Source organism: Haliotis rufescens, unplaced genomic scaffold (genome assembly GCF_023055435.1).
Source record: "Haliotis rufescens isolate VD_foot unplaced genomic scaffold, xgHalRufe1.0.p SCAF_3, whole genome shotgun sequence".
NCBI classification, from domain to species: Eukaryota; Metazoa; Mollusca; class Gastropoda; order Lepetellida; family Haliotidae; genus Haliotis; species Haliotis rufescens.
The window spans coordinates 63,269,665-63,413,843 of NW_025964001.1; the positions used below are offsets into that span (position 1 = coordinate 63,269,665).

Sequence of the window (144,179 nt, forward strand, 5' to 3'; positions counted from 1 at the left end):
GTTTTTTTTATAACAAAACATATTTCCCTTTTTCATTTTTTTCTAAGGCTGATTCGTATATATGGATGTGGAATATAGCTAGCTGAACATTTTTTTAATCTAGACTAGAACTGGTTTTGATTGATTCAATGTAGATGATTCTCGGTCATTGTGCAAGACTAAAATTCTAGATATGCGACATTTCTTAAATATTCTTTACAAAATATTGAAAGTCAAGGCAAGAGAATAACCAGTCTCGATTATCCACCGAAACAGATCAGCAGACCTAAATGTAATGATCATTTGAATACAAATGCATACATTATGAGAATAACAAGAAAACCAAGATGAAGAAAGGCACCAATGTTCAAACGTATTCTTGTTACACTATTCAGGCCATTTTCATTCTAAAATTTCTCTTTACATCTTGAAGGTATTTGAGGTTATCGATTGAAAATAAAAAATAACAACAGATGTGACTTAAAGTACTTTAGTCTCTCAAAACCATTTTTTAGTGTGCAACTTGTTCACATCTACAAGTTTATCTTAATAGACATGTCGGTTGGGATAAATGTGAGTTCGACTCTATGAAACTATGGTAGGAAAATAAACAACGAGATATTGATTCTCTATGGCAGCGCCGACGTGATATCTTAAAACTATCTTTTATACAGAAATATTTTAATATTGTATTTCAACACACCCCTTCTGCAAAACACCATCACCTTCTTCTTGTTTGTGTTTACCTCTATTGCAAATCTGTTACACACTTCACACAATATATCTGTCAATTGTTGAGGTCTATATATACTCTCAGCATCGTTAAACATCATCGGCAAATTATATTTATACAAAGCAATAATAACGCTGAGCCGATCACGCATCCCCATCTTGTTCCTAAAGTGCAATAAAAATATTCACTCAGTCGGGGTTAGAATTGGTCCCCAGTTCTTTTCTCACAAGGCGACTTAATGGATCGGTTAGTGAGGCTCGTTGACTCGGTTTATAGCATGCCATCGTGCTCATGATATCAATCACTGGTTTGACTGGTCCAGCATTGTTTGTTTTCAGGCTGTCGGCTTATACGTGGCTATCGCTGAGTGTGGCGTTAAATAACAAACAAATCACGCAGACATTTAAGTGAGTGTATTAACACTAAACAGAAGCTGTGCATACGATGCTTTCAACTTAACTGAACTTTTATTTACACTCGGGCCGCTATCATCGTCATTAGAGGTACAAAATCACTTTAGGAACACATACATGTACATGTATAGAATCATTGCCGAACATGCATGCTTGCATAGATATACAGATTACTTAAAGTAACAGTTTTTATGCTATTCAATAAGGAAAATTTTTCTAAATGTTCCAAATCGTGGTTTATTGAAAGTAAATTCATTTTATACATTTGGAGTGCAATGTATTAAACCTGTGTAAAAATATTTTGTTCGTTTTCAAATAAACAAATAATGGAATTCATCACCTTTCATTTCTTTCGGTTAAAGGTATTTTTCTCCAGTTTCAATAGGTAGATTACTTCTAAACCTTAGCAAGACTCGCTAAACGTTTTCCGTCAAATATATTCAAAATTTGGACTATCAGTTTTTAAGAAACTACACATTATGCTTTTTGAAGACATCTCTTGCGCTTATCCAACACTGACGGTTAATATCACATCATATTTCCTGGACTAAATCATTTAGATAAGTAGGATGTTTGAATTTTTGTGTGAAAACCATGCAGATGTAACTTGGTCCACGTTCGTCAAAAGTTGGTTTGATGTATGTAATCCATTTATGTTTACACTTTCCAAATATGGGGGCACGGATGGCCCAGTAGTCTAAGGTGCCGCGATTCGCTGTGCAGAGTTGCGTCCCTTGGGCACGCCAGACACCTATGATTGTGGGTTCGAATCCCGGTTCGCCCCAATTATGTTTCTAGGTTTGTCAGCACCATACCCGAGCTCGTGGGTTTCACCGAAGTGGTCTGAGACCTGCATTACTTCGGGCTTTCCTCCCACATTAAGCTGACACGCCGTGATATGACTGGAATACTGTTAAAAGCGACGTTAAACCAAACTCACTCACTCACTCCAACTAGATTGTCCAACGCATGACATATTTTGTTCACTTTTCATTTTTCTTTCAAACGCAATGTAAGTAAATTGAGAAATATAACTACTTATATAATATTATCAACAGTAGCACAATAAGTAAAAAACGGCTGCTCTTCATAAAAAGTAGCATTCACCTGAAGCCCATTGGCCAAGGTGTCATATGTTCCCTTGTCTTTTCATGTGAACAATTGACTTGCATTTGCATGTGTTTGTGACGGGTGACAGGATACGCTCATCTTTTCGTGAACACCTGGTATCACTATTTGATAGTGAATCATAAACAAATGGTTATGTTATAGTCGTGATCGTACACTGAATTCTGCTTTTTAATAAGAAGATTTCTTATGATTATGAAAAGGTTTTGGTAGCTTCTGTTTATTCAATATCCCCTAACATTTTGAAGGAATATGCTCCTTTTATTAAGACACAAACGCTAATTCGTGATAGCACGATTCGAAGTTTCTATGCCAATATAACTATCAACAGGTGCCACAAAGTCAATTCTGTCAGGTACATACATGTGATGTGATTTGGAGCGGCGTGATAGCCCAGCAGTTAGTGCGATCGCTCGTCCCGGGCTCGACCTCACACTCTGAAAAGTCCATTTTTGATAATGAAAATACTTGAATTTGGAGACAATAGCACACCCACTTACTTCTTGTATCTGTTATTACTTTAAAATCACATTTATATAAAAAATATAAACAATAATGTGATAAAAAAACAACAAACAATTTTGCCCATCCACATAATTACGTTGATTTGATCGACTTTATATTGTCAAACGGTGCCAAATGTAAATTAAAATGTAAGTCATCAGGGAGTCATTCTTTTTAACTCACATGAACCAAACCAGGATGCTTAGTGTGACTTGATGCCACATAGTCTGTCACTACTGCCGGTGTTTAAAAAGTCGATGAATATTTTATCACCATCGAGACTCCCATTCCAAGCAAATAAAATGTCAGATCCTTAAGATTGAACGTTGGTGAATCATGTTCCATTTCTGAAGTTCTGAGCTCTTACTGGACCACCATTTTCTACAAAACTGTCGTATTTATTACCACCACATCACTGATTACACATCCAACACAGTGTAGGTACATGGTGTGATCTCCAAATTGAAACACAAAGGATAACCAAGAAACCGGTATGTACAGAATAAAAATCAGTAACTGATCACATAAAATCAATATTTAATCAATGAAATTATATTGAAACACACAGTTTAGGTTTACAGCAACAAGAGGCAATACAATTATGGGTCAAATAAGTGACAGCGGCAATCAGTAACAGGCCCTACAATAGGTTCATACAATCACGAAGGTCCAGAATCACGTCACAGAATGGGAATAGCGTTGGAAATTGGAATTCGGTATATTAGATAGGTATCCGATCCGCGCTTGGCAAGTATATAAAGCGAAAGTCAGGTCGTAAAAATGTTGCCTTCGTGTCGCCTTTGTGCCGCCTTCGTGTCGCCTTCGTGTCGCCTTTGTGCCGCCTTCGAATCGCCTTCGTGTCACCTTCAAATCGCCTTTGTGCCGCCTTCGTGGAGCCTTCGAATCGCCTTTGTGCCGCCTTCGTGTAGCCTTCGAATCGCCTTCGTGTCGCCTTCGTGTCGCCTTTGTGCCGCCTTCGTGTCGCCTTCGTGTCGCCTTTGTGCCGCCTTCGTGTCGCCTTTGTGCCGCCTTTGTGCCGCCTTCGTGTCGCCTTTGTGCCGCCTTCGAATCGCTTTTGTGCCGCCTTGGTGTCGCCTTTGTTCCGCCTTCGTGTCGCCTTCCAATCGCCTTTGTGCCGCCTTCGTTTCGCCTCCGAATCGCCTTTGTGCCGCCTTCGTGTCGCCTTCGTGTCGCCTTCGTGCCGCCTTCGTGCCGCCTTCGTGTCGCCTTTGTGCCGCCTTTGTGCCGCCTTCGTGTCGCCTTTGTGCCGCCTTTGTGCCGCCTTGGTGTCGCCTTTGTGCCGCCTTCGAATCGCTTTTGTGCCGCCTTGGTGTCGCCTTTGTTCCGCCTTCGTGTCGCCTTCCAATCACCTTTGTGCCGCCTTCGTTTCGCCTCCGAATCGCCTTTGTGCCGCCTTCGTGTCGCCTTCGTGCCGCCTTTGTGCCGCCTTCGTGTCGCCTTCGTGCCGCCTTCGTGTCGCCTTCGTGTCGCCTTCCAATCGCCTTTGTGCCGCCTTCGTTTCGCCTCCGAATCACCTTTGTGCCGCCTTCGTGTCGCCTTTGTGCCGCCTTTGTGCCGCCTTCGTGTCGCCTTTGTGCCGCCTTCGAATCGCTTTTGTGCCGCCTTGGTGTCGCCTTTGTTCCGCCTTAGTGTCGCCTTCGAATCACCTTTGTGTCGCCTTCGTTTTCGCCTAACAAGCATTGATCCACAACATGCTAAGGCTATGAATTATCTTTATCACCAAAATGTTTCTTATAATGTTTTGTTTTGGTTTTTAAACTTCACGAAAGTCAAGTTGTCTGGATTTTATGCGTAGACTTGTTCCTGACAAATGCACCAACGGTAGTGCATTTGACATCACAGCCAGCAGTAACTGACTTCCAGAGGATGCATGTAAGCTGTCTGTTGTTCAGTCTATATAAAGCTGTCAAGTAAGATCTGTCTCCACGCTGTGAGTCAACGAACTCGACACACCGTGGGTTAGCCATCATCAGACTACATAACCGTTCCTTTACATTTTCCATATTTAAATATTTTTTTTGTCACTGGGGTTTTGTAGTTAATCTAATTCGTTCAGTTAATCTTATTGTCTTTCATTTGAAAACGTGTTGTTTCAGTCTTGTACATAATTGGTTATCACACTGGCTGCTCATGAGATATAGATAACAATAGCTTGTCTATGGCAACTCAGCAACAACAGGTTTGTCACGAGAGAGTAAAGTAACAATAACATACAAACTACTTTGGACTAGGCCGCAATTAATGTAAGGGGTGCATTTTTCATTGTTATTTTATTACTTTTTTGTCCTTACATGTACATACATATGCTCTCTGGCTCATAGCATTCATTCACCTGATGAAGGAGTAAGCATACACAGAAGTTGACATCCATAAATTCTCTTCCGTCTGTCTGTCTCTCTCTCTCTCTCTCTCTCTCTCTCTCTCTCTCTCTCTCTGTCAGATAACAGATAATTGCCGCTGATAGGTGATTAGCAAAAGACATCCATATATTTTCTTAGGTCTCTCTCTCTCTCTCTCTCTCCCCCTCTCTCTCTCTCTCTCTCTGACTGTGGTTGTTTGAAGTCGAGCAAAGTTTCAGTTAGACGGTGGCGGCCTGTCCATAATCGAATCAACGATCGAGGGTACGACACGCAAGCAACCACACTGAGCTTTGTGGCAGAGAAAAGGCGAGGAGGAAGGGTGGGGGGAGTCGTTAAATGGAAGGAATACGTGGTTACAATACTCGTGTCAACTCCTTCAGCAGTATTTCAGTCATATCAACATGATGTGGAAGGAAAGCTCGAAGTGATGCAGGTCTTTTGTAATGATGGAGACATGATATACTGTATAATCGAGGGTGACTTAGATGGAGACACGATACACTGGATAATCGAGGGTGACTTAGTTGGAGACATGATAGACTGGATAATCGTAGGTAACTTTGATGAAGACATGATACACTGTATAATCGAGGGTGACTTAGATGGAGACATGATACACTGGATAATCGAGGGTGACTTAGATGGAGACATGATACACTGGATAATCGTGGATATGTCTAAGTAGACCAGGTTTCAATTTTATATGGCGACAATTATAAATAAACCGTTAAAGTAAGCAAAAGGATCACAAAGAACACAGCGGCAAATAAAACCTCAGACTAGAACTTCTATAATTACATAAACACAAATCGTCCAATGAAAGGGCTTACATCAGTCATTCAGATCCCTTTGGGTGTGATTTTACAGGGAAATGTCATAAACTGGTTTTCTAATCCTCTACACCGTTGTTTTCTGTATCTTGACGCAGATGTACAGTACATTCCTTGCAGTGCTGTTTAAATGCTTGCGATGTGCAGAGTATATTATTGAGTACAGCCAGAGGATGAACGACACGTACGACTCTTAGATGTCTAATGTGGTAAATTCTGGACCTAGTTGCCCTAAACGACAGTTACAGTGATAACATGTGGACAGTCGACCAGCTTTACAATATTTACAAAATAAGTAAAGTGAGTGAGTGAGTATATTGATGTATTCGTGGAGTATATTTATGTAAATATATACTTACTTTTGTGAATGTCTCATTTACATAAATTGTTTAGCCCTGTAAAACCAACACAACACCAACAACAACACCAACATCAACACCATCATCAACACCAACAACTACAGCGACACCAACACCAGCACCAACATCAACACCATCATCAACACCAACACCAACACCATCATCAACACCAACACCAGCATCAACACCATCATCAACACCAACACCAACACCAACAACAACACCAACACCAACACCGACACCGACACCATCATCAACACCAACACCATAAACAAAACACAAACACCGACACCAAAAACCATCATTAACACCGACACCGACACCGACACCGACACCAACACCATCATCAACACCGACATCAACACCGACACAAACACCAACACCAACACCAACACCAACATCAACACCATCAGCAACACCAACACCAACACCAACACCATCAACACCAACACCAACACAAACACAAACACAAACACCAACACCAACACCAACACCGACACCATCATCAACACCGACATCAACACCGACACAAACACCAACACCAACATCAACACCATCATCAACACCAACACCAACACCAGCACCAACACCATCATCAACACCAGCACCAACACCATCATCAACACCAACACCATCATCAACACCATCATGAACACCATCTTCAACACCAACACCATCATCAACACCAACACCAACACCACCAACAACAACAACACCAACACAAACACCGACACCAACACCATCATTAACACCGACACCGACACCAACATCATCATCAACACCGACATCAACACCGACACCAACACCAACACCAACACCAACACCAACACCATCAGCAACACCAACACCAACACCAACACCAACAACAACACCAACACCAACACCACCAACAACAACAACACCAACACAAACACCGACACCAACACCATCATTAACACCGACACCGACACCGACACCGACACCAACACCATCATCAACACCGACATCAACACCGACACAAACACTAACACCAACACAAACACCAACACCAACACCAACACCGACACCATCATCAACACCGACATCAACACCGACACAAACACCAACATCAACACCATCATCAACACCATCACCAACACCATCATCAACACCAACACCATCATCAACACCATCATGAACACCATCTTCAACACCAACACCAACAACAACAACAACAACAACACCAACACCGGCACCGACACCATCATCAACATCAACACCAACACCAACACCATAAACAAAACACAAACACAAACACCGACACCAACACCATCATTAACACCGACACCGACACCGACACCGACACAAACACCATCATCAACACCGACATCAACACCATCAGCAACACCAACACCAACACCAACACCATCAACACCAACACCAACACAAACACCAACACCAACACCGACACCATCATCAACACCGACATCAACACCGACACAAACACCAACACCAACATCAACACCATCATCAACACCAACACCAACACCAGCACCAACACCAACATCAACACCATCAGCAACACCAACACCAACACCAACACCAACACCATCAACACCAACACCAACACAAACACAAACACCAACACCAACACCAACACCGACACCATCATCAACACCGACATCTACACCGACACAAACACCAACACCAGCACCAACACCATCATCAACACCAGCACCAACACCATCATCAACACCAACACCAACATCAACACCATCATGAACACCATCTTCAACACCAACACCAACATCAACATCAGCACCACCAACAATAACACCAGCACCAGCACCGACACCATCATCAACACCAACAAGAACACCAACACCATCATTAACACAATCATCAACACCAGCACCAACACCATCATCAACACCAACACCAACACCATCATCAACACCAACACCAACACCATCATCATCATCAACACCAACACCAACACCAACACCATCATCAACATCAACACCAACACCATCATCAACACCAACACCAACACCATCACCAACACCAACACCAACACCAACACCGACACCAACATCAACACCATCATCAACACCAACACCATCAACACAAACACCAACACAATCATCAACACCAACACCAACACCATCACCAACACCAACACCAACACCAACACCAACACCAACATCAACACCATCATCAACACCAACATCCACATCAACACCAACAACACTAACAACATCACCATCACCAACCCCAACACCATCACCATCACCAATTATCCGAATATCCGAATACCTAAACAACACAATATGTCTTTAACGGGCAGTTTCCTCCTCAAACAAATCGATAAAGATGAGCCACATAGCATTATGGTCTGTTCATAAAATCACGAGCGAATTAAACTAATGTCGCCATGAAGTCCAGTATTTGCGATTCGGTAGAGCTAGTAAGACGCAGTTACTTTTGCCATCTTCATAAATACATGTGACAACTTACAAATGATGTCATACAGTAATTTTCACAAATCCAGAACCTTTCTATCCAAAACACCTTGAAATATTACCGTAAGAATATCCAAATTTATTCAAAAATTAAAATTAAAATTTATTTATATATTCTTTTCAGATTCCTCAACATATGGCTGGAATATGGAACATTGATAATATAACAAATGAGAATATTGTTCAGACAATTGAGAAAAACCGGAAAAGTCTCTGCGGCAAGCTTCTATAAGAAGAGATTCCGCTGACAGACCAACTTGAACACTGATTCGGCGATTGAAATTGGAACCTTAATTCGGGAGATGAAGCTATTTAAGTACATGAAAAACTGGACTCCGTGACTGTTGACGTTAAACTTGATATTACACGCTGCCACGTCAACGTCAGTTGCAAGGAAATAGTCCTCAGTAACTACGAGACGTGTTCCTTCAAGCTAAAAGAACCTCCTCTCTTCAAAGATATTAGACCCTGGAGGTACTCGGCACGTTCGAGGTGGTTGTGTGTGAAGTCGCACGACGCGGTTTATACGCCACTGTGGCAAGGATGATGTCGCTGTCGTGTCTCAGCTGGCAGTTACATCTGTTGGGCTGAGCTTAAAGAAATTAATTTCTATGTCAATTAGTTATTGCAGGTGTTGAAGAGCAAATCTCACGCTTGTAAACTGAAAACAAAGATTTATTAAATAACAGTTGCGACAGACTGGAAGCTACAGATTCGTGCAATCTTCTTTAAATCAGATCTTAGTTCTCGCTACCGTTAAACAAAGATCTGAGGACATCCCATTAGGGGTCACGTCAGAACGACCTTTCATCCGACCAATCAAGGCGTCGCTTACCAGATCATAAAAGTGACAGTCGGAATGTGATTTCTAATAATGCAACCTCGAAAACTTTAACAAGGGGTATTCCGAACGATAGTTACGGGTTTAACGACTGAATCCATACAATCTAGGCCATTCCAGAATGTTCTTTTGTTCAGGTTTCAAATTTGTAATCGAGAATTTGTCAAAATATGTTTCGAAGCGTAGTCGCCAATTTGAATTTAGTGCCGTTTAGCAATAGCGAGAACTAAGATCTGATTTTAATGAGATTGCAGATTCGTGACGTTCTCCACGCTCAAATCAAACTTCAGTTGCAATGGTAACACCAGGTGTTCGTGAATGTGAGAACAGAGTTCCCACTTAACTAATGGTTATGTCGAGCGGTATTCCTGTAGCTCCAGCTTTTGGGTGTCTCACAATGTTTTAGGTACAATCGAGCATGCTCTTCGAAGAAGATTTTAAAGAGCACCATACGACTCTTGTTCAAAATTGTTTGATCAGGGCTAAAACATTCAAAGCCTTAATAAAGCTTCTAAAACGTTTAACGGCAGACATGTGGTAGACTATGGGGGACTTTTCTAAATTTGACGCATTAGTAACAAAAATGATGTCCGATGCAATTCCCATCTTGACTTTCACCATAATTATGTTCCCGTGTTTGTCAGGTGGACAATTGATTCGCCTTTGCATGTGTTTGTGGCGGGTGCCACCGGTGGGGCAGGATACGCTCACCTGTTCGCGCAGTGATATTTGATAATGATTGTATGAACACATAATTATGATACGGTCGAAATCGTACAACGGATTTCTTATGGTTGGTTGGTTGGTTTGTTGTTTAACGCCGCACTCAGCAATATTCCAGCTATATGACGGCGGTCTGTAAATAATCGAGTCTGGACCAGACAATCCAGTGATTAATATCATGAGCATCGATCCACGCAATTGGGATCGACGACATGCATCAACCAAGTCACCCACCCGATCCCGTTAGTCGCCTTTTACGGCAAGCATAGTCACCTTTTACGGCAAGCATGGGTTGCTGAAGACCTACTCTACCGAAGAATCTTCACGGGTCGGATTTCTTATGACAACGGTAAGGGTTTTGTCGCTTTCATATACCTCAGCTATGAAGCGGTGGTGTGAACAGTTTTAAAGAGGTTTTAACCTCAGCTGTAGCACCAGTCGTGGTGTGAAGAGGTTAAATATGGTTTGAAGAGGTTTCATTGTAATCAGAACAAACGTCATTGGAGATTTGTGAATATTTGAATAGATCCATCCAACTGTACCTATTGTCTTTCTTATAGTGAGTGAGTGAGTGAGTGAGCTGGGTTTAACGCCGCTTTTAACAGTATTCCGGTTATATCATGGCGTGTCAGCTTAATGTGGGAGGAAAGCCCGAAGTGATGCAGGTCCAAGACGTTAACTACTTTGTTGAAACCCACGAGCTCGGGTATGGTGCTGACAAACCTAGAAACATAATCGGGGCGAACCGGGATTCGAACCCCCAAGGGACGCAACTCTGCACAGCGTTTCGCGGCGTCTTAGACAACTGGGTCACCCGTGCCCCCTTGTTTTCTTATAAGATTTGAGAACCCTCCTTAATGCCATCCTCTTTTACATTGTGGAATACACTACTCGCTCAGCCAAAAAATATTAAAACCATCTCCCGATTTACATGAATTTAAACCAGTTTACCGATAAATCTTCAGTTCCGGATATTTCTCACAGGGTATAAAAATTTAACGTTACATTGCAAAATAGAGACATGGTGATAGTACCTTAAGTTATGATTGATAGTTTAAACGATATCTAAATTAAATATTTTTCAAAGTAGCCAGTAAACTGTTTATTTTTTTAAATAAAAGCGACAAAATCCTTTCCATATTCAATAAAAATCTCTGCCAAAAGCAATGTCGATTGTACGATTCCGACATATCATGAGCATGTGTCTAGGAATCTCTATCAAACAGTGATGACACCAGGTGTTCGCGACAAGGTGAGATACACGTTACTGACTTGATGCTCGTTGGTATTTCAGCTTTCCCTCATCAGATCAACAAAAAACATATTTAAGAGGGTACATACATAGACAATGAAAGCGGTTTGAGATACGTTTCTCTGTTTCTCGTCTTTATTTTTCTGTAATTTAATGTATTAATTATGAAGAGGGCGTCTAAGTTGTGATTTGTGCCCAATCATTTTCATGTAAAAAATATATGTAAACTGAAACTAGTGATGTCTTCGTTTAATGTTTTATATATAAATCAATAGGTATTTCCTTCTTAAGATCCGTCATGACAATTGTATGGAAATGTTAAAAAACACTATATATAATTGCTAACAAAATACTCGTTTAATGAAAAAAGCATTTTTGTAACGTCAGTTTGTACTATCAGGGGAAAAAACCTATGTTTTACACACGATGAAAGAGTTAAAGTCCTTAGATGGACATTGTATAGTTTCCCTTTTAGTTAATGCAGTTGTGTCCCTATTAGCATGTCTTGGCTGCAGAAGAGACTGACTGATGTTTGCTCATCACGCAAACCTGCGATACTCTTTTGCCTCATCAGTCAGGACTGGCCGTGTGTAATACAATAATGTCTCATCTAAGTTTACTTGATCAAGTTCCACTGAAACTCAAAAGAAACGCAACGCATGTGTGCAGTACTGAAATAACGCCATGGCTTTCTTTAGATATTTGTCAAGCACTAATGGCGTACCGTAGGAGATGGCTGCAAAACGTACACGTACTTGCTCCTTGGTTTTAATTGTATTTCTTTGTACAATGGAACCTCAATAATCCGGACGATACTGTAGGCCTTTGTTTCCGGATTAGCGAGGTTTTTGCTGTATATAGAACGAACTAACAATGTTAAGATCCTTATCTCATACACTAAATTTGTTTAGTTATATCTTCTCAATTCCGACTTAATTGATGGGTTGTCAGGCTTGGTGACTTGGTTTAGTGCATGTCATCGTATCCCAGTTGCTTATGACGTCATTGCATGCTCATGATGTCAATCATGGGATTGTCTCGTCCAGACTCGATTATTTTAAGGACGTCATATAGTTGGATGATAGCTGAGTGTGACGTTGAAGAAGAAACAAACATCATTTTCTATTTTAGTGATTTGGCAAAACCAAAACTTCTGTTGGTCACCCACATTCTTCACCGAAGCGCGCTGTGGCTTCCACGAAGACCAATGAACTACTCGTTAAGATAAAGATCAACCGAATTCGACCACACGCACGTGTAGTAGCTGTCTGGACAGCATGGCCTTGCTTATTGTCAGTTTTCAACAGATCGTGATGTCTGAGGCTTCTGAATTACAATCTATGGGTTTCTATTTGTCAACGCTGACTTGAACAGCTCTGTCCACATCTTCGATTACATTAGTCATTTTGACCATTCCCGCAGTAGGCTCTGTGATTACAATGAGGCGCCAGGTGTAATTATTACAGCGTCTTCACCACGCGATTCCTCTATTCTGCGATCCTATAGGTTACACGCCAAGCGTCGACTCCATCTAAACTCCATTTTATTTATTTTAGAACATATAGAATTAATTTTGTCCATTTTACTTTCACTAAAAGCTCATTAAAGCTGTAAAGGTCAATATTTCTTCATCTGAGAGTTACACAAAGGCATACATATTTTAGAATTTGTAATCGTCTATTTTCTAACGTAACCTATTTCTTACTTAAGACTGGTAGGTGAGTTGGTTTAAAATGTGAAGCAAATCATTAGTCAGTGACAAAAATACAATTCCCCATTTTGAGTTGAACCATATGCACCAGTGATTTTGCCGGTGAACACTTGATGCGCTTATGACGAATTTCGGGCTGGAAACGCTCACCATATTCAACAGTATAAACCTGAAACAAACATCTACATTGAACAACCAGAATATAGTTTTAATAGTTTTTCAGGTGAACAATTGACTTGCCTTATCATGTGTTTGTTGTGACTTGTGCCACCGGACGGACAGGATACGCTCGCCTTTTTGCGAACACCTGGTGTCATCACTATTTGATAGGGATTCATAGACGCTGATGACACAAGACACAAGACTGTATGACAAGAGGGGTTGACTTTCCAATAGGCAACTTCCCCTTTTTGTCGAGCAATATTCCTGCAGCTCCAGCCGTTGGTGTCTACATTCCACAACTTTTGAGGTACAATCGAGCAAGTTAAGGCTACAACATTCAAGGCCTCAGTAGAGTTTTCAAAACGTTTTATGGTAGACATGTGGAGGACATTTCCAAATTTGACGCTTCAGTGATAACAATGATGTCCGATGCAATTCGCTATTTTCACTTGTACCATATGTTGCTTTTTTTCAGGTTAACAGTTGACTTGCCTTTGCATGTGTTTGTGACGGGTGCCACCGATGGATACCTTTTCGCTGACACCTGGGATCATCACTGTTTGATAGTGATTCATAATCACATGATATAGTCGGAATCGTACAATCGACTCTGCTTTTGGCAGAGATTTCTTATGAATATGGCAAGCATTTATTCAATCAAGTGAGTGAGTGAGTTGGGTTAAACGCCGCTTCTAACAGTATTCCAGTTATATCGGGGCGTGTCGGCTTAATGTTTAAGGAAAGCCCGAAGTGATGAAGGTCTCAGACGTTTACCACTTCGGTGAAATCTACGAGCACGGGTATGGTGCTGACAAACCTAGAAACATAATCGGGGCGAACCGGGATTCGAACCCACAATTACAGGTTTCTGGCGTGCCCAAGGGACGCAACTCTGCACAGCGAATCGGGGCGCCTTTTTAATCAAGAGTTAAAGTTGTGGTGAAATAGGGTAAAACTTCGGGTCCAAGATTATTGCACTTGCACAGCGACATGCATGCACGTGTGTGTGTGTGTGTGTGTGTGTGTGTAATTTAAATACTAGCCTGTAATACCAATACAAGAGTGAAATATTAATACTACCCTGTAATATCCATACTACCTTGTAATATCAATACTGTAAAATGTCGACTTTATAACTGATTTACTCAAGCTGATCTTCCAGGCAAAAGAAAGTATAAACCTATGTTTGATGGTGGCTATACATTAAACAAACAATGGTTATGTGTGGGGTGTTGATATTTAGGAAGCTACCCTGTGTGATATGTTTTCAAAAGTGTGATAAAATATTAGTTCAGGATGACCACTACGCCAGAATCTACATTGGAAAAGAAATGTTACAATTTATGAACCTACAGTAAACTACGGTTATAACGAACACGCTTATAACGAACTGACGGATATAACGAACTTACTTTTTTTGGTCCCGACTACTTGCTGTAGTTATGCTGTATATGTACTTATAACGAACTACGGTTATAACGAACTAAAATTAGTAGTCCCTTTGAGTTCGTTATAACCGTAGTTTACTGTATTATATTTTTTTATTATAGGAAGATTATTTCGGCATCAATTACACTTCTTAGCTTAGTTATTTCTTCTTTGGCTATGTTTGGCAACAGCAACATAATATTAATATCTTCATGTCTGAATCTATTCTACGATTAAAATCCTCAAATAAGCAAACTCGGCATGCAGCTGTGTAATTGAGTTCAAATCAATTATATATTCATCCTTCAAAATAAACTCTGCAAAAAGTATCTACTTTTAAATATAGGACTGCACTTTCTCAGTTTAGATGCTGTTCCCACCAGCTTCGAATTGAGACTGGGCGATATTAAAATGATTTAAAACATCACAGACTGTGTTTTGTTTGTAAACAAAATATTGTTGAAGATGAATATCATTTTGTTCTTGTTTGTTATGTTTACCAACAACTAAGGCGTAAATATATGCCACAAAAATACCATCTATTCCAGACATTAGATGGGCTGATATATCAATGCCCCCCCCCCCCCCCCCCCCTCTCTCTCTCTCCATGTAACCGTGTAATTTAGAACTGGCCAATCAAATCAAAGATTGATTGATATTGGCAACGTTTGTAATTTATTAGTCAAATCCAATTTTTAAGCTATACTTTCTTTTGTCCGGCAGTATAGTTTACTTAGAAAGATGAATATGACCAAGCCATTGTTTCAGCGCCATTGTCTCTTTCCTAAATACGATAATTTGTCTGTCCACACATTTATCGTAGGATTCAGCCTGGCTCGGGTGTCATATAATGTCTCATGACAAGTCCCATGACAGCACCATGACAGCATGTCAGTCACCCGCCATCAACGTGGGCGGATCGGCACTTCTCCTCTCGCCGTTTGAACCTCGCAGACCAATTAATTGACAGTAGTGGCCAGGGTCTGATGCACAAGCGATCTTATCCCGTTAAATGCAGGCATTGATGCCAGCGACGACCATCTAAGTTGAAACCTTATTGTGTGATACATTCTATTCAAAAGAGGTTAAGACCGCCTCCGTGGTCTAGTGGTAGAGCGTCCGCCCGGAGAGCGGAAGGTCCGGGGTTCGATCCCCGGCCGCGTCATACCAAAAGACGTTAAAAGATGGTACTTGTTGTTACCCTGTCTGGCGCTCGGCTATAAGGGGCTAAAACAAGGTCGGCTCGGAGTCAGTATACTGTGTCTGAATGGGATATTCATGTTAAACTGCGGCATGGTATCTCAGTGAGCTAGCACTATAAATCGGCATCAGTTCGGACTAGTACAAGCAGCAACACAAACACACACACGTACATGCACGTCGTTATATAAGTGCAATAATCTTGGACGCGACGTTAAACCCCATTTCACAACCTCAAACGAAGTTAAAGAGCATCCATCTCTTTCATATTACTATAGTTATGCCACGACAGAGTAGCTACAGTAATATGAAAGAATCGGGTGTTTCTTAACTTCTCTTGAGTAGTATATTTCCTCTCAAATCATCCTTCTGTCAACTGTAGGTGTTAACAGAACTCACTTGTGCATTTTTTTAAGTAAAGCTTTCGAAAAAATTATGCAAGACATTTCCAAATTTGATGCATCAGTGACTAAAGATATGACAGATGCAATTCCTATTTTGATGTGCACCATATTTTCCCGTGTCTTTTTAGGTGAACAAATGACTAGCATCTCTAATTGATAGTAAAGATCAAACGCATGATCCTGGTATTATTCGCTATAGCTCCAGCCTTTGGTGTTTACTTTTAAAAACTTTTTAGATACAATTCCCTTTATATAAAGATTTCAAGCGTCATACAACTCTTGCTCAGAAGTTGTTTGATCAAGGCTATAACATACGAGGCTCCAGTGAAGCTTTCAAAAAGTAGACATGTGGCTGCGTTTCCACATTTGACGCATCAGTGACAAAAATGATGTCCGATGTAGTTCCCTATTTTGACTTGTACCAATTCCCGTGTTTTTTTCCGATGAACAATTGATTTGCCGCTCAACTTTTCGCGAACACCTGGTGGCATCACTATTTGATAGTGATTCATAAACACCTGCTCATGATAAAGTCGGTATATTAGCAGAGAATTCTTGTGAATATGGAAAGGGCTTTGTCGGTATATTAGCAGAGAATTCTTGTGAATATGGAAAGGGCTTTGTCGGTATATTAGCAGAGAATTCTTGTGAATATGGAAAGAAATTGTCGCTTTTATTTGCGGAATGTCATTTGTAGCCTCAATAATTGACTATTGATTGGAACTATCATATATTGCTGAATACAACAAATAAATATAAAAGCTGAATTGCGTCAATATAAATAAAGCTACGAATCCATTTCCATAATCATAAGAAATCCGCTACACAACTGGGACTATGTCAGAAGAATGTTTTCCTGAATCATTATAAAATAGCGATAATACCACTTGTTTGAGAAAATGTGAGCATATCCTGTCATCAAAACGCGCAAAGGCAAGGCAAGTATTCCATGAAAAACAAACCACGGGAACATATGGTACTAATCAAAATAGGGAACTGCATCGGACATACAGGTCACCATCAAGCACAATACAACGTTGCTGGAAATAATGCCCATTCAAACACACAGATGTGAAAGTTTATAGAAGACACATTCATGATGCGGACTCGATTGTACTCGCGTTTTCCTGTGCGTAAAATCTCACTACACCAGGGTCGAGAACCAATTATTCAGATTATGATGAATGAAAGCATTATTGATATATACAAATAATAAATAAACTAGCAATGTAACCATACTAAAACAGACAATAATCATACAGTATGATCTATTCCAGTCAACAAACAACCGAAACACCTAAATATTGTCAAAGGATTCCTTGTGCACATCACAACTGGAGCCCTGTCAGAATTTAACATAAATTGTTTTTATGTAACTAACCAACGAGGAGAATGGAATTTGAACGGGTCGCGTTTCGTGAACATGGGATATGCTAAGGGAATACACAATCCAATTTCATGAAGTTGAAACCAGAAGAACCGCGGGCTTACTGAAATAGTAAAATTAAACGATCAATGTACCCACTGCTTAAAGCTATTTCAGCATGCGTGAATATTTTTTATGGAACCACCTCTGAGCCAAAATTGCATCATAAATGATATTAAGTGTCGCCATCTCAACTCAATAACAAGAAAATCAGTCAATTGGTTATGCAGCCAAGCTTAGACAGAGGGCTGATGGCAAATCTGTATCTAACGTGCTTTGCTTGTGTTGGAGCTTAATAAGCCACTCGTCATAGAGCGTTAATTATATCATCTCGCAGACTATGGCCACACAAAGCACGTTGATAAGCTTCACAATCGCAGGGGCAACAATCCCAGCCTTTGACAAGAGTTCAGCAATCTTGATTAAAAAGTCGCCGCACATGAGAAGGAATCCTTTTAAGTCTTCTACTCGGGCTGAAAGTTTCTCTGCAGAGTCCACGGGACATTGAAATCAATTACATTGGCCAGCAATTGAGGGAAAAAAATATTCCGAATCAATTGCCAAGGAATCCGAAAAAGTATATCTCTGTGATTAGGTAAACAAAGGCGACCATCTCGTAGCGCCGAAACTACATTAGACCCATTGGACTTGCACGCGAGGGCCTTTCGTGTCGCTCGAAGGTAATGTGCCTTCGTTATTATAGGGTCTTCCTGGAAAATGAAATTCGATTTTAATATCTGCGAAATCGTGTAAAATGAAGTGAATGGGATTTAGATTGGGATTTCCTTGTTTACAATTCGTCAAATTGCCACCGCTTATTTAATTATAGGTAATTCTGGCGCCTTCGTTTGCGCATTACGGCTTCGGGAGCCGGGTTAACCGGCTACTTCAGTCGACTGCCGTCTCCAATGATGACTTGGCAGCAACTTAACCCCGGGGGTCATCGGAGCAAGAAATTATAGCGGTGGAGGTCACCTACCAACTTGTGCTCTGGTTCATGAACTTAGCTGAACTTTGAAGACTGTCATTTGAAGAATGTCTTTCGAAATCCTAACGAAGAGGTCTTGCTTTTTGTGCGTTACTTTCGGGTAAAAGTGTTTAATAATGTTGACATACGTCTTCTGTCATCACAGAATGGTTTCTGACGACGGTTGCACAAAGCGTTCTTAACGATGGGCGTGAGGAACTCTAATACTTTAACATAGAATGTATTTGATCAGTCACGCGTCTATGTGCGCAAGTAATTATTATAGAATATTTTCACACAAAGGAAGGAATTGCCATGGGCTACCAATGTAGCTCGTGCTTTGATCCCTATTTAACAGACCGCTTCCGTGGCCTAGTGGTAGAGCGGAAGGTCCGGGGTTCGATCCCCGAACGCGTCATACCTAAAGACGTTAAAAGATGGTACTTGTTGTTACCCTGTCTGGCGCTCGGCTTTAAGGGGCTAAAACAAGGTCGGCTCGGAGTCAGTATACTGTGTCTGAATGGGATATTCATGTTAAACTGCGGCATGGTATCTCAGTGAGCTAGCACTATAAATCGGCATCAGTCCGCACTAGTACAAGCACACACACACACACACACACACACACACACACACACACACACACACACACACACACACACACGTCGCTATATAAGTGCAATATTCCTGGACGCGACGTTAAACCCAATTTCACCTCACCTCGCCTATTTAACGCTGTCTTAGAAGTGTCACACTTGTATAATAAATTAGGTTAAGTGTAACATAAATAGAACATGGAATCGTCTTTCAACGCTGACGTTTTTAACCTGCGTTGGAACCTTAGTTTCAAATTCGTGACATCATATGCAAATTGGATATGAATAGTTAGTGAGTGTATTTTCAAGTGGCTTTTAGCAATATTCCAGCAATAGCAGGGAGACATTAGATATAGGCATCACACATTATGGGAATTGAATCCGGAATGTGTCCCGGGATATGACTACAACCGACTTATGAAATATCCGAACTTCAGGAGTTATACATGTCACGTCAGTTAAATCTAAAAACTTATTCACAGTTGTTCCATGTTTGTTTGTTTGTTGTTTTGTTGATTAACGTCACATTATATGACGGCAGTCTGTAAGTAAAATAATCGAGTTTGGACGAGACAATCCAGAGATTGATATCATGAGCACCTATCTACGCAATTGGGAGACGATGGCATTCATCAACCAATTTTGCGAGCCTGACCACCCGATCCATTTAGTCGCCTACGACAAGCATGGATTGCTGAACACTCAGAACTTCACGGGGTTGATTGGTTCTTGTGTAGATGGGACGGTCTTGTTGTTATGAGGTTGATAACTACCAATTTTTACGAAGATTTCAAAATACGTCCTATGAATCTTGTTCAAAAGTTGTTAATCAGGGTTACGTCGTGAGTGTGTGACTGTTTTGATTGAACCCGTTTCGCGAACACCTGGTGTCATTTTTGTGCTTGTTTGTTTATATGTTTTTTTATCGCTTCACACACCTAGGTCTAACTATATGATGGCAGCCTGTAATTAAACATTAATTAATATTATGAGCAACGATCCATGCCGACAGGAAACGATGATATACAAACAACTCAGTAAGCGTGACCACCCGATCCATCAGAAGCCTTATTGGACATGCATGGGTTGCTGGGGACCAACTCGAACCCGGAATCGTAGGTTAGGGTTTATTGTATGTATTAGTGCAGAAGCGGATCCAGTATTTGGATCATCACCTGACCCCCCACCCCCACCCCCGCCCGCTGGATCCAGTGAGGGGGTGGAATTTGTGACGTGTGTCAGTACAAGGAAGCTAAGGGAAAGTTAAAAAGTAATAAAAATAGTAGAGGGGTGGTTACAATAGTTGAGGAATGATTACGAAATTTATAATAGCCAAATTGGTTCAAACATTTTGGGTTGATTTGACGTCAGCGTTATCTGACACCCTTCGCTTTAATCCCAGAAATAGTAAAGTAATATCTTCCATTTTCAACGAAAGCCCATTGATTACGATTAATTGTTTTAAATTAGCAGTAATTATCACACAACGAAATAGTCGGAATTTGAATCAAATTCTACAACTTTAATTTCATTGTGATAAAGATCATGTATAAGCCATTGTATAAATCAGTTGAAGTTAAGAGAACATTAGTCTGTCATACAGACCCTGAAAGAAATATATCCAATACAGACCATGCAAGTCTATAATAATGGGCAAGTCTAGATTACTGCAGTTTCAGGCAGATGAAAATTGAAGAGTCACTGGGCTCCTTTTTATTTGTTTTGTATTGAGATAATTTTACGTTTTTTTCTGTAAAATATTTTCATTTCAGAGGCTAGATGTTAGTCTAACAGAGCATGGAAACATCATTTTGAGCAACCACATGGTTCTTCTATGAAAGTAAATACTATCAAATAAAATATATGCTAGTTTGCACGCATGGTCGTTAACAGTTGCAGTAGAGCAATTTCTGACGCACAACACTACCCCGATAAAAACAAATTGTATTTAAATAAATCCATTTGTAATTCACATACAATACAAATTTTATTCTGCACTTCAAACAATGTTTCAAATTGTATTCCAAAATCTGTTCAATGTATCAGAGAGATTTGAAAACTTTGTAACTCGTTTACTCTCAAGATATTTCTGTACATCACCACGGAATTTGCGGTTAGTTATGACACTCTGAAATAATTATAACATTCCCCAGGATTACCTGATATATTCTCCGTTATTTGAGGCGTTGTGTTAAGCACACAACGCTACATTTTAATAGCTCTCATCTTTAATACCTTCTTTGCTGACGGCGTATAACTTGCATTCTGTTAGACTGGTTGTCTCTCTCAAATGCGTCTCCTGGCTAGTTAGTTCATGCCATTACACCCTGATTGGTCAGGAACACTTCATCAATATCCTACAATTACCACCACGCCGTCTAAGCCCGTTTTACTGCTATCAATCATACCCCGGCCAATTCCAACACATCTTGTTTTATTGGCGATACCTTGCTAATCGCATACGCCTAATATTTGCCTGATTTGAGGCGAGATAGGGGGAGCTGTGCCACCTACTTCTCCTAGCTACTTAATCATCAATATTGAAGAATCGTTGAGCCGAGAAATTTAACCAATGGCTGTATTGAAAGGGTTCCGACAATTGGCGATTACGGTGAATGACACAGTGTTCAATATTCGCGATCTGGAGGGGCGGATACTTTTGCCGTTTTATCTGTCCAGAGACGTTCTTGTTTTCACACCGTGGGATAAAATATGTGGCTCTGCTCCGTCTGAGTGAGTTGTGTTTCGCGTGTGACGGACAATCGCGGTGTCGTCTGCTCGAGCGGATGCCGTCTATCTCTTGACGTTGATAGACCAGACGATGAAGTGCGGAGCCCATCAAACTCTGATGACCAGTCTGCACGAGCACGGACCTTTGGACAACAGGACTTTTGCCTCCCTATCCACTTCAGCTTCTTTTTTCATGGAACCCAGAAAGAAGACTGCTTTTTCTATCCGTGATTTGCTGGGTCTGAGACAAAACCAGGAGAGAACACCCAACTCCGGGTCTCCCAGTGAGTTGAGCCTGACCCACAAGTCAAGCCACCTACCCGACCCCCGGGCGTCCATCTACTCCCTGGGGGCACCCCCCTCACGGCAGGCCCACCATGGGGGCTATCCCTACCCACCCTGGGGATCTCCCCTCATAGACTCACTGACCACTTCTGGACAAACTATTCTCAACTTTAACATTTTCCAGGCTGCCAATAATAGAGAATATGGTAAAACAGGTAAGTAATGTTCGACTTTCGTCGCCCTGTAAAATATATAAACCAATTTCTGTTTGAATAATCAGCTTTATTTTTTCAAACTTTTCAAACTTTCTCAATGGTAAATGTGTCATTTACCATTAATTTCCCAACACAATATGAGAGGTTTTCGGTAATGAAATATGTCATTGGATTTCAGATGTAGACGACAGAAAAGCACTGCCTCAACAGTCAACATTTGAGGCACTCCATCTTTCTCAGCCTTCTGGAAAAAAGAAGAAGAAGAAAAGACGACACAGGTATTATTGCTATCAATCATATTTCATAATTTCATATTTATATATTGCAAAGTGCTACTTCAATCACTGACTTGAACTATATCGATCAGAAATGTAAATAAATATACAGTTACGGATCGAACATTATAAATTCCATAATATTATGACCCACCATACACTTAATACTGGAAAATTATATTATGTTGTTCCCTTGCATTATTATCTTTTCCTTACTTTGCATGATGGGTAAATTGTAGACCAGCAAATTACCCGCACAAATACAGGGTATATATGAGTATCAAACACCCCTCCCCTCCGAATAATGCAAGGGTGAATCAGCTCTTCCTATTCCTCTTTGGCAGTGGTTTGGAAGTTTTTCCCAGGAAAACCTAATTTGAAATATTTCATTAAAGACATTGCAACTCGTTTCACATTAAACGTGTGATTAGTTTGAACTGATCAAATCATTTGTGTTAGCGTTATAGAAAACAATTAATTCCCGCTAACCTTCATCACTGTCTATCGTTAATTCATTAATCTTGTTAATGTTTTTTAGCCGTGATCTACGAAAGATTGCCAATTACTCAATGGACATGTTTCACGTGTAGTCAACTTGTAATAACGAACAATGCCTCGTTGCTAATATAACCATTCAATAACCTTTGTTCTCACGCGTGTATCCCGCAATCATTAAACAAAGTGTAATATCGATCAAAAATCGATTCCAACTGGTCCGTCGTTCCCTCTGACTGATTGGAGTTGTGTGTTTAGATTACATCTGTGCGAATGTGTGTTGCATATGGTTTCAAGTGATTAATTTCATTGATACCTTTAATTCACTTACTTTGAGCATGCTTGATTAATATAATGGTAATATGCATTTATATTCATAAATATTAACCGGTTTTTATTGATAATTTTTTCACATTTATTATCGGATCAAATATGTAAAAGTTCAATTTGGGATGTTTTATAGAATATATTGTTTGTGAAAATTGAACACATTTTCAATCGAATGCATTTGAATGTATCGTCTTTGTTTGTTTGTTTATTTGGTAATTGCATTCACGTTATGCATGGATATGCATCATGAATATTATTTTCACGGGATTATGAGGATAAAGGTTTTATAAATGATTGATTCTGTGCGCACATGTATGTGTAATGAACAGAAATTAGTGAAATTTTATCAGATACAGAGAAATATTATATACAAAACGAATGTCATAGATGAAAAGCCGACGTACTATTCTGAAACGAAATGTTAACAAAATAATAATATTTCATCACTTTTAAACATTAATCTATCATTTGAAACATTAATTTAGTTCTGAAATCTCGTTTATCAACCTTAATAATTCACATAATTCAAACGTCAATTTATAATGCGTTAAAATTATACTAAACTTCAAATTTTGAAAATAAATGACTGATATACAAAACTGCCAAATCGTGCTACATGGCGAACAACAAACTTGTACTGGATTGTCACGGGTAAATAATTGCATTGCATGACCATGTTACATCTATTGACTCGCGGATTCAATTGTAGTTTGTCTCTTCGTTACAGCAGAATGTTTACCACACATATTTACCCAAATGTGTAATTAGATCCATGTATATTTGTAAGCAATGTTTAACACTGGATTGAATGAATGAAACCCGTTGCGAGACATTGTTTAGTAGTCTGGTATTATTCGAGGAAATTCTATTCTCTCCTCGTCGGGACCACTGTCAATGGCAATTAATAAATGATATGGTGCTAATTACTGTATATATGTGCTATCTCATCCAATAACGTCAAACGTTCCAATATCAAACTAGCTTTGGTGGTTTAATGTAAACAGTCTGTTTGGGTACTTTTCATATGATATTTGCCCCTCAATTAGCTGATTGCACTGAGGGAATCAGTGTTGTCAGTGTTGCGATGTTGAAGAATTGTGTAGAAATTCTCATTATATCATTTGAACGGTTGAACGTCTAAACATAATGAGAAAATATCTTTGTCAAAATATAAATGAAATAGTTTATGTAATGTGGCCGAAACTCTCATAAATGTTCTGATAAATAAAATTAATATACAGGCATGGTTTCAGGAAAATTGGGAACATTGTACTGTTCAATTTATATTTACGAATATTTATTATAAAAGAGAACTTCGTGCTTGATTTTCTTAATTTTCAAATTATGAAATCAGTTTATGTTAATTTTAGCACATATAAAGCGATATATAAGCTGAATTATGAATGCTCAAATTTATGTCACCATTTGTGATTCTACTATCGTTGATTCATTTCATAACAATCGCTCTGTAAACTGAATTCTGCGTATCGATTATATTGATTAGTGAACCAAACATAATTTTTCGTGTAAACGAACGATAATACACATCGTTTAAGAAAACATTATTTAAATTAAATATTCAGTTTCTTCTCACGTCCGATGCGTTGAATTGGCTGAATTACTTTAATCGAATACACTATCCCCATAAACGACCGCCGTTCCTTCATCCATATATGATACAGCTAATAGCAGATAATTAAATAATTCAAATGACTAATCAAGATATGCATTTTATATCAAATAGATTTAACTAGGAGATCTCGATCCATGTGAAATGTCGAAACATGTTCAATTGCCTAAATCTTTTCCAAACGAAATGTAGGAATGTGAACATTTTATACCTCACTTTGGAATTACCTTGAATTATTCTCCTCTTGCTCTGGAGAACCATGTGCAGGAATGCTGTAACGTGATCTAACCAAAAACCACATCGATCACTTTTGTGGATAATCGATATTAATTCGCTGATTATCTGATTTTCTCGTCACCAGTTTAAGCGCTTGCCGAGATTTCTTCGAGCGAGTATTTGAATGTACGGGGAAATGGTTCGTGGTCTTAATTTTGACGCAGTTGGCCTCAAAACGTCAAGCCTCCTCTTTAATGTGAAAAATATCCTACCATAGTTAACGTTGAAACTAACTCGAATGGTATTTGGACATGAGGCGATTGGTTCTTAATGACTTTTGTGTTGCATGTATGGTTTACACTTTAGGTAATCAACTCCATCCTTTAGATAATGATTACCCTGTTCGATATTTTACAAACACTGACGCGGCTTACATAGAAACACATTGAACGGTCTTCTGGTGTTGTATGTTGAGAGAATAGATAAGGTGATGACACAGTACGTCCTCATTAAAATAATTCGCTTTTGCGAATTAAATGTATTGATGGGAATTATTATGCACTTGTGTTACTTGGTGGTAATTAATATCGTATAAATAGATATATTAAATTTGAATGTTTTAAAAAGCAAATTGAAAGCGTTAATACTTGTAGAAATTTAATACGATATTAAATGAAATTGCAACATACAATTATACACTTATGAAATATACAATATACAGTTATGAAATATACAACATACAAGTATACATTTGCTTATGAAAGATCTTCTTTCATGAACGAATATGAAATTTTGTAATGACGATGGTTTGGTAGAGATTGGAGGTAATATTGTACTCCATGTTCGTGCATGTAAAACAATATATTTTATGATAGGACTATTTTCCCCTTCAAATTAACAAAATGCATATTTTCTGATTACCTAAGGCATATGCTTTCAAAGTCGATCACCGCCGTTAATAGATGAGAACATATCCGTCTGTACCATTGTCCAAACTAATAACACAGTTCTGCATGTGTCAAAATCAATATTAATATAAAATTGTAATTATTAGATACCCCGTCACGACGACAAACTTAGAATATTGGAAAAATAACTTACAAAGCGATATGTATGCCAGTGCAGTTTATTTGTCAACGTGTGCATGTCACAAGGCTTATTCATCATGTTACCACGCGACCACTGAAAATTAACGATGTCATTTGAGTGCAAATTCCATTTGATTAGAATTCAAACCACACACCGATTGTAAAATGATGTCATTTCAAGAGCGTTATAACCGCTGCAAGATTATGCATGTATGTATATTACTCATGTGTCGTGTATATAATCCGCACAACGCTATTGAATAAACAATAAGTGTTCATTAATACAAAGCTATGCTATTGATGAATTTAATGTAAATGTATATCAAATTATGAGCTGTAACCAGCTCGTTATTATGCTTTATACAAGTGAACACGGTGTTGTCGTCGGGGGCAGTGTGATAGCCTAGTGGATAAAACGTTTGTTGGCGCACGCGGAAGGTCCAGGTTTGATCCCCACATGGAAACAATGTGTAAATAAAGCAACAAAACCTTAATCATATCGAAGAGAAATCTCTGCAAGCCGATAGTACGATTCCGACTATATCATAAGCATGTGTTTATGAATCACTATGAAATAGTGATGACACCGGGTGTTCGCGAAAAGGTTAGCGTATCCAGCCCGTATCCACCTGTTACAAACACACGCAAAGGCAAGTCAACTGTTCACATGAAAAACAATACAGGAAGTCAAAATAGGGAATTGCATCGGACATCATTTTTGTAACTGATGCTTCAATTTTTAAAGCCAATTTCTGATCCCCCGCCCTGATAGTGCTGGGATGTTGTCACTCACTCAATCACTCACTCACTCACTCACTCACTCACACATCTTTAAGTAGGAATGTCAAGGTTAAAGTCAAGCTGCAAACAAAACACGTAATGGCTCAGCGTAGTAAAGACGATGTATTTGTGGTCTTAGAGAATAAAGATGTAACCATTCCGTTTCTTGAAACCATTTAGTCTATACATAGAGAAGCCTATTGTATGTGAAGTACAGCTGTACTGGATAATGGCCAGTCGATCTTGTCTCTCTCTCTTCCCAGTCGTCTCCCTGCTGAGAAGGACTTTCCACTGATTTATCAACTGTTTTAAAAGGCTTGGTCCAAAATTGGTTTGTTGACCTGAATGACAGTTCTTGTAATGTGTTGCTACCTCCTCAACTGGCACAAACTCAAGATGTCGAGGCAGGTTTTATGATGAATTGCTAGAACAGACCCCAGACACAACCATTTTGGGATAGTATGATTGACCCTTCTAGGGGACCACTTGTCAAATTCAGTTACAAATGAAGGGGGTATGACAATGGTTGATCTAAATTAATATGAACCGACAATAACTTCAGGAGGCACTATTATTAATGTCTTCGTGCCCATTTCTCGTCTAGACGTTTGAATGTCTTTGAATGTGACTCAACCCAGAGGCGGTCGGGTAGCCTAGTGGTTAAAGCGTTAGCTCGTCACGGCGAAGACCCGGGTTCGATTCCCGACATGGGTACAATGTGTAAAGCCCATTTGTGGTGTCCCCCGCCGTGATATTGCTGGAATATTGCTAAAAGCGGCGTAAAAACATACTCACTCAGTCACTCACTTGACTCAGCCTTGCTATTGCTGCATATTGACTTGAGTCAACGTTTAACGACATGTATGGTCGTTTCAGAAGTGGAGGCAACACTTCAAAGCATTTATTCGGAAATATACCGTTGTGACATCAGGCATTTCCAGAACAGGCCGGCCAGCACCAGTTGTGCATGAGAGTCAAGGTCATGTTATATATGAGACAAGATATAAATCCGGGCAATAGTTTTCGTTTAATGACATTCTCAATATGACAAGTCTCCCAAGCTAAATTGACATTTGCATCCAAAGATCATCACGTATGACAGCACTCCAGACCACAAGCGTGGCTCGAAATGTCACTGACACACTGCAGCGGGTGTCGATGACAGAGCTTGCAACAGTGTATGCTTTGATAACTTTTGTGATGCTTGATCGAGTTTTCAATCTCGCAGAAACAATCAGTTTAATGGCATATTAAGAAGGTCATATTAAGTGTCAACGTCGTTCCAGGGTTTTGAAGTCCGATACCATGCTGGCGAATGGCGCAGGATGCGGTACCTTTTCTTGAACACCTGGTGCAATTTCTATGTAATGGTGATTCATAAACACATGCTTATGACATAGTCGTATAGTGTTTGTTTGTTTGTTTGTTGTTTAACGCCGCACTGACCAATATTCAAGCTATATGACGGCGGTCTGTAAATAATCGAATCTGGACCAGACAATCCAGTGATTGACATCATGAGCATCGATCCACGCAATTGGGAGACGATGACATTCATCAACCAATTTTGCGAGCCTCACCACCCGATCCCGTTAGTCGTCTCTTACGACAAGCAAGGGTTGCCGAAGACCTATTCTAACCCGGATCTTCACAGGCCTTCTCGTACAGTGCACTCATGATATCTAAGCAGAGAGTTCTCATATTTATTGGAATGGGTTTGAGGCTTTTATAAAATGATTATTACTGATAAAAGATAACTATGTTTGCCGATGTTACCATTAACGTTCGCACGTGCATATATACATTCATATGTTGGTAATGATTAAACACACACATGTAATACAGTTGACAGTGAGTTTTGTATATCATGAACTTCGTCTTCTTAGGTGTGTTTTAAAAGTACTCGTGATGTATTCCTCGTAAATGTTGAATGTATTGTTTATTTATACCAATATATGTCGAATACGTCATTCGAGAGTGAGTGAGTGAGTGAGTGAGTCGGGTTTAACGCCGCTTTTAACAGTATTCCAGTTATATCATGGCGTGACGTCATTCGTATTGACTCGTACAATACCCCTTGGATTCCGGGTTAGAATTGGTCCCCAGAAACATGTGCTGGTCATAAGAAGCGACCAAATCGATCGGGCGTTCTGGTTCGGTGACTGAGTTGATTGCATGTCATCGTACCCCAACGGCGTGGAATATTGTTCATAATATCAATCACTGGACTGTCTGGTCGAGATGCATTACTTACAGGTCGCCGTCATACAGCTGGAACTTTGCTAAATGTTGTGTAAACAACAAACAAACAAACAACTTCCACTTCTCTATTTACATGTACGTCAATGCGACGTTTCAGTATACAAGTGCTGTTTGGCAAGCTAGTTATCAATAACTGGATGGTGCATGGTATTGCTGAGATACATTGAGATTAACAAAAACCATAAACAGGGTGACAGACGGGATGAATTTTTTGTTTTGTTTGTTTGTTTGTTGTTTAACGCCGCACTCAGCAGTATTGACACCAGTATGTGTTGGTTCTTGAATTTGTAAATTCCATTTTAATATACCTTTTTTTATGAGTCAGAAATACGAATTTGGATACTGCTAAAATATTCACTTTTCTAATACACGAAGAGAAAGTTTGTTTGTGAATAAATTTTGTTCGAATGAGAAGATAATGCGTTGGAACAATTATCCCTTCTATATAGCTCCGTTTATGTGATATTGTAGGTAAATGCCGTATCTATGAAATCATTGTTGTTGCAATCATTGTAGATATAGCAATTGATGTGTTTTGCGTTGACAGACAAAGTATATTAATTCTAACTTACAAACATGTTAAAATGTGACGTTAAATGGCTATTATTTCAAACAAAAAACAACCATACATCATGTCACGTTCTTTCCAAGCGCCTTTGGTTGATAAAAAACAAGACCGAAAATCAGTTTGGTGTTCGAACGTTACCGTGTAAAAAATACACTTCCGGGCAAATGATCGTAAACACTTGAAAATTGAGGAAGAGAATATATGGATGTCAGCTTCTTTATTATGAGAAACACAACGTTTCGGAGTATATGCTTACTCCTTCATCAGGAAGGATGATGAAGGAGTAAGCATATACTCCGAAACGTTGTGTTCCTCATATTAAAGAAGTTGACATACATATATTCTCTTCCTCGTGTGTATCACATCTAAATACCTTTCAAAGACTTGAAAAATGGATGTAACTTAAAAAACCGGTTATCAAGCGTTACTAGGCGCCGAAACACCACAAATTAAGGTTCAAAACACAACAATGATACTCGTACCTAATACATCACCATCGAATAACCATTTCTTGTTTGTTTCACTTTCAAACATGGGTGTATACTTTCTTATGCCAGGTGTTTATGTCGCATCCTCGGAAATAGAGAACATATTTAAATCATACTCAGCGTTTATCTTTAGTTACATCGTGACAGATACAGTTTAAAAATAACACTTGTTGGTCACACGCCAACATGAAATATTCGGTTTCTGTTTTAAGTAACAGAAATAACGATATGTATTGTTTTAGAGGTGTTAACACGTCAACAAATTATTGACATGTCAACAGATGTCAACTGCAGTGACGGATGTTGCCCTGTGGTGGTTGCGTCAGACGTGATGGACGATGTCACTCACGACGTGTGAACTGTGTAACGATTTTCCAATTTAGGAACATGTGTTTCCCATTACAGTCACGTTCAAGGCTCGGTTAACTAATTTCAAAGCGTCTGTTGTTGAGACATTCAAAGGGGCAAACTACCATATATGCGACACAGAACATGTATATATTTTAATGTATTAGAAATAATTATATAACGATTAAGAATCATGGATTAATTCTACCACTGTTAACACAGTAAGCATTTTCGTGGCAGTAAAATACTATTTCTGGCAGCGGTAGAACCTTTCTGATTTATCAATTATCGGCGATTCCTGTACACTCTATTTTACATTAAGGTACAAGATGGCTCTAGTTTTAAAACACTCATTATTGATTGAACGGTTCATTCTTATGTTTTAAATGTAGAAAGTTAACGAATACACAATGGTGGCTGAGTGCGTTAGATCGCTGACTTTGTGTGCTGGCGATTAGGTGCCTCACTCTGGCAGTGTGGATTCGAATCCCGGAAGGGACTCAACCCAAAAAAGTACGAGAATCTGTACTTTACTAAGAAAGTGTTATCCCAAACATAACATTTGTTACATTTGACCACTTTCTAAATGGCATTGTGTTTTCATAGCTTTCGGCCATGGGAGCCGTGCCAATTTACGCTTGTCAGAGGGGTACTCAAAGTACGTGATCTAGACAACCAGTTGTCGGACTTTCATTTTGTGGAAACCTCGGTGGCTGAGTGGGTGAGATCGCTAACTTTGTGTGCTTGCCATTAGATGCCTCACTCTGGCAAGTGTGGATTCGAATCCCGGAAGGGACTCAACCCAAAAAAGTACGAGAATTTGTACTTTACTGAGAAAGTGTTATCCCAAACATAACATTTGTTACATGTTAAAAAGTTAACGTCAAAGAATAATAAGTCTCGATTATCTGTCGAAAGAGATTCCATTGAGCGTAAAAGTCAAAATAGTGATGAACAATATGAATGGATCACTGAAAATCAGTGTTGACACCAGGTGTTCGCGAAAAGGGTAAGCATGTCTTGCTCCATACTGTACCTATATATTAGGTATATGAACATGTATAGGAAGATTTTAATAGTGCCACAAAAATCAGTCATATAAACCAGAGAACATAATCAAGTCTAAAAGAAGTAATGTGAGACACAATGTTTGCAAGCAGGCTATTCCTCATCAGGATGGTAGAGACGGTGCTCGTCCAACTGCTGATACCGTGTTATTGAAACAAGTCGTGCTAAAATCATCAATCTTTTTACACAATGTCACTTTTGATAAATGCATCCTCATAATAGGTAATTGGATAATATAATAGCAACATTTAGAATCTTCATTATCCGGTTAATCAATATCGAGTGCTTCCTATATTTGCTGTTTCAGATTCTAACACGTGCCTATTATCGCACGGCCACAAATATACCTGATAATGTATGACGCCTGCTACACAGGGGCCTGGGTGCCGTTGGAGAAAGCGATCTTAGCGCTCAGGAGATTGTAACTCCCATACCTTAACATAGGATTACGACAGTCGTAGCGCTAAGGTTGTTTTGTACAACGGGCCCCTGTGATCTTTCTGACAGCGCAAGGGGGTTCTTTCAAATTATTCCTTTCACGTTGTTTAATGATTTTGCCGAAATGGTTTATTTATGAATTGAAATTACTGAACATGTGAGGTATAAATTATCCAATATTACCATTTGTTAATTTTTTAAACTCTTTATTTTTAAATGTGTGGAATGTCATCACTGATTTACAGTGATCCGTTTACATAATTTTCACCACATTTTTGCCTTTAACGCCATTGTTATCTGTTTCGGCGGAAAATCGAGACTTGTTATTCTCTGGCGTTGACGTTATATCTTTTTTATGTATTAAGCTCCGTGCCCAAGGAGCTGGTGACAAAATGACATTGTGATACAGATGCAGAATTGTGATTTCATTAAAATCTGATCTTTTACTACTATTCGATACCTCTCAGTATGAAGATCTTACGACAGCCCCATAGGAGGTCGTGACAGGTGAACATCGAGGCTTCTAAATTGTCTGCAGTATTTCTGTATCTCGAAAACGAATCGGAGAGTTCCTAATGCCAAGAAAAAAGCCCGATGTGGATAGTAAATACATCTTGTCGTTTTGGAGCGCCCTGTACGATTTCTGTGTCTCGAAAACGAATGTTATCGGAGAGCTCCTAATGCCAAGAAAAAAGGCCGATGTGGGTAGTGTATACATCCTATCGTTTCTGAGCGCCATGGCATCTACACACAAAAAAAGTGGACTATCGAGGGAATGTTTGTGCCATATGTTGTTTGTGCAAAGACAGATATTTGCAAATCGAGGTCGTAAAGAATCGTTTTAGAAAGCTGATATCTGATTGAGTCGTGAACCCACGCATCGTTCATTTAGATTGGGTGTCAAAGTTGAAATTCACCTGCTGCGATCTACTGTGGATATGTCAGATATTGACGCAGAAAGGTGTAAGTGCTGTGTGTTATCATTCACTGATCAGGAATGAGGAAGTTAAACGAAGAACATTTACCTTGAAAATATTTTGTTTGGAATTCGTTACATCCCCTTTGTTATTTGTTCAAGGTTTTATGGTACGATAATCTTGTGCTCTCGTTGTTCAATTAAACATTTTACATAGCTGGTAAATAAAAGCAACAGAAGCCGGCCTTTCCATAATTATATTTTAGAATCAATTATACAACTCCTGTTGTAGGCAAGTCAATTCTTCACTTGAACTGAAAGAAATGAGTTAACTCAAGAAACATAAAACATATTAGTTCTTGGTTGTCCTAAACAAACCAACTTTCGGTTGTGCATCTCCATCAATGATGTGAAGTAATAGAAAAACAACAAGTTATTCGCATCACCATTGCTTTCAGTAATTAAATACTGAATCCTCTTTACCTGTACTTTACTGATTCCTTTGCCTGTACCTTACTGATTCCTTTACCTGTACCTTACTGATTCCTTTACCCGTACTTTACTGAACCCCTTTACCTGTAGCTTACTGATTCCTTTACCTGTACTTAACTGCACCCCTTTACCTGTACTATACTGCACCCCTTTACCTGTACCTTACTGATTCCTTTACCTGTACCTTACTGATTCCTTTACCTGTACCTTACTGATTCCTTTACCCGTACTTTACTGAATCCCTTTACCTGTAGCTTACTGATTCCTTTACCTGTACTTTATTTCGACCCTTTACCTGTACCTTACTGCATCCTTTACCTGAACCTTACTGCATCCTTTACCTGTACCTTACTGATTCCTTTACCTGTACCTTACTGATTCCTTTACCTGTACCTTACTGATTCCTTTACATGTACTATACTGAACCCCTTTACCTGTAGCTTACTGATTCCTTTACCTGTACCTTACTGCATCCTTTACCTGTACCTTACAGCATCCTTTACCTGTACCTTACTGCATCCTTTACCTGTACCTTACTGATTCCTTTACCTGTACCTTACTGATTCCTTTACCTGTACCTTACTGCATCCTTTACCTGTACCTTACTGTTTCCTTTACCTGTACTTTACTGATTCCTTTACCTGTACCTTACTGTTTCCTTTACCTGTACCTTACTGATTCCTTTACCTGTACCTTACTGATTCCTTTACCTGTACTTTAGTGAACCCCTTTACCTGTAGCTTACTGATTCCTTTACCTGTACCTTACTGCATCCTTTACCTGTACCTTACTGCATCCTTTACCTGTACCTTACAGCATCCTTTACCTGTACCTTACTGATTCCTTTACCTGTACCTTACTGATTCCTTTACCTGTACCTTACTGAATCCTTTACCTTACTGGTTCCTTTAGCTGTACTTTATTTCAACCCTTTACCTGTAGCTTACTGCATCCTTTACCTGTATCTTACTGATTCCTTTACCTGTACTTTACTGCACCCCTTTACCTGTACTTGACTTCACCCTTTACCTGTACTTCACTGCACCCTTTACCTGCATTTTACTGCACCCTTTACCTGCACTTTACTGCACCCGTTAACTGTACTTTACTGCACCCTTTTACCTGTACTTGACAGAACCCTTTACCTGTACTTTACTGCACCCTTTACCTGCACTTTACTGCACCCTTTACCTGCACTTTACTCCACCCTTTACCTGCACTTGACTGCACCCTTTACCTGCACTTGACTGAACCCTTTACCTGCACTTTACTGCACCCTTTACCTGCACTTTACTGAACCCTTTACCTGTACCTTACTTCACCCTTTACCTGTACCTTACTGCACCCTTTACCTGCACTTTACTGCACCCCTTTACGTGTACTTTACTGCACCTTTACCTGTACTTTACTGCACCCTTTACCTGCACTTTACTGCACCCTTTACCTGCACTTTACTGCACCCCTTTACGTGTACTTTACTGCACCTTTACCTGTACTTTACTGCACCCGTTACCTGTACTTTACTGCACCCCTTTACCTGTACTTGACTTCACCATTTACCTGTACTTTACTGCACCCTTTACCTGTACTTTACTGCACCCCTTTACCTGCACTTTACAGAACCCTTTACCTGTACTTGACTGAACCTTTTACCTGTCCCTTACTGCACCTCTATACTTTACTTCCCTGAACACATTAATGAAGATATGTTAAGGGTAATTGTGTAATATCAAACTATGTACATTAAGACTATGTATGGATTGATTACACAATTAATGTGAATGAATCATAAGTATGGTCGACAGGGAGCTATGACTGTTTAAGGTGCGGTTGTATCATGTTATGATAATAATTAATAGAGCACACAGTGCCCATTCAACAGGAAACACGACTAAAATGCATTATCCGGCTTGTAACGATATGCATGCGCCGGAAAAGATTTATTTTGTTCAGTTTCTGGAAATAGAACACTCTGCGTGACCGCGCAATGCTATCTGTTGTTTACAACCCCGACTTCCTTTTGAAAATAATACGGGAGCATATTTACAGAACTCACAATTACCAATGTGTCAGGGTGGGGGTTCGGTTTCAAACGAATTCCCGTAACGGACCAATTATTACATTTTAATCATAACTGACTAAAATTCAAATAACGTTTTGAATGGAATGCGCTACAGATAGATATTGGCTTACCGGTAAACGTCCATTATTTTTACAAAGAAGTAATGTGACATTGATACTTCAAGCTTTGTAATTGTGTTGAAGTGTTTATTGAAACGCGCTAATATCTCGGAATGGCTTTCGTGTGACGTATAACATTTACTTCCTGGTTGTTTTAGAAACCGTATTAAACTCCGTATTCGTAGTACTGAAATGTTCGTATGTTATGTAAGTTCACATTTCGATCAGTCCTTGTACTTTAAAGGTCAATAAACACCAAGGGGAAAAAGAAAGTACACCGAGTTGTTTTTTAATGTAATTGAAAATTGAAAGAGCTGTTGTTAAATTTTGATTATGCTCATTTAACCATCACTCAGTCTTCATCAGTTTCTAAAAAGTAATCAGTGGCTGGGTAATTTTGTGAAAAACTAAATTTGTTCATTGAAAACTGGGGAAAGAAATTAATCAGCAAACACATGACCCCTACCGTGTTTCAAATGTTGCAGATGTGTGCCGAAGAAAGCAGATTTATTGATTTTCAAAGATAACATGTCTAAGATACTCTTCAGAAGTTGTGCTTTATGCTATTTTGATTTTAATTTTTGAAAAGTTTTAATTTAAAATATGTTTAAAAAAAGTAAAACCATAAAGATGACTGAGTGCTGACTAAGCGACAGTACAATTAATGTTTTTGATATAATTTTTATCGCAAATTTAAGTTATTATAAATCGGAAAGATTTTTAAAAAATAAAATCTACTGAGAAGTACAGTTTCTTTTGCCACTCAGTATAAGTTATTTATGGCTGACAAACTTAATTGCCACAGTGTTATCTTCCGTATGATAATTGCTTCGTTGGGGGAACAATCCTTGGAGTCAATTATAGATGATGATGATTATAAGTATTATTAATATTATCATCATCTTCTTCAACATAAGGTGACATAGCTAAGATATCTCTTGAGGCAGCAAAATGTTAGTGCTCACTTCAGAGAGCAATAACTTTCACAACTGTCGAATAGAGAGAAGGTTGTTTATTAATCGAGATAGGACTTTAGTGCCTGTCACTGTGAAAGTCGCACTGAATAATTCCTTTTCTCTATGTTTGCGTCGACGGCAGATACTCTTCTGCACCTTTTCGTCAAGAGCATTCTGATGCTATGCAGACACTTATACTGTCAACGCTGCCATGCAAAGTGAATAGATCAGAAGACTGCTTTATATGGAGAAAATGTTAGTTAAAGCATCGATATGTCGCTGTCGGTAATCCCAGCTGTAGTTATCAATGTATGTTTATTAATAAACGTTCGGTCCGATTGGCAAATGTTTGGAGTTATATTTCAAAGTGCAAAACAATTTGTTGAAAGATTATTATTTTGTTGACATGATATGATGTTTATTGAAAATACAATGAAAATCAATTTACGAAGCCTCACGATCCCAAGATGACGTCATTAGTGACGTCACTGTTGAACCATTCGTTTCATTTTAAAATGCTTGATCACTTTTATTTAGCGCCTGAAAATCACATGAAATGCAACTAACTCTAATTTAGTTTAATCAGTACAGGTTTAAACACACATTAAAATAAATCACGGTTTTTATTTGTTTTATCCCGCATAAGCCGGAATACCTCTATTTTGAGGTATTGATTCCAATACATTTCAGACTACATACCATATCACAAACAGTGTCTCATGTCACTCGTTGGCCTACATAGTTGCTTCAAACAATCGATTTAGTTTATTCAAAACCCTTTATAGTTCTATTGTTGGTAGAAATACATCATTAGCTAATTGAGATAATTGGTGGTATTAAGTGTAGTATTTTTAATCGTTGTACGGATCGATGAAGTGTAATGTGAGTTGATACATTTGTCGGTCTCTTGCTGTTGGGAACAAGTTTCCTGAACGTTGATCAAGTACGTAATGAACGATCCACGTCCATGTTACAACTTTATCAATACAGTGTTTTTGCTGGAACACTCACAGTTTGCATTTTCTATATGTCACGCTTAATGAGGCGAACATTGTTACCCCAAACTTGCTTTTGTCATTGTAAACAACTCATTCAATTCGATACCAACTAATTTACTTTAAATCTGTGGGAATACGGTGAACGTACTGATCAAAGACGAGCTCGAGCTGTCTTGCAGAGTTGTGTCCTTTATCTGTGTCCGGATCCGCTGATCTTGGTATGTCATCACTATACCGTGCTTGTTTCACCAAGTAGTGAACATTTATCAGCGACCTCATTTTACAGCACCCTGATTAAACTGATGCGCCGTGATATAACTAAAATACCAGTTGAAAGCGGCGTAAATCCCTCTCATTCTCTCTTAAAGGGGCTACGCTCCATGATTCGGTGTGCATTTCAAGTTGATATAATAGCTCAAAACAAGCATGAAATACTCATATCCCCCGCCAATACCGCCATTTTCAGCCTAAGTCAAAGCCGATGCCACGGAAACGAAAATTATTTTTTTTTTCGAAAATCCCGAATTATCAAAAGGCACCAGTTCGCCACTAGACCTATCTATGTGCCATGTTTGGTAAAGATATATCAAATGATTTTTTAGTTTTTTTTGGTTTTTTTTCTGCCCCGGAAACGATACATGACGGACAGGACCCATTCCTATATCCCCCTTCCACTTCGTGGCGGAGGATAATAACCTATACTATACTTTAAAGTGTGTCAAGAAAGGTACTGAGCTATATCTGATATTGGAAGTTGGGGGCTTACTATGTAAATTTATAAATATTCCTGATATTTGTTCCCATTTCCAGCCTAGCGGGGCTTCGCCGTACATTTTCTCCATATATATTAAAGCGACAAAACCATTTGAAAAATAATCAGAAAACTTTGCTTAAAGCGGTCTATTGTACGATTCCGACTATATAATAAACATGTTTATGAATCGCCCAAAAGATGGTGCCCGTCATAAACACATGCAAAGGCAAGTCAAATGGTCCCCTGCACAAACACGTAAACATGTGGTCAAAATAGTATCTTATTTCACGAACGACATTCCAATATCAAATCATTTCACTTTATCAAATTGTATTTTATTTTATTTGAATTGTATTATATCTGAGATGAGACTGGAATAAATAATCTCATTGCATCGGACGTAATGTTTGTCACTGAAGCGTCAAATTTTGAAATGTCCTCCACATGTCTACCATTAACTATTTTGAATGCTTTACTAAGGCCTTGGGTGTTATAACCCAGATCAAACACGTTTTGAGCAAGGCTCATATGACGCTCTTCTGATATCTATAGGTGTATTTAGTGAGGTGAGGTGAAATTGGGTTTAACGTCGCGTGCAAGATTATTGCACTTATATAGCGACGTGCATGCACGTGTATGTGTGTGTGTGGCTGCTTGTACTAGTCCGGACTGATGCCGATTTATAGTGCTAGCTCACTGAGATACCATGCCGCAGTTTAACATGAATACCCCACTCAGACACAGTATACTGACTCCGAGCCGACCAGTCCTTGTTTTAGCCCCTTAATGCCGAGCGCCAGACAGGGTAACAACAAGTACAATCTTTTAACGTCTTTTTGTATGACGCGGCCCTGGATCGAACCCTGGACCTTCCGCTCTCCGGGCGGACGCTCTACCACAAGACCACGGAGGCGGTCTGGTTCATTAGTGCATGGCGTGACACGTTACCTTTGTGTTGATGGGAGCGCCATTTAATTATAGCAGTCAAATTGAGCGGTGTTTGTGAGATTTACATCAAACATACGTATTACCAGATGGCCGCAAGAGAAAACCCCATAAAAATGAAAAAAACCCATCTACCTCGCTTACATCCGATGTTATTTCAATAACGGGTGGTGGGGTAGCCCAGTGGTAAAAGCGTTCGCTCGTCACGCCGACGGCCCAGGTCGATTCCCCACATGGGTACAATGTGTGGAGCCGGTTTCTGGTGTCTTCCGCCGTGATATTGCTGGAATATTGCTAAAAGCGGCGTAAAACTATACTCATTCACTCTCTGGTATTTTAAAAACAGCATACGATTTCGTGTGTGCGTGGGTGTATGTGCAGGTTTGTTTGGGGTAGTATTATGAAGTGATCCCGGGGATGCTGGGTGGTGTCCATGCGTACGCCAAAAGTGGATTCTGACACACGCTTCTTCCCGACCCAAGGGACTATTAAAGTCCAATTTTCATCCTTGCCGACCTAGGCAGGAATTTCTGGGCTCGATCGTAGCGCCAGCAGTGGATATTACGAGTTATGTCCCTTCTATGTCCCTCCTGTTGTCCAATCATCTTCCCCCTCTCATATCACTTGCATTAACTTCAAACCAAATTGCGGCGCCAATGAAAACGATCTGATCGCTAATCGAGATCTATATTGAAATAAAACGGGTCTTACTTTGCGAAGTGCATCAAATCACGTGAACACCTTGATTAAAAACATGAAAAGATTTGGAAAATTTCTATTGACGGTCGTTGACGGTACACATGCTTTGCAAATCCTGCATCGACCGAAATCTCCACGGCAGTTTACGGACCGGATCTCATTGGACTATGCATGGACTCGTTAGTCTAGCCAAAACGTAACTCCATAATTCCAGCCTCGTTCGGCAAGGGTGGAAACTGGACTTATATAGTCAGTTGTCTCCCTTGCCTTGGGAAGATGTGACATACGATGCATATTAATCATCTGAAATATATGTAATTTCAGGACAATCTTCACTAGTTATCAGCTTGAGGAGCTGGAGAAGGCGTTCAAGGATGCCCACTATCCCGATGTACAGACCAGGGAGGTTCTAGCCATGAAGACTAGTCTACCTGAAGATAGAATACAGGTAACAAATCTTACACACCCAGCGGACCTTATGCCCACTCTATTGCTTAGAGGCGACTATATAAATCGGGCTCGGTGGCTTGGCTGTAATCGTACCCTGGTTTAGGGGCATTGCTCATGATATCAACCTCTGGTTTGAATGTACCAGATTATTTACATGGTGCCGTTATATAGCTTTATATAGCTCACTGCGACGAAAACCAGCATACAAGATCGTGAATGACCTTCTGGATATGTGCAGCTTTTATATTACTAATTATTCTCTAGCGCTGGCTTGTTTGGGAGTACTGGTATGAGAAAATACGTATTATATGTACTGAATTGACGAAATTGTTTGCAAGGTAGGAGAGGATTCGTATTTTGAAAGTGATAGTCAGGTGTCCACAATGTGGGAAAGTAGAGATCAGGTGTTTGTCCTGTGTGAAGGTAGAGATCAGATGTCCTTCCTGTGTGAAGGTAGTGATCAGGTGTCCGTCCTGTGTGAAGGTAGAGATCAGGTGTTCTCCCTGCGTGAATGTAGAGATGAGGTGTCTGTCCTGTGTGAAGGTTGAGATCTGGTGTCCGTCCTGTGTAAAGGTAGAGATCAGGTGTCCGTCCTGTGTAAAGGTAGAGATCAGGTGTCCGTCCTGTGTTAAGGTAGTGATCTGGTGTCCGTCCTGTGTAAAGGTAGAGATCAGGTGTCCGTCCTGTGTAAAGGTAGAGATCCGGTGTCCGTCGTGTGTGAAGATAGTGATCAGGTGTCCGTCCTGTGTGAAGATAGTGATCAAGTGTCCGTCCTGTGTAAAGGTAGAGGTCAGGTGTCCGTCCTGTGTGAAGGTAGAGGTCAGGTGTTCGTCCTGTGTGAAGATAGTGATCAGGTGTCCGTCCTATGTGAAGGTAGAGATCAAGTGTCCATCCTGTGTGACGGTAGAGGTCAAGTGTCCGTCGTGTGTGAAGGTAGAGATCCGGTGTCTGTCCTGTGTGAAGGTAGAGATCCGGTGTCAGTCGTGTGTGAAGATAGTGAACAGGTGTCCGTCCTGTGTGAAGATAGTGATCAAGTGTCGGTCCTGTGTGAAGGTAGAGGTCAGCTGTTCGTCCTGTGTGAAGATAGTGATCAGGTGTCCGTCCTGAGTGAAGGTAGAGGTCAGGTGTCCGTCCTGTGTGAAGGTAGAGATCAGGTGTCCGTCCTGTGTTAAGGTAGTGATCCAGTCTTCATCCTGTGTGAAGGTTTGAGATCTGGTGTCCGTCCTGTATGAAGGTAGAGATCAGGTGTTCGTCCTGTGTGAAGGTAGAGGTCAGGTGTTCGTCCTGTGTGAAGGTAGAGATCCGGTGTCCGTCGTTTGTGAAGATAGTGATCAGGTGTCCGTCCTGTGTGAAGATAGTGATCAGGTGTCCGTCCTGTGTAAAGGTAGAGGCCAGGTGTGCGTCATGTGTGAAGATAGAGATCAGGTGTCCGTCCTGTGTGAAGGCAGAGATCTGGTGTTCGTCCTGTGTAAAGGTAGAGATCTGGTGTTCGTCCTGTGTGAAGGTAGAGATCAGGTGTCCGTCCTGTGTGAAGATAGTGATCAGTTGTCCGTCCTGGGTGAAGATAGTGATCAGGTGTCCGTCCTGTGTGAAGGTAGAGATCTGGTGTCCGTCCTGTGTAAAGGTAGAGATCTGGTGTTCGTCCTGTGTGAAGGTAGAGATCAGGTGTCCGTCCTGTGTGAAGGTAGAGATCAGGTGTCCGTCATGTGTGAAGGCAGTGATCAGGTGTCCTTCTTGTGTGAAGATAGTGATCAGGTGTCGGTCCTGTGTGAAGGTAGAGATCAGACGTCCGTCCTGTGTGAAGGCAGAGATCAGGTGTCCGTCATGTGTGAAGGTAGTGACCAGGTGTCCATCATGTGTGAAGGTAGAGATCCGGTGTCCGTCCTGTATGAAGGCAGTGATCAGGTGTCCTTCTTGTGTGAAGATAGTGATCAGGTGTCGGTCCTGTGTGAAGGCAGTGATCAGGTGTCCGTCCTGTGTGAAGGTGGTGATCAGGTGTCCGTCCTGTGTGGAGGTACAGATCAGGTGTCCGTCCTGTGTGAAGGTAGTGATCAGGTGTCGGTCCCGTGTGAAGGTAGTGATCAGGTGTCGGTCCTGTGTGAAGATAGTGATAAGGTGTCCGTCATTTGTGAAGGTAGAGATCAAGTGTCGGTCCTGGGTGAAGGTAGAGATCAGGTGTCCGTCCTGTATGAAGGTAGTGATCATATGTCCTTCTTGTGTGAAGATAGTGATCTGGTGTCCGTCATGTCTGAAGGTAGAGATCTGGTGTCCGTCCTGTGTGAAGATAGTGATCAGGTGTCCGTCCTGTGTGAAGGTAGAGATCAGGTGTCCGTCATGTGTGAAGGTAGAGGTCAGGTGTCCGTCGTGTGTGAAGATAGTGATCAGGTGTCCGTCCTGGGGGAAGATAGTGATCAGGTACCCGTCCTGGGTGAAGGTAGAGATCCTGTGTGAAGGTAGAGATCTGGTGTTCGTCATGTGTGAGGGTAGAGATCTGGTGTCCGTCCTGTGTAAAGGTAGAGATCTGGTGTCGGTCCTTTGTGAAGGTAGAGATCAGGTGTTCGTCCTGTGTGAAGGTAGAGATCAGGTGTCCGTTCTGTGTGAATGTAGTGATCAGGTGTCGGTCCTGTGTGAAGGTAGTGATCAGGTGTTCGTCCTGTGTGAAGATAGTGATCAGGTGTCCTTTTTGTGTGAAGGTAGAGATCCGGTGTCCGTCCTGTGTGAAGGTAGTGATCAGGTGTTCGTCCTGTGTGAAGGTAGTGATCAGGTGTTCGTCCTGTGTGAAGGTAGAGATCAGGTGTCCGTCCTGTGTGAAGGTAGTGATCAGGTGTCCGTCCTGTGTGAAGGTACTTATCAGGTGTCGGTCCCGTGTGAAGGTCGTGATCAGATGTCGGTCCTATGTGAAGATAGTGATAAGGTGTCCGTCGTTTGTCAAGGTAGAGATCAAGTGTCCGTCCTGTGTGAAGGTAGAGATCAGGTGTCCGTCCTGTATGAAGGCAGTGATCAGGTGTCCTTCTTGTATGAAGATAGTGATCAGGTGTCGGTCCTGTGTGAAGGCAGTGATCAGGTGTCCGTCCTGTGTGAAGGTGGTGATCAGGTGTCCTTTTTGTGTGAAGGTAGTGATCAGGAGTCCGTCCTGTGTGAAGGCAGTACCCAGGTGTCCACAATATGCAAAGGTAGAGATCGTGTGTCAGCTGTATGGGTGAACACATCCAGTCTTACCAGAAACAGCCGTTCACGCGATTACAACCAAGCAAAATAATCGGTTTTTAAAGTTGGATGTAAAAGCCATAGAATTTAACATGAGTGCAAACATATAAATTATACGAAGCACGATTCATTCACTTTTCACAGCTATTTTGCCCTTCACGCCAAATGGAATCTGTTCCGGTGGATAATCAAGACTGGTTGTACTCTTTCATTGGCATTTAGACCAGCTACTGCTATTTCCCCATTCAAATCCTGAAGCATTCGGTTTCTCTAAAAACTAGCAATTAAATCATTCCGTGGTGCACTGTGTTAGCGTCTATAGTGCCGTGTATGTTTTTAGCGGCATTTAACTGGTTTTGTATGCTCCAGCAAATTGTAAAATTACTAATTAGTATTTGTTCAAAGAAAGACCTTACGTTTGGGTCAAACAATACAATATATATTTTACATATCACCACCTGAGACAAACCTTGACAAAAATTCGAAAAATGAGGGCCCTTGTGACAATCGAACAATTTGTCGAACTCGAGATATATGAAACGGCGTTTTCTTTACGAAGACACTCACGACCGTTTAAACGCTGATGTGTATTATATGGAAGCATTGTGCAACGACTGCATGGCTTTTTACATCAAACAGACCTTCCCGACCGAAAAATATTCCTCCATCAAAGCGATTGCCAATTCTAACGATATTTTTCACTGTACAAACACTTAACACAAAAGCCCAATTTTCAGTTTATGCGATTTAGGATAGCAGGAGTTCTAATGCATTATTATGTGCCCTGTTAGAGTAAAATAGTTCTCGGTGAAGGATACTGTTATTCCTGTTAATAACCAATCAACTCTGGGCTGTGTAACTGGCCTGGCTTGCAATAAACGAGGGCAGTAATGAAAAATGTTGTTTTATATTCACGGTAGCTATAACACTAAATGGATCACCGTTTAAGTCAATAACTTGATAGGCTATCCAGCTATCTCAGTGAATTACAGCTCGTTTAGAAATTAAAGGTGTGGTAATTGAATTTCATTGTGATTCGGGTTAGAGCTTGGAGGGATGAGCTCAGGGAATTGAACGGAATGAAAGTTGTTTCATATCGCCCCGCGCAGTTGGATATTCACTTTCAAATTACTTCTTCCATTAAGCAATGATTTTATTGGCAATTCCATCGTGCTATTTCATATTTATAAGCTTTAGTTATGGCGATAGTTGTGAACTTATTTGACTTTTTCCCTTCGTAATTTAATTACATTATACGCCACAAGTAGCAGTGCACACGATCACAGTGTTTGGAATTTAATAGGCTAATGGCAGTCTTGGGATTGTGGGCTGTTTTTCGTTTCATTTTGGAAATTTGTTTGTAAAGTGTAAAGTCACATATGGTTCGGAAAGGACTCAAGGATCTTGTAAAAATGTGCAATGCATTTTTATAACAGTTTCTGCAGCAAGAGTTCAATAATACTTTTCAGATTGGTTTCGGCTGCCGACACCCGTTTTTTTTGTAGGCGTAGACTATACGAATTGACAACAAAAAAAAATTCATTAAGCTTGCAAATAAAACTTTATATATGCATCCATTTCTATATGCAAAACAAGAAAATTACATAATGTGATTTTCTATGTCAATTTTCATTAAACACGATGAACGGAGACTTGCTCGGGACATGTTCTCAATGTCTCAGTGTCATATATGGCTTAAATGAAACGATTTGATCAAGACTGGAAATTTGACCACAGATTTAATTCCTTTACCAGTTGTTCTCACACGGGGTTCAATGAGGTGCTTTGGGAGGAAAGGACATGTCTACGTTTGTTCTAGACGATCTTAAAGTGTTTGTCAGCGTGCTCCTGAAGGCGTTCTTTGTAACGTTCAAAGTAGTTCAACGTTTCACCTAACGTGAAGGTTCTTTATGACTAAGTTAGGTCGAATGACAGCGACAGCCGATCCTAAAATATTTAAGTTTAAAAGTATTTTGTTTAGAAATGGGCTTCACACATTGTACCCATGTCGGGAATCGAACCCGGGTCTTCGGCGTGACGAGCGAGCGCTTTAACCACTAGGCTACCCGACCGCCCCTTCATAATGTCAATAGAGGCTATGAGGCAGAGAACATATATAAATATGTACCTGGAAGAACAACAAAAGTAATAAGATAAACAAGGGGGAAAGTTAACAAGGGGAAGCCAACTGGCGCTGATAGGTGATTAGCAATGGATAAATGGAAGCCAACACTTAACAGTAAGTTAGGGGAGAGTGCATCTAAAGCCATGTTCTGCCTTCTAAAGAAATCGAGAAATTATAACATTCCTTTGGATTGTTTACTTAAGGCTTTTGATGTAATGATACTACCAATATTATCATATGGCTGTCAAACATGGGCATACGAAAATTGTACATAATTGAAAAGACCACCTAAAATTCCTTGAACTAGCATTCGGTTTTAGAAATGCTTCCCCAAATTTTATGGTTTATGGAGAACTGAGTAGGAAACCTTTATCGATTTAAACAGCTAAACGGGTAGTTAACTTTTGGCATAAACAGTGTAAACCCGGACCTGCACCGAAACTATCACAAATTATTTATAAGTTTGCTCATTTGCAATTTCTATCTAATAATGAACAAAATGCCTCGATAAGAAATGTGAGGTAAATACTTAATAAGTGTGGTCTGTCCTATGTATTGCCTGGCCCACAAAGCGTTTCAAGCCAGTGGCTAACTGCTCAGATAGAAAAAAAACTTTAAAAGATCAGTTTTATCAAAATTGGAGATCTGACGTCGAGAGAAATTCTAAAGGTTATTATTATAAATATTTTAAAGATATCCCGTCATTTGAAAACGTTCTTCTCCTGTCTAAACAAATTTATTATCCTTTTCTAAAACATAGAACCTGTAACCATAATCTACCTGTCGAAGTTGGCCGTTGGTTTGGTATAGATAGAAAATTTAGGACATGTAAACTGTGTATGTCGCCAGCTATAGCCGATGATTTCCACTTCCTGTCTAAATGTGAAGCGTTCCGTGAATCTAGATGTAAACTTATCTCGAATAAATATACACAATTTCCGAATATAATAAAATACAAAAAAATTGTTGAGTACCAGAAATGTAAAAAAAATCAAGAACCTTGCAAAATCCATATGTATAATAGATACGTACCTTTGAGTGTAACTGTGTATATGTGTGTTTGTTTTTGTAAGTGTTTCTGTTTAAATGTTCAAGCAAAATGTTTATCGCCAAACATTTGTACAGTATTTCCGACATCTTGTTAAATATTAATTATTATCATGTTAAGAAACCTTTTTTCCTGTACCACCGTGGGTAGTTCTTTTTTGAGAAATAAATGATGATGGTGGTGGTGATGATGATGATGATGATGATGATGATTATTATGATGATGATGATGCTGATATCTGTTGGCTTCTATGTTAAGTTTCCACCTTTGCTATCTTTTTTACATTTGTTGTTCTTACCGGTACATATATATTTGTTCTGCCTCATAGCATGTATTCGTGATGAAGGAGTAAGTATATACTCCCTAACGTTGTGTTCCTCATAATAAAAAAGTTGACATCCATAAATTCTCTCCTTATGCCAATTCCTATTTGATTAGATTACATAAATTCATAGATATTATTACTGTAAGTAATACTATTCCAACTAAATAACAAATAGCAGGAAGCATTTCTTTCGGAGTCAGGCAACAAACAAATATTTACTTTTTTTTGCAAATTGTGTGACTGGCGGGTGCTGCCGGTTTTCGCGAACAACTGGTGTCATCACTTCTTTTCAGTGATACACACATATTTTTAACCGCTATTTTGCCTTTTACGCCCAATGGAACATTTTTTCGGCGGATAATCGAGACTGGTTATTCTCTGGCATTGACGCTTAATATTTCAAAATCCTATAGTGCTCCTAACCCCACACCCACCCAACCAACACCACCACACACACACGGAATATTAATTGGTCCGTCTCTAAATAACCTCTTTATGATACAAAGCAATCAGAAAAAGCTGCGATAACCAAGTAATGTATTAATTCACGTTTTAATTTACATTACCAAGCATTTTATCAATGCCAACTTTCGGGATTTAACATTACAGACCTGTTATCTCCTCGAACCATTTGAATCCCAGTGTGTGCATTTTATAAACGTTATTACATTAGAGGGCATGTGATATAGAGAAAGCCATCTTTAAACATGTCATGGCATCAAAGTCCGCCAAGCGATGGAACGAACCGAATATCACTCAATTCATGTTACCCATCATTCAATTTTAACCATATCTTTTATATGGAATGTTAATGAAATTGATATTTGTTGAAAAGTTAACTCACTAAAACGAATTTAATCATTTTAATGGCAAGATAGAGGACAAGTCGTTGGGTAGCACCGAGCGTATGTGGTGAGTGAAAATACTTTTCTCATTCATAATTAAGGATGACCATAAAAAGTCTAAAAATTACTTTTAGATCGCTTCATTAACTATGTTTAATCTTGTTAAAGCAGTTTTTAAGTAGTTCAATCAAATAACCATTACGAAATTGGAACAGAAACATTCAAGTCCATATCACATAAATAAATCTGTAGTCAAACTAGCGATACGTTCCCCAAACGCGTGATGTATTCCCCGAACGCCCTCAAAAGCCTAATTGTTTTCAATTATTGTCGATTTAGGAATTGAAACGAGATTTCGGGAGCTGTAGACGACACGCAAATGTATTGAGAGAAATGATTGGATGAGCTGGTCCCGTGAGAGAGCGCTCGTGATGCGGTTACGGTCGAGTCACTTTCGACAAGCCTTCTTTCATTCCGACAATTGCTTTAGCATTGATTCCCTGTGAAAATCATTTATCTGCTGCGTCAAACGGTGGATACAGAAACATTTGCGCCCACTGTCATTTAATTTTCTATCTACGAGAGAGATTAGCTGTATTCCTGCGTGAATACAGAGAGCTCGGTCTAATCTGGGAATCTAGTCTCGCTTCACGGCTGTCGGCGAACGTCATGGGCCCGCCCGAGCGCGAACTTTTCAATTACCTGGTAATTGCTGGGACTAGTATTCGGAACATTGTTTGTCGATTAAAAAGGATTTGACTCGATTAATGGGCATTAACAAAAACGGCAGGACTGTACTCGAGATGAAAAACTCTGTGTACAGTGGGCAACACGTCAAAGCCCCTCAAAGGGGGTTTTCCTCCTATGTATTCTGTGTGATTGTATTTCATTAGGGTTCGTCTACTTAGGTTAGGTTGGCCCGGAAAACAGTGTTGTCTTTATCAACAAGCCCGGCATTTGGTCAAAGACAAAGACTCGTGTTAATAACGACTGTCCTCTGGCACAAGGTCAATGTTTAGGTTTGTGGCGGCAGGGGAGGAAGTGGTATTAGTATCGGGTAAATCCATATACTTTCGCTGCAAAGTTGCAGCTAAATGCACATATTTGCACTGCAACATCTCAGGTTAATGCACATATTTGCAGCGCAACATTTTAAGTAATTCCACATATTTGTACTGCAACATCTCAGGTAAATCCACATATTTGCACTGCAACATCTCAGGTAAATCCACATATTTGCACCGCAACATTTCAGGTAATTCCACATATTTGCACTGCAACATCTAAGGTAAATCCATACATTTGCGAGGTAACATCTCAGGCAAATCCACACATTTGCGCTGCAACACAGTGGTCAAATCTATATAATTGCACTGCAACGTCTCAGGTAAAACCCATATTTGCGTTGCAACATCTCAGGTAAATTCGCATATTAACAAAGCAATATATCTTGTATGTCCACATACAAAAGCGCATACATTTGTACTGTCACATCTCAAGTATATCACCAATCCATCCTTGTGTCCTAGTTTATCCACGTTTCTTTGGAATGTGTCTGTTAAAAGCGGTACAACTGCACTCTTCAGTGATGTTCACGTGCTGTTTTCATTTTGCGTGAACATTCATTCTGTGGTGTCACTTTACCATTATTCTTGATTTCTAACCGCATCAACTTCATTCTTACAACTGTTTACATTTGACACAAACAGATGTTCATTACTAGTGTCTGTCAATAAGACTTCTCCCCTCACAGATGTTCATTACAAGTGTCTGTCTATCAGATCTCTCCACACACAGATGTTCATTACTAGTGTCTGTCAATTAGATTTCTCCCCACACACAGATGTTCATTACCAGTGTCTGTTAATCAGATCTCTCCACACACAGAGATGTTTAATTACTAGTGTCTGTCAATTAGATTTCTCCCCACACACAGATGTTCATTACCAGTGTCTGTTAATCAGATCTCTCCACACACAGATGTTCATTAGAAGTGTCTGTTTATCGGATCTCTCCACACACAGAGATGTTCACCAGTAGTGTCTGTCAATTAGATTTCTCCCCACTCAGATGTTCATTACTAGTGTCTGTCAATTAGATTTTCCCCACTCAGATGTTCATTACTCATGTCTGTCAATAAGATTTCTCCACACACAGAGATGTTCATTACCAGTGTCTGTCAATTAGATTTCTCCCCATACAGATTTTCATTATTAGTGTCTGTCAATTAGATTTCTCCCCACTCAGATGTTCATTACTAGTGTCTGTGAATTAGATTTCTCCCCACACTCAGATGTTCATTACCAGTGTCTGTCAATTAGATTTCTCCCAATACAGATGTTCATTACTAGTGTCTGTCAGTTAGATTTCTTCCCACACAGAGATGTTCATTACCAGTGTCTGTCAAGTAGATTTCTCCCCACTCAGATGTTCATTACTAGTGTCTGTCAGTTAGATTTCTTCCCTCACAGATATGGTCATGACCAGTGTCTGTCAATTAGATTTCTCCCCACACAGAGATGTTCATTACCAGTGTCTGTCAATTAGATTTCTCCCCACACACAGATGTTCATTACCAGTGCCTGTCAATTTGATTTCTCCCCACACACAGAGATGTTCATTACTAGTGTCTGTCAATTAGACTTCTCCCCACTCAGATGTTCATAACTAATGTCTGTCAATCAGATTTCTCCACACACAGATGTTCATTACCAGTGTCTGTCAATTAGATTTCTCTCCATACAGATTTTCATTACTAGTGTCTGTCAATTAGATTTCTCCCCACTCAGATGTTCATTACCAGTGTCTGTCAATTTGATTTCTCCCCACACTCAGATGTTCATTACCATTGTCTGTCAATTAGATTTCTCCCCATACAGATGTTCATTACTAGTGTCTGTCAATAAGATTTCTCCCCACACACAGATGTTCATTACCAGTGTCTGTCAATTAGATTTCTCCCCCCACACATAGATGTTCATTACCAGTGTCTGACGATTAGATTTCTCCCCACACTCAGATGTTCATTACCAGTGTCTAACAATTAGATTTCTCCCCAATCAGATGTTCATGACCAGTGTCTGTCAATTAGATTTCTCCCCACAAAGAGATGTTCATTACCAGTGTCTGTCAATTAGATTTCTCCCCATACAGATGTTCATGACCAGTGTCTGTCAATTACATTTCTCCCCACAAAGAGATGTTCATTACCAGTGTCTGTCAATAAGATTTCTCCACACACACAGATGTTCATTACTAGTGTCTGTCAATAAGATTTCTCCCCACACACAGATATTCATTACTAGTGTCTGTCAATAAGATTTCTCCCCACACAGAGATGGTCATTACTAGTGTCTGTCAATTAGATTTCTCCACACACAGGTGTTCATTTATATTATCTGTCAATTAGATTTCTCTACACACATATGTTCACTACCAGTGTCTGTCAATTAGATTTCTTCCCACACAGAGATGTTCATTAGTAGTGTCTGTCAAAAAGATTTCTCCCCACACAGAGATGGTCATTACTTGTGTCTGTCAATAAGATTTCTCCCCACACAGAGATGGTCATTTCTAGTGTCTGTCAATTAGATTTCTCCCCTAACAGATGTTCATTACTAATGTCTGTCAATTAGATTTCTCCCCACACACAGATGTTCATTAGTAGTGTCTGTCAATTAGATTTCTCCTGACACACAGATGTTCATTAGTAGTGTCTGTCAATTAGATTTCTCCACACACAGGTGTTCATTTATATTATCTGTCAATTAGATTTCTCTACACACATATGTTCACTACCAGTGTCTGTCAATTAGATTTCTTCCCACACAGAGATGTTCATTAGTAGTGTCTGTCAATTAGATTTCTCCACACACAGATGTTCATTACTAGTGTCTGTCAATCAGATTTCTCCTCACACAGATGTTCATTAGTAGTGTCTGTCAATTAGATTTCTCCACACACAGGTGTTCATTTATACTATCTGTCAATTAGATTTCTCTACACACAGATGTTCACTACCAGTGTCTGTCAATTAGATTTCTTCCCACACAGAGATGTTCATTAGTAGTGTCTGTCAATTAGATTTCTCCCCACACAGATGTTCATTACTAGTGTCTGTCAATTAGATTTCTTCCCACACAGAGATGTTCATTAGTAGTGTCTGTCAATTAGATTTCTCCCCACACAGATGTTCATTACTAGTGTCTGTCAATCAGATTTCTCCTCACACAGATGTTCATTACTAGTGTCTGTCAATTAGATATCTTCCCACACAGAGATGTTCATTAGTAGTGTCTGTCAATCAGATCTCTCCACAAATAGATGTTCATTTCTCGTGTCTGTCAATCAGAGATTTCTCATTGTGTTTTAAGTTCATTACTAAGAACTGTAAATCAAAGTTCGCATCCAGTCTGTCAACCACAACGTCTGTTAATCAGATCATCATTGAGTATATCAGCTCTTGCACTGGTTCTGACCATTCTCGTTAAGGGACAATACAGTAAATTGTGTCATGCATCCTAAAACATGGCATATACCAACCGCTCAGTTTATAGCACTTGACTGTTTTTCCTGTTTATACATTACACACATGTCCTCTCCCCATGTCACCATATGTTTTAGTCTAAGTTATAAAACAAGACATGCATAGTTATACCTAAAGACAAAACTACACCCACAACTTCATTAAATGTATTTTCATGTTGCTTTTAATTACGCAACCTAGCCGCTCGCTAATTTAGTTGCCAGTTCATTTCTCAGAATAAAACAAGCCTGCGGCAGCTTCTCGTCTACGCTAGCCTGAATAAATAGCTCATTTAGATAGTTTGTCCATATGACTAGACAAGGCGCACTTTCTTGATGATCATCAACTCGAGTTCTCGCATGCAAAGTACGTATCATGTATTTTTCCAACAAAGGTAAATGACTTTTTCATGACCATTACATCAACAAAGAGACCTGCTTTATTTCTCTACGATGTGGGGTTAATTTACCCATTTTTTAACCATTATGGTGTGACTATATAGACGTGGTCCTGTTATTAGCTACAAAGACGTCCGATTACAATAAAAAGTGTGATCTTATAATATGAAATTGTATCCTTTTGTTGAAAAAGAATGGTGTCTTTGCTACTTATATTCGTTCTTGAATAAACAGAATTAGTTTCTCTGCCATTTATCATTGCAATTTGAGACAAAGGGTCTGGAAACAAGGACAAATTGAAACGATAATAGTTAAACAAACAATTATGAGCACATTCATAGATATATATTAACTTACACTAGGTGATAAACATTAGTTCTTTCAGATTTAGGGTGATATTGAGTATTTGATGGCCGGAAATTATGTACAATGAATGCTTTAGGACATGTTTATTTCAAATTTGATTTGAGAAAATTGGAAATTCATATGATTTCTTGGTGACAAACAGTTCAAACAATCAGATTGCGACACACTCATGTAACATGGATACATAAGAAAAACATACATTTTGTAACATTTATTAACACACAATAAACAAGGACAAAGGTAAATGTTACTAGAAACATTTACTTCATCCCACATGTAAACTTTACTTAAAGTAAAGAAAATCAGTGTATGAATGTCTGAAGTGCAGCAGGTTAGTACTGTTGTGTAACCAACGAGGGCTGATATAGTGTTGACACACCAGGGATCATAATCCACCAGGGATTCGAACCCAAGATCAACGGCTTGTTTTTTGACTAAACAGAACACCGTCTCATTCCAGCTTTCTACGCCCTTCAAGATGGTAACCTGAGGTGTCATTGTAATATAAAAAAAAAATCTATATAGGAAAACAAATATAGGACTAAAAAACAGTTCGATAATCATAAGAAATCTCTGCCAAAATCGGAGTCCATTGTACGATTCGGACTATATCATAAGCATGAATCACTATCAAACAGTCATGATACTATTTGTTCGCGAAAAGGTGAGCGTATCCTGCCCCGGCACCCGTCACAAACACTTGCAAGTACAGATCAATAGTACACCTGAATAAAACACGGGAACATATGGCACAAGTGAAAATAGGGAATTGCAGTGGACATCATTTATGTCACTGATGCGTCAAACTTGGAAATGTCCTAACATGTCTACCATAAATCTTTTTGAAAGTTTGACTGAGTACCTGGATGTTGTAACCTTGATGAAATAACTTCTGAGCAAGAACTGTTTGACGTTCTTTGAAATGATGGTAGAAAGAGCTTGCTCGATCGATTGTACCTAAAAAATTGTGCAATGTAGACACCAAGGGCTGAAGCTGCAGGAATATTGCTCGACATAAAGGAAAAGTTGACTATTGGAAAGTTGAAGTCATCCCTCTTGTCACACACTCTTGTGGAGAGTGTTTTGTCACTCTGAATCTTGATGCATAGATCTAAATGTGAAACAGATGAAGCGGTCTATCTGGTCTCCTTTATTTATGATTTAGGTAGGTAAATCAGTGGAAAGGAATTGGTTTTTTGACGGTTATTGAACGACATCAGATCGGATCATCAGATATACCTAAATCATAAGTTAACCTTCTTGGCCAAATTACCTTATTTTGACTTTGTCAGTTTCATAGAATTCCATTCGTTTTGACTTTAATCAAATCCCTAATTACGAACAAACATTGACAAACTAATTTGACGTTTTTACCAGGTATGGTTTCAAAACAGACGAGCTAAGTGGCGGAAGACGGAGAAGACGTGGGGACGAAGCAGTATAATGGCGGAGTACGGGCTGTATGGAGCGATGGTCAGACACTCACTTCCGCTTCCGGAAACCATCTTAAAAAGCGGAAAAGAAGGGGTTCTTGATTCCTCAGCGCCATGGTTACTCAGTGAGTAACACTTAACTTTATCTATGGTAACTATGTGTATAATTCTATATTGCACTAGTAGGAAAAAAGAGAAATATATATTTTGTTAACTGTTGATAAATAAAATCTTTGGTAGGCATTTAGAAGGTGAAATCCCCCGATAAAGGGACAAGAAGAAGCTCTGAAACGTCGTTACAGAGTGAGTGAGTGAATTTGATTTTACGCCGCTTTTAGCAATATTCCAGCCATATCACGGCGGGGGACACCAGAAATGGGCTTCACACATTGTACCCATGTCGGGAATCGAACCCAGGTCTACGGCGTGATGAGCGAACGCTTTCGTTACAGAGAATAAAGAAGTTGTTATCCATAAAAAGTGACATGTATTCATGTTGATAAATAATGGAAATAACTGAAAACAATTATTATAATATTATCTGTTATCAATAACTATTGAATAGATATATGACTATTGTATTGAATTTCGATATAATATACGTAATTCATAATATAAGTCATATCGTCCCACGACTACAGTACGTTACTGTATGAATTTTTAGACGGCCATTGGCGTACATCTCTCACACACTACTTAAAGGTAGAGTTAATTATTTTCAGTTCTGTTAGGGGACGTAATTAATCATCAAGTCAAGTGCAATGGTTTTATGGTACACGGGGGGCAGGGGGATTGTCAAGTTTAATGCGTGCACAGCATGATGAGCCCACTATCAATGATCGTTACAGTGATATAGGAATCCTTTATGAAGCAAGTGATCGATTATTAATGTCTAGCATGTATACATATGTGGTGTGTGTGTTTGTGTGTGTGTTTGTGTGTGTGTGTGTGTGTGTGTGTGTGTGTGTGTGTGTGTGTGTGACCCCACATGTGGACATGTTTGACAGAGTTACCTCCCTTTCTCATGTTAGGATCCGCTGATCGTGGATTCCAGATTCTCCCTGATTATGATTCGTGTGGTTTATTAACATCACACCGTTTTCGTGGGGTTCAACAAAAATGGAAACGTTTGCACCCCCCACCCCTACCCCACAAAGACACACAGGCACACCGACACACATTCCGCTGACATGCCATTAACCCAAACTCACGAACGTTAAATCCAACCCACTCACACTCTCGTGTATTTGAAATATATTAGATTATTTTGTACTTCATAATGTTTCGTATCGGGTGATAAACTGTAACGTCCAATTATTTTCATTAGTTTGACACACTGAAAATGGAAATCTTGTTGGAATTAAATCAGAAAATTTGAAGGTAATTTAGACATCGACATTACGTCAGATTACAAAAATAGCTTTATATACAGTGATAACCTTATTTTTATTCTACTGTTTAGGTATGTATCGGAAGTCAAGTGATCCACAGACAAGACTGAAGAGCGATGACGAAGAAAGTCGCGACTGTATCCCGGAAGTGAAAGACAAAGAAGAGCTTCGGTCTGAGAGTATCGCGGCACTTCGTGCGCGTGCGCAGGAGCATACTGCCAGAATCCATCAGAACGGAGACAGGGAAGACGAGAAAGGCAAAGGCGACGGTTCAGACGAGAGCGCGGATGATGAGAGTCATGACGCTGTGGTGAGGCTGCAGGCCACGGAGCTACCTGAGATGCCTGATTGATAACAATAAGCAGTACTACTTGTCGTTTGTCCACATCCAGTGTTATTCAGAGACTTTCATTGTGTTAATGTTTCTTGTGTGGTTGAACAATATGAAATTTGACAGTTCGTATAGTACAGGTTTATGTACATATATGCTCGCACTAAAACATATATCGTCTTAGGGCAAGCTGTGTTAAATCTCAGCTTTTATCATATCATCCTTATATCAGTACAGTAAAATATCGTTAACTCGAAGTCATTTGGACCGTCGTAGTTCGAGATAGTGGGAATTCGATATCAGAACAGGGTCAATGACGAGTTCGCCAGAACTAGATTATAATTGTACGAATCGAACTATGGACTTGCAAGAGTTCGACTTAACGAGATTTCGCTGTTGTTTTTTTAACCCGGTAATTTTTTAAACATAATTTATTCATTTTATTCAAGTTAAAATTACTGAATGGGCGTTGCATTAATTTAAACCATGTGCAGAGAAATTTCACAGTTGTTTTCATTTCCACATAAAAAATATACAAACATAAAGTCGCTTAAAATCAGTATTTCGGATCATCCCATGGTTCATATTGCTGCATCTTTCTCGCTTACAACAACCACACTAACTCGAAATGTTTGGGATAATTGAATTTGAGTCGAGTCCTCCGTAGTTCGAAACAAAGGGAGTGCCGATACTGCACCGTAATGACAAAGTCTGTCGGGGTGTTAAAGTCAGGTTACACGAATTGTCCAGGTTCGGGAATTCGAGTTAACTATGTTACGATGTATATAGGAATAGGTCCAAAGTGTATCATTTCTTGGGGGTAATTCCCACACACACCAGATACGAAAGGTTTCTCAACAATGTACAAAATCAAAATAGTTACAAAACGGTTGGGTATGCTTCGGAATTGGCATGTGTGACAAGAGGAAATGTTACTGCAAGCTTGAAGCACCGTTCACCGATTTATAGAGGGCAATACTGGCTATTTTTCCCTTGTGTAGTTTATACTTGCAGCAATTTGACAGTTTCCAAGATAATATTACTTAAATACTTATTTTTTTATATTATTATTATTATTATTATTATTTACAGATTAAAATTAAAAATGCAGCAAAGAGGGTTTGGGTGATTCTGGCACAGTCAGACTGGTTAGGCTCATCATCAGCTCAGGGCCCTTGCCCCCCTCTACACGCAGCCCAGACAGCGAATGGGACTTCTCCCAGGAAGCGCTGCCTAGTCAAACCCACCCAGAACTATTCGGAGAATGTGAAGACTCCCCAACACTGCAGCCTTCTGCATTACCCAGATTGTCAGAAGGGCTGTATTCCTGGTAGCAAAATTCAGGTACTCTCCCAATGTCAGTCAACAGATTGGGAGGTACCAAACCTAAGGCACCGAGAACAATGGGGAGTCGGACAATTTTGTACTTGGGATGCCAGCGTGACATTTCGAACGTGAGGTCTGCACATTTGCCATGTTTTTCCTGAATCTTGTCACATTAGTTTCAAAAGGGACAGAAAATTCAATAATATAAATGATTTCATTGTATTTATCAAAAAGGACAAGTTCTGATTTGGTGGCCTGGATGGGTCTGAGACTGTATAAGCGCCTATTCCAAAGAATTTGGTATTTATCATTTTTCATGACGCCCTCTACATATTCCGGGTCGCAACATGGATGGACCTCTGTGTCAAAACCACAAGCATGGCGAAGACGGTAATAAAAGGATCGAGCCATTCCATCATGTCGCTCAAGATACTGTGTTTGTGCCAAAGCTGGGCATCCACTGACAGTGTGTTGGACAGTCTCATTAAATTCATTGTACAATCTACATTCCATATGTAGTTTAATGCAAAGTGGGAAAGCACTGGTCCTGAGCAGCAAACAGAAAGCCTTCTGTTTCGCTTTTCAGGCCAGCCGACTTCATCCACGCGAAGGACTCAGGGTTCAGGGTTGCTGAACTTCTCAACATACTGCACATGAACTCGATGCAGTGGTCGTTCGGATAGCCTCTCCTTGAAAGATTGTGTCTGGGCCGATTTGATATGGCACCTCGCTTGGTTGACACTCATTTTTGTACCGTCCAGCAGTACAACGCCATAAAAAAATCAACACTGGCATTGAGATTATGTCCCTCATCCTTGGCTCGTTTAAGAAAACTGTGGAATGCCTTGTTTTCATCATGAGTCTTGACATGCTTCACAAGGGGATCATCAGACAAATACATGTGTGCAAAAGTGCACAATACAATTCTATCATGAAGAGCCTCCACGTTAATCAAACCACGCCCTCCGTTATTATTAATATTATCATTATTATTATTGCTTTGACAAACCCTATGTAGCTTACTCTTGTTATCTCAAGATGTGAGTCAACTTTCAAGTTAGAAACAGTGATATGTTTTAGTTTGGAACACGGAGTGCCGTACTTTCTCAACGAACCTTCTCGAAATGCTCATTTCAACCATCAGGAGTGGCGAATTATGCGAGGTAATACGGTAACCTCTAGACCAGCATTATTTCCAGATGTGTGACTTTGGAGAAGAGGAACGTCAGTTACACCTTTCTACATTCCAAATATAGTGAAACTTCGTTAGTCCAGACCCCGTTTATCCGGAAACCCCACCTTCGGGCATATTACTACCGAGAACGTATATGTAATGGAAGGATATTATTTTGTACCCTTGTTAATCCGGAAATTTATTATTCAGACCAATTTCAGTAGGAACTCTATCGTCCAGATTAACGAGGTTTCATTGTACATGACAATAGTGGTCATAAATATTATATTGTTTAAAGTGTAGTGTGTTTATGTTTCTACTTCTTTGTTGATTCGTTAAATATATAATTTGAAGTTTAATGCAAATTACTTTACTTTATTTATTTTCATACACACAGCAGTATTACTGTGTATGTTGACTACACTGTCCTTCTTAAACTGAAAAATAAAATATGTTGAACCAAATAAACAATTGAATGTGAAGGCATACTTCTTGGTTGTTTTTAAAGCCAAGCAATTGCAAACATCGACAAACATACACCTATCAATACGGTGACCACATAATCATTGTTCCGACGTATGATGTAATTCAAACATTGTTGTTATCTTTAGTTGTAAGATAATACACTCCGATTTATAATATTATATTTATTCTTTAAATTGTCTTCTGACCTCGCATTTGTTGTCCACATTTCTACAAAACGTTGTGTGATGTCCGATGCACAACGTTGTGCTGGTGGGAGAAAAGGTACATTTGCACATTAAACGGTTCGCACGGCTTCGATAAGGGACATATGTAATGTGCATCCTGAATTGGAGGAAAGGAGGCTGGAAACATATATATTTTTATTACGATAGACTATGGATGAGGCGTCAATTCTACACGCTTATTCGGTAATAGTGTGTTATTTTCTTTAAAATAATTCTCTTTCAGTTAATATTTCGAGGGACCGCCTTCGTGGTCTTGTGGTAGAGCGTCCGTCCAGAGAGCGGAAGGTCCGGGGTTCGATCCCTGGCCGCGTCATGCCGAAAGACTTGTTGTTGCCCTGTAAGGGTCTAAAACAAGGACCGGTCGGCAGTTTACTATGTCTGAGTGGGGAATTCATGTTAAACCCCGGCATGGTATTTCATGGGGCTAGAATTATAAAATAGTTATTATTCCGGACAAGTACATACAGCCACAGACAGACAGCCACACACTTTTCATCACTTTAACGTTTCGCCACTTCATCACTTTAGCTTTTAGCCATTTCATCCCTTTTACGTTTCGCTATTTCATCACTAGGGCTTTTCGCCATTTCACCCCTTTTGCGTTTGGCCATTACTCAGTTTTATGTTTCGTCATTTCTTCTGTTATGTTTCATTACATTACATGTTGGAACATCAGAATCTGATGATAGGTGGTCCTATGCACGAAGTTGCAAATCAGGTGAAGTTTGCAATGCTACCAGCAGCCAGTAGTGGGTGGGTATAGGGCGCCGGTCTCACACAGGTGTCTTCAAAGACAAATTCGAATTCTGCCTCACTTCTTGGGTACCCGTTAGGATTACATTTACTGCACACCTATAGCATATAAATGAATATTGACCCATTAAGTTGGCACTTAAATGCCATGCGGTGTGCATTTGCTTCTGTTTAAGTGGTCAGTACTATGATTAATGTGAAAAACTTAACACATTTAACTGCACAGATCCTTTCAGCTACTCCAAACATTGATGTAGGGTATTATGACAATGAAACATACCATATTGAATTGGGTTTTAATATGACGTCAGGGGCGGTCGGGTAGCCTAGTGGTTAAAGCGTTCGCTCGTCACGCCGAAGACCCGGGTTCGATTCCCGACATGGGTACAATGTGTGAAGCCCATTTCTGGTGTCCCCCGCCGTGATATTGCTGGAATATTGCTAAAAGCGGCGCAAAACCATACTCACTCACTAATATGACGTCAACGCCAGAGCATAACCAAAACGGGTTTCATTTGAAAAAATAGCGGTGACAAATACATAAATGGATCACTGAAATACAGTAGTGACACCAGGTGTTCGCGAAAAAGGGTAAACATTTCTAGCTCTATCGGTAGCACCGCCACTCGCACAATTTGTAAAAGAAACGTGTTTGTTGCCTGACGTCGTACAGTAGTACGACGATGCGACGGTGGCCTGTGAACAAACCAGACAATCAGGTGATCGAGAGTCGAGAAGATCCAGCACGATATCGTCTTTACTGTTGTTGTTGAAGCGACACGTTAGCGTCTTTACTGATGTAGTTAAAAGTCGAAAACGATCTGTAATTTTGAGTGACGTGTGCTGTGTACGAGTGCAGAGATTATATGAGACTTAAACAAAAATGTTCAAGAAATATTTTCGTTTAAAAAACAATTTTTTTAATTGCATTTGAAATAATGACAGATTGGATAATCTTTTGCGATATTCTGGAGAAGGGTGGGCGGTGATTTGAAGCAACAATCTGTTGAAAAACAAAAGGAAAGTGTTCTATTAATAAATATTGACATTTATGAAGATTGTTTTGAGATAAGAACGAGTTCTTCCTGCTTCCAACTTCAGCATCCGCGGATGACGAGATTCAAACAACCATTAGAATGCATAATACGTGGATTAGGTACATGTAGTAATGTATGTATTGGAAGTGAGTGAGTGAGTGAGTGAGTGAGTGAGTGAGTGAGAGGGTTTAACGCCGCTTTTAACAGTATTCCAGTAATATCGCAGCATGTCAGCTTAATGTGGGAGGAAAGCCAGAAGTGATGCAGGTCTCAGACGTTTACCACTTCGGTGAAACCCACGAGCACGGGTATGGTGCTGACAAACCTAGAAACATAATCGGGGCGAACCGGGATTCGAACCCACAATCATAGGTTTCTGGCGTGCCCAAGGAACGCAACTCTGCACAGCGAATCTCGGCGCCTTAGACGACTGTGCCACTCATGCGCCCGTATGTACATTATGGACAAACGATTATGGTGAAATATACATGGCAATACAGATTACTAAATACTGTATCTATAGTTCGGACACAACAAATCACGACAAGACAGGCATGCGTTTTGGTTTCGTTTCCACGGGAATATAACAGTCGTATCTGTATTGTATTTGCAAAATTATCGCAATAGAGATCTTAAACTTTAGCAATTCTGTTGCACAATCACAATGCCCTTCACTGTCACTTCCTTAGTTTGTTTGTTTGTTGTTCATCGCCGCACTCAGCAATATTCCCTCTATATAACGGCGATCTGTAAATAATTGAGCCTGGACCAGACAACCCAGTGATTGATATCATGAGCAATGATCCACGCAAGTGGGATACGATGACATACATCAACCAAGTCAGCGAGCCTGATCACCCGATCCCGTTGGTCGCCTCTTAGGACAAGCATAGTCGCCTTTTACGGCAAGCATGGGTTGCTGAAGACCTATTCTACCACAGACCTTCACGGGTCTACTTCTGAGTATATATTCATGTTATGCAATCACCGTCATAATAACATATACTGTAAATGCATACATCACAGTGTATTATTAATATTATCAATTCGTGTGCACTTACATATTGTAGTAATCACTGCATAAAATTGTTTGTTCCTAAATTACAATGATGCACGCATACGGTATGCAAAGCATGAATTTTCTTTAATTATGCATACGTTTAATGATTACCAGGTGTGTAGAGGTCGTCTCGTCATAGGTCCCCGGGCTATGGAATTGTTCAATGAGGTCGTCATAGAGCCTTTACCAATGCTTTGATTGACACATGTCATAATTAGTCAGGTGACTGAAATAGACACGATGTCGACACGAACAAAGCAAGGTACATATCGTCGATAATGTATAATTACCAGAATCACAGAGTTCTTCCTTTTCATTTTAATTTGTAATGCATCTCTACAAATTAGTCCGGCGTGACGCTATCATGATCCGCTGAAAAGATTCATTTTTTCTGATCCAAAATTGACATTAGATCTTGGCGCCTTGTGCGATTTCTTAACGAAGGAGGTCGCTTGAGATTCTTCGAGTTTATTGGGAAAAAAGGAGTAAACTTGAGAACAATAATGAACCTGATGCACTTTGCTCATGCCTTTTTCGACTGATAATAATACAGCATTTTGTCTCCCGGTTCTTCGAGATTTGATTACAATTTCCCTGCTTATTAGCCGTTAATATGGCAGCCCGCTGAGCAGCGTGGTACGATTAGGGAATGAAGCTTATTATCTCCCCTCATTAGCTCTTCACTCTGTAACAGATAGTGCAGCACGTGTTCGAAACCAGCCTTCATCAACTGCCTTTAATGTCATTCAGTACTTTTGGCGTTTTTAAAGGGCCCTTTCGGCAGAAGAAATGACATCTACGTTCCCATAACACCCTAAACACTACGTCACACGTGAATTACTCTCCGGATGCCCGCCGAAGTCCTTTGTAGACGGCCATTACTATTGACACTTGGCCACTGCGCATGCGCAAAGGGATTTGCGCTAATCCCCCCCTACACCTGGTTGCTAATCAAGGGAAACGTGGTGCTTTTTGGGCTCAGATCAAATAACGCTATACCATTCAAAGTACCATTTTTTCAATGTTTGAGCATTTTATCATAACACCTTTTTTGCTTTCCTACTAATTACGGGTTGTTTAACGTAGAGCCGAGCGCTGCAAAAAGGCATCACAAGCGGCTAATAAGTACAATACAAAAATCTGCTGTCATTGCCTACTTAAAGGTTTACCTAAATACTTTCCAGAATAATCCTAATAACGTCTTGTTTTGTTAAACTACCCGTCTAAAATCCAGTTTAAATGGCTATTATCTCACGTTCTCCTTGCTAATGATCAATTATTCAATTGAGGATCAAGAATTTTGTTACGGAAGGATATTTGAAATAAAATTCGCGATATTGGTTTCATGCCATGAGATCGCATCAAGCATCAAGCATCAAACATCAAGCATCGTTGTACAGAGTTGTCATAACAATAAATATCCACTAGATGCAATGTCGCTATTTGACATGCACCCTTGTTAGTTCGATCTAGTCTACAATGTGGTGGAGCAGTAACGTTAGACTTGAGCGATCCCCTTGATGCTGCGTCAGCACTCTAAGCCTTTCCCCTCGGAAACATTATTAGAGGAGAGGGTCTGGCCAATAAGTTGAATAACGTGTTTTTGTCATCGAATGTAAAAAATTGCTATATTTTCTCTGCATATCTAGGAATATAAATAATTATCCTTTTCATTCAGGAGTTTTTGTATTGCCAGAAATAAGAATATTCTTTTATAATTTATCATAAACACTTTCTGTCATATTCTTCTGACAACCCATTAATACTGGGATATGTCCCCAAATTCTCGAACCTGTTGCTTCTTATGTATGGAATTCTTTGCTTAATCCATTATTTGATTATTACTGTTGTCATTTCTTTGTTGCATGACGTCATTGATTCCTCAATGTGAGTGTATCGATGTCACCACTCCGCTGACTAACTATATCGGTTTAATAAGGACCTTTATCTCACTGATATACATGTACCTCAATTCAATTTTTGCTAATGCTCATCCTAACACATGTAGATGGTAAGCTGACATAAGATTTGGTTTATTCACAATAATAAGGCAAGAGGCCCACGTACATATACATATGAAAGATGGATTTACATTGTGACAAGAGACAAATGTTACATAATATTATTGTTCAGAATAAAACTTTTCTTGATAAATGTTACAAGCTTCAACTGTGTGATATTTCTTGTGTTCATCAAATTAGTGTAAATACGTTCATTTTCATATTCAGTTTGTAAAAAAACATAAATGATTACTTCGTAACTCATTAAATGCAGGGAAGCTAAACAGAAAATGTAGTTCATCATCTATTTCACAAGTATTACAATGTTTACAAATTATTAAGGAATAATCTAATCCAGCTCGTCTTCCTGTAATACATCTTAATGGTAACTCGCTTAACCGTAATAAGCATAAATATCGTCCTATTTCTCTACTCCTAAACGCAGTGATATAATATTCAGTACATAAAGTAGTTTTAAACTTAGAATAATATCGCAATTTCCCAGAATCAAACATATAATAGAAGCGTGTAGAGTCTGCCAGTTACAAGCTATTAATCGTTGCATAAACATTGAAACAAAATAGTTTTCATCCGACACACCCTGTGCATTCCATACAATGACATAAGATTGTTCAGATGGAATGGGATAATTACTTTTGTATTGCCATGCTTGTTCATACTGATGGAGAATGAAGCTCATTAACACCAAATAGATGGAAAAGGTATCACATTTCCTTTAGAACGTTACGATACATAACAAACAGCATCATATTGATGTGTAAAGGTGGTTTGACAAGGTAAGTTTTGGACCAACAGGATCTGCTTAATTTAAAAACAAAAGCAAAACATTAAGAAAATTGTATGAAGGTTTGTCACGTATATTTCTGTGAATGAGAACTAGATTTGTTCAATGATTCAACACATGCATGTTTTTAACTAATATTTTAATTCAAGTATACATTATGTTAAAAAGGCTGGTTGGTTGGTTTATTGTTTATCGCCGCACTCTGCAATATTCCAGCTATATATATGACGGCGGTCTGTAAATAATCGAGTCTGGACCAGACAATCCAGTGATTGATATCATGAACATCGATCCACGCAATTGGGATACGATGACAAACATCAACAAGTCAGCGAGCCTGACCCCCCGATCCCGTTAGTCGCATCTTACGACAACCACAGTCGCCTGTTACGACAAGCGAAGTCGCCTCTTACGACAAGCAAAGTCGCCTTGGACGGAAAGCATTGGTATTTCAGGAAATGCAAATATTTGAACATGAGCAAGATGATTTCTTAAGAAATATAGATAACGATATGATAAACATATGGCAAAAAAATAATCTTCAATGTCGGACTTGCACATGGTTAGATTTGCTCTTGAAGTTGGTAACAGCGGCCTTTTGTGTTCATGTTGGCCATCATGTACTTGAAGATGCCAGAAGTAAATAATATGCATGTTTAAAATGAATAAAAAGTGTTTTTTATCAACCATTTGGCTATGTTCTTTTACTTTCATACCATTATTACAAAGTCTTCCGTAACTTTAAAGTTTACACTTCCAATGGGCCAAAACGTTCCTTATTCTACGTAATCTGAAGTCTTTGATAGGAATTAAGAATTTGGAAGAACATGAATGCATGACACTTTTTAAGGATAACAACTTCTTTATTCTTTGACACGGCGTTTCAGCTACTTCTTGCACCTTCATCAGGTATCCACATTGCCTGCGTGGAGGCCTATACAACGTTAAACCTCTTCAGCTGAATCCAATAAACCCGGTAACAAATATTTCAAACGACAAAGCAAGGACACGATGATACTGTTTGGGTTTATGCCTGTATACAGTTAAACTTCATTAGTTCGCACCCGGAAGTTCTGCTTTAAGGACAATTCTGTAGCGTCTACATACCATGAATAATTCCTTATTTCTGAAATTGGATTATCACGACGATATATCTCGAAACGGAACCGTCTTGATAAACACGGGATGACTGCACACTATAAACATTGTGACGATGCTCTTAATAAATAAATGAATGAATGAATGAATGAATGAATGAATGAATGAATGAATGAATGAATGAATAAATAAATAAATAAAGCATATCCATAATCTTAAGAAATCTCTGCTAAAAGCAAAGTTCTTTGTACGGTGAATGAAAGAATGAAATCTTTATTAATTAACCGGCTGTGCATGTGGCCGCTAGGAAAACTATCACCATCTGTACTTTAGATGTGGGATTGCGAGTTCAAGTGAGCACCGGTGTATTCGTGTGTCGTAGCCGAAATCCTGTGCATGGGAATACTTCCGGGTATTGTGGCACTGATGTACGCTCCTACAAAAGACTTGAGACTCACGTAGAAACAATACCAGGTTTATTAAGTGCAAATATACAGAACATTATCAATATATGAATATGCAGGTGATAAAGTAGTCGGTATAAACCTGGGAATATTTACAACGATTTGAATTGAAACAAACAACCCCACGTACACTGTGTCCTTATTATCTGAGAAAACTGTGTATTAAACTTTTTATATCTTTCTTGATGTAAAGACAATTTTAAAAATAATGCACACCATGAATAATATGCACGAATATTTTATAACGAAAATTTCACATGATATCTTAATGTATAGAACGCCTATGAAACGTAATGCATTTGTAAAAAGATTACCGTAAATATTCATGTATGTGCACGTGTATCAAGGATGTCAACGAACTTTAATGCATATGTGGCCTTTTGTCATGATTGAGTTTTCTCTTCTTCTCCTATGATGTAAACGCTACAATGATTTTTATGGTCGATTTAGCGATTCGTATACTTTTGTTTAATCCAAGATCTAAAATTACACAAGATGATTGTTTTACCATACGTTTGTACAATTATCTTCATCCCCAAATTTATCATTTTTGGTCAAAGCTCATATTAAAAAAATAAATAAACCCGCTTCTTTTAAATCTCTAAAATAAGACATTTGGGCGAATAACCTTTTCATTAAGTCTTGTTATAAGTTGGATATATGCAAGCGTGGAAAAGTAATAACGTCTAATTATTTCGCTTTGATAACTTTCAAATCGATTTCTAAAATCTTAATTTTTTAGATATTCCTTTGTCAAAAAAGGTCCCTCATAATACAGTGTGCCTTATTACTGTCATTCAAACCTGGTTAATTTATTCTAATATAAAACTTCGTTCCCTCAAAATAATATAAATTATTCCGCTTCATATTATTTTCTGTAAATGCTTCTATAAAGTAGTGCAAGGTCTTATTTTATCAATAATTTACAAATCCTTTAGATATGGGACTCTTGCAATTAACATCATCTCACATATAGAGCGCGTGGCATACAAAACACATTATATTGACATAATGGTTGGATAATTCCAGTTTGTTAAAAAACTCCTGCGTGTTATTTTGCGTGCGTTTAATTCATCATAAGGAAAAAAACAACCCATTATTTGAAAGAAAGTCGATGTTACTTTACTGTTACCACCTAATTTGTCAAATTAACTATACTCTGAATGTGAATGCAATTCTCAAATTCACATTTACCATGATACAGAGAGAGAGATAATCTATTTCACGGACGGTTACAAAATGGCGCGGATTTCTACATCGTAGCGTTTTATGGGCTGACTGAAGGGACAACAAAAGCGAAATGTACATTTGTCGATAACAACACACATATTGCATGTCTCGCATCATTCTGCACAACAAAGGCGGATAAAGGTATGTCAATTTCAAATTGGCATCTAAAACACATAATTATAGAGTTTCCCGCAAATTACGGTGGTGCCGATGAAGCGTTGAATTGGGAAGGCGATTTTCAATTAGCTTGCGTGTGTGATTAATTCCAGTTAAACTGATAATGGTATTGGCCTGGAAGAATAAAGACAAGCGGATATTTGAAAACTGAAAATGACCAAAACCATATCATATACACAACTTTGTTATCTTCCGCAATTATCACCTGGGCTGTATTCGTTAGCTCAACTTCCGCTTTTGCGCGTGTCGTCTTCGGCTGGATGATTTTAAATATCTAAGCTAATTAGCGAGGAACGCGCATGAGTGAGCCGACACCGGGGTTAAGTGAACTGTCTGTTACGAGGCTGGTTTTCGTGGCCCCTGTGCAGCTTGCAAGCTGTGTCGATTTAAACATGGGTCGATTTTTAGATTAATGGTCGTCATGTTGACAGGTGGGATTCAGGTACCTTGTACTCAGGTGCGATAACTCTCCCGGCAGGGGGCGTAAACACCGCTTTCACTATTGACTGTGGTATCACTTAGGAAACGAGGTGTGCTGCCCTTTCGTTATTGAAATTGGAATCTGTGTTGAAAACGTATTTGTATTGAAACGTCAAAATAGAATTATGTAATAAGATTTATTAATTTATTTTGTACCTTTGTTACATTTTCTAAATTATGCAATCCATTGTCGGACACGAGAAAATCAAACCTAATTTGATTCAGAACGACTTTGGGCCTTTTGAGTTGAATGGTGTTTAGGTTCACAGTTTTGGGTGTTTAGTTTGGTATTATTGGGTTTTTAGTTTTGCAGTATTGGGTGTATAGTTAAGCAGTATTGGGTGTATAGTTAAGTAGTATTGAGTGTTTAGATTCACAGTTTTGGGTGTTTAGTTTGGTAGTATTGGGTGTTTAGTTTTGCAGTATTGGGTGTATAGTTAAGAAGTATTGAGTGTTTAGATTCACAGTTCTGGGTGTTTAGTTTGGTAGTATTGTGTGTTTAGTTTTGCAGTATTGGGTGTATAGTTAAGCAGTATTGAGTGTTTAGATTCACAGTTTTGGGTGTTTAGTTTGGTGGTATTAGATGTTTAGTTTTGTAGTATTGGGTGTTTAATTTGGTAGTATTGGATGTTTAAACAGTTTGGCAGTGTTGGGTGTTTAGTTTTGTAATATTGGGTGTTTAGTTTGGTAGTGTTGGGTATTTAGTTTTGTAGTATAGGGTGTTTAGTTTGATAGTATTGGGTGTTTAATTTGGCAGAAATGGGTGTTTAGTTTGGTAGTATTGGTTGTTTAGTTTGATAGTCTTGGGCGTTAGTTTGGTAGTATTGGGTGTTTAGTTTAGCAATATTTGGTGTTTAGTTTGATAGTATTGGGTGTTTAGTTTGGCAGTATTGGGTGTTTAGTTTGGCAGTATTGGGTGTTTAGTTTAGCAATATTTGGTGTTTAGTTTGATAGTATTGGGTGTTTAGTTTAGCAATATTTGGTGTTTAGTTTGATAGTATTGGGTGTTTAGTTTAGCAGTAGTGGGTGTTTAGTTTGGCAGTATTGGGTGTTTAGTTTAGCAGTGTTGGGTGTTTAGGTTGGCGGTATTGTATGTTTAGTTTGGCAGAATTCGGCATTTAGTTTTGGTAGTATTGGATGTTTAGTTTGGGTGTATTGGGTGTTTAGTTTGGCAGTACGTATTCAGGCTCGCTGACTTGGTTGATGCATGTCATATAGCTGGAATATTGCTGAGTGCGGTGTTTAACAACAAACAAACAATACATTCTACTTTTAGCAGAGATTTCTTATGATTATGTTAAGGGTATTGTCGCTTTCACAAACCTAACATGATAACGTGACTTGACTCTTGCCCTAACGTGATTTTACATGCAATGGAATTACGACATTTTGGTCACCTCGTGCAAATGATAATAATAATGATACTGCTGCTGCTGCTGCTGCTGCTGCTGATGATGATGATGATGACGACAATATTCATACTAACAAACAAATTCTACATTATGAAGAAATTAACCTCAATTTCGACTTGTGTTTAATCTTGGCCACTGAGAGCGCGACATACATCTATTAACGCTTCTTTGATGTCAATTGTAGAAAGGACCAATTCTTCACGACCCATCTGGTGGGAGGTGGGGAAGGGGGATGTTCGAGCGTTGCATTTCTGTGATGCCTAATGACGACAACGCTCTTCTGAATGAGGTCACATGAACTACATATCAACAAATACACTGTTAGGAGGTTAAGTGAAAACAATTTGTGTTTGTTTGATAAATAACACAATGAACACTCAAAAATTATTTAGATTTTAAAACTGGTGGTAGTTTTTTCCGCTTGTAGCAGTTTCACGGTTTTCTGATCAAGGTCTCAGTTGTCATAGTTTCAACATCCCATGGGCAGAGTTGTCCCCCTTAGCTGCCGGCATCTGATGTCGTTGGTTCGAATCCTTGACTATGATCTTTGGATTTTCATGGGGCGGAATTGGGCTTAACGTGACGTCAACATCACGCTGAACTGAAACAATAGAATAAAAACTAAAACTGTTTTCAAAGGAACGATAGATGAATACACTTGCCGCCTCTAAATCAACTTCCAACATTCATCCTTATAATGCCAACTTAGAAATCATTTGTGTGTGACGCAAAAAATGCCTGGTCACATTTGTAAACATATGTTTTTTAAATATTCATTTTGATAAATGCCCTACAACGGAACAACACTATCAGTACATCTCCTGATTAAAAATAACAAAACGTGAAGCTCTTAAGCCATAGCAGTTCATCGTTTTCTGCTACCTTCTTATCCCAAAATCTTGTTGTTTTTCGTTGTGATTTACGATTCTGCATTCAAGTTGTGTAATGAAAAAGGTCAGAACCCTGTTGTGTTTTGGTGTTTATTTGTAACAATTGACACGCTGTGTCAAAGAAATAAGTGATTTGTATTCTGAACATGTTTCATCTGCTTGTCCCGGGTGCCGAAAGTCCGAGAGAAGACAAAGATCGTGAAATCTCGCGAGTCTTGGCCTATCTTCTTTATCATTAGCCTGTGTCAGTACAACTCCTCGTAACTTGATGAATTGGCACCAGCGGGACACCGAGCCAGAGACCGGCTCCGAAAACTTGCAATATTACACGCGCTGATGTCATATGCTCTTCACATCCGACTCCCAAAGTCATGAAGTATAGGACCGGGCCTCACTTGAACGAAACGATACAATTAGCTATTAGCTGACAAATAGTCTTGCTTCTCACAGCGACACACAGAAAACAATCTATTAATTGGAAACTAGAATTAATCCCGACCAATCCTTCGGGACCCAGCTAATAGTTCTAATGGAGGGCCGTGTTGGTTCTAATTCCCTGGTCGTTTAGCTCTGGTTATCGTTGTGATAAGATTCCACCGCGATCAACGTTCCCATGGGAGTGATTTTAAGCTCGAGAACAGAGAAGTTGTACGCGCTTCGCAAAATGTGTTTAGAATGCCTATGATCCGAATTTAATATTGATCGCGGCGAAGGACGTTAAGTTGATTAATTGATGAAAGATTGATGAGCTCTGATGGCGAATCACGTGACCTGACTCTGATTGGCTGAACTTCCTCGTCTCGAGCCTGCTCGTGATCTCGCGGGATTTGTTCAAGCAGCTCGTGAACGTTTTTTCCCTGCTATCTGATTTATGATAATTGCCTGTTATTATAGATATCTCACTCTGGTAAATGACACCTCTTCGTGATCTATTTCAATCTTCAAAGCCGCTGATATTTTGCCGTAAATGAGAATGCACAAATTGATTATTTTTCTTCGTTTTTCAGTGCCAGTTCCGTAAATGAAATTATTGGCTTATCCTGACAACGATTATGTTTCTCCGTGGCCTCGGTGCCAGATAGTACCAGCTTTAATACCCAGTAATGAATTGCCGTTAAATATCACGCATTAACAAATCCACGTAGGGGAATATGTACTGATAGCAGCTGAATATAAACTTATCATAATTATTTGTTGTATATATTAGAGACACATGAAATAGTTCAAATGATTTGGTACTGTCTTTATATACCTAGAAATAGTTTATAGTTCAAAAATAGAATTAGATATGATGAATTTCCGATGTATTAGATATGTATTGTATCAAGTCTACCCTGTTTCGAAAATCCTTCGATGTTTTTGTCAAATATTGACGAAAGAGGGTATGTTCTAGTTATTTGTAATTCACACTTGATTATTGTTAATTTTCTGGCTATTTTCCCAAAATTTCGAAGACCTGCTTGCCCGTCAAGCCGAAGATCCGGGTTCGATTCTTGATATGGGTACCATGTGTGGAACCCATTTCTGGACTTCCCCGCCATAATATTCCTGGAATATTTTTAAAAGCGGGGTAAAACCATACATACTCACTCACTCAAAGCCCTGCTCAGCTCAAATTGTACTACGAACAAGATGCTAAGGTACTACAAGGCTTGGACATCTACGGTTATACAAGGCTAAGATGCTAAGCTACTTCATGGCATGGACGTCTACGGTAAAACAAAGCTAAGATGCTAAGATACTACAAAGCATTGACTTCTACGGTTACACAAGGATGAGATGCTAAGATACTACAAGGCATGGACGTCTACGGATATACAAGGCTATAATATGCTAAGGTACTACAAGGCATGGACGTCTACGGTTATACAAGGCTAAGATGCTAAGGTACTACAAGGCATGGACCTCTACGGTAAAAAAAAAGCTAAGATGCTAAGATACTACAAAGCATTGACTTCTACGGTTACACAAGGATGAGATGCTAAGATACTACAAGGCATGGACGTCTACGGATATACAAGGCTAAGATGCTAAGGTACTACAAGGCTTGGACATCTACGGTTATACAAGGCTAAGATGCTAAGGTACTACAAGGCATGGACGTCTACGGTTATACAAGGCTAAGATGCTAAGGTACCACAAGGCATTGACTTCTATGGTTACACAAGAATGAGATGCTAAGGTTCTACAAGGCATGGACCTCTATGGTTATACAAGGCTAAGGTGCTAAGATACTTCATGGCATGGATGTCTATAGTTATACAAGGCTAAGATGCTAAGATACTACAAGGCATTGACTTCTACGGTTACACAAGGATGAGATGCTAAGATACTACAAGGTATGGACGTCTACGGTTATACAAGGCTATAAGATGCTAAGATACTACAAGGCATTGACTTCTACGGTTACACAAGTATGAGATGCTAAGATACTACAAGGCATGGACGTCTACGGTTATACAAGGCTAAGATGCTAAGATACTACAAGGCATTGACTTCTACGGTTACACAAGGATGAGATGCTAAGATACTACAAGGTATGGACGTCTACGGTTATACAAGGCTAAGATGCTAAGATACTACAAGGCATTGACTTCTACGGTTACACAAGTATGAGATGCTAAGATACTACAAGGCATGGACGTCTACGGTTATACAAGGCTAAGATGCTAGGGTACTTCAAGGCATGGACGTCTACGATGATACAAATTCATTCATTCATTCATTCAACAGGCATGGACGTCTACGATGATACAAGGCTAAGATGCTAAGATACTACAAGGCATTGACCTCTAGTGTTATACAAGGCTAAGACGCTAAGATACTACAAGGCATGGACTTTCAGGGATATACAAAGAAATAAACCAAACCAAACCAGGAGTAGCATACATGTCCTTGTTCTAGGTTTTGTACATATATCTCCTAGACCCCAGCCTTGAAGTACAGAGGACGTGCCAGAGGTTGATAAAATAGTCACTTAGGACCCCGTGGAATGGTAAAGTGGATTGTACTGTTCTAAACATTAACTCGCGACAGAGCACGTGCATCATGGCTGTCAACACGTTTCTTCGCTGCAAATAAAGGCGACCCACACAGTTTGTTTGTTTGTTTGTTGTTTAACGCCGCACTCAGCAATATTCCAGATATATGAGGGCGGTCTGTAAATAATCCAGCCTGGACCAGGCAATGCAGTGACTGATATCATGAGCATCGATCCACGCAGTTGGGATCGATGACATGCATCAACCAAGTCAGCGAGTCTGACCACCCGATCCCGTTAGTCGCATCTTACGAAAAGCATAGTCGCCTTTTACGGGATGCATTGGTTGCTGAAGACCTATTCTATACCAGATTTTCACGGGTCGCGACACAGTATACATAAAGGCTACAAAATATTCTGGTTTCGTTTTCCAATATTTTCCACAAAATAATCTTGTCAAAGCCCAAAGGTAGGAATGTATTGTACTTTTTAGTATGGATGTGTTTGTTAGGGAATATACGGCTCGTGAAAAAAACTCACGTCGCTCCTGAGAAACTCGGCTATTCTTATTCACGAACCAACAATTACAGTAAACTACGGTTATAACGAACTCAAAGGGACTACTAATTTTAGTTCGTTATAACCGTACTTCGTTATAAGCATATATAACAGCATAACTACAGCAAATAGTCGGGACCAAAATGTAAGTTCGTTATATCCGTCAGTTCGTTATAAGCGTGTTCGTTTTAACCGTAGTCTACTGTACTCGTATGTCGTCCTTAACTTAAACCCCATGGAATGCTTCGGTTACATAAACTTGACTTTATGGCATTATATACTAGATTTACTCACATTCTGATATGGGTAACTAGTTTTAATATTAATTTGACATATAGTGAGAATGAGGTTTGTGTATCATGGAAAGAAAAAAATCCTTATCAGGAGTGGAGTGGAATACATAAATGGGACTCTGCGATTATACAAGAATGGGATTCTGCGATTATACAAGAATGGGATTCTGCGATTATACACTGATGGGATGCTGGGATAATACACTGACGGGATGCTGGGATTATACACTGATGGGATGCTGGGATTAAACACTGATAGGATGCTGGGATGATACACTGATGAGATGCTGGGATGATACACTGATAGGATGCTGGGATGATACACTGATGAGATGCTGCCATTATACAATAAAAGGATTCTGCGATTCTGGGATACTGGATTATACACTGATGGGATTCTGGGATAAAACAATAAAGGGATTCTGGGATTATACAATAAAGGGATTTTGGGATAATACAATAAAGGGATTCTGGGATTATACAATAAAAGGGATTCTAGGATTTTACACTGATGGGATGCTGGGATAATACAATAATGGGATTCGGGGATTATACAATAAAGGGATTCTGCGATTATACAATAAAGGGATTCTGGGATTATACACTGATGGGATGCTGGGATTATACAAAAATGGGATGCTGGGATTATACAATAAAGGTATTCTGCGATTATACAATAAAGGGATTCTGGGATTATACACTGATGGGATGCTGGGATTATACAAAAATGGGATTCGGGGATTATACAATAAAGGTATTCTGCGATTATACAATAAAGGGATTCTGGGATTATACACTGATGGGATGCTGGGATTATACAAAAATGGGATGCTGGGATTATACAATAAAGGGATGCTGCGATTATACAATAAAGGGATTCTGGGATTATACACTGATGGGATGCTGGGATTATACAAAAATGGGATTCGGGGATTATACAATAAAGGGATTCTGGGATTATACACTGATGGGATGCTGGGATTATACAAAAATGGGATGCTGGGATTATACAATAAAGGTATTCTGCGATTATACAATAAAGGGATTCTGGGATTATACACTGATGGGATGCTGGGATTATACAAAAATGGGATGCTGGGATTATACAATAAAGGGATTCTGGGATTATACAATAAAGGGATTCTGGGATTACACACTGATGGGATGCTGGGATTATACAATAAAGGGATTCTGAGATTATACAATAAAGGGATGCTGGGATTATACAAAAATGGGATTCGGGGATTATTCAATAAAGGGATTCTGGGATTATACAAAAATGGGATTCTAGGATTATACACTGATGGGATGCTGGGATTATACAATAAAGGGACTCTGGGATTATACACTGATTGGATGCTGGGATTATACAATAAATGGAATCTGCGATTATACAATAAAGGGATTCTGGGATTTGAACTGATGGGATGCTGGGATTATACAATAAAGGGATTCTGCGATTATACAATAAAGGGATTCTGAGATTATACACTGATGGGATGCTGGGATTATACACTGATGGGATGCTGGGATTATACAATAAAGGGATTCTTGGATTATACACTGATGGGATGCTGCGATTATACAATAAAGGGATTCTGCGATTATACAATAAAGGGATTCTGGGATTACACAATAAAGGGATTCTGGGATTATACACTGATGGTATGCTGGGATGATACAATAATTGGATCTGTGATTATACAAGAATAGGATTATCCGATTATACAAGAATAGGATTACCCGATTATACAAGAATGGGATTACCCGATTCTGCGATTATATACAACATGGCCTCTACTGTTTATTATCTATCTTGTTTCCTCCAATAAGGAAAGAAGACCACGTTTTACTAATAACTGTGATTCGAGCTGATAACAGTTCATACCATTACGTGTAACACACGCCAAACAATGGCACCGAGTCGCTTTTTAATAAATTACAAACATTAAATCCCATTCACATCGTTGTTGCCATGGCGATGTAAACGACCTGTAACATACACACCTTGACAAGGGGCCCTAAATAGACAAACATGTATACGAGTAATACATTATTGGTATATTTCCTCAAATTGTCACATGTAGTGTCCAGTTAGAAAACTGTGGATAGCGGTATACTCTCAAGCACATATTCATGGTTTAATTTTGTTAGCACCATTCTTTTGTTGTATGTCTTGCCTGGTATATTTCAATCGGCTCGGCTCATCTCAATATCAAGGGGACACTATAAGACAACGTGTTTTCAAAACTGGTGTAACACGTTTGCGTCCACCTCGAATATTAATACATCAAACATTTAAAAAAAAGATCAAACAAGTTTGATCATTTTCTGTTTATTCGAAGGGCATTTCCTATTCTTAAATAAAGAATCTTAAGTTATCATATTATTGAGATGGGAACGCGGAATAATACTCCCAGGGAGGAAGGGATAGGTTTCCCATGTAGTTCTTGGCTATTTATTTCGATGCGAAACGTTTAAGAAAACGACTCGTATGTTCAATGAACAATCAAATCTTAAAACATCGGAGTTTCTGACGCAGATTCATAAATGACAAGTAAATACATACAGACATGTCTGTCCAGTCGTCTTGAATCACGCTGAATCAATTTATTACACCAATGTTGGCTCTTTTACATCCAATAGGGGTTGAGAAATAGATTTGTCACAATAAACTGATGCTGAGTACATTCCACCTTATGTGGAGTGTGTGAGTGAGGGTGTGTGTGAGAGAGTGTGAGTGAGTGTGTGTGTGCGCGTGTGTGTGAGTGTGGGTGTAAGTGTGGGTGTAAGTGTGAGTGAGTGAGTGAGTGATTAAATGAATTGTTTGTTCAGTTCAGAAATATGCCCCAGTGGTCGAAAAAATGATTGGTTTCTTCCCCTTGATAGGATGCCAATGTTAATAATTATGCAACGTTTGCGCTGATCCAGAGGGCTGCAATTCACATACGTCCCTCAGCTGTGCCACCAATTCACTCACTCACTCACTCTCACCCACCTTCCAACCCACCACCCGGCCAACACTCACTCACTCACCCACTCACTCACTCACTCACCACCCGCCCAACACTCACTCACTCACCACCCGCCCAACACTCACTCACTCACCCACTCACCCACTCACTCACTCACCTCATGTACCACATCAACTAGCTGTTGAGAAACACCTATTGTCCTGTCATGAGAGAGGTTTTAATTGACTGTTAATTACGCCAAGTGTCTGCTATTCATGCACACACAATAAACGCAAAATATCAATCATTTTACCTCCATTCCATTTATCAGTTCAACACCTTATTTAATTTGAACAAACATATCAGAGATTTAATTACGATTGGTGGCAGTTCGGGGTTAACAGTATCTATCAAGTAGATTAATTTGACCTATTCTAATTGTGTTACCAAACTAATGGGGTCTAGCAGACTGAATTAAAGTAGTCCCTCGCTAGTCAGGTTTGTTTGCACCCATTCACATGTTCCGCAAATAGCCGGAAAAATCCGGGCACTTACCGGAACAGGCCGAGTTCATCTGAGTGATTATACTCACACGTATTATCTAGTTACTTTCAATGTTATTATTCCAAGTTCCTAAAATATTTGGATGTTTACCACTATTGGCACTCTTACTTCTAAATGCCCCGGTAAAGCGTTGCAGATGTGACTGAGATTGTGTAGGACTAACGAATCTTTATTTACACATATGACCACCCACTGTCGTCCAAGACGTTTATCGACCGGATTGGGCTGTGCCCGCCCCATGTGCGAGCTGGACGCCTAATGGTTGATCATTGGGAGAGCAGATTGTCTCGTCAGGGAGGATAGCCCTCTGTTAGTGGCTAATTATATTAGATGGGAGTCAATATTTATCTAGGAATGTGTACAGTTACATTTGGAGGGTAATCGTGCCTTCTGGGAGGGAGGGCGGCCAGCCCCATCTGGTCCGAGTCGGGAAAGTGTGCGAGGTGGCTGAGGTTAAGAATTTGCTCTTGTTACAACACGAGATCTTTGAACTATCGCTATAGTTTGATGGGGATTTGGGAGTTAGTGTTAATTTGTGCGTTGCTTCTTCATTGAGAGAGAGAGAGAGAGAGAGACAGAGAGAGAGAGTGAGAAAGTAAGCGAGAGAATGGGAGACACAGAGAGTGGGAGGCACAGAGAGGATGGGAGAGAGAGATAAAGAGAGAGAGTGGGAGACAGAGAGAGTGGAAGAGAGAGAGGGAGTGAGGAAAGAGACAGTGAGTGGGAGAGAGAGAGTGGGTAAAGAAAGACAGAGAGAGATAAAGAGAGAATGGGAGACAGAGAGAGTGGAAGAGAGAGAGAGTGGGAAAGAAAGACAGAGAGAGAGAGAGTGGGAGACACAGAGAGTGAGTGTGAGAGAGATTGAGGTAGAATGGGAGACACAGAGTGAGAGGCACAGAGAGAGTGGGAGAGAGAAATAAAGAGATAGAGAGGGAGACAGAGAGAGTGGAAGAGAGAGAGAGAGAGAGAGAGAGAGAGAGAGAGAGAGAGTGAGAGAGAGAGAGAGAGAGAGAGAGAGGGAGACAGAGAGAGTGGAAGAGAGAGAGATCTGCAAATGTATTTTATTTTTTACTTTCTATTTTGATAAATATTTACATATTTAGTGTTTGTCATTATAGAATGAATAAACAGTGTCACGAAACTAGGGGTAATGCAAATAGCATTTTGTTTAACGCATGATCAATAACCCATTTAATACTGCATAATAGGAATCACTTTCGATATCAACACAATTTCGACTTAACGGAGCTTTGTGCATTTGCTTTGAACTTTTTCACTTTTAATTGAAACATACAGCCCTTATAAGACCACGTCGGTGCAACCTACGAGACAGATGCTCTCACCTCTTCGCGTAACCCAGCACCATCACTATTTGACATTGATTCATAAACACATGATTATGATATCGTCGGAATCGTACAACGATTATGTGAAGTGTTTTGTTGCTCTTGTTTACGAGTTACCCTTAGCGTGAGTATGGTTTATGGCCACATGGAACAGCCGTCCATGCATAGAGCTCAGCGTGTGTGTCATCACTGTGATGATCTCAACAGCGTGTGTCATCGCTGAGATGATCTTAACACAGGGTGTCATCACTGTAATGATCTAAACAGAGGGTGTCATCACTGGCATGATCTAAACAGAGGGTATCATCACTGGCATGATCTAAACAGAGGGTGTCATCGCTGTGATGATCTTAACACAGGGTGTCATCACTGTAATGATCTAAACAGAGGGTGTCATCACTGGCATGATCTAAACAGAGGGTATCATCACTGGCATGATCTAAACAGAGGGTGTCATCACTGGCATGATCTAAACAGCGTGTGTCATCACTGATATGATCTAAACAGGGTGTCATCACTGATATGATCTAAACAGCGAGTGTCATCACTGACATGATCTAAACAGCGTGTGTCACTGTGATGATCTAAACAGCGCATGTCATCACTGATATGATCTAAACACCGGGTGTCATCACTGATATGATCTAAACAGCGCATGTTATCACTGACATGATCTTAACAGCGCATGTCATCACTGACATGATCTAAACAGCGCATGTCATCACTGTGATGATCTAAACAGAGGTGTCATCACTGACATGATCTAAACAGCGAGTGTCATCACTGCAATGTTCCAAACAGCCAATGCCATCACTGATATGATCTAAACAGCGTGTGTCATCACTGGCATGATCTAAACAGGGTGTCATCACTGACATGATCTAATCAGAGGGTGTTATCACTGGTTTGATCTAAATGACCTTTGACCTCAGGACCCCGTGTGTCAACGAAATAATCTCACCAATGACTTAATTTAAAAACCAGACATAGCTGTCATGATCTACAACGCGGGTACCACCACTGATATTGAATTGTTTCCATTGTCATATTTCATATGATCTTCAGTGCCATGTTTTATTCAGTTTTCAGTATCCATAGATCCCGAGCGTAAAATATCGAACCATGCAATTCTAAACATGTTTTCAAATCGAACATTGTTCGAGGAAACGTGTGTTCAATAAGCACAAATCCTGATTTTTTATTAATTTAATTTGACATTGAGCGAACATCCTTCAAAGTGCGTTTGATCTTCAACACCTCGGCGATCAATCATTCTCGACCCATTGGTATAATGGCTTTCAGAAGAAGTGATCCCGTTCACAACTACCTCACAAAACATATAAACCGAAATTTTAAAGGTCTAAGCTTACTAATCGAGCTTAGTTTACTTAATTAATACTACAATACAGGCTTTAAACAAAAACTATAATTGCCGTCATTGGCTCCAGCGATAACCAATTTCCCGTCCATAGAAAAAAAGACACAGTTTTTTTTCTGCTAATGCAACTAAGAAACAAAATCTAACTATTCAAATAGTGCGTCCGAATAACATTCAAGATCAAAAAACGCTTTTCCTGTTTGAAGATGCGGGTTATTTGTCCTTGATAAATAGGCTAATCTCGTGTGGAAACCAATCAAAACTTCAGCACTTAATTAATTTAATCCGTCCGTGAACTGAATAAATAAAATTTCCTCTTTTCAAATCCCCGAGTCGCAGCTGACGAGCGGTGTGCTGAAGCTATAGGCTGCAATGGCCCCGTGTCCAGCCGTGGTGCTTCTTGGTCCCGTGGGTGTCGCCGTTCATCACAGCTGACGGCCGACATATTTCGGGTAGAGATGGATACTGGATAATCGTACTGGTCGCCATCACAGATGAGGGCCGGGCAACAGGGGTGTAACAGTAGACGACATTGTTGTTCAGTGTCTGTTGTTACATCGATACACATATCGATCTTGTAATTATGCACATCAGTAGGTAATAGCGAACAGCGTATTCTTGCAGTATTGGTGTACCAGAACCTTATAGGATGATATACTGCTGTATCGATTATATAGTTCTTTGCAATTTATGCTATTAATCTGTTTCGATGAATATTCCTGACTGATTTTTCTCTGGCGTTTTGAATTTACAACGGATAAGCCGATATTACATGTGTATATGTAATGTTATGACGGGCAAGGGATATTTATTGTTACAGACTCCGGATATATCGAATTCCAAGAGACTTGAAAGACAATTTGTTCTTTCCCAAATCGTCACTTGCCTGGATACGATTGCTCTGCGGGGGTACTAAATATGGCTAATGCTGACTTGTCCAACAAATTATTTATGCGCAAAGACCTTTCTACTTCGAAACAAAGCAGGTGATGAAAAGAACAAAACTTCCAAAATTAAATAGTTATATGAATAGTGTTTCACAGCAAGGAGCAATGGACATTATCACTTATTTTCTCTCGTCATATTGTCTCGAATCTCTTTGGGTGGTAGGTGGCCTAGTGGTTTAAGCGTTCGCTCATCACGCCCAAGACCTGGGTTCGATTCCTGACATGGGTACAATGTGTGAAGCCCATGGTGTCCCCCGCTGTGATATTGCTGGAATATTGCTAAACGCGGGGTACAACCGTACTCACTCACTCGTTCACACGAATTCCTTTACCTTTATCCTTTACACGAAACTACGGTTATAACGAACTCAAAGGGACTAGTAATTTAGTTCGTTATAACCGTAGATCGTTATAAGCATATATACAGCATAACTACAGCAAATAGTTGGGACCAAAAAGTAAGTTCGTTATATCCGTCAGTTCGTTATAAGCGTGTTCGTTTTAACCGTAGTCTACTGTATGTTAATTTTTCTGCTAAACATTTGACAATGGTCAGTATTTTCACTCTTCGTATTGGCTTCGATCTCTTTGACTCAAATAGCGTTGACGCCGAGTTTTTTACGCTTAACTCCGATATCTGTGACTCTTGATATGATATATAACCTTTCCTCTCGTGCTTCATCCCCGAGCGGTCCATTGAGGTGGAGGATGCCTTGACGACCAACGAGGTGCGGGAGTTGAAGGACAAGGATGTCATCTGCCTCATCCCCTCACGCCTTGTCCCGCGCCATATGCCGAATGAACCATACGTGCCACTCTTCAATGAAACCTCGTTACTCGGGACGGGATTATAATAATCCAAATCAATGTGTCTCTGGTACTGAGAAATGTCCCCAGTATATATTCAGATGCTACTAACAGTAATCGTACCATTCGTACCAACTCGTGTTATTCCGGGACAAGCCGAATAGCGACTCGTGCTCCTCTCGCGACCATTTTGGCTACTGGGTTCCGTCTAAGCGCAAACGGGCATAGCTAAAAGAATTGTCAACTCGTTGCGTAATGATTCACGTATATTTCCCCCATATGTCGTGTATATTCCAGATGCTATTTAAAACACATCGGAACTTACGGTATTGTACAGTAAAATTGAACACATTTAACTGTATCTTGGGTATATGTTTAGATGTAAGACACGTATAAAATATAACAAAAATATTCCTGAGGGATTCTTTGCAGTCTCACACACATTTGATTGGTTTGTCGTATTTTCGCACATAACATTTATCGATAGAGGGCCAGACTCTTTGCAGGTTTCGGAAATGGGCGAGTGGTGACGAATGTAATCGCTCGGAAGCATTCGTGACCAACTCGTGTTATTCCGGGTCAAGCTGAATCTTCTTGCAGGTTACTGAAAGGGGCGAGTGGTGACGAATGCGTTCGGAAAGACGGGGTCAGGTCCATATGAATCCAACATGCAAAAATGCCCTGAAGGGAAAGTAGTGAAAAGGTCTTCCAACCTTCCTGGGTACTTATCATACACATTTTTCAGCATTTGGTAAATAATAATTTGACGTGTATTCCTTGTCTAACTCTTGTAGATATATTACGTTCTGTTATAAAGACCACCTCCATGGTCTAGTGGATAGAGCGTCTGCTCAGAGATCGGTGGCTCGTCTCCTAACGTCATTCCAAAATACGTAATAAGATGGCACTTGTTGTTACCTTGCCTGATTCGGCATTAAGGAGCTAAAACAAAGACTGGTCGGCTCGCAGTATACTGTGTCTGAGTGGGGTATTCAGCTTCAACTGCGCATGATATATTAGTGAGCTAGCACTATAAATCGGCATCAGTCCGGACTAGTACAAGCAGCAACACACACAGACACACACGTGCATGCACGTCGCTCTTTAAGTGCAATAATTTTGAACGCGACGTTAAACCCCATTTCATCTCATCTCTCTCCGACGTATTGACCATCCTGGACTCGTGAAGATCCAGGTTAGAATAGATCGTCAGCAACCCATGCGTGCCGTAAAAGGCGACTATGTTTGTCGTAAATGGCGACCAACTAGATCAGGACATTAGTCCGGACAAGTACAAGCAGCCACACGCATGCGAGTCGCTTTCTAAGTGCAGTAATCTTCAACGCGACGTTAAACCCCATGTCACTTTAACCCCCTTTTTTAATAAAAAAAAATGCGCTCGCCCTTCCTGCCCCTTCCTGGTACAAGTACACAGTGTCAAAAGCGTACCATCACTTGACATCAGCATCATCAACCATATATCACACCAGCCGGTAGCATCGAATATAATATCGCTCTTTCATGTCCTACACGCAATTTATTTGTTTCACACACGCCATTAATGTTTTACTCCCCACAGTTCAACCCTCTCCCCCGGGAGCACAGCGATCTTGTTCTCACTCCTCTCCCCCCCCCCGCGCGGGTCTCGGGGCACGCTGGTCGCGCCGAGTCAATCTTGTTAAAGGCGACAGGCAACAAAGGGCCGTTACTCCGTTGTGAGCTTGTCAGTAGCATTAGTCGATGTCGCTCGGAGTACGACATGGCGGGGACTTGCGCCGTTACTGTTGGTCCAAGGAGAGTTGAGACTGATGAGATTTTGTTTCAGTCTGTTGGTGATATCGCCGTAGGTGAATGAATCAATATTGTCATTTATAACTTTAAAGAACGTCATCGAGACATCCCTAAAGGCTGGAATACCCAAAGTAACATGTGACCTAATACGTCACAATCGCATTCCCTTTTTGCACAAGAGACAAGTGTTCTATTCTGTTTATAACACGTCGAGCATTGACTTACGGGTAGGAAACTCCGAGATGCAAAAACGGCACAATAATGTAAAATTCGACTTTGGATTAAGCTGCGTTTTGAATGAGCCCTCGCTGACTACAGTTGATTTATCACTTATTCTGAAAACTCCCTAAACAATGTTCACAAATAAACTGTTTACAGAGTTGATCAAGTCTACATCTTGAATGTGTATTAGTATAAGGCCCCTGTGTATTCGGAACAGTCTTTGCTCTTAACGACAGACCGGATTAAAGGCTTATCGGCGATGCTTATTTTATCAACCACTGGTTTGTTTGGACTCCATGGGGTATAAACCATCCTAGTTGGGTTAAGCTGTCAGTGTGTTTCATGGCATAACTCATGGAACATGTTAGCCGTACCAGTATACGCTACGAGAATGAGTAGCGCATTATCAAGTCTTGATATTTTGTCTTATTTGGGTCGCCTTTGAGATTCCCACCCGGAGAGCGGAAGGTCCGGGGTTCGATCCCCGGCCGCGTCATACCGAAAGACGTTAAAAGATGGTACTTTTTGTTACCCTGTCTGGCGCTCGGCATTAAGAGGCTAAAACAAGGACTGGTCGACTCGGAGTCAGTATACTGTATCTGAGTGGGGTATGTTAAACTGCGGCATGGTATCTCAGTGAGCTAGCACTATAAATCGGCATCAGTCCGGACTAGTACAAGCAGCCACACAAACACACACACGTACATGCACGTCGCTATATAAGTGCAATAATCTTGGACGCGACGTTAAACCCCATTTCACCTCACCTCACCTTTGAGATTCCAGGGGTAGCATGGATGCCAAGTGACCCACGCTTATCGTAAGAATAAACTGAAATGAAAGCGTGAACGGTTAGGTTTTACGCCGCATTTAGGGTTATTCCAGCAATATCACGGCGAGGGATACCATTGTACCCGTTTGAGGAATTGAACTCGGGCCTAGATGTGATGAACAAACGCTTTATCCGCGAGCTTACCAGACTGAAATGACCATGGGTAGCCACAATGTGACCCGGATGTGTTGAGTCTTGACTCCACAGGACCTCGGTCAGCACTGGCCGGAATCCATATTTGAACTAATTTCGTTCACGTGACTATCATATGATACAACGCACAATGGAGACAAAGCAAATGTGTAATTGTTACCATTGACCTTTGTCTTTAGATCAAATGTATACCGAATATCTGTGAATCACAGAATAATCTGTCTTCAAAAAATGGTTGTCATGTTATACGAACTACATGTGGAGAGATCTGGCGTTACACGGTTTACAGCGAATCCTTTCAAAATTACTACTCCATTGCTGCACGAGGTATTATGAAGTTCAGCCGAGTTAGTCCGCTGGTCGACGATTCGCCCTGATTGTGACCTCTTTGTTTGTCAGCACCATACCCGGGCTCGTGTGTTTTTTTTAGATGAACACTTGACTTGCCTTTGCATGTGTTTGTGACGGGTGCCACCAGTGGGGCAGGATACGCTCACCTTTACGCGAACACCTGGTATCATCACTATTTGATAGCAATTCATAAACACATGCTCATGATAAAGTCGGAATCGTACAATCGACCCTGCTTTTAGCAGAGATTTCTGTTGAATATGCAAAGGGTTTTGTCTCTTTTATTTTCACCAAAGTCGTAAACTCATTCACTTATTTCACATGTTTTAATGTCTCATGCTTAAATCACGTTTCCCAGGTGCTGTCCTGTCTACCCCCCTGGAAGAATACACTCAAATGTAACATAATTTCGACAATTGATCATAAAATATTGAATTAATTCAACTGTGAGATCATGTATGTGTGACTTAAAAGTATGATTTCAGAGTGGAGGTCGTTGAATTTGTCGCCTCCATTGTATTCTGTATGTAACACATACCCGAGTACGAATGCCCAAGAGGCATTGACGTTATCGAACACATTATTGTTTAATGTTATTTATTACATTCACATTTATATCTGTAGTTTCATTGGTTGAGAAAGGGTCACATGACCTTTGTTAAAACACGGTATATTGCCCTGAGACCCACCCTGCTGTGCAGCGTCGAAAATGTTCGATCGTGATTAAGCCAATGGGCTAAAATAAGAGAAATATTTTCAGCCAATCAGCGAGAGCGTAACGTCAGGCTTGTGCATCACCTCGGCCGCTGGCTCAGTATCAGTTTCTTGGGTCCATAAAACATGACGTTGCCCTCACGAATGGTAGCAACTCTTGAAATTCAATATTATCATGGGTAAAAAAGGAAACAAAACTTATTTCTTCAAAGAATTTTTAGTAAAATGATGAATCAGAAATATTGGCGAAATGTGTACATCGCTAAAGTCGCTTTGTGTAGCGGGGCCCCGGATGAAGGCGAGTTAAATTTCAATCTCTGTGTGGTCCCTACAACTTGAATTACATCCCCTCAGATTTTTGTCGTGACATTTTCCCTGCATCAACTGCCACATATACTTCTAATACTTAATGTAGTAACTACAAGTCAGCCCTATCAGCTGTTCAAGGTGGTCAGAGGTGGTTATTGTGACTTGAAATAATCACAATCGTGTATTTTTCAAATTCGCGGTAGAATATATTTTAAGGGGTAACAGATCTGATACTTTTCCATCCGATGAAACCGATTTTCAGGCCTTGTATGCTAAGTTAATGCATAACAGCTCTAGTTATATATTTACTCTGAAAGTGATAATCATCACTGCCGCCCTGATTTTGTCTCTTGGTTTGTCTGCACTCTGTCATCAGAGTGGTAAACGTGTAAGAGCTGCATCACTTCGATCTTTCCTCGCACATCAAACTGGTATTACTTAAAAACTTTCAAAACGGCGTTTGGGGCGGTCGGGTAGCCTAGTGGTTAGAGCGTTCGCTCGTCACGCCGAAGACCCGGGTTCGATTCCCGGCATGGGTACAATGTGTGAAGCCCATTTCTGGTGTTCCCCGCCGTGATATTGCTGGAATATTGCTAAAATCGGCGTAAAACCATATTCACTCACTCACTCAAAACGGCGTTAAACCAAAGTCACTTAATCATTGCATGCCATGAGTGCTATCATTGCTTGTCATGAGTGCTATCATTGCATGTCATGAGTGCTATCATTGCATGTCATGAGTGCTATCATTGCTTGTCATGAGTGCTATCATTGCATGTCATGAGTGCTATCATTGCATGTCATGAGTGCTATCATTGCATGTCATGAGTGCTATCATTGCATGTCATGAGTGCTATCATTGCATGTCATGAGTGCTATCATTGCATGTCATGAGTGCTATTCAGCGGAATATTTTGCACTGACCACGAAACCTCAAAGCAAAGGCAATGTCAAAGGTGAATGTCAATGGTGACGTTTTGACTTCATCATCTCTTATAATACTGGAAACCTTCTATCGATGTCTTATGTAGACTGTTTCACATTTGACACAGATAGGAGTTTAAATAAGGCTCTATCGCACTAACGTTAGTGAGTGAGTATGGTTTTACGCCGCTTTTAGCAATATTCCAGCAATATCACGGCGGGGGACACCAGAAATAGGAATCACACATTGTACCCTTGTCGGGACTCGAACCCGGGTCTTCGGCGTGACGAGCGAACGTTTAAACCACTAAGCTACCCGACCGCCCCTTGTTACATGAATTAAACGCGAAAATAACAGATGCCATGCGTTTGCTGTACCGTTTTCTCCGGAGACGCATATACATTTAAATGGTCTCTGTAGGATCAACTCTGTACTGTTTGTAAAACCTACGTCTGTAATGTAATAATTATGTCACAAAAAGTAACTGATTACTGATAACTGACGCATTGATGTGCTTTTTTATTTAGTCAATGTGTTATGTTTTTCCATACAATTAGTTCAAATATTTCTGGAAGATACATTTTTTGTGTGTGTCATCTGCTTGTTTATTGCTGCAAGGAACGGTTTAACTGTATGTCAAAATAGTATTGACACATGGCTGATGAATAAAATATTAATTGGCAATGCAAGAGAATAACCACCCTAGATGTTCTGCCGAAACAGATTCCACTTGGCGTAAAGGGCTAATAGAAAGTGGACATTATATAAATGGACCACCGAAAATCAGTGTCGACACCAGGTGTTCGCGAAAAGGGTTAGCATATCCTGTCCTGCCCTACCGGAAGCACCCGCCATTCACACAATTTACATAAAAGTAAGGATTTATTGCCTGACACAGCACAGCAGTAGTCCTGCCATGCGACGTCAGCCTGTAAACAAACCAGACAATCCAGTGATCGATGAACTAGAAAATCCAGTGACATGAGAGTACCATTACTGATTTGGTTGAAACTAATAAAAACGGTATTTCAATTCTGAATTACGTGTCCTGAACAAGTGCAGTGAATGAGTGAGTTGGGTTTAACGCCGCTTTTAACAGTATTCCAGTTATATCTCGGCGTGTCAGCTTAATATGGGAGGAAAGCCCCAAGTGATGCAGGTCTCAAACGTTTACCACTTCGGTGAAACCAACCAGCACGGGTATGGTGCTGACAAACCTAGAAACATAATCGGGGTGAATCAGGATTCGAACCCACAATCATTGGTTTTCGGTGTGCCCAAGGGACGCAACTCTGCTCCGGGAATCGCGGCGCCTTAGACGACTGGGCCACCCGTGTCCCCGTACAAGTTCAGAGACGGTGCTGCTTATAAGTAAGGAAAAACGTTCAGAAAGATATTCCTTTTGCAAAACAATTATAAAACGTTTCGCAAAACCGATCATATCCATAGTCCAGGCGTCGCCCTATGTTTCACACAACATAATATATGTGTGTCATTTCCAGATCGCAATAGTACGGCACTTTTTTGTTCGTACTGTGCCCTATTCCATTGTAATAGATAGGTTTCAAAAATATAATTTGTCTACTAAAATTAATAGAATTAGTAAATATAAAACGTCAACGACAGAGAATAACCAGTCTCGATTATACACCGAAACAGATTTAATTGAGCGTAAAAGACAAATTGTGGTGAAAATTATATGGATCACCGTCAATCAGTGATGACACCAGGTGTTCGCGAACAGCGTAAGCATGCCCCCCCCCCCCCATAATATGCATAAAAAGGTAAGTGAATGAAAAGCATGAAATAGTAAACCGCTAAGATAGTACAGATGTATAAATCAACTGCTTGTGGATTGTACATTTGTAGCATTGTTTGTAGTTAACGCCTCATTTTAAATGTACTGCCAAATGACCACATAATGCCTTGGTAAGGCATTTCCTGGTCGAAACTTACTTTGAGTCTGCAGTAACGGGCTTATTCTCAAGGGACAGACCGGGAGGCGGGTTCAGCATTAATTACACAAATCAGGGGCATGTTCTGCGTGCAAAGGACATTAATAGTTTGAATAAATATCAAGGCTTCATATGAATAGAATAATTCAACAATTCTACATCCATAAAGGATGTGACGTTGGGATCCAGGAAGTAAAATTTGATGTTAGCAATATTGTCGGCATTTTCCGATGTCGATGAATAGGGGATTTGGGTAATAAAACAAACAAAATATACGGCCGTAGAAATGAGCGGACAGATTATTGATATTCGTAAATTCAGGGTTTATTCAAACGAAATTTAAGCAATTTAATAAATTGATAGTACAAATCTTAATATATTTGAATTTGATTTTGACATCGTTGTATGTTGCTTTTTAAATAAATGAATAAATAAATAGATATATTAATACATGATAACATACGGGACTGCATATTGCGATAAATATTTTTAGGTGATATCATATATTTCGATACATATGTACAATAAAAATTACGAGTGCATATACGAAACGAACGAAATATTCGTTTGGATACATGAAAAAAATCGTAAAAAAATGTTTGCTTGTAACGCAACGATCTCAACGCAAATTCAGCATCGCGGAAGCGTGCCCCGAATACATTAAGCCGAGAAATGCTCTTAATCTTAAACACTCTTTCTCCCAGTCGAGATATCAAATCTTATTAATAATCATACCATGCACCGCTATCACGGACCTGATGCTATAACCTGGTTAGTCGCGACGGAAGATTAATCAATACCAGCAGTTACGGCTAATATCTAGAAATCCATAAATTTCAAATGACATCGGATGATCAGTGAACGGCAAACGACAGCATCCTTTAGACTTACATTTCACTGGCTAATGGGCAAATATGAGTAGGAATCGCTTAAAATATCTTCTATTATGTTTTAACGATATTAATTTGAGTTATTTATTTCATTACGAAGGAGGAATGAAAAAATAATGAAATAATATTATTCTATTATGTTGTCTATACGTATAGATAGACATAAGTCAGTATTCCAGCGGAGGAATTATTAAACTTATTAGTGTCAAAGTTACGGGGAATTGCCATCATTTTACGGCCTAATTTATATGTTTTTGTTGAGTATATACATTGATGGGTCGCAAATACAAAGGTATTTGTTTGCTCTCTTCTCATTAGGGCAGGAATGCTAACTAATTTGTATTTAATCCTGTTTGCGTTCTCCGCCAGGTGTTGGAAACTGGGTGATTGATATTTGCCAAGTCCGGTTATCGGAAAGACGCTAAACTGATACATAATAGTGACGTGGCATTGTTTGTGGATAGCAGATAGTTATTTTAATTTTATTTTATGTTTAGAAATCGTGTATTAAAAACAAGAAGCTTATTGCTGATCTTGTGAAAAAATGGAATTTGATATGACCTTATTGGTGCTTGTTTTGCGGGTCTTCGCAGTTCAAAGATTCATAAAAGGTCATTTGGAAAGTAAGAAAATAAACACCTTCAATTGATAACATGCACACACATATAATAGTTATATTTTGAAAATGCTCTTTATATTCAAAAGTAGGTGTTATTTTGCTAATTAATTGGAGTTTATTTTAAAATCTATCACTTAAACACCGCAAAATCATCTATTTCACAGAAATAATAATATGCTGACTAAGCTGATATTGCTTATGCAACAGGCCCATCTCTCAAAGGATGTGAAGGTAGCTCACATAACAACCTCCTCAACACAGGCGATTCAGATATTTAACATGGAATATTTCTATGTGGCGAGATTGAGCGTAGCACGCGTGGTCGCTGGATATTCGGGATGTCCTTAAATTATATCGTGTAAAAATAAAAGGTAGTGCTCCTTTCAGAGACAAATATCATGTTTTGAAGCATGGATGGGAGAAATAGTCGTCTCCGACAAACACGCCACCCCTCCCGCCCCGCGAATATAAATGGTCGTTCCCTTAAAAATGTTTACCAATGAATTCAAAATTAAAATATGATGTACTGATACAATATAAAACGGCAACGCCAGAGTATCTCAGTTATCCTTGGAAACAGATTCCATTGGGTAATACAATATTCCATAAAAGGCAATATAACGGTGAATTGATATGAATGGATCAGTGATGACATCGAAATGTGTAAACATGTCCCGCTCTGCCGGTAGCACATGCCACTCACACAATTGACTCACAAGTCACTCCGTAGTTTAAACGTATGTAAGGGGGCACGGATGGCCCAGTCGTCTAAGGCGCTGCGATTCGCCGTGAAGAGTTGCGTCCCCTGGGCACGCCAGAAACCTATGATTGTGGGTTCGAATCCCGGTTCGCCCCAATTATGTTTCTAGGTTTGTCAGCACCATACCCGTGCTCGTGGGTTTCACTGAAGTGGTAAACGTCTGAGACCTGCATCACTTCGGGCTTTCTTCCCACATTAAACTGACACGCCTTGATATAACTGGAATAATGTTAAAAGCGGCGTTAACAACTCACTCACTCACTGAACGTATTTTATTTAACTAAACTTGAAAGGGGTTTGGTAAACTGGCTATTATATATATACCGATCCCTGTTACATAATTACATTAGTGTTGACATCAAAACTTTAAGGACAAGAAACAATACACATTATATAGTAAGAAGACCACCCATGTTATTAGGTCACTTTTTGGATCGGAAGTTAAGAAACACATAGATCATATTGTAGAGATGCTTAAGTCATCACTTCACTTCAAATTGACAACCCACGAGACATAAACCTGACTACCACGTGATGTTGACGTCTCTGTGAATATGAAATATGTGCAACACCATCAACGTCATCGACTGGAGCCCACCGCCACCATACTGACACACTGACATGACACGGAACTTCACCTTCACACCCAGAACCCCGGGAACAGGAATATCAAATGTTTCCTTCAAAGATTAATCGGTGTCATCTGAACCATTTTTTATGTCACTGACTGATTAAAGCAACCCACTGTTCGTCCACAGGCAAACTTGAGTATATGATTGTGGATGCAGATTTTGGCAGAGTGTATGACTAATGGATGACTGATCGGCTTGATGACATTTAATTATGCCTCGCATATTCATCAATGACGATTTAAAAAAAGTTTTTTAACATAAATAGTGTTTTAATAAATAGGACCTATCCAGCTGTTCACTGCCTTCGCGCTTAACAGTAAAAGGTGGTCTTTGTAGATACTAATATATAGATATATGTTTTAATAGACAGAAACAAATTATATAAGGTCTACGTAATGATGTAAACATGTATTTATCAAACGATTGACATTTTATTTTATAATCTCTCTACTGCCGGAGTATATATGAAAACAATATTTCGTAAAACGTAGAATGTTTTCTGGGGCCGACTTTATTGACCTTGAACTCCACTCATAACGGGTCTTGTCTGTCAGGCAGGATATGCTAACCGGTTTCGCGAACTGTAACATAACAACAGGTTCCTGAATTTGTTGTTTTAATTTCAATTGGACTTGGTCATCTTCGATTATCCAGGGTAGTATATATCCATTATGTTATGATAAATACCCTTGCCACGTTCGCTTACCCATCACCATTTCCGTCTGTGTTATTAGGGAGTTCGCACAGATTTTCTCTCGCTCATGAGTATAATTTGATTGGACTGCTATTTTTAGTGTGGAATCGGACTAAGAAAAATATTGTGGCTAATGCGTCCCGAGTATTTATTGAATGGAGATATAATACACTGGTTTATCAAGGGTGAATTTGTATTTGTTATTCATGAGTTGAGTTATATTCCAGCTATATGACGGCGGTCTAGATAATCGAATCTGGCCCAGACAATACAGTGATTGACATCATGAGCATCGATCCACGCAGTTGGGATGCGACGACATGCATCAACCAAGTAAGCGAGCCTGACCATCCGATCCCGTTAGTCGTCTCTGACGACAAGCATAGTCGCCTATTACGGCAAGCATGGGTTGCTGAAGACCTGTTCTATCCCGGATCTTCACGGGTCGAGTCATATGGGTCGTAGATTCATGTGGTATTCAGTGTATGAGATGAGTGAAGCGCGCACTCCCCACACTGCAAGGTACTTAAGGTACTTAACACATGCTTGACATGTTCAGATCTAAACGTGTTCAATATTTTGTTAATCATCCATAAGACGCTTTTGAAAGGCATAAGCATGTTTAGATTCTAAGCACAAATATAAACATGTCAAGGCCTCTGAACGCTTTTTTATTATTGAACAAAGAACGTGTTTCGGCTTGTGTTTAAGATCTAAATACATATTTTACAATGTAGTGAGATGCATTATATTCGAACACTGAAAGACGCTGGTGTATGTTCTGGTACAGATCCTGTCCGCGAGGACACTTATAAAATACAAAAAGAACATTGGCAATCTCATCCCCTTTCCGTCTCTAGCATCCCATTCTCAACCTCCAGCATCCCATTTTCATCCCTTTTCATCTTTAGCGTCATCCCATTCTCATCACCTTTATAGCTATGGGATTAAAAGACTCGGAGTTCATACAACGATTTTATGACTTATTAACATTGTCAAACATTCCGGGGACTATAGTTAGCATAGCATTTTTGTTATAGATGAATAAATTATTACTTTTGTGTCAATTTTTTCAACATATTTGTTTTAAGGTATTGTCACAAGGCACATGATGTCATCTGTTCCAATAAATCATTATAATGATGTAAATATCAACTTTTTAAGTGTGTCATTGAGGCGATGTCAATGTATATATACATTGCGAAATACTGATACATGTGGCTCCCTGTATATGTCTGTCATTGATGATATTCATATTGTGGCCATGCTATATATGTCTACATGTTTATATCTACCGTTAACACTAATATAATTCATTATTATATTGTATATACAACCGTTGTGATGCTATTTATGTATTATAAATATATCTTTACTCTGACAATGCTATATATATTAGTATCCATTTTTCTCCTTGTATGTGGGGGCGGTCGGGTAGCCTAGTGGTTAAAGCGGGTTCGATTCCCGACATGGGTACAATGTGTGAACCTCATTTCTGGTGTCCCCCGCCGTGATATTGCTGGAATATTGCTAAAAGCGGAGTAAAAACACACTCACCCACTCACTCTTGTATGTGAGTCAGTGTGGCGATGGCAAAGTATATATCTGTGACTATGTTTATGTGCCTTTCTGATACAACTGTACATAATACTAGTAAGTTCATCTCTTTCCGTAGTCTCCATGGACAAAAGTAGAAAGAATGTCTCCAGAATACTTACCCATTCCCGATCTACCCGCTCACATACGTCACATAAATGCTACTTCCAAGGCAGAGAAAAACAGTCTCAAAAGACATAAACCTCTTCATAAAGGCACCCCAAGCGGAATGGACGAGGTGAGGTGAGGTGAGGTGAGGTGAGGTGAGATGAGATGAGATGAGGTGAGGTGAGGTGAAGTGAAATTTGGTTTAACGTCGCGTTCAAGATTATTGCATTTTTCAAGTGAAGGTACGCTTTTGACACTGTGTACTTGTAGCAGGAAGAGGAAGCGGGAGGGCGAGCGTATTTTAAAAAAAAAAAGAGGTAAAGTGACGTCGCGTTAAAGATCACTGCACTTAGAAAGCGACTCTCATGCGCGTGGCTGCTTGTACTTGTCCGGACTAATGTCCAGATCTAGTTAGTCGCCATTTACGACAAACATACTCGCCTTTAACGGCACGCATGGGTTGCTGACGATCTATTCTAACCTGGATCTTCACGGGTCCAGGATGGTCAATACGTCGGAGAGAGGTGAAGTGAAATGGGTTTTAACGTCGCGTTAAAACTTATTGCACTTTTACGTGTGTGTGTGTGTGTGTGTGTGTGTGTGTGTGTGTGTGTGTGTGTGTGTGTGTGTGTGTGTGTGTGTGTGTGTGTGTGTCTGCTTGTACTAGTCCGGACTGATGCCAATTTATAGTGCTAGCACACTGAGATACCATGCCGCAGTTTAACATGAATACCCCACTCCGAGTCAACCAGTCCTTGTTTTAGCCCCTTAATGCCGAGCGCCAGACAGGGTAACAACAAGTACCATCTTTTAACGTCTTTTGGTATGACGCGGTCGGAGATTGAACCCCGGATCTTCCGCTCTCCGGGCGGACGCTCTACCACTAGACCACGGAGGCGGTCGATTGGACGATGTGAACGTCGAGGCTGTTTATACCAGTAGCTATAAGAGCCGTTCTAGCTACAAATACCTATGTGTGGTATTAACGTGTTAAAAATACAGTCGAAAAACTTCTTCCAGCAAACTACAACAAGTAGCGGGTAATTATCACTCAAGGTAGCTTATAAGTATTTCCTTCTGTTAAAAGACTTCCAAAACATACCTTCACAACAATACAAACAATTTACTTACACAGCTTAAGTGTTCATAAGAGAGACATACAATAGGCTTGGCTCTTCGCGTTGATCATGGGAGGGGTTTGCCCTGAGGATGGGTCCCACATTTCAACCATGGTGTTCTTAGCTGTAGACGTCACGTACGCCTTGTCACTTTTGTCACGTAAAAAGGTTTTTGAGGGCTTCCACCCCCTTACCCTATACACCTGTGTCAGAATGTGGTCAGAGGGGAGCAGAACGTGCTTGACCACGAGTTTACACGGCTTGATAATGCCGTTGGCTGTCCACATTCTGGTATTGTGGCTGGTTGTCTGGATGGACAAAGTGGCCTACTTTGCTTAACGTCATTTGTTGACGTTGATAAAGCGGATTAACACACATGTCTGTTGACCATACTCTATCGGGAACTACTTTCTGTCACAATGCTCTATTTGGCAATAAGTGCCCCTTAAAACAAAGATGTCTGGTAATCTTATGATGGTTTATAGTTTCCGGTGTGCTAATTCCGAAATAAAGGGTATAGATTCGTCCTTTGCGAAAAATATTATGCAGAAAGGTCGATTCTTTTGTTTGAACATGAATTTATTAATTTGTACACACATAATTCCCTCCTCCATCAAAACACACGCACGCACGCACACAGAGACACACACTTCTTCCATAGCTAATCGAAAGGGTTTCAATATCGATCGTTCATTTTCATATAATCAATTTTACAATTCCTGTCTATACAATATCCATGTCAATCCTTCGCTTGGTATATACTTTGCCATATATTCAAATTGAAATGTGATTTTAAAATATAATATTCCAATATCGACCTCTTCCCTATATATCCAGCTTTAATCGTGTCCAGGAGATGGGTAATTAATATGTTATCTTTATTATTATATATAAAGCCATCGTGAGTGTGGCATCGCGACAGTGCTAATGTATGTACGACCATCGTCATTATGAACGCATTCGTGACCAACTCGTGTTATTCCGGGACAAGCTAAATAGCGACTCGTGCCCCTCGCATGCCCGATTTTGCGACTGGGTTCAGTCTTAGCGCAAACGGGCAGACCTGAAATAATTGTCAACTCGTTGCGCAGTGGTTCACATATATAATTTAAAGCACAGCTGGACATGTTACTGTGTCTTGGTTATTTTTTTTAGATGCAAGACATATGTAAAATCAAAAATTATTTCTGAGGGATTCTTTGACGAAGAACTTGAAATCATACGCGCATTCTGATTGGTTTGTCGTATTTTCGCACATAACATTCATCGACAGGGAGACGAGTCTTCTTGCGGGTTACGGAAAGGGGCGAGTGGTGACGAGTGATTGTGAACGAAGAGCAATTCACGCCATAGATTATGTTGACACACAATCAACCAAATCGCACATTGTGACCACCCAATCCACATAATAGTCGGATCTGGCGACAAGCATTGGAAATGAAGACCTTCCTCTTTGGAATACCATAAGTAGCTTGAGAAGTTATCTAGTTGGTTTCTCTGTAACCAATCTTAAAACGTAACCGTTTTTTCAAACAAAAATAAAACAAACGCAAATAAACTACATTGTATTTCAAAATAGTTTACTTTCTGATATACATGTTACATAGCACCAACAGTACACAGGGTGACAGCCTCAACTATCAACCACGAGATTCAGTGCAGACATTTGTCACACCCAGAGGTACAAGCCAGTGCTAGAATACACATACTTGTTAAGGGACTCATTGACCAGTGCTCACAGTCTAGTAAATAACTATTTCATGAGCAAAGACAATTGCTAACTTAAAGCTTGATTACTTGACAAGAGTGCCGATTCTTATTAACATTGGTATGTACAGGCATGTACACAGATGCATAGGCGAAACTATAGTGGTTCTACAAACGTCATGAACATGCGGAGATATCAAGGTCACACCTACAACATATTTGTGTAATCTAAAATTGGTTTCTATGTGACGAATTGGATAAGTGACTCCAGGCTGGTTTAAGTTTAAGGTTTGAAAATTACTAAAATTAAAATCATAATCGAAATTTTAAAATCAAAATATTCCTTGATGATTTTGTTTTGGACAGAACGAGTAATGGTGCTGACACAAAGTCTCTTATTGCGTAAAATGTTTTTGATACTTCATGGGACCAGGAAGAGGGGGTTGTGTAGGCAAGTGGTTTAAGTGTTCGCTTGTCACGCCGAAGGCCCTGGTTCGATTCCATACAACGTACATCGTGTGAAGCCGGGTTGTGACGATTTTGCTGATTTTGTGATATTGCTGGAATATTGCTATAAGCGCCGTACAACACAACCCACTCACTCCAAAAACGGGAATCGATCTTAAAGCATGAACACATTGCATGAACACATCGCTGGACTATTCAAATCTGTTATTTGACACATTGTGAAGCATTTATGCAATAAATAAATTAATCACCCAAAGGCCATATTAGATGCAGATAAACGTGGTTCAAACCATGGTCACCTTACTTTGAGATGAGGTACAAGTTCCATACCTTTCAGTGGGCCTCTGAGCGCTGGGATAGCCTAGTGGTTAAGCGTTCGCTCGTCACGCATATGACCCGGGTTCGATTTCTATGTGTACAATATGTGAATACAATGATTGGCTTCTCCCGGTGTGATATTGCTGAAATATGACTCAAACTCCCACTCAGTCAAACCAACTGAGACATCTACGAGTTGTCTTTAAACATTACATGATAACTGGGAAATATTGTTCGCACAGCCCCCACATCACGTGACACACTTTACGGGACATGCCTATGAAATAGAACAGTACAGCACAGATAACGTCTTGGGAAATGACAAGATTGAGCAAATTATTACCATTTCACTTGTCATATATGGGCCCATCTTTAACACACAACATACGTCTATAATAAGATTACAAATAATAAACAACACAATATTTTCTCATTCACACAACAATTGAGCCTCACTCGACTTTGCTAAAACTGCTAATTAGCATAGTTCGTAAAAATGAGTCTGGGCGGATATACGAGAGATCACCGCAAGCACTGCTTACGTCAACACTTGTGTGTGCACACGTCACTGACTCGTCATCATTTCATGTGCACAAGTCGTTAACAAGTCATCACTTTGTTGCACAAGTCACTGACTCGGCCGTGTAAGGTCATTTGAGTTCGACATGTTATTTTGGAAATTATTTTTATTTTCGTTCGTGACATTTTTTCTGTCAATTTTGGGCGTTCCATCCTTGTTGATGGCTTGAAGCATTTTTGCACTATGTTCTTGGGCCTTCGCTCGCAGAGCTGCTATACTTTCAGACTTGAGTTCATCCTTGTCCTTTGGTTTACCGTCGTTGCTGTCCATCGTTGTGTCGTCCTCCGCTTCCTTCATCTTCTGTGCAGCTTCCAGAGACTTCTTGTGCATACCTACAAGAATAATGCTTCATATAAACCTCGATGCATAGAGGCATTAATACCCGTGACCCATCACATGAGAAAGTACTGTCTTGATAAAAGGGGAGCGTCAAAATCACATAGACCTACATTCACGAACCATTGTAAATTGCAAAGGTGGAACTGGGTGTTCTGGAATGGCAATTGTCATAAAGAAATTTTAAAGTGTATATTCTAAAAAAGTGAATACGTCAGCAATATTCCAGCTATACAACAAAGACATGTAAATAGGTCTGGACCAGACAATCCAGTGACAGCTCGATGAACGATCAACTCCGTTTGGGCATGGTGAACTTTTACCCACCCGAAAGAAGAAAGCTCATGGATAAAAATGGGGACTTACTAAGTCCTGGAATCCCCACAAGAACAGAAAGTGCTTTTCAAGAACATACAGTAATAGGATGAAGTCAACCGCACATATTCCATCTCATTTTTATTTTCAAACCATATTCATAATAATTCATATTTCATAATTCGTATTAATAGCACGGCCGATGTATAAAGGACCAATCAAGGGAGTGAAATGATAGCTAAACTGAGGCAAAAGAAATACGCTCACTTTCGTGGTGGCTAAAAATGATATAAACAAGAAATGGTTATTCGATAGTGATGTTTTGGATACTAATATCATAGTTTTTACTTTTGCGGTGATTCGGCTACAGTTTTCGGAAATACTTCCGCCCGTATCCCCCCTCCAAATGTATATATGTTTGTATTGCCGCCCAACCAATTTAATTTTACTAATTTTGAAGAAGGATACGGGCGGAAGTCTTACCCTGTGTTCAGCGTCGTAATGTTTGTATTTTTGGGTCAAATCCAATTTTAAAATGTATATTTTTTTGCCGGCGATTTACCTCATTATACTGTAGCAGAGGGACGGGGTGCAAAAGCAAAAGGTTAAAAAAACAACAACCACAGACTCGTGGGCAGGTGCATATATGAAAACGTTCTGTGAAAAAGACACGAAATCTTTCTTTGTGTGACCGACAAACACAGCCTTCGTAAACAAACTAAGATGTCGGGATTCCTTACATAATATTATTAGGATTAATCCCCCATTATCTCCATCAAAGACAGATCTGCACTGATCGGGGGATTGCTGTGAGGAATTTAAACAATTATCTCACACAGCTTATCACATCGGAACCTTAATCCTATTAATCTATAGCAGAATCAAAGTATGTTTGAACTTGTGCTTTAAGATTGCATACAGTGAAATCCTGTCATTCCAGACGGATAGTGATATTACCCAGATTAACAAATATGAATATATCATAATTCGTCAACGCCAGGGAATAATCCAAAAAATAGTTTAAAAAAGGTAAAAGAGCGCTGGAAATTATATGCATGGATCACTGAAGATCGGGGATGACGACAGGTGTTCGCGAAAAGGGTAAGCATGTACTACCCTACCCTGTAACCCCCGTCACTCACACAATTTGCATAAAAAGTAATTGTTTGTTTGTTGATGACGTTGCACAGCAGTACTATACTATACGGCCTAAAGTTTTGACCAGACTATCAAGTGATGGCCCAGAAGATACAGAGACCCGAATCGCATTTACTGAATTTGTTGAAACGAGAAACATGTTAATTGTGAATCACACCTGCTGTGTACAAGTGCAGAGATTCTGCTGCATATAAACCTGCCATAACATTTTAGCAAAGCGACGTTCCATTTTATGTCATTGATGTATATATGTATATATCTTATCGCTGTGTATTACTGTATATTGTAATGACATGTTGTCTCTCGCAAGTCGTCTAGCAACTGGTTGTAGAATTTTATGTTTTTGATATATTGTAAGTGTATTCTACGAGTGAGGCAAAATTAGACTTGTCTGCCTGTCTGTCTGTCTGTAACAGTAAACGTCCGGAGTAACGGGATTCAGAGTAAAGGGCTTACACTATATATAGTTGATGTGACTACAACCAACTCAACGCTGCCTACTCAACATGACGGCTGTATACTCACCGAGAAGCCAAGGGGCGCATGATTTATCAATTCCGTCCTCTGCGGAATCAACAATGGATTCCGGAAGCGGAAGTGCATGTCTGACCATAGCTCCGTACAGTCCGTACTCTGCCATGATGCTGCTCTTCCCCCATGTCTTCTCCGTTTTGCGCCACTTGGCCCGTCGATTTTGAAACCATACCTGAAAAAATGATTTATGAAGATATTACATCTATTCGTGAATTATTATTCTGAAACATCTTGACCGCCTCAAATTGTGACTATGCTCCGCGTGTACTATATGTTCCCGTGTTTTGTCAGGTGAACAATTCACTTGCCTTTGCATGTGTTTGTGCCAGGTCCTATCCAGATCTAGATTAAGTGTTTAGTGCCCATTTTGTATCTATGTAATCAGGACAGTCGATTGATGTAATATTGATAAAGAAAAACAAATATTTTCTTGGCGGATCCAACCCCAAATGAATGAATGAATGAATGAATGAATGAATGAATGAATGAATGAATGAATGAATGAATGAATGGTGGTTGTACAACTTGCCCCCTTTAAGTATTCATCCATTAAAATAAAAAAAACTATTCCCATAGTCCACCACTACCCAAATATCAACTACTAGTTGAAGAAAACATTTTGAAACTAAAACTGTCACACCAGGCAATATCTTTTTATTCTAGCAGGTATTCTGAAACAGACAATCAGTATAATTGCCATTTATTATTAGTATTAGTATTATTAGTATGACTACTAGCGTTGTTTTATAATCATTGCATCAAGCGAACAAATCCACTGAATCGATATCTTTTATTGTTACTCATTGTAGCGTCATATGAATTTTAAAATAATCTTATGACAGTTTTTAAAATGAATGCACCATTTCACGTACACAAACAGTTCAAACCGTTCAACACTATGACAAGACAATAGCGATCTCCTACAGGTAAAATCACTGTGTTCATCTACAGCTTGTATTGAATTTCCTTCCTTGTATGTTTCCGTATTAGTCGACAACGTTAGTGCAAATAATCTTGTAATCAATGTCAATGGTCGAGGATTATCTCTAATTAGGAACCTAAACTATTACATTAGCCAAGAAAATGTCATTAAATCTGAAGACCAACCGCTATCCTAGCGGCGTCGACAAGGCACGGTGCAGACCAGCGGTGATGCTGGTGCCGGGTGTAAAATTTCAAATTAATATGGTTGTGACGAGAGTAAAATCAATATGCCAACATGGCCGCCGAGAATTGGGCGAGATATCGTCATTGGATGCTCTAGCTGATGAACAAAGACATTGTCGTGATTTAATTAGGATAAGCGATGGCCACATATCTAATTTAGTAAATTACCTCGGTGTTGGTGGCGGTTCGGGCAATCTCTCTACCAGTAATAGGGTCTAAAGGCCGAGTTTGGACGCTTCGGTGATCCCGCTTGATCGGGATAATTGTTCCTAACGGGTTACAAGGTCAGACGTTTGCCGTAATGTTTCGCTAGCGCGGTCGAGTCAATGGGAGAAAAGTTTTATCAAAGCCAGCTGACTGAATCGTGCGATTATCATTTGTGACGGAATACACCATAATTGCAATTGGGGGATAATGGTTAACGCTGTAGAAGCTTGACGGTGGAGCATTAGCACAGGAGGGGCGCGGGACTTGATAAGTTTGTTATGAAAAGCCTCCGTGTTTTGACAGGGTTAAGAGTGAGAAACCTGGCCGCCTTGTAAGCATACCATGCGAATTATGAAAGAGAACGGTGTTCGGTAGTAGGTCTATAGTGAACCGTTATGTATTCAAGTCAAGGAATATATGTCGCGCTGTAACGGTACTTTGGTATTAACATTGACGCCCTGCTATTGACATGGTTGCTGACTCGGGTACATATCAACATCTCTTTCAGAGGCAAGAAGTTGGAGTACTAAGTAAGGATAAGATATATGGATGGACAATAATTATTCTAATTGTAATAAAGAAGTTGTTCATCACTATATATTATCCATACTTACATATTAACACTAATGTGCAATAGTTACATAAAATGTACAGGAATATTTAAACATGATAAAACGATGGATTTAATTTGGGCCGTCAAACTATGATATATGTGATGTACAAATTACGTATTTCTTTTTGGGGGGTAACTAAGGATTTTGTGATGTTTTCTGAATATTTATGACACATGACTGTCAGACTCGAAGAAATCATGGTATGGACAGTTGCGTGGTTAAACGTTTAGAAACATCACTAATACATAAACAAGTAAAAAAAATTCTATTTCTGTGCACAATCTGTGAACACGTCTGCACTTGCACTGTAAGTTCACTGACTGACCCAAGGCTACCGTGTCAGATTGACTGACACAGGGCTACCGAGTTAGACTTCAAACGGACAAACTATTTCAGTTAAAGGGACATGTAATATTTTCCGACAGAATAACTTCCAAGTCGCTGAGTTAATGGTCCAAAATGAAAGTAAATGGCTCGTTTTGCTGTCTGTATCGGAAAATGTTGCTTTTCTTATGAACCATTTTTATCCAAAGTGATTTATCCGTAAACACCACAAGTATTAATAATTTCTGTCTAATAATGAATAATACGAACATCCTACCGTCAATCTTGATTACTGCGCGTCAGTAAGTAACGCATACATGTAAACTTTCGGATCAACAACAACTTTTGTAACTTTACGAGCAAGAACGGACATATTTCTTTCGGAGAATACTTTAAAGAACAAGAAAGACGTGCCTTGATGTAAAGCCGTGTTATGTGATTATTATGAATATTTTTGAAATACTATAGATCTCTATTTCGTCATAAAAAAGAGTGTATGATCGAATAAAAACAAGTAAGTCAAATGCAGTATGAAAGTAGATTTCCTAAGAATATAAAGGTGATCTGTTGTAAACAAAGTATTTTGTGCAGTTACTTTTGGGGCCCAGGTTTAAATAGTATACAGCCTTACATTAACACAGTGAGTGAGGTAAGATTTAACGTCACATCGGCAATATTTCAGTCACATCGTGACGATACATGAATATAATGAGAAGGGGAAACGTTTTAATTCTATTTAATGAATAGGCCTTTGTCTAACATATAGTATTATGGTATAAAAATGCATAGTATGTTAACATGATAAGGTTTTAGTTTCACACAAAACAAGTCTTTGTTTTACTATCCTGTTCTAAATGGGGTTCGAGATTATTGCACTGTGTGTGTGTTAGTGTGTGCGTGTTAGTTAGTGTTAGTGAGTGTTAGTGTTAGTGTCAGTGTGTGTGTGTTAGTGTGTGTTAGTGTTAGTGTGTGTTAGTGTGTGTTAGTGTTAGTGTTAGTGTGTGTGTGTGTGTGCATGCAAATGCCACAGTTTAACGTGAATACCCCACTCAGACACAGTATATTGACTCAGAGCCGACCAGTCCTTGTTTTAGCCCTTTAATGCCGAGCGCCAGGCAGGGTAACAATCCTTTTAACGTATTTTGGTATGACGCGGCCGGGACTTGAACACCCGACCTTCCGCTCTCCGGTCAGACGCTCTATCCACTACACCAAGGGAGCGGCCTTACTAAGTAACCGTTCATATGAAATCTTATGATGTATTAGGAAAGGTTATGGCACACGTGATGCGTCAAATACCAGGATGTAATATCGATCAAACAAAGACACGTCATCTACTATGTCATTAAATGGTACTGAATACAGTAATCTAATGTCAACTGTTCGTCTCTTAAACGAAATTGACGTAAACATTCAACGAATATGTCTGCAACGAATTTAACGTGTAATCTAATGTAAAAAGAACATATATTACAATATTGAATATTTACGGGATGTGATTTATAACTCGTGAGTTTTATCATATGTGTTTAATGCATGATGCAGTATGTAGTTAATGCTTGATGTATGTAGCTAATGCACGATTGTGTATGTCCTTAATGCATGATGTAGTAGATAGTCAATGGATGTTGTAGTATATAGTTAATGCATGATGTAGTGTATAGTTAATGAATGATGTATGTAGTCAATGCGTGATGTAGTATGTAGTCAATGCATGATGTAGTATGTAGTCAGTGCATGATGTATGTAGTCAATGTATGATGTAGAATATAGTTAATGCATGATGTAGTATGTAGTCAATGCATAATGTATGTAGTCAATGCGTGATGTAGTGTGTAGTCAATGCATGATGTAGTATGTAGTCAGTGCATGATGTATGTAGTCAATGTATGATGTAGAATATAGTTCATGCATGATGTAGTATGTAGTCAATGCATAATGTATGTAGTCAATGCGTGATGTAGTATGTAGCCAATGCATGATGTATGTAGCAATGCATGATGTATGTAGTCAATGCATGATGTATGTAGTCAATGTATGATGTAGAATATAGTTAATGCATGATGTAGTGTGTAGTCAATGCATAATGTATGTAGTCAATGCGTGATGTAGTATGTAGTCAATGCATAATGTAGTATGTAGTCAATGCATAATGTATGTAGTCAATGCATGATGCATGTAGCCAATGCATAATGCATGTAGCCAATGCATGATGTATGTAGTCAATGCATGATGTATGTAGTCAATGCGTGATGTAGTATGTAGCCAATGCATGATGTATGTAGTCAATGCGTGATTTTATATTCCTGGTGAAATATTCAACAGTTGTGGTAGTTGACGTCGTGGTGGGAACGATGCGGAACCAAGCCGTAGGAAGCCGTGTTTCAAATGACTTTAACAATAACAGTTGTAAAAACATGTGTCGTTTTCGTATATCAAATTATGAGTGTTTTATAAACCCAGTGGCCCCTGGCATTCCAGCCCACTTAGAACCCAATAAAAAGCCAATAACATTAACCCCGACCGAGAACCATCTTTCCTAACATCTCAAGGAAAACGTTCGTCTAAATTGGCTGTTATGTGCAAGAAAAATATATTCTGTGGCACAAAAAACAAAGTCTCTTAGCATCGCGCCCCCCTTTGCCTTGAGAGAGTGCGGCAACATTTTGAGAGAAAACAGACGAAAACACGTGCTTCGGATAACTACCGGGAATTCGGAATCTAGGCTGAGATAGGATTAATGTTATAAAAGAAATCTTTGATGTGTGTTGCCCGTGCAAGACGCTCAGTGCTGACCAGGCGAGCCCCACGCGGATTCGTTTATTTTGATATGGCAAATAAAGCGATTAGCTGATGTGCTTTCTAGACGCTTAAACGTCTAGTGTGACGACTAGACGGGATCCAGTTGTTGGCTTGAGATTCGTGGCACACCCGAGAAGATGCGGGATAGAAATGGACCCGCGCCTCTTCATCGAGCCATCTTTTACACCTCGCTTTATCATGTATTAATTTGTTTTTATTCCCCCCGCCTCAGCTTGCTATTTTTTGTGAAAGCTTTATGGAAAATACTGACTACGTATTGTTGAATCCCAACAGGGAATATTCATGGAGACAGGGGAGTGATGATTTCGGGGCGTTGATTTCCGTGGTTGTAGGGTTGTATTACGAAACTGGCTTTAATGGTGTGTTTAAGATGACTGATAATTTAATCTACAACTGAAATACGCGGCACCTAACTCAACACTACTGCAATTAACGATTTTGTTTACTTTTATCATATTAATAATGCACTTTATTGTTTATACCAATCCTGAAATATTTTCTTCCGGAATTCCTCAAATGAGTGATATACTCCCCTGGGAGTCGAGAAGGGAGTTTGAATGATGACTGTTCCGTTGAGAGGCGTATTGTACGTATACCTGTCTCCTTTGGGTCTTGCGCTTTATAAGTAACATATTATTGTTATCATTATCACTATGATGATGATGATGATGATGATGAAGAAGATGATTTTTAGGAGGAGACAAAACGTATTCGATTAACAAGGGAAAAAAACTATAATATTCGAGCGATAGAATCATTTATTTATAACGGTACAACCTTAAAACAGTGCAATAACATCAAACCGAATCAAGTTCGATAAATTTTGAAATACTTCCTGACACATTTTGTTAGTGGGTCGGCTTTCTTTAACAGTGTACTTTACTGCTAAGACAACGTAAAACAAACGATAAAATATGTTTGGCCGTTTAAGCTTATTCTCGGGCTTTTTTTAATGGTAAATTCCCTCTCGGATAGCTTCTTCTAACTTTACATGGTACCGTGAAGAATACTCGCCAGGTGGCGCTTCATGTAACCGGAAGTATATGTCATACAGGCTGCAGATGTGAGAACGAGGCTCCCTGCAGGGTCAACGAGTCTCAGGCGTATTACACAACATAAATAAACATGGGCAATAAGCTCTCCTAATTTCATAACGGTTTTGTCCTACTTCCAAATGTCCACACAGGTGCGTCCATGATGTGCACCGGAGCTCAAATCACGAGAACTACAGTTGTATTTTCTATAATAAAAAACGACCCAAACCTCTCATCATGGCAGCCAACCGACTTTGGATATGTTTGTAAATATTTATTCTTAAATATTTCGCATATTTTCATGTTTGATAAGAAAACATTCCATTATAAAAATATCTAGCACTAAAGACTCAAGCAGAATACACTATCAATAATGTATGACGTCATAATTACGTCACAATTCGTGCCAGCGATGCCCTCACACCTGTGATTGACATGGATGTTAATAGCACTATCTTTCACGTAGACAATTCTGCTAGTATCTCCCAGCTGTGGTGTGTTTTGATAAGTCACGTGAGTGCGCTACTGCCACCGCCACCTCACGGGGATTCCCCGATCTATTGCACAGTTGTAATCAACATGTACGCTGTCGTGTATAACTTGAACACGGTGGCAACGCAATTCCAATATTAAACGATTTTGAAATTAATAATTACGATATTAGTCTTTTCTGAATTTATACTTGAATTTATAATTTAGTGTTTAATATTGCACAAATTGTAGTAGGGTTGATATTGTTACCTAACACGCAATCATCCTTGTCGTGTAAGTAAACTGACTCAATTATTGCTTTAATAACAAAAACAATTGCTTAATAATTTTTAAGACTTTTTTAAAGATTTTATTTGTTTCCTAACTGAAACAATTATTCGATAAATACTACGTAAATAGAAGTGTGCAAATCGAGTTTTCATAGCGCTTCGAACGTTTGACGGAGAAGATTGAAAAAGGTATTCAGAGGGACATTCTTCCCGACTCCCGGTGTTATATAATTGTGTGGGACGGATGTTTTGAATTTGTCGCTTCGATTTTGGTTGAAATTATTATTCATATGTGGTCAATGTAGGTTTATTCCCATATCCATAATGTTAAAACTTGAAAAAATATGCTCAATGACAACAATATATAATCTATATGATATGATAAACATCAAGAAGGTCATCAGAAGAATGGAATCTATCATATTCATCAGTGGTTGTAAAGATTTTCTAATTCACGCCATGTTTCTTCAAACACTGTAGGGATTGTAGGGGCGGTGGGGTAGTTAAAGCGTTCGCTCGTCACGCCGAAGGCCCTGGTTCGATACCCAACATGGGTACAATGTGTGAAGCCCATTTCTGGTGTTCCCCGCCGTGATATTGCTCGCATAATGCTAAAAAACGGCGTCAAAACATATTCACTCAAACGGGATTGTGTTTTACATTCCAGTAGATAGAATTATAAATAAGGAACTGTACGATAAGGGCAAGTGTCAGGCGTAAACAGTGCCCGAGAGATCTCGATAGGAAGCGCGACTTACCTGTATTCTATCCTCAGGTAGATCTATCTTGAGGGCGAGTAACTCCCTGGCATACAGATCTGGATAGTGGGCGTCTTTGAAGGCTTTCTCAAGCTCCTCCAGTTGGTAACTGGTGAATATTGTCCTGAACCAAAACATCGAAGATTTAATTAGTATTGAAATGTATTTGATAAACCAACATGATTCAAGTATACCCACTTTTAATGTAAGTACCAAAAATCGCTATTGACATATTACCACCACTATTAATGACATCTACACTAACAATTCCACTAGAATTAACTATTTACACGCATCATAATTCTAGTGTGTATTTACCCCAAACACGAAAATTTTTACACCCACCATCAATTTACATTGGCCATAACTTTAATCTACTGATTTTAACATTTGCACCAATAATAAAATTAGCTTCTATAATATTAATTACACAAATATTTGTATAGTTTAATTTTAATTTACGCTGGTTCTAACTCAAGAATTCACATTAAATCTAGAAATTACATTATCTTTAATATTTACCTCGTAACTACCATACACATTCAGAGACAAAATCTGAATCTCAAACTTGTATTTGACGTTTGTATAGAGACCACATTATGTTAATACTTCTAAAACTTTCACCAATATTATCCAAAGACTCTCTGATTAAAGTTTTAAGAAAATATCGGAATGGCAGATCGCACGTCCATTTAATGTTCTTGTGTGGCGTTTCAGTAATCCACGTAATTGACCGCTAATGGCGGTTTCTGCAACTAACCATATGTCACCGAGCAGGAAACACGTGATCAACACGTAAGGTTTCCTCGGACAAGGGTCAAACAACACTTTAGCTGACCACACGTGTCAGCCGGACACCTTCACGTGCCACCAGGGTGATAATCGCCGCTAACATGAAGCTAATCTCCAAACTTGGGGTTTTATTGTGAATAATCTGGTCCCACAGCGGAAGTTATCATTGTCACGTGCCACGATTCGGCGCAGTGGGGATTCTCTGCGGTCCTGTCAGCTTGACTTGATAAACAAACGAATTGTTAACAAAGTAATTTAAACACAAGCTTGGTGCTGTCAACGGGGCTATTTTGGCGTCGAATCTTTCACACTTTTTAAACTACATTGAGCCTTGTTTCTGATTTAATACTTTTATTCTTTCTTTTTTTTCACAAGGGCCAATTTTGTATTTACACCATGCTAATTAGTCTAACTATTGAATATTGGCCTATGCAGTGTCTTCAGTTGATTTTATATTGTAAAATTTATGTTAAATTAACCAAACTAGAAATAAATGTATTATTAGGATTTGAGGCTTTGGGTTCTCAATGATTGCTCCCCTTTGACACAGAAAACCTTGACGTCATGAAAATCTTTGTCATCAGTTCCCGAACAATATTATAACCGCAACATGAATCAATGTAACTAGTATATACAAATACTTAATTATTTTTTACATTAATTAGTCCTACAAAATAATTATCTTAAACCAAAAAAGAGTTAAAATGACCTAAAAATTAATTTACATTAAATCGTTATGTTCTAAACATATATTATAATGCAAATTACTTCCAAACAGTTTCAAGATATCAAATCCTTATCCCAGATCTAATACAGAGGACACAAAATATGCATATGGAACAAAAGGCCTAAACCCAAACCTGTTCAAGAATATCAAGTTTTCATTAAAATTTCTTTCTACTAAAGGCCTGCGTATGGTGTGTAGTGAATCCTCGTTAAAAGAGGTCGCCTGTGTGACCCTACGCTTACGTCACTAGCCCCCCAGCAAAGTCGCCTTGTTCAGTGTCGAAATACATCATTTTTTCCTGTCCAATAGCGAGTATATGTCAATTATAGAAGCAAGGCTAAGTGCACGGAGTCCTTGGAAACCTAGCGGTAAATTCGGCTAATTTGAACGTCAGATACTGCCAGAGACATCTTTGATCATTCTGGCATGCTGCCAACGTTGAAGTCGGCGTAGGGCCGACTATACACTCGCGGGCGTAGGGATCCGAGTCGGTCGTCGAAGAACAACTAATTAGGAAGCGCCCGGTCAAACGAGCGGAACTTGATATCATTAATTAAAGTTTGGACAATAAGGACTCCCAGTAATCACAAGTCAAAAAGACTAATTGTCTTCCATGAAACGCCCGTGATCGCTAATATTTGTCTTTTAATTTGACGGGAAATCGATACCCTCCCCGGAAACTGTTTATTTCCTAAGAAACGTTGATGAAGCATAAAGACGTTTTGGGGTGTACATTATCCTATTAGCGAGGACATCTCCACTGGGGCCGGTGACAGTGACAGATACAACGTCGTTGCAATTAGTGACGTCACGTCATCAGTCACGTGTCTTCATTGCCTGCGACGTCACGTGACGTCGTTGTCAGACAAGATGGCGTGCGAGATAAGACATTAGTGTTAGGAGACATAGGTCAAATTATCTCATTTGTTATAGGATTATTAGATGACAGTTGTGACTGACAGGGGATTTTAATTAACTTGTAATTGGTTGTTTAAGCGAATTAATGTGATGGGGGATCAGAGGCTTTTTCACAAGCATATTGCACAGGCGATCGTTTTTGGAAATAATGGAATAGTGTTTCAACGATATGGAATATCAGTTTGTGTTTCTTTTCAAGGTTATCAGTTGGATAGATTCAAGCAGCTTAACAGAAAACGTCAACTTAGCACATCGACAGAGCGGCGTCAGCTAATTCATAAAGAATAATGCATCGATTATCAGCTGGCAAACTCTTTTTGTTCCGCCAACTAAAGGATGGATGTTCTGTTATGTCATAGCAGTGGTGCAGTCGATCTATGATCGATTATCAGCTGGCAAACTCTTTGTTCCGCCAACGAAACGATGGATGTTCTCTTATGTCATAGCAGTGGTGCAGTCGATCTATGACGGCCTGTAAATATTAGTCTGGCGCAAACTAGATGTTGATAGCATGAACACCAACTACCGCAATCACATTGTCACAACTACCGAACCTCAACTGTGACAAGCATTGGGTTATCAGACATGTTTGTTTGTTTGTTGCTGAACGCCGCACTCAGCAATATTCCAGCTATATGACGGCGGTATGTAAATAATCGAGTCTGGCCCAGACAACCCGGTGACTGACATCATGAGCATCGATCTACGTGATTGGGATACGATGACATGCGCCAACCAGCCAGCGAGGCTGACAGCAAAGTGGTTGCTGAAGACCTGTTCTACCCAGGATCTTCACGAGTCCAGACAGATATTAAATAGGAGGACACGGAAATACTCAGTGAAACACTTTCCCCTCGGCAATATATTAATGTACCACATGTAATATATACCGAACTATCAAACCTCACTAAATGTTCCTGCAAATAATGTCTAATATACTTCAAAAGCTACATACCAGATGCATGGTATCGAATTTATAGTATCGAATTCAAGAAAAGGATGACTGCACTACGAGTGATCGGGACATTATTTCTTGAGATGGTATTTCGAGAAAATGACTTGAAAAGGAGTAAAAAAGATGTTGACTGAATAGTTGTCACTTTTTACAATAAAACATTATGATATTGTAATGATGCTAAATGTTCATGTAAATAACGGGTTTCGATTACGGTCATGTAGTCATAATGTTTTGGATTGAGTTTGATGATTTTCGGATGCCATTAGATTTATCTCTCTAATAATATGAAGAATAACTGCTATCCTTTTCTCCTATTAAATATTTATATACGCATATTTATATTTAAAGAATATTTGTATATATGCGGTGTTGTGCTAACAGGCCATATGGCCTGTCATTGTATGCTTTTTGTGCAAATATTCACACTTGCATTTCAGAATATGTGCCCCTTGAATAAAATAATCTTCTTCCTTCTTCTTTCATTTCTCGGTTATCCCCGCTTTATTTCCACCCTCACCCCACCTCCCACCCCTCCTCCACCTGCCCCGCCCTCATCTCACACACACTCACCTGTGCCTCCGCCGTTTCTTTTGTTTTTTGCCACACATGCTGGCTTCTTGTGCTTTCTCCTGTTGTACGCATGCCTGGCGCGACACTACAAATAAACAAAAACATAAATATTTGTTTAGCCCACGTGCCAAGGCCGAATTAGACAAATATTTCATACACCCGCTGGGAAAACTTTAGTCGTAGTTGACCCCCTGTGCGCCTGCGTGATAAGGTCATATCCGGGTCATCAAGGTCGATAGCCATTGTTTTTAAATGACCTGGTCCTCCCAGGCGCTGCAATATCTGGGAGAAACGTGACGTTTAATCTGGTTGAAGATGTATTGAGTACGTGTTGGACTATCGCGCACAACAGTATCATGGAAAACCCCAATGGCAATAGTGACTTATGAATAATTGATTGTTTTCAAATTATTGTTCTCAGAAGGGTGGATTTTCAAAGATATAATTCATTAGATTTAATAAGGAAGTATGGCTGCTGAAAGCTTTTGATTTCTAACACTAATTGAATCAGAACTTGGTGTAAAGTTTCACGACAGTAATCGTATGTGGCTTTGGCTCTTTTAATCACATGTTTAATGGTGTTATTATTACCGTTGAGTTGGAGAGACGTTGTATGAATATCTAAAATAAATACAGTTTCTGGTCGTGTGAAAACACAATAATCTTTTGCTGTGAAGAATTTATATTTTTAAGTTGGACGAAAATAGATTTATTTCACATTCGGCTGATCCTGAATAAAAAAGATCCTAGTATGTTCATACATAACACGTTTAGACTATTATTTGTAGAGATATCCCGATATAGGTACAATAAGTGAAGGCAAGTGTTGATGTTCCCGTCACGATTTACAGTGATGCCACAAAGAGCGACGTTAACTCACCCACTCACTCACAATAGTATTGAACTAGACGTTAATAACATCGTTATTTGAACTTATAACGAAGTAGCGTAGTCAAAGTCATTTACATCACTTATCAAGTGTTGGTTCGTAGCAAATATAGAAGGTCTAAAGGGGGCACGGGTGGCCCAGTCGTCTAAGGCGCCGCAATTCGCTGTGCAGAGTTGCCTCCCTTGGGCACTCCAGAAGCCTATGATTGTGGGTTCGAATCCCGGTTCGACCCCGATTATGTTTCTAGGTTTGTCAGCACCATACCCGTGCTCGTGGGTTTCACCTAAGTGGTAAACGTCTAAGACCTGCATCACTTCGGGCTTTCCTCCCACATTAAGCTGACACGCCGTGATATAACTGGAATACTGTTAAAAGCGGCGTTAAACCCAATTCACTCAGTCACTCACTCACTAGAAGGTCTAAAAATCCGTCATTAATAGAACTGGGAATCAAACAACTATATACGGTGAGATGACAACTACACCATGTTTAATCCTGGGCATTGAGGACATAATTTCGTATTATCCGGATTCGCCTTATGCGGATTGTCACGTTACTTGCGTAGGGCAGGTTAGTCTCACGCTATACGGAATCCCGTGATTCATAAAGACATGCGGTTGATAAAAGCGGAATCGTACAACGGACTCTGCTTTTAGTGATGATTATGATTATGGAAATGGTTTTGTCGCTTTTAAAATTACATAATTAGTTTTTTGTTTGAAACGATAATCATGACGCCATTGCTATGTGGACACCACCCCATTATAACGACAACGTACTTCACAGTTTAACAGTTTTAACAGTTAGCTATGTTGACATAAATAAACTGCCGGGAAAAAGAACCTGTACACCCATGTTTGATGGTGGCTAAAAATGAAAGGAACAAGAAATGCTTTTTGATGGTGATGTATTTGAAACATGCAGTGTTTCGGTGACTATTTTCATCCTAGTAATATTTTCATAACTTTTGTAATTGTATGGTCAAATTCAATTTTATATGTATATTTTCTTTCGTCCGGCAGGTTAATCTGCTTAAATATAATTAATGTGGATTTTTACAATACAAAGTTTAACATATTCATCCCATCTTAATAAAACATAGCACACATAACGATGTGTATAAGAAAATACATTCTTCACAGTTACATAAATAAAATAAAATAAAATTACTATTGCATATAGTATTGAAAAGGGACATTTCATATCAGTCTAGTTCAGTTTTAAAACACTTGTATCAAACATGCAGACATCCTTAAAACCAATACAACCCCAAATTACAAAACTGTCTCCGAATCCAAAAACTTCATTAGCCGTCCTCATTAAAATCAAAATCTGAAATCCCAATCCACGTCAAAGGCGTCAGTACAGGTGGCCTAGTACCTGTCTAAATTGACTAACAAAATGTCAGATTGTTCATCAAAGCCCCGTGCCCCCCGGTCGCCCCCCTTGCCCCTCCCACACCCTCCTGTTCCTCGGGAGCTGACTTTCATTGTGACGGATGACATGCCGTCCCTAACGAAGACGGTTTTCAACATTCAACGAGGTGTCGGCTCCCCTTTCCTAGTCCTTAAGAAGCTCTTAAAAGCTTTTCAACGTCTCTAGCACCTTTCTTAAGAGACCCCGAAGTTTGCTCCCTTAATTAAGCTGTTTCATTGTCCATGCATCCGTCGTTGTCAACGCTTTTCTTGTTATATTAACTGTAGCAGTACCATGTCCCGTAGAGTTAATTAAGGGCCGCTGCAAACCGTTTGCCACCCCTGAATATCTTCCGCTTGGGCTACCGTCTTCTTGTACCGCCTGAGAATGGTCTGGTTTGGCTAATGATGGTATCTTAACCCATAATTGGAGTCGTGGGTAGTACAGCATCAGATCTATACACGAGATGCTTTAAATCGCTATGCTTGAACTGAATAGTAAACGGTTACCGAGAAAATCTGCTGTAAACGGTTTTTCTTTGATTGGTAACGTGTAATTTTCGTTATTGGTTCAGTTTACTTAAAGTGGGTGTGTAATTTACTCCAACTGCAAGTGGTTAGAATACAATCATACAATTGTGTATAGGCCTACCCATGGCGGGGGAAGTTTATCCTTTTTAACAATTAGAAAACATTATAGGCTGTTTGTATATTTTAAACTTCATTAAGTTGAAAGGATGGGAGTTTATGTAGATTATGCAAACACGGACCTATATAGGTTATGTAAATAGTGCCGATGTAACGTGTAAAATTGATTTTGATTTTAAACATATTTTGTTCGAAAAGACCAATGGATCGATTAAAAGTTGTACAGCCCGAATGGTCTTCTCCAATATACATACGTTTCATTGCTAAGTATTACATGATAGTAAAAAAAAAGAACAAAAACGGAAAAACACTCATCAAGATGACAATAAATTAACGAAAATCTGTTATTTAGTCCAATACAATTTAATTAAAGTTTTCTTTTCAGGAAAGCATGCTTGTTGTACGTGTGTAAATAAACGACACATTACTCAACTCGATGAGCAAATATTCAAATCAATAAGGTAGAGAATTTATGGATGTCAACTTCTTTATTATGAGGTTCATCACCTGATGAAGGAGTAAGCATATACCCCGAAACGCTGTGTTCCTCATAATAAAGAAGTTATTATTAAGTGTAACACTTCTAAATGTTTTTCAAAGACTTGATTCAAATCGATGTTTATTATTTCTATCCAATCATAAATGTTTATAGAACTGCATTTTGTTTCATCACAAAAAGCTCACAAAATGTTTTTTTATCAAACAATAACATTCTCTAGTTGAACCTTAAACAAATAATATCAACCCAGATACGTGAACTCGGTCTGCAAAGGTTAATGTATTATTAAATACATGTTCGATTTAAAGTTATTTCTATATGCAACTCCCGCAAAGTGGATTCCTAATAAAGCTATCAAGCTCCGCGAATTACCCCCATTTCAAACTCCCCAACACAAATATGAGTATTACGTGTTCCAACTGAATGAACGGCGATGTCCTTGGACTATCGACTTCGCCTAAAAAGCTAATTTACCTGACACATACACAATGGGAAACACACCTCTGATTTGCGAGGAAAACACCCCCGGCTACGCAGGTGAAAGCTTCTATACTGTCTATTATGACTGGGTTTCGTCTATACAGTGATACAACTGCTAATACACGTGCGTAATAGGTGTACACTGTGTATACATTTTCACAGCTAGGGCGAGAAGATTTGGCAGGAAGCTAATTGAAGGAGTTTCCGTCCTGATTGTGTTGGCACTGATTGTGAACACACACACTTCTAGGGTACTGTGAGGCACCAGTGGTTGCAATATGGCAAATGGAACGCGTCATGCGTAAACTTGGTGATATAATAATTCGTAATATGGCAATGCGCAACCTCTGATAACAATGGGACAATCACAATGCTTCTCACAGTTTCAGCTAAAAGAATACATTTTACTTATATGAATTATCTAATCATATAACAAGCCTGCTAATTTCGTTGAATGATTTATGTGTAAATTAAACCGACATAACCCTTTCCAGAATCATAAGACATATTTGACGAAAAAACGTCCGTTGTACGATTCCGACTATATCATATTATGCATTGTTTATGAATCACTATCAAATATTAATGATACTAGGTGATTGCGAGTTTCAATGTAAAGAAGTTAAATGAAGAAAGAATTCAACCCTTTCCTTTGGATATATGTGCACTTTTTGATTACTGTTTTATCACAATTATATTAAAACAAACCTGCAATTAAAAACTTACAAACGTAATTCATAACCATTTAAAAAGAATCGTTATAATTTGTTAACATAAACTGTATACCTTGTAGCTTGATATTCTGTTTGAAACGTTTCGTTGTCAGATTTATTCAAATTGTGTATTATATTAAATATGACTGATATTAAATGAAATGAAGGCCTGGGTTGAAGAAGAGAAATCAATCATTATTTCATAACGAAGTCATTAGAAAAGTCTCATCCACGTAATAAAGAATCTTAATCGATTTTGGATGTAGCTTGTTAAAACATAATCATCTTATTATTTCTTCTGGTATTATTCTGTAAAGGCATAATGTTTAGTTCCTGTTTCGTGATAAGCTGTTTCAAGTTTTCAGGACATTTTCAAATTAGTTGTGTTTAATCGTAAATATTCGTTTGTTCGAGAAAGAAAATTTAAACAGAGATAAAGGGAAAAAGAAAGTTTGATTTTTAAAGATATTTTATGTTTTATGCCACGGATTTGTCCTGGTTCTGTTTGACTAGTTGTCTTTTGTCAGACTGCGATTTCCGTTTGTTAACTGTGCTTATTATTGTGTGAGAATATTATATTCCTTTGACACGTCTGTAAGCATACATGGCAAGGACAATCAACGAAGATATTGAAGATATTTTTAAATTGACAACAATTAATCACAGGTGGTGAAAACTGTAAAACGTAACAATTCCGCCAAGTGCAATTGCTATCCTAGAACACATAAAAAGACATTGTCATTTCAACAAATTATTTAGATTTACTTCAGAAATGTCACAGTGACACATCTGTTTACCTGGGATCTTATTTAGAGAATTGAAATGACATAGGTAATAACACATGATAGGGTTTACATGTATTAAGCCGCGGTTGAGTACTCGTTGACCAAGCTGCATGTAAGATCGGAAAGCTGGAAACGTTTTACTACAAACATTCAGAAGAGATCGCACCTGTTGAGCTACAATAAACTAACATACTTAACAATAGCCAGCCTTTTATGTTGACATGAAAAATCTAAGCCATTCACGACACCATAGCGACACCAGTTTACGGCACACGAACCGGCCTCGGTCATGCGCGGACGTGGGTATTTGTTCAGTGGATTATTTGATAAAGTTTGACAAGGTTCTTCATAAACTAATCACATTTAAGTCACTAGTCGAGTGACACTAAAGAGGGATGTTGACATAAAGGGAGACAATTGGCCAAATATTTATCTTAACGATTAGAGAAAGCTCGTGACTGGGGCAATATGGCCGTCATCAAAGAACGTTCAATGAAGGAATGTAGATTTATCTCGATACCTCGCGCTTTGCGTGCAGAATTTGGTGTCATTATTTAATCACTTGTGAGTAAATGTGATTCTGCATTCTTCTTACCTAACGACCATCTTTTATAAATACTGTGTACACAACTCTATATTTGTTCGACAAATTTTAAGTGCAAGTTAAACAATAAATAACGACTTTCACATCAGCAGGTGTGCGGTTCCATCAGCTTCACGATAATTGTTTTAAATATTTCCGGTTACCCGGTATACATTTTCTGTGTTTCAACATACAAATATGTTCTTCAAATTCAACATATATGAAATTCTAAGATGTTATCGCAGTAATAAATTTATCAATCTATCACCATCTAGTAAAAACGAACTTTATCGGAAATACGGTTTAAGAATATCATGTTTACAAAAACAAGTTACAATATTCATATTTTCTTTTGTTTCTTATAGCAAATAAAACCCGTATGATCTACATCTCATTTAGAAAGAATCAAACTTAAAGAACATGTATCAGACTGATACCGTATCTATTAATGTTTAAATGTATATTTATCAATTGCGTATAAATAATGTTTCCTAATTCTCCTTATCATTGTGACAATCAAACTAAAAACAATCTATGTTTAACTTTATTTTACCACTTTATTAGGTATATATATTTCTCCCTTTCAGAAATGGACAAGACCTATTGGTGGTTGTAACATTACCTCTCCCCTCCTCCTCTGTTATCGACAAGCCTAGTTGATGCCTCATTTCTCGTACTCGCATCAACAGCTGATCGTGTTTATTTTCTTCACTTGACTTTTTCCCCTGTTTTATTTATTTTGCACACTTGTTAAATTGAAGTAGGAAAATAAATTAGCAAAAATGTAAACCCTCCCTTTACCCGTTGCCGATATGATGAGACACACAAGACGCGTGTTTGAACGTTAAATGTTTTGGGGAAGAAGGAATGTAGAAATTCCATAACTTTAATTCTTATGGATTATGATATTTTTGTGGAATGTCCAGGTTTGTGGAATACATTCATTGCTTGAAATGGACATGTGAAATTGACATCTGTGTAGGCTTAAGGAATCAACCATGCGGAAGTCTTGTTGTAATTAGTGCAAATGGAAATTCGTGTGCATATTTGTAAAAATATAAGTTTTCTAAATATTGCAATTACTGAATAATACTTGCTAAAAGTTTTAAACATTGAGAGAAAAATATGCCGTGGTCATTGATGTGTTGGTCATATACTGATATAGCATGTTTTACAATACTTGGACACGCGCTTAATGTCACTTGCCCAGTTTAATCTATCGTTAGTTACATGGAGCATGGAAAGACAAGAAACCGTCTTTTTATACATGAAAAACACATTTAGTGCGGACAAAATACACAAATTATTAACTCAACAACAAAACAACAAAGGTATGCAACTATCATCCATTGCAGATCAAAGATATGAACACTAATATGGGAAATATACAATATTCATACCAAACCATAACTCTTTAGAATTTCTCTCACGATTTGTAGAAATAAAACATGAACATGTTTTTTCAAACAGATTTACTGAGTTTCAAACTTGGCGAAATTCTCACGAAGTGGAATCCCACTTGTTGTGTGAGAACCTGATGTAGGGGGATTCTAATCCCAGTTTTGACATGATTTTCTCAATATTGTGAAATACGAGCCATCTTGGAGGAATATTTCAACCTTGTCCTAAGCTTGCCAAAATACATACCACCTCCACTCCACTAAGGGGTCTTAGAGACGGGCCATATACATGGTCAATGTGTTTGTTTTGACATTGCACGCTTGATTCCCGTGGGACTTGCAGATATTTTATTATGAAAACTACGAGAAACAGGGAGACGGAAGAGTTTTTATTTTCATTTCAGTTATTGTTATGGGGATATAAGATATCTGATTTATTGGGAATATTGTTTTGGATATAAAGCAGAGGGAAAATATTGTTATTTTGGAGTAAATGTTTTACTTGTGTTTTTCATTGTTGATTTATAAAGAGAGGAGAGCCTGATAATGTAAATGAAAATGTTTTCGCGAACACCTGGTATCTTCACTATTGGATAGTGATTCAAACACATGCTTATGATATTGTCGAATCGTACAATGGACTCTGCTAATCGCAGATACTTCTTTTTTTGACGGTTATGGGAAGGGTTTTGTCGCGATTAGATTTTTACATGTGTCAGGATGAATTATAAATTCCTAATCCTATTATACCGAAAAACGTGAAACAAATCACTATATAATAAAACAAGAAATAACAAGTTCTTCGGAAAATAAATAGTTATTTGATATTACATCTTAACGCGTTACATCAGATAATACTGATAGGAATAACCTTATCAATAAGTCAAATTTTAAAAAAAGTACATCTTGACGCAATAACTGAGCTATTTTAAGAATACATTTATAACTTCTAGTTTAAACTAATAAAAAGTTACTAAATACTATCCTGTTTAAATACAGATAAATAATTGAAAATCCCAATTATATAACGAAACAATGGGGATGATACTGAGAAAATATTTCTGTTAAAAAGTATTTTGTACAAATCAGTTTATTTTATTCTCATTTCACTTTTCATTATACTGTTTACTGAAACACGGGAGTACACATCAAATAGCCACGTTTACAAATATGCTTGTTAAAAGAACATTTACGTGACATTTGATCACTTCACGCCCATATTGAAGTGATGGTCGGTGGATTTACCGTGATATTGTAAAATGATATCCCCAAAATGTTTTCAGACAAAATATGAGTATCTTGGATTATTTTGAGAAGAAATTTGCAAGTCTGATGGGAGAGATATTTCTGGGGCGTCATGATAGGCGAGATGGGTTGCAGTAAGGAAGAGGAAAAGCGGGGGACCCGAGTCTCAAGACAAACATACATGGTCTATACCGAATGATTTAAGTTTAAAATATATCAGAAAAAGTCGAAGTATTCATGTGTTGAATTATCACTGCAACAGGGTGCTGGTCGAATTTGGCAGTACACTTGTGTATGTTTCTGCTAAATAAGATTCTATTAAATTTATATACGAGACTATCTTGTTATAATGTTTGTTCTTCGTGATTTCTGGATAATATTTGCACATACACTAGATATTTTGAAGGCTACCAATTATTTGTTACCTGATTCAGTGTCACGTACCAACTTAAAACGAAACATTATTTATGGAAAAGCATTTAAACTAATCATTCTGATGGCGATATTAGTATGTTTCGCTTTTAATGAATTGTACGTATGGGATGTTTCATAATTTAAACATGTTTGTCTTTATAGTTTAGAGGTGAAGAGAACCTATTATTATCTGGCAGAGTCATTTATTGTTCAAATAACGCATTAGAACACTGTCGTTTCGAAGAACAAACCTATATACACAAGTATACATTGAGTTTAGACGGTTTTAAGTAAAGACATCAAACGTTATCCTTGATTTTGAACACCGGCAAATCTAATATGGTTTTTCTCTACTAACATAAGGTGTTTTCCATCTTTAGAAATATACAACTTTGTCATGTACCCCGTGATCAACCTGGATGCTTGTTTTAACCGAATGTTTTAATAAAATGCAGGCCATGATAAAATGAATTGGTTGATAGGCATTCCTCAGAATGTTGAATCAAGGTAATTGCGCAGGTAATTTTACCATGACAAAGTAGACACAAATTATGGATAGTAACATCTTTATTTTAAAAGTAAATAAAGTGTTAAATAAAGAAAGTTAATAAGAAAATAAAGAAGTTGTTATCCATAAATTATGTCTACTTTGTCATGATAAAATTACCTGCTCGTTTTGGATTCAACATTCTAATGAATGCCATTTGTTACTTTCAATGAAGAACCAGAATAATCTTTTTAAAACTTTCTCTGGTTCCTCAATGTGTAATAACTATCAGAGACCCTTAACCACTCCTTTAGGTATAAGTAGTAAAGTAACAGCACATTGTCATGTTGTGAAATTTAAAATGATAAACTCGGCTTTTCTGGTTTGAGATTTTGAATTTCTTACCTTCTTCTTGTTGATTTTGCTTGAATGGAAAGTCATCGTTGACCCGTGACACCCCCGAAAACCGGGATGCAGTTATATTTGGAGGTGGAGGACCCTGAGAAAGATCAAACCGCCAAGGACAAAACGTGGACGTCGCCGGCTGCTGTTGCTCTCTGAAAAATTGCGCCGTCGAGTTGTCCGTCGGCATTGACGTCGAGGAATTAAGACTAGAAAAGTACATTCCTGCAAGTCCCGATGGACCCATAGATGTATGGTCCACAAGATCTGGACTCGAATTTTGGCGACAAGAAGGATTTAGTCCAAGGATTTCCTGGATGGCAAAAGAAGGTCTTTGCTGAGAGTACATCGGACTAAAATGTCCGCCGGTAGAATAATGATTCTGGAACGTCGGCATTTGTGCTGGACCGGAGTTTAGAATCCCGTTCATCATGGCTGAAGACAGTTCCTTCTTATCCAAAGTTATTTATTTTTCTAGACTACCGTCCTTGGAATGGAGGTTCAGTGAGAGTGATATATGGGGTTGTCGTCTGCTGCAACTTTTCTTCCAATCCAAAAGTACGACAGACGACAACTATGCCTCTTCAGAAGGGAGATATACGGACTGGCGATGAAGATTAAACTTTTTCCTTGAAAAATTCCATAAATCCAGGAAACTGATTCAAAATCGGAGACCAATCATTCATGAAAAAATATTGGATTTTCTTTACGAAGCAGACGACTCGTAGACGACAGTTTGTGTATGATACAGTGTAGGTTTGACAGCGCCTGTTGACACTCCCGACCCTACGACATGCGAGACGATTATTAGTTGCTAATCCGCGTCAATCGGAGAATACCCACGGGAGAGTCGTCGCTTCATTAACTGCTGACGTAATGGTTTCTCAGACTTCCACCAACCTATCATAGAGAGACTTAGACCAACAGGGTCCGCCTAGCAGAGGTCTATTCCTTGCACACTTCTAAAATACACATGTCAATAGGGTAATTGGCCATTGTCTCCCTTGGAGCCCCCTCCCACCTTGAAGACAGAAGATACGACCTGGACCGGCGTACCAATGAAATTGCCGAACGCATGCCTCCGTCCCTCAGGAAAGAGGTAGATGGCTGAGCCGCGTCTCGTCTCTCAAGACCTGGAGGGGAGGGGTCGAGTTCTCGATGAGCACGTGTGCCTCTCGATGATCAGGTTCGGTTCAGCTTTGTTCAGTTCTCATTAACCTGTCTTACATATGGTCTTCAACACTCGTCAAGGTTGTATATGTCCTGAGCAGAAATTATGTTCATATTCATAAACTGGACCAAAGACTTTTTAGGAATCGTTCTGATACGTTTTTAATTGACTCTTGAGCTTTCGAGTTGACAAAAAGATCCCCAGTGTCAAAAGGAAGCGGCAAGATCGCTCGCACAATCCCTCAAGGCGTTCAACAGCGCGTTTGCTTTGTTGAATACAACAAGAGCTTTCCTAAACGCTTCTTGGAAGTCCTTGTCTTTTGAAAGAGTGGCAGATATGCTGGGAATGTCATGTTTCCACGTTAGGGCACTGTTCCTAGTGGATATTATGAGTAACGGTGGGGGATAAGATCAGATTTCAGCTGTTCCATAGTTGCCTCAACCAAAGTTTCAAACTTTTCGAATTTCACATTTTGGGGGAAAAAATTGAAATAAGGAAACTTCCCAAAGCTGCTTTGAATTATTTTACTTTTAGTTTTTATACTGTGTTCCTGACATTAAAGAAATATTTTCTTCGGTGAAAGATTACAAAAACACTGACGTTTCTGATAAGAAGGCACAAGAGTACTCAGAAATGTCTGCTTTACATTCAATTTGATAAAAAAATATGTTCAGTTCCAATACCCTTGTTCTAAGAATAAATTGATTAAATGAAACTGAATATCTTTGCACTAACGTTGCTGAGGTCAGTTATAAGAGCATTTACAGTAAGAATCAGCATCAACAATAAATCAACGTAAATGTTATCATTAGTAAAACGCTTTAGTATGTATCCTCTTAAACCACTTTGAATATTTAGACATGTACATTGGTAGCTTGTTAAGGGATACTCATTTATACTACTTATTATTTGACGTTTTACTTTATAATTTAAGTTTGGCAATTATTAATAATTATGGTTTCATTCGTAAAGTATGTTTATATAAGTAAATATCTATTGAAGGCATTCAATGCATTACCAACCTCTATATCGCCCTATTTTATATTAGATGATCTGTTGAACATATGGTTTGGGTTATTTAAACTCTGCAAGTATAACAAACTTACTAAAGAACAATTATATTTACGAGCGTCTAAAATCCACAAATTGTCGTTCCTTAATAAAATTCCATCTTTACCGGAAAAAGTATATTTATTTAAGACGAGTGTGGTTCGGGGAGCGGGCTACTTTCTGCTAATGTAAGCAGATACGATAGCAGAGTTCTCGAAAAACATTGCTAAATCCAATCAAGTAAACAAAAATATTTTGATATCTCCGTAAACTGATTTTTTGACTCTATGACAATCGCAAAGGGTTCAGTAGCTGTGAACATCTGGCGTTACACCTGCGAGACGGGGAGTGAGAGAAGGTTTAATGTACAGCGAAACGTTCAGTTGGAGGCAGAACAAATTAGATGGCAATTTTTTTCGTTGAGGGTCGGACGTTTGGGCGTTTTCTGCGAGCAGGATGGAGAGATTGCGGTACCTTGTATTCGGGATAATTGGGACTTTTCTCAAACAACTGACATAATAAAATGATAGTTGTTTTAAACTTTTCAATCACGGGGCTTTGGCATCGTTTACCGTTATCGGAGTTGTATATTTAAGTTTTCTGGTAAACCCCCAATTACTCCATTTTTTAAGAAGGTGTAACTTTTTATGTTTGTTTTTGTAGTTAATTTGTGGACTAATTTTACGTGCATTTGAAACATGGCGTAACTGGAGCATTCACAGTGCAAAATATGACAATGTGTGATTTGAAAGTATGGTAACTTATCGCTTTGTTATTGATAGAAATAGAATTCAACCTTGCAATGCCAATTACACTTTACTATTTAGTTAACATTATATACATTTAATTTGACTTGAAAGTATATTAAATTTACTATTATCATATTTTGCGACTTTGGGATAAATTTACTGTTTCATATTATAACAACTATAGAATGTAATAATTCATTTTTTACGGTAAAATTGCATAATTTCCTTGCAACATTCCAATGCTTTTGTAGACAAAACATATTTCTTTGCTTCGGGAACATTTCGTTACCTAACGACTGATGTGAAATAGATAAGTTATTTCACTAATCCATTCACAATGTACACAAACAAACACACCAACGTTGAAGATTAGTAATATTTCTTATCACGTACAGTAAATAACATAATTGATTTAATTACAAGGTTATATGGAAACAAACTTTACAACACGTGCAAAACAAATGCGCGCTATGGAATTGCCTATCACAGCCCGGGCCAATTTAACAGTGGTGAGGGTTTGGTAACGAAATACGAATCTCGTGTTTTATCCGGGGTCTTATATCGCGACCTCCGTTTGGTCCAATTAGACCTTAGATGCTCACCTCCCACCCGCTTGGATCGTGAGCATCATGCAAAGCACGATGGGAAATTCTCGTGCTCGGTTCGTGCGTTCGGAAGATGTCAATCATTCGCTGTTGTATATAGTCTCATACGCCAATCACGAGAGAAAATTGAGCCACTTAGAGTTGACAAGTTCTCCGATCGTCATTTGAATGAACCCAACCTCTCTCCATTATTTTCATATCTCCAGCTTACAAGTTTTCATAATTAGAAGGCGAGCTTGTTTAATTACATGTCAGATCTTGGCTTCGTGTTTAAACCACATGGGGTAAAATGCCGACCAGCTTCTTCGTGCACTCTCTGACTTTTTTCAACAAAAAGTATAGGATTATATTTCTTATATTCAACTTTGTGATAAACTGTAAAGGGAGTTCAATTGGTTTCCGCGTGGCTAACGTAAATGTATAAATACACGCATTCTTTTACATGTAGGATTGACGAGGGATTGAATATGTCAAGTCACGTTGAATGTACACCATTTTCTTTTACCAAACCCTGCACTTTTTGTAAAAGCAACTTCTTAAAAAATTCCAGCTTTTATTCACCTGTGCAGTATCATATGTTTTCTGTTTTGATTACATGAAAATAACAATGCTGGTTTTGTTCAAAGTCTCCAAAATTGTTTAGCTTGCAATATAAAACTAACACCCCAAAATCAATTATTTCGTCCCAAAACAGATCAAAATCATTTATCACTATACTCATTTGTATATTTGATAGGCAAATATAAACGAATATCATAGATGGAGTTACATGTTCATACCAAGCACTAAAGACACTAAAGAAATTAAAAGCGACAAAACCAGTCCCATAATCACAAGAAATCTCTGCTAAAAGCAGAGTCCGTTGTACGATTCTGACTATATTATAATCATGTGTGTGTGGATTACTATCCAATAGTGACGACACCAGGTGTTCGCGAATAGGTGAGCTTATCCTGCCCACCCGTGTCACCCGTCACAAACACATGCCAAGGCATGTCAATTATTCCCCTGAATAAACACGGGAAGATGGGAACTGCAACACACATAATGGGAAATGTCCTCCATATTTTTACGATACTCTACCCGTCTATCCTTACCCGCTACCCCGCTCAAAGTGAAAACAATACAATAGTGCAATAACACTGGGCCAGTTATGCACGTAAACTCCAAAACTATAAACAATATAACATACACACGTGTAGAGATGTATTTGTGAAAATGTTATCCTGAACTGGTTTCTTCTCGACTATGTTGAAATCTACAAATATGACAGTTTGATTTATCAAAGAAATAAACACACATATGTAAACGTAACTTCCGTAATAGCTACAACAACAACAACAACAACAACAACAACAACAACAATAATAATAATACGACCGCACCTCGAAGGCTTTAAAAATAATTAGTGGGGAAGGTTATCTACTACGCTATATTCGCGTTGAAACATCTCGACAATTTCATCTCAACTATTTTTTCAGTCGCAATGTGTTTTTGAAAAGAAACGTGTAAAACATTATAATACATTAAAATCTATGTGTTGGTTTCACAAGGGATATTCAACTATATATGACGTATCTCATGACTATTCGTGTAGGACAAAAATAAACATGATTCGAAAAATGTACAGATAATACTCATCAAAATATTTTCAATGTCACGTAACATGTTGATGACAAAATAAACAGAAACCCGAGAGGTTTTTAATCTGGTTAAAAACGACCAGAAAACGTTGTATATATATTTTTTCACACCAGACGGAAACTTGACAGAGACACCTGTTCGTTCATGACGTCAAACTATTGTGCAATTATGACGTCATAGAATAAATTACATTTTACAATGAACAGTGTTATTTCGGGAGCAAAGCTCGAGTGTATGATCAGATACATGATTGGAAATTAAAAAAAATGTGTAATACTGCCGAAAAATAGATATGTCTGAAAAAAATAAATCGATATTTCAGTTTGCACCTTGACACTACGATTGTCAGTGAAATTTCAGTAAGAAAATACACATTAAATGGACCTTTGGCTTTTAGTTTCAAATAACATAACGTGACATGAAACTATAAGTAACAGCTGGGAGGGGTATTGAAGATAAAAACGTTATTTGACACACATTTTTGTTTAACGCCACACTAAGCAATAATCCAGTGTTTGACAGCGGTTGATAAATAATCATGTATGGACCAGACAATCCAGTGATTGACATCATTTTGTTTGTTTGTTTGTTATTTAAGGCCACACTCAGCAATATTCCAGCTATATGACGGCGGACTGTAAATAAACGAGTCTGGACAAGACAATCCAGTGATTGACATCATGAGCATCTATCTACGCAATTGGGTTACGATGACATGCACCAACCACATCATTAACATCTACACATTTGGAAGGATGGCATGCATGCGAGCCTTACCCTTACTCCCGTTAGTTGCCTGTTACGACAAGCATAGATTGCCGAGGACTGTTCTTGACACAAAACATTCTATACGCTGTATTTTCGTCTTGCAGAGAAGAGCAGAGTGACGTCATGCATGCCTTGACATTTACCATAGGGTAAAAAAGCTAAATACTGAATGATAAAATTATTAGAATTATAATTATTATATTTTCGAAATGAACTGAGAGAGTAAAATATTGTCTTGGCTTCACCAGCAGGAAGTGTTACAACGATCCTTGCAGTTTTGCTGTCATCATCGCTTATCAACACACAATCTTGCCAATTTCTTAATAATATCACCCAAGAGCCTGAAGTGCGAAAGTTCGTGCCACGTTGCTGATCCTGCAATGCATATTGTTAGTTTATTAGCAGCTAACTGTAAAGATATTGCCTTGTGGGCACGTAAGCAGATTGTCAGCTTGCTTTAGTACCTTACTCCTAAAGAACGATATGGCGATGGAACAAGCTGCCTGCAAGCTTGGTAAAGGTCTGGGGTCATCTGGGATAGTGCTCCTCGGTCGTGGAATCGCGGGTCTTTGTTTTCTTTAATTTGTAGCTAACATAAACACGAGACACACTTTCATTAGTCTGTCTTACAGACCCTGATACAAATATATATCAAATACAGCCCATGCAAGTCTATAATGTCTGGCAAGTCTAGATCACTGCAGTATCAGGAAATGAAGAGAGTCACTGGGCTCCTTTTAATTATATTTTTATTAAGATATCTGAACAACTGTTTTTTTATGTACGATATGTTCATTTCAGAGACTAGATGTTAGTCTACACTTTCATGTGTGGCAGCTAGATAGCAATATAGTCTTTTCGTAAAACATCTGGTGTCATCACTATTTGATAGTGATTCACAAACACATGCTTTTTATGTTTGTTTGTTTGTTGTTTAACGCCGCACTCGGCAATATTCCAGCTATCTGTAAATTTATCAAGTCTGAGCAAGACAATCTTGTGATTGACATCATGAGCATCGATCCACGCAATTGGGATACGATGACGGCAAGCATGGGTTGCTGTAGACCTATTCTACCACGGATTTTCACGGGTGGCATGCTTTTATGATAAAGTCGGAATCGTACCATGAACTCCGCTACCAGCAGAGATTTCATATGAATATGGAAAGGGTTTTATCGCTTCTTGTTTATTTATTAGGGTGAATGATACATCCCTGATCTTACCATACTGCAAAACGTAAAACAAATGATGAAATAAGAAAGAATAGTTTCTTCGGAGCATAAATATTTAACTGAATATAATAGTTATAATAACAACTATGTCTCATTTCTTATAATAATGGAAATGTGTTTTGTCGATTTTATTTATACTTGGTTTAAAGGGTATTGTTCAATATTCTTCACTATTAATGAACCCATGTGAATTGAAAGGAACACAGTTCACGTGAAGCATGACAGATGGATAATCCTGGCTGGACGGGCCATTAAGGCATACTGAACATGATGTACGTTGCTGGACATGGTGTGTTTAGTATGACACGCGTTAATTAGAGGATTGCGTACGTTATGCTGCACAGTGACCTCGACCTTCGACCATTTCATTGATGGATGCTGTGGGTAAGGCACGACACGTCTAATCCTTTTGCGAACACATGGTGTTATCACTGTCGCTAGGTGTCTCGTATGTTTCGATGTGTTAATAGCTGTGCGTTTCTATGGTGTCTTGGTGTGGGTTCCAATGTGTTTCGCGCCCTCTGGCTACGCGTGTGCCTAACTGTGTGTCTCGATGTGTTACACTGTCTGCCTAACTGTGTGTCTCGATGTGTTACACTGTCTGCCGAACTATGTGTCTCGATGTGTTACACTGTCTGCCTAACCGTGCGTCTCGATGTGTTACTCTGTCTGTGTCTCGATGTGTTACACTGTCTGCCTAACCGTGCGTCTCGATGTGTTACACTGTCTGCCGAACTATGTGTCTCGATGTGTTACTCTGTCTGCGTCTCGATGTGTTACACTGTCTGCCTAACTATGTGTCGCGATGTGTTACACTGTCTGCCTAACTATGTGTCGCGATGTGTTACACTGTCTGCCTAACTGTGCGTCTCGATGTGTTACACTGTCTGCCTAACTATGTGTCGCGATGTGTTACACTGTCTGCCTAACTATGTGTCGCGATGTGTTACACTGTCTGCCTAACTGTGTGTCTCGATGTGTGTAACTCTATCTGCCTAACTGTGTCTCGATGTGTTACACTGTCTGCCTAACTATGTGTCGCGATGTGTTACACTGTCTGCCTAACTGTGCGCCTCGATGTGTGTAACTCTATCTGCCTAACTGTGTCTTGATGTGTTACACTGTCTGCCTAACTATGTGTCGCGATGTGTTACACTGTCTGCCTAACTGTGCGCCTCGATGTGTTACACTGTCTGCCTGTGTCTCGATGTGTTACACTGTCTGCCTAACTGTGCGCCTCGATGTGTTACACTGTCTGCCTAACTGTGCGCCTCGATGTGTGTTACACTGTCTGCCTGTGTGTCGCGATGTGTTACAATGTCTGCCTAACTGTGCGCCTCGATGTGTTACACTGTCTGCCTAACTGTGTCTCGATGTGTTACACTGTCTGCCTAACTGTGCGCCTCGATGTGTTACACTGTCTGCCTAACTGTGCGCCTCGATGTGTGTTACACTGTCTGCCTGTGTGTCTCGATGTGTTACACTGTCTGCCTAACGTGCGTCTCGATGTGTTACACTGTCTGCCTATGTGTCTCGATGTGTTACACTGTCTGCCTATGTGTCTCGATGTGTTACACTGTCTGCCTAACGTGCGTCTCGATGTGTTGCACTGTCTGCCTATGTGTCGCGATGTGTTACACTGACTGCCTAACTGTGCGTCTCGATGTGTGTTACACTGTCTGCCTGTGTGTCTCGATGTGTTACACTGTCTGCCTAACTGTGTGTCTCCATATGTTACCCTGTCTGCCTAACTATGTATCTTTATGTGTTACACTGACTGCCTAACTGTGCGTCTCGATGTGTGTTACACTGTCTGCCTGTGTGTTTCGATGTGTTACACTGTCTGCCTAACTGTGTGTTACACTGTCTGCCTAACTGTGTGTCTCGATGTGTTACACTGTCTGCCTAACTGTGCTTCGACGTGTTACACTGTCTGCCTAACTGTGTGCCTCGGTGTGTTACACTGATTGCCTAACTGTGCGTCTCGATGTGTGTTACACTGTCTGCCTGTGTGTTTCGATGTGTTACACTGTCTGCCTAACTGTGTGTTACACTGTCTGCCTAACTATGTGTCTCGATGTGTGTTACACTGTCTGCCTAACTGTGCTTCGACGTGTTACACTGTCTGCCTAACTCTGTGTCGATGTGTGTTACACTGTCTGCCTAACTGTGTGCCTCGGTGTGTTACACTGTCTGCCTAACTGTGTTCGATATGTTACACTGTCTGCCTGTGTGTCGATGTATGTTACACTGTCTGCCTAACTGTCTCGATGTCGGTTACACTGTCTGCCTGTGTTTCGATGTGTTACACTGTCTGCCTATCTGTGTTTCGTTGTGTTACACTGTCTGCCTATGTGCCTAACTGTCTGTCTCGATGTATGTTACACTGTCTGCCTGTGTGTCTCTATGTGATACACTGTCTGCCTAACTGTGTGTCTCGATGTATGTTGCACTATCTGCCTAACTGTGTGTCTCGATGTGTTACCCTGTCTGCCTAACTGTGTGTCTCAATGTGTGTTACACTGTCTGCCGAACTCTGTATCTCGATGTGTTACACTGTCTGCCTAACTGTGTGTCTCAACGTGTTACCCTGTCTGCCTAACTGTGTGTCTCGATGTGTGTTACACTGTCTGCCGAACTCTGTATCTCGATGTGTTACACTGTCTGCCTGTGTGTCTCAACGTGTTACCCTGTCTGCCTAACTGTGTGTCTCGATGTATGTTACACTGTCTGCCTTACTGTGTCTCGATGGGTAAATTATCTGCCTAACTGTGTCTCGAAGTGTTACACTATCTGCCTAACTGTGTATCTCACTGTGTGTTTCTTAGTGTGTTGCAGTGTGTGTCTCGATGTGTGTCCTACTGTATGTCTCAATGTCTGCCGTGATACATATCTATATCAATATTTGTGTCCCGTTGTATATAAGGCTACGGATCTCACTGTGTACCTCGATATGTCGACCCGTAAACATCCGGGGTAGATCAGGTCTTCAGCAACCCATACTTTCATCCGTCCATAAAAATATTCTCTTGTTCAGACGTCTCTCCGACGTGTTGACCATCCTAGACCCCTGGAGATTCAAGTCAGAATAGGTCGTCAACAAGCCATGCTTGTCGTGAGAAGCGACTAACGGGATCGGGTAGTCAGGTTCGCTGACTTGGTTGATGCATATCATCGTATCCAAAATCCGTGGATCGATGCTCATGATGTCAGTCACTGGATTCTCTGGTCCAGACTGGATTATTGACAGACAGCCGTCATATAGCTGGAATAGTGCGACGTTACACAACGACATTGACAATCTGTTTGTCGGTGTGTAGTTCCATATGTGTCTTGAAATGTTTTCCACTCTGTGTCTCGAAGTGTGTCACTATGCTTAAAATTTGGATGTCTATGTGTATCTTGAAATGTCGAACTGTATATGTAGATGTGTCTCGAGGTCTATCTCGCAATGTATCTCACTGTCGGACTCGAAGTCTGTGTGTGTCTAACTCTGTCCCTGAAGTGACTTCCTGTGTGCCAATGTACGTTTCAGTCATTTTGAGTATTTACAAGAAGTAATTGATATGAGATCGCAATAAGATAAGCAAGCTGTTCCTTGGTAAGTGGCTTGTGGCACAACTCTGTATACCTTCATTGTGGACTACAATAGAATATTATTTCTCACTTAAAATGTGTTTTACAAGAGGTTTTGAAAACGACGAGAGCTCGGTAAACACTGCACCAACAGGCTCGATCCGTTGTCCCAAAACATTTAGCGACCTGCCCGGTGTATCATTAGGCTCGTGCAAATAATAGCTTATTCATGTCTCTAACAACCAGAATTAGCCTTGGGGAAATACATCCAAACTTCACCCGGGAGTAAATTACGCACAAGAGAAAAGTACGAAAGAGGCTTAAATCGTCCATCTTTTGTTTGACAAACTTTAGACTTTTGAAAGCCTGTTGACCCGCTCTTCTGCCTTGTGACCTTACCCTGGGAGCAATTGGACCCCCACGTGATACCCACAGGCCACGATTTTCCGACGTAGCGGGTTTGAAAGCAGTTGAGAGCCGGGGTTTGGGACGGTGGCGCTTTGTGCGTAACGTTTCCCCGCGAGGCGTACGGCAGGGCGCTGGTCTTGAACAAACTTTATTTTGTTCCACACAGAATCAACCGTACGAACAGTTGTCGACTAATTCGCTAACTGCTACCTTTCGTCTCACCAATCTCGTTAATTCTTCACACCTCGTTAATTTTTCACAACATTTCCAGCCGTGTCCAAACTAACAGCATTGCATGGGGTCTCCAATAACGTAGACAAATCAGCCTTAATTTGTCGGAGGCGTAAATCCCACACAACGAAAGTAAGACCCTCTGATGCTTCGTAACATCTCAAGCATATTTTCGTGTAAAACAAATACATAGCCAACCATTCCTGTTTCTTCTCCAACCAGAGAGGTAAGCAAGAAAGCGACAACCGGAGACCCTCTGAGGTAATTAAGAGTTTTTATATTAGCGGGATGCTTCTACTTTCCTGGAGGGAAGATTTCAATTAGAAAGACCCATCGGCACGGAAGATACACGATAAAATTTTATTTTTCACCGGGGTCTAATAGTTTTAATTGGGCCCGCGCGTCTCTTTGAACGTTGTCGGAAACGTGCTCGACCTAGGAACGGCTTAACAGCAGTCGTCAATTATAAGCACAGAACCTTTGCCTCGTCATTAACAGACTGTTTCGATGTCGTGTTTCTTCGTTAATGATCGGTGGTTCGGGATGGAGCAACAACCCCGACACATAACAACCAGTCATTAGGGGCAAGTTTTTTTATTGTAGGGAAATAGGCACTGTACTTTTCTTCCTATGCACTGTGACTAATATCTGTAAAACCATCGTGCAAAAAAGACGAAAAAAATCGAATTTCTCTTTTTTTTTGTCTTAGCTTAGACACAAGAACATTTAAACGAATCAGAACTTTCCGCTGATTCTTTCAAAATGCCACACTCCCATGGTATTATTAAGGCAATTTCAATTTTTTTGGCTTCGTAAATTCTGTTTTTTAGTGTTACGCTAATGGTAATTTGAACGAATCGCCACTTCTTGTTCATTCTCTCATTTCTCAAAATTGGCACCCTCTAATGCTAATTGTACCGTATTGTGTATCTAATGGCGATCTGATTTCGTATTTCATATATCATTATCTTATTATTAATTAACGATCGATGTTGCATCCATTTTAGAGCCATTTACAAATCATGATATTCTGATACGGCTGAAATGATTTGTATCAGTTTTCACAACCTTGGCGAAATACGAAGAAATTTGAACGCGTTAATGTATAATTTAGCTATTTTACTAGTTATTTTTGTCAAAACCTTGTCATGTATATACATTTACAGGTAAACTAGTCAGCGAAAACACAAAGGCGCCAAAAGTCTATTATAGTTTATGTAAAAATATTAAAACGTATAAGAAAGTAGCCAGTTTGAAATGGTTGATATGAAAAAACCGTAATTGCTTTATATATGAAACAATGTGTTGGCAATGATAATATTGCACAACCTTTGGTTATTGTAGATTATGCGTTATACGTTTCGCAGTCACCTTCAGCAATCACGTTACTTATGTTCATATGATAATATTATTAATATAACACTGATATAAATATTATATTAGACCCGTGAAGATCCGGGGTAGAATAGAACCCATTCTTGCTGTAATAGGCGACTATGCTTGTCGTAAGAGGCGACTAACGGGATCGGGTGGTCAGGCTTGCTGACTTGGTTGATGCATGTCATCGTATCCCAATTGCGTGGATCGATGCTTATGGTATCAATCACTAGATTGTCTGGTCCAGTTTCGATTATTCATCCAGACCACCGTCATATAGCTGGAATATTGCTGAGTGCGGCGTTAAACAACAAAACAACCAACCAATCCAATTGCGTGGATCGATGCTCGTGATGTCAATTACTGGATTGTCTGGTCCAGACTCGATTATTTACAGACCACCCTCATACCTGGAATACAGCTATGTGCGGCGTTAAACAACAAACACAAAAACAAAACATATTATATTAAATGTATTATATTATAGATATTACTTATAAAAGAAACAACAGCAGTAAATACTAACATGGGCCCCTTTTATAATATTTATGAATAGGCGAATCTTGCTGAATTGCTTAAGGGTCATTCAGACAGGCGTTTTTGTATCAAGAAGAAGAATCATTGTCTTGAAGAGGCGCATTGTCCTCTTGCAGCACAGATCGGCTGACACGCTGTTATTGATAGGCACAGTGCCTGTGGAAACAGTTCATGTTTGGGCCGTGGTAAAGTATTATGAGTGAGTGAGTTGGGTTTAACGCCGCTTTTAACATTATTGCAGTTATATCACGGCGTGTCAGCTTAATGTGGGAGGAAAGCCCGAAGTGATGCAGGTCTCAGACGTTTACCGCTTCGGTGAAACCCACGAGCACGGGTATGGTGCTGACAAACATAATCGGCGCGAACCGGGATTCGAACCCACAATTTTAGGTTTCTGGCGTGCCCAAGGGAGGCAACTCTGCACAGCGAATCGCGGCGAATTAGACGACCGGGCCACCCGTGCCCCCTAAAGTATTATGATCTCTAGTGACCTCTGAAGCTACATAACTGCCGTGAATTGTAGGATTAACAGACATATTATATTTTATTTACATCTCACTCGCAATTACATAGAACTTACCTATAGTACACACATTCCACTCATTCTTAATGCGACCAATTGCCACGCGATTTATGAGAGATGATAAAATCAGTCATAAAATGATACAGTATAATTGAAAGACGTTATCAATTATATTGTTATAAGATATATATTCAATAAAAAAATCTGTACATTAAAAGCGCATATGCTCTAAGATGTTGCAACAGGTTCTGGCTACCGAAAAAACAACATGTCATTCGATAAAAGTAGGACAAGTTGTTGACTTGTGGATAAAACAATAAAACCTGGCCACATGTTATAACTTCCTCAAACTATCTCCACGTAAAACTGTCTATAAAGGACCACTTAGCAACGCACGAGCCTCATCTTCTACACAATTAATAACATTATCTGTTATCTCCCGGGATATTTTCATAGCGCCCAGTCTCTATTCTTAGTGGGACTACACAGCATCTAAATTCGACAAACGCGTTCCTCTGCTCCGTGATAAACTGACCTTGACTTATATTTCGCTTTCAAAGCGGTGTTTAAACGTCTTGTAGGTTCGAAGTTTCCATTTTTTATCGTTTTCATAATATGTTTTATAATTTTTTTCATAATATTTTCCCATTCAGGTAGAAATATGCTCTTTAAACAAATGCTGCAAATGTATTCGATTAATATGTACATGCAATCTCAAATTCAAGTTTCTTTTCTATTTTAGCATAGCTGCATGATCAGACCATAGAAATAGTCCCCTGTTCAGACCGCCTCCGTGGTGTAGTGGTAGAGCGTCCGCCCGGAGAGCGGAAGGTCCGGGGTTCGATCTCCGGCTGCGTCATACCAAAATACTTTAAAAGGTGGTACTTGTTGTTACCCTGTCTGGCGCTCGGCATTTAGGGGCTAAAACAAGGACTGGTCGGCTCGGAGTCAGTATACTGTGGAATATTGCTGTGTGTGTCGTTAAACAAAAACTAAATCGAGTAGCACCAACCCATTGTCGAATTTGGGGGGTGTCCATCCACCATCACAGTTGACAGCTAAACTGGGTTCTTATTTACCTGGGCCTAGATATAAAAGCGTATAGCTATGTGGTGTCCTGCTTTTACGAATGAATGTACCGTCGTACCCATGTAGCTGACCCGTAATCCAAAACTGACCAAACCATTGTGTCAAACAGTTTGCTAAAAACATTTTAAGGCATGCCTCCAAAAGATTTTATTTTGGAAATTTTGAAATCCAAGTGCTCTACCATCTGACTTAGTTGCTGACTCTGCCATTTTACTGTAATCTAGATACTCTGTTAATAAAACTCCCAGGTAATTGTAGTACAGTAAACTACGTTTATAACGAACACGCTTATAACGAACTGACCGATATAACGAACTTATAATTTAGTCCCGGTCATTTGTTGTATATATGCTGTACATATGCTTATAACGAACTACGGTTATTACGATCTAAAATCAGTGGTCCCTTTGAGTTCGTTAAAACCGTAGTTTATTGTACTTGGGCGGATAACCTCAAAAATAGGAAACCTTTTATACGGAACACGACAAAAATCTATTAACATGATGAACTGTCAGACGGATTGTTATGATCCAGTGATAAAGAATTTACTAAGATAACCAAAAAGAGATGTTTCAGAACAAATGAAACACATGCATCATCTCTGCCAATAGCCATGTTTTGCCGCAAATATAGAACAATAAACAATAATAATTTTCAAATATCGTTTCTTTATTTTTCCTTAACTTTTGTTACTCAAAATGAAACTGAACGCACATGATGCTAAAAAGTTCAGATTCGGCTTTACTTTGCAAGAATCGAATTTGTTTAGATTTTCTTTTAATCAAGCCTATTTCAGCAATATCCGCGTTGAGAGGCAACGATTGCATTGATTTAAGCAGCAATTTGGACTTTCAAACGAATGATTGTTCCCATTGAAACCATTTTACAGCATTGTTTTCTTTGTATGAAATAGAATCGGCATACTTTATATGCTATTAGCCGTGAGAAGGCACTAAGTACGCCAATGAGAAGCATTTGATGTTGTACTGCATTGTGGAGATAGCACTGCACTATACACTTCATCAAGGGTCGGAAGGATATGTTATTAATGAAACAAGACTTTGTTGTACCTTGAATAACACTGTGACCAGTTTTTAATAATCTTTTTAATAAAGGGAACCCCCCAAATATATCAGTGAGTCGGTGAATATAGTTTTACATCGCGTTTAGCAATAATCCAGCAATAAGTAGAAGAAGGGGAAATGGGATTTACACATTGTACATTGTTGGAATCGAACCCAGGCCTTCAGCGTGACGTACGAACGGCTTAACCACTAGGCGAATCACAAAATATATCACAGTTATGCAGGACATGGATATCCATTTCGTGAACACCTGTGTGATCCACTAGTACTCTTTAAATCGAGAAAGTTAACAAACACCTGTTTCATCCATTGGTAACCCTTTCCATGAAGTGGCGGTGGAGGTAGCCTAGTGGTTTAAGCGTTAGCTCTTCATGCCGAAGCCCTGGGTTCTATTCCCCACATGCGTGAAGCCCATTTCTAGTGTCCCCCGCCGTGATATTGCTGGAATATTGCTAAAAGCGGCGTAAAACCATACTCACTCCTTTCAATGAAGAGCCTTCACAGTATCACTCATTTCGAATGCTACTGATGGAAGGATGGGGGAAACCCTCTTTGTAGAAACTGATGTCATCCATTGATAATGTTTCAATAAACAATAATTCCTAAACACCCGTGAAGATAGGGGTAGAACAGGTCTTCAGCAACCCATGCTTGCCGTAAAAGGCGACTATGCTTGTCGTAAAAGGCGACTAACGGGATCGGGTGGTCAGGCTCGCTGACTTGGTTGATGCATGTCATCGTATCCCAATTGCGTGGATCGATGCGCATGATGTCAATCACTGGATTGTCTGGTCAAGATTTGATTATTTACAGACCGCCGTCATATAGCTGGAATATTGCTGAGTGTGGCGAAAAGCAACAAACAAACAAACAAAACATACCTAGTGTCATTGGCAGACTACAATGGTTCTGAATCTGAATTATTGAGCCCCATGTGGTTTTGCTTGAGTGTAGGAGTCTGTGAATTATTTGCTTCCATTGTAATTCATATATACACGGTTGATGCATGTCATCGTATCCCAATTGCGTGGATCGATTCGCATGATGTCAATCACTGGATTGTCTGGTCCAGACTGGATTATTTACAGACCGTCGTCATATGGCTGGAATATAGCCGAGTGAGGCGTTAAACAACAAACAAACAAACAAACAGATACCTCTATGCATAGTATGTTTTAATCGGCATATCTTTAAACAATTTGTTTGTATTTTTTGTTATCCAGATATACACATAATTAGTTTCAATGTCATTTCATGTTTCCTGGACATCATAAGTTCAAGCATATGGCTTTACAGCTTACAGATTACAACTATTAGTGACAAATTGATCAATCATGATTGAATAAGGATTGCGTAATAAGCAGAACGCCAATACCGATTTGATACAACCGCTAAAGATAACCGGCGCACCAAGAGTTAACTGGTACATATTAAGATGGTTAATCTGTTCAGCATTAACCTGGAACTAAGGGATAATTAGACTGCGTGTAGCTGATGTCAGAGTACCAACTGGATGTGTAATAGTGAATCAATAGAGCCTAGGCCTTTGTGTGGCCACGGCATGCCATAGAGAGATGATGGCAGGATGATGGTCAATTCAGATGAAATAGGCTTTAGATGTTTATTGTGTCTGAGGCATCCAATTCCATGTACAAAGTGTTCAGGTGAACATTTAACCTAGCCTGGTGGTTAAAGCGTTGGCTCGACTAACCGCTGACTCGAGTTAGATACTCCACATGTGTTCAATGTGTGAAATTACTTGCGAAAAACTGCGGCGCACTCACTCCCTCGCTCGCTCACTCACTCACTCACTCACTCACTCGCCAGATTTTACAAACCATTCACAATATACATAGCTCACGAAACTTTCTCAAGCTATTTGTCTACATTTCTTAAAAAACAAATTCTCCTTACCAACAGCTTTGTTGAACCGACCATATATGGATGAACAAATGATATATAACGGATTTGGCTCCCCCGCGGGACACACCCAACTCATGTCACCTAGATTCCCACGTGACATACCCAACTCACCTAGATCAAATAGCATCTTATATTATCTCTTTGACACCCGTTCAGTTTCAGCAGCTTGCAATTGAACCAAATATTTAATACATCATGTTAGGAAATTAACATATATTTGGAACCTGCAGCATTCTCCGAAACGATATCTTTAAGGAATAATTTGCAACCCAATATGTGAAGTGGACTATAAGAACGCAACGAGGAAACCTTTATGCTTGAGAATTTAAAATCGTGAACTATTTCTTTATTTTAACGATTATTTAACAACATTAATATTTTATCCACGCATCCATACTTATTCGGCGTCAACCATTTCAGGGAGCCTGGTATATCAGGATGAATCTTGGCACGCCATCTATCAATCAGCGGATCCTGGCAAAGCTAAGGGGAACTACTGGCATTACATGGCGTCAAACATACAACCTTTAAAAACAATACTGCAACTATTGAATTTCTATTTTGAATACGATGTAATATATTTATCCAGAAAACTTGGATCGCAAACATACAGCGTCTGTAGCTCAATATCAACAGATTTACAACGTCTGATTGACAAAAAATATTAATAAATGGACAAGAGTATTGAAGTACCGAATCACCTTCATCTGTTTTCCCCTCTCCCCGCGTACGGACATGTTTTCACAAACAACACATGTCTGGTGATTTTTTTAAATCATTTTTCTTTCTCCTCCTGATATTTCAATCAATGTACATTTCATACACCATCAGAATTTGGGTGGGGAAGAAATTCCTCAAGATGATATAGCAAAAACAGCCCCGACCACCAAGGCGTTATGGAGAGGGTTGCAAGTCTTTATCAAAGGTGTCGCTCAAAGACTACTCGTGTAAACACTGAGTGTCGAAATGAAATGACCCCAAAGTGTAAGATTATACTCCTCAGAGGTAATAATTGCGTATTCTTATCACCTGACGTCTCAGTCGCGCTACTTTTACAGGTTAAATTTGTACAACGTTTTTCTTCGCATGTCGTTTGGACGTTGTTTTAGTGATTAGTTGAGAATTGACTTCAGGTATTTTAGACGTTTTGCCCCAGCAGATTTGATTTAATCGCTGACGTACATGTGTTAGACATCTGTGCATGTGTTGAAGCTCAAAAACTAGCGTTATTCCTTGTAATGAAACAACACCACAATCTGTATACTAGTAGCAGCCGTACACAACAGTAAGAGTAGTTATATTGGTAGTGGACATATAAAAAAGTTTATGTTATTATATTTGATTGATAGCAGACATATACGTCAGGATGCGTTATTATATTGGCAGCAGACATATACTAGTACTCAAGATCGTGTTATTCTATTGTCAAACGGTGTGTGTACATATAGTCTGTGTTTTTATGTTGGTAGCAGATGAATACCATAATATGTGTTATTATATTGTTAAAATATGTCCAGTTAGTTTGTGTTATTGTATAGGTAGAAGATGTATCCAACAATATGTGTTGTTATACACTGTAGTTTCAAAATATGTGTACGTTAGTTTGTGTTATTATATAGGTAGGGGGTGTACATTCAGTTTGTGTTATATTGGTAAGAGGAGTGTACAAAACTATGAGATATTATATTTTCAAAATATGTGGACGTTAGTTTGTGTTATTATATAGGTAGGGGATGTACATACAGTTTGTGTTATATAGGTAAGAGGAGTGTACAACACTATGTGATATTATATTTTCAAAATATGTATACGTTAGTTGGTATTATTATATAGGTAGGGGATGTATATATACAGTTTGTGTGATTATATTGGTAGAAGATGTATACGACAGTTTCTGTTATTTTATTGGAAGCAGATGTATTCAAAAATGTGTCATTATATTGTCAAAC

The 144,179-nt window shown here is 39.3% G+C and overlaps 2 protein-coding genes across 2 annotated transcripts; one reads left to right on the forward strand and one right to left on the reverse strand.

Annotated features, from left to right (window-relative positions):
- Positions 1-21,940: 21,940 nt before the first annotated feature.
- Positions 21,941-58,274, forward strand: LOC124132378 (visual system homeobox 2-like). The gene is made up of 5 exons (XM_046496266.2): positions 21,941-22,747; positions 22,926-23,025; positions 40,999-41,122; positions 55,341-55,521; positions 56,859-58,274. The coding sequence occupies exons 1-5, from the start codon at positions 22,339-22,341 to the stop codon at positions 57,137-57,139; spliced, it is 1,095 nt and encodes a 364-aa protein (XP_046352222.2). The 5' UTR covers positions 21,941-22,338; the 3' UTR covers positions 57,140-58,274.
- A 40,515-nt stretch (positions 58,275-98,789) lies between these two features.
- On the reverse strand, positions 98,790-125,241 carry LOC124132438 (visual system homeobox 2-like). The gene is made up of 5 exons (XM_046496351.2): positions 124,263-125,241; positions 114,300-114,384; positions 110,335-110,458; positions 102,638-102,818; positions 98,790-100,635 (listed from the first exon to the last, which is right to left on the reverse strand). Exons 1-5 carry the CDS (start codon positions 124,690-124,692, stop codon positions 100,352-100,354), a joined length of 1,104 nt encoding a protein of 367 aa, XP_046352307.2. The 5' UTR covers positions 124,693-125,241; the 3' UTR covers positions 98,790-100,351.
- Positions 125,242-144,179: the final 18,938 nt, after the last annotated feature.

Coding starts and splice junctions, on each gene's coding strand:
- LOC124132378 (XM_046496266.2), top strand. CDS start 22,339: ATGAAGTGCGGAGCCCATCAAACTCTGATGACCAGTCTGCACGAGCAC. Junction 23,026..40,998: donor AAGAAGAAAAGACGACACAG/GTATTATTGCTA, acceptor ATGTAATTTCAG/GACAATCTTCACTAGTTATC. Junction 55,522..56,858: donor CTCAGCGCCATGGTTACTCA/GTGAGTAACACT, acceptor TCTACTGTTTAG/GTATGTATCGGAAGTCAAGT.
- LOC124132438 (XM_046496351.2), bottom strand. CDS start 124,692: ATGATGAACGGGATTCTAAACTCCGGTCCAGCACAAATGCCGACGTTC. Junction 110,459..114,299: donor AAGAAACGGCGGAGGCACAG/GTGAGTGTGTGT, acceptor GTTTTGGTTCAG/GACAATATTCACCAGTTACC. Junction 102,819..110,334: donor TACCTGAGGATAGAATACAG/GTAAGTCGCGCT, acceptor TCATTTTTTCAG/GTATGGTTTCAAAATCGACG.